Genomic DNA, 144,179 nt, shown 5'->3' on the forward strand with positions numbered 1-144,179 from the left:
TATACATTTAAGTGCACGTGTTAGCAGCTCCTTCTGTCACGTGCTTACAAACGTTTATTGCCAGTGGTATTTCACCAAGAACTGTTACCTCTTTAAATCACTTTTTAAAACCAGAACTAACTAGGTGGATGATGCTATGAGAAAAGTTCGAAAGGTAAGCTTTTTCACATGATCAAAAGTTAATTTCAATACCAAGCAATTGTACAAATGAATCTACAAGTTACTCAAATATAAAAAAAAAATACAAAACAATTTGGTTGTTATGTTATAAGTGTTACTACCTGTAAAGGTATAACGGTTAAATGTTGATAGTGAAATTTTCAGGTATCAACTGGAAAATTTGAGTCTGTCTGAAACTTCAGATATCACATATGAGTTGTAATATCCTATGCAATTAATGGTAATTTAAAAGTAAAGAATACTATTGATTGGCGTTATACACTTCAGAGCTTGTTTTACCAATGATGACTTTAATTATATACTATTGTCAGCCAATATATTGTGTTTGGGGTTCAAGAACTTACAGATCGATGAGTAAACGGCAGCATGGGGAATTCGCTCCAGTTGATCAATGAACTGTGAATCGCAAAGTAAAGCCATATACATGTTTCTAATATGATGTTCTGATGATTTCATTATATTAGTTTCATCAGCAATGGAATCTCTCGTAGGATTTCAAACTTAAATAATTGATAATGTTATATCTGTATGATATTTAGATAGATAAATGTAAGGCGCCAACGTCCAGATTACCTTACCCGAGTCGGGGAATTAACAGAAAACACAATCTAATAAACAATACTTCACAAGTTGGTGATGCTATAGAAAAATAACGATAATTGTGTTTCCTGTGACTGTGATATTGTTTTCATTCCCAATAGGTAAGTTTTAAATACAATATGGGATATATTTTTATATTTCCTTTAACTTCTTTCTTCTTCATATAATTCTAACGTTTAAAAGTATGAATATAGCATGGATAAATATGTAAACGCTTTGTTTCTAGACATGGTTCCATTCATCCAAAAACAAATTATATTTTCAGCAGTAATCAATAGTTTAGTTTACTATGGGAATTTAAATATAAATTTACTGGTTGGTATATAAAAGGAATTTTGGTAAGCTCTCAATAAGTGTACAAAATAATTGTTGTATTCTATGATATAAGTAAAGTCTTTGAGAGAGATTGACATAAGGTCTGCTTTTCAAATTGTATCAAAGTGGAATATTTGGTAATTTATTGAAATGTATGAACAGTATATATCCGTAAGCTCCAACCATGTGGTAATAAATTAGACAAGATCATCTGAATAGCTGAAGGCAGGGATTCCCTTTGGTCTATTTTTGGGCCTTTATTGTTTTTAGTTTTTATAAATGACACTGTCGATGTTTTAGTCATGCCAAAATTATATCTTCACTGATACATTACTTAATTGTATTTAGTATTTGATAACACGATCGAAACTGTGAATATGATTTAATTTGATGCGACTGTCATACAAGTGAGAGTTTTATATTTTTGTTACGTTTATATGCTATAATAGACACTTGAGTAAACATTTCACTGCATTCGTTTGCAGATTGTTCCAATGTTTTCTTGTAATTTTAATAAAGTGTTTCACCATTTGGTTATATTTTGTAATAAGAGTAAGTGGGTATTTTTCTGGTTCTTGTTTTTCTTAAGTTTTTTTTATTAATAATTTGGAACCAAATCGAACGACTAACGAGTTCTGTCCCCTTGTTGTTTTAAGCTTGTAATAGATTCAGATTAAGTATGCTAATTAGATATGTGCGCATAAAAAGTGCGCACAAATCTCAGTGTGTAATTTTAAATTCTCAGTGTGTAATTTTAAATTCTCAGTGTGTAATTACAAATTCTCAGTGTGTGTTTTCAGTTTATTTATTATCAGTGTGTCTTTTTGAAATCTCAGTGTGTAATTTTCAATTCTCAGTGTGCGTTTTTCATTTTTGTAATCTCAGTGCGTCTTTATGAAATCTCAGTGTGTAATTTTTAATTCTCAGTGTGTAATTTTCAATTCTCAGTGTGCGTTTTGAAGCTTTTAAATCTCAGTGTGCTTTGTTGTAATTCTCAGTGTGTTAATTTTTCGAAAAATGGTTTAAACATAGTTTTGACGAGAACGGCTTGCCATAAGTTGTTGTCCATTCGTTTGATGTGTAATGTCATTTGATTTTGCCATTTGATTAGGGACTTTCCGTTTTGAATTTTCATCCGAGTTCAGTATTTTTGTGATTTTACTTTTTGCAATTCTTAACAATAACTTATTTAAAAAAATATAGCAGGTCATAATATTTCAATGCCAAAAAAATACAGAATCTATGATTATTCCTAGAAAAAAACAGAAGCTTTACCACCACCTACAGATAAATAACCAGGGACTAAACAAACCGACATTCACAAATTTATTTTTCTAATGATGGATTTTGGCAAGACCATATGGAATACACAATGAATAATTCTTGCTTAATGTTCAAAATTCTAAGAAAAATTAGGAGCGTTGTCAACCGGTTCACGCTGGAAAAAATTTAAGGCATATTCTAAAATGCAACGATGTTGTTCGAATCGCGATTCCCGTTTATGTCATTTGGAAACGACAGGCGACAGACTTCTTCCGTTGAATGCTCACTTATTTAGAAAAAAAATAACCCAACAGAATCAGATGTAAGCTTACAGACAGACCTTTATGCCTTACAATGATTCCAAACACCAAATAAAGTTGACCTATTCCTTGAAGTATCTGAAAAAAAACAAACCCAGATCAAACCCCATATACTTTTTATTGACGTATCAACACTGAAAATGGGACCAATGTAAGATGAAACCCGTTAGACTGAAATGCATACATATACATTCATTCCATACACCAAATATGGTTGCCCTAAATAAACATTCTAAAATTATATGCGATACGGCCATGATCACGGAAAACGTAACTTAACTTTCGAGGTCAGGTGAACACTCTCTGGTGGACATGTCGTAGGTCTTGCAATGAACTAATATACAATATCAAACTATCCTTTCACACGACACAAAAATTTACAGTTTTTAGGCATTGGCTGAACTTAAACAATAAGGTAAAGGAAAATAGGCAAAGGACAGACGGGAACTTTAAAATATAAGGCATCTATTATAAAGGTATTCAGCACCAAGGTCTTTTATTCTCAGATATAATAAAGTTTTGTACAAATAGGTGATAAATTTGGAGTAGGTCCGGTAAGGGCGGATTTTGGCCTCAAATTTCAAGTTTATCTGACGAAAGATTTTGGACACTTTTTAAACACTTAAATGTCTATTTCAGTTGATTCAATTGTTTTAAGTGAAAGATTTTAACTGATTAAGTAATTAAAAATGCTCCAATTCAAGCTTAAATATGAAAAATCTATCAAATATGCCAAAAATTGTCACTTTTCACATGGTTTTTGTCAAAAATGAAAGTGGCCGCATCGGTGACGTGTTCATCCTCAACATTTATATGTGGTATGTATTATCATCAAATACAACTTATATTTCAATATTAAGAATGAACACAAATGCGGCCACTTTCGTTTCAGACGGAAACCGTCTAAAATTTAACTCAAATGCTAAGATTGTGAAGATTTCAGTAATTTAGCATGACTAAATGATGCTAGTACCCGATACATGTACATGGCATTGTCAAAAACAGACCATATTTATGTAGCAGAAGCAATCTACTTTCAAAAAGATAACTTAAAGTTTACATTTCAACAATCTTGTAAAATTGCTATATGTTGGGGCCAAAAAGGGGTCTTACTGGACCTACTCCTTTGAGTTCTTAGTTGTAATTCATCACTGTAATTGAAATTCAATGTTCCAGTGGACAAAAGAAGCCGAATATACAAATTAACGTTAACCACGTTCGTTCAGTATAATTATAATCAATGGTGCCTGCTGGGATAACAGTTTGTTGTAAAATACAATTCTGCCAGTACTATGTCAGTACTTTCCTATTTCAACATTACATTACAGATGATTGCACATCATTAAACATGCCCACATGTGTCTTTATTATTTTTAAAAAGGATTTCCAAGAAATTAACTCTGTTTACAATCAAGTCATTATAGCATTGAAGTATAGATTGTTCAAAACAATGTCAATAATATAACAAAACAATGTCAAATAAAATCTGAATACTTTGGACATATATGGTAATTCAAATGAATAACAAATAAGTCTTTTTTTAAGCAATAATTTAAACAATCAGAAACCAATAGTAACAGAACATACACCACACAAAAACAAAAGTTGCATGTTTACAAATGATGCATTATCCCATACTTCATTTCGCCCATTTTCAAGCATCCCACCAATGAAATCCATGGTTTTGAGATAAGAAATTATTTTGCAATTTTGGTCTATTTAGTTTTGAAGTCGTAGATTATAGTTTCGATATACTTGTTGCATTAAAAAAATTCAATTAGTAGTTCATGGAAGAAATCCAATATATGATAACATATATATTCTGGGAATAACAATTTTAAACACATGATATCTATTGATGTTCAAATTACCAGGGGATTTTTTTCCTGTTCTATAATTGATTACATACCTATAAAATGTAGGTTGCTAGGAACAAGAAAGTATATACTTATGAGATAAAGGAGAGATTGCTTTCAGAAACAGATGGAATCCATCGATTTTTTAAGTAACAATAACTATTAAACAAGCTTTCATACTACTTTTTTATTTATGTTTTGATTCTCCTATCGTTATGTCTCTGTTTATCATCTTTAAAACCTATCATTGGCTAATTAACTTATTTAGAACTTTGCTCAGATCAAGGATTTGTATAGTAAGAGATTCCAATCCTTCTTACTATACTAATCCTTGCTCAGATGGAACTTTTATAGTTTTTCCAGCCATATAATTCAATACACTAAAGATGACATTTGAACAAACATGAGTATAAATGACCCTATTGACATTAAATCCTAAATAGAATGAAATTCAAAACAGTGTGGCTGTGGCCATTGATTGACACATTAAATTCATCCATTGACCGGGTCAATTTTCATGAACGTTTGTCTGTAACGACCACTGTTCACGACGTACCTACGATAGACATTTAAACTGTGGGGTCACCAAAGGTTTCTTAACGCCTTTAATTATAAAATAATTCGAAAAGTTAATCAGGAATAACCTTTATGTTTTGATTTATATAATTGATATAAATCAAAACATCGTGTTATTTCTGATTAATTTTTCGAATTACTTTATTAAGATGTTGAGAACCTTTGGTGACCCCATAGTTTAAGCGTCTTTAAAAAGTACATAGTGAGCAGTGGTCGTTACATACAAACGTTCACCTAAATTGTCCCAGTCAATGGATGAATTTAATGTGTCAAGCAATGGCCACAGCTACACTGTTTTGAATTTCATTCTATTGTTTCAAGTAGGGTTTCTGGGGGCAGATTAGAACAAGAATGTTGTAACTCATTAAAGAATCAAAACTTTCACTAATTAATAATTCTATCCGGTAATATCATTGTTGATTGACTTTCATTTGAAAAGATCTCAGATTAAAACGTATATACTTTGATCTGTAAGAAAAAAATAAGTTAACCCTTATTTGGTTGGGTCATTGTCGCCTTCAGAATTTTAAGTGCTGGTGGTTGAAACGGTGGCAGAATGCGGCCATGAAAGAAAAAAAAATATGTCGTTCCCTCACGATGCTATGTCGTTCCCACAAGATAGTTATCTCGTTCCCTCAAGATGCTATGTTGTTCCCTCAAGATGTAATGTTGTTCCCTCAAGATGTTATGTTGTCCCCTCAAGATAATTATCTCGTTCCCTCAAGATACTATGTTTTTCCCTCAAGATACTATGTTTTTCCCTCAAGATACTATCTCGTTCCCTCAAGATACTATCTCGTTCCCTCAAGATACTATGTTGTTCCCTCAAGAGATAGCAATCTCGATCCTCAAGATGATATGTCGTTCCCTCGAGATGTTATGTCGTTTCCACAAGTAAGTCATCCCGTCCCCTCAAGATACTATGTATTTCCCACAAGATAATATGTCGTTTCCACAAGATAGTTATCTCGTTCCTTGTAGGAACAAGATAACTATCTTGAAGACAACAGAACATCTTAAGGGAACAGCATATTATCTTTAGGGAACAAGATAACTATCTTGTGAAAACGACATATCATCTTGAGGGAACAAGACAACTATTTTGTTGAAACGACATAGCATTTTGAGAAAACGACATAATATCTTGAGGGAACGACATATCATCTTTAGCGAACGACATAATTTCTTGAGGGAACGACAAAGCATCTTGAGGGAACGATTAAGTATCTTGAAGGAACGAGATAACTATCTAATGGGGACAACATATCATCTTGAGTGAACGAGATAACTATCTTGTGGAAACGACATAGCATCTTGAGGGAACGACATATCATCTTGAGTGAACGAGATAACTATCTTTTGGGAACGACATAGCATATTGAGGGAACGACATATCATCTTGAGTGAACGAGATAACTATCTTTTGGGAACGACATAGCATCTTGAGGGAACGGCATATCATCTTGAGTGAACGAGACAACTATCTTGTGGGAACGACATAGAATCATATTCAAAACAGTGTAGCTGTGGCCATTGATTGACAACCTTAAATTATCCCATTGACTGGGGCAGATTATGTGAACGTTTGTTTGTAACGACCACTGCTCACTACTTACTTATTATAGAATTTAAGCTGTGGATCACCAAAGGTTCTTAACGCCTTTAATATTAAAATAATTCGAAAAATTATTCAGGAATAACTTTATGTTTTGATATATATTATTGATACAAATCAAAACATCGTGTTATTCCTGATTAGTTTTTCTAATTACTTTATTTATGAGTTGAGAACCTTTTGTGACCCCACAGTTTAAGTGTCTTTAACAAGTACATAGTGAGCAGCGGTCGTTACAGACAAACGTTCACCTAATCTGTCCCAGTCAATGGGATAAATTAAGGTCGTCAATCAATGACCACAGCTACACTGTTTTGAATATGATTCTATTGTCATCTGTATACAATGCTGCTGTTAAAAATTTGGTTAATTTGTAATCTACCAACCCCAATTATGTTCCCTGATTCAACAAACGCCTCTACAGTACTCTCTCTCTTTCTCTCTCTCTCTCTCTCTCTATATATATATATATATAGATATTCGTAATTACATGGTTAATTTAAAGTCATAAGATACCTCAAATTAAAAAAAATTATGCATATGTTTTTTTATAACTAAATGGATAGTTTTCATTATACAACTTATGTGCAGACCATACTTTTTTCTGAGGAACATTCTTGAATTTGTCAACATTAAGAAGAAGTTTACTTATTTTTCATGAGGAAGCAATTCGCCGACATATTTTCCGTATGCATAGTGACCTAAGCGTAACCCTCCTCGTAAAAATCCGGTGATCGCAATACGCATGGATCTGTCATTAAAATAAACAATTATCTGATTGTACATGTTAAACACGTGCTCAATACCCATGCTTTTTGTTATTTGTTTACTATCAATCGGTAAACTTCGGCTTCAAAACACGGCATTTAATGAGCAGCCATATTTGTTAAATCATTACAGACAGAGAAAAAAAATGACGATTAAACGATATATTTGCGTAAAAAAATGAGAAATTCGTGCACAGAGGAATAAGTTTATGATATATACATGCATTGGTTCTAGATTGGATAAACATTATTTTTCACCACTCACTCGTTTCATATGACTTTAAACTGTTAACTCGAAAATGATGGAGAAATGATGTGAAATTTTTTATTTAGTCCAATAAGAGTATGTGCTAATAGCTATATTTATCATTATAAGGTAATAATTTCATGAACTACCTGCTAATGATACTGATGCTGTGATTGATATGGAACGCCATGACTGTCTTCTGATGTTTATTGTTCAATATGTTCGGTGCTTTATGCATTATGTTCAGTAGTATCTATATTATGTTCAGTAGTATCTATATTATGTTCAGTAGTATTTATATTATGTTCAGTAGTTTTCATATTAAGTTCAGTAGTTTTGACATTATGTTAGTTTTGACATTATGTTCGGTGCTTTGATTATTATTTTCAGTAGTTTCATATTTATATGCAGTGGTGTTTAAATTATGTTTGGTACTTCTGACATATTCAGTACTTTCGACATTATGTTCAGTAGTTTCAATATTATTTGCAACTACAATATTATGTATTACCTTCAGTGGTCCCGGTTTCTTTATATTCGGTGGATTATTCGTTATGTTCAGTAAAATCATCAGCATTATACTCGGTTCAATGAACTATATGTTCAGCGGTTGTATCATGATGATGATGCAGTAAAAGTCGGGAAATTAATAACGGAATTTGTTGGATAAAAACGAACGCGGACATGTTTGGCTGACGTTTACTTTATGGACACCTTTTATGAGTGATGAAATCAAAATAGAAGAAATGAAAGCAATATTAAAACGGTTTGGTTTTACGTTCCAACGTTGTCAATGTTCACAAGGAAAAAATAACTCCTGACTAAATTTGTAAAAAGTCATGATTGATTGATTGTTGCTTTCTGAAAGTATGGTGGCAAATATTTCACGCATATTTATGACGGAGAAAATAATTTTCAAACAAGAACTTAGCAGTTGCGTGCGTTGTTGTTGGAACACCATTACCATAGAGAGATGGCAAAAGACAAACAACAAAATACAAAATATAAAAACACATTCTATAGCTTTTATATTCTTCGTAGGCAACACTTTTCGTTGGTTGGTTGGAGCATATTAATCTCATGCACTGACTTCTTAAAGAGACCACCAAAAACCTCCTTGTAGATAGTGTTACAGTATCACGCATACTATCCCGCTAAAAAGCGTTTGAGTGTCAGGTATTTATCTGAAAAAAATATGAGGTTGTGGATGAGGTTTACAGAATAGACAACAATGCCACTCCCCTAAAAAAGAGAGAATATAAAGAAAAATGGGGGGGGGGGGGGAATTAATAATACAGAATGAAGGGTTGCTAAAAATGAGGGGGGAGGGGAATGAAAAAAATTGAACTGGTCCTACTCAGAACTGGTTCATTGATCTTAGCCATTCAAATTATGTTCATTCGCATAAGCATCAGTATTTTCCTTCAAAATCACGGTCTTGCACGGGTTGACAAATCTTGACCGTACCATTTCGTCCACTATTGAAGACAAAGTTTGCCTTATTTCTTCTCCTGCATTTTGTCAGAAATTATAACAACAATGATAAAACAGTTAATGATAGAGTTCAGACCAAAAAGCTCTGCAATAGCAGAAAAAAAACTAGTCATAAATTTCATACAATCAAAGAGCTATTATCGATTTATCACTTACGCTCAGAGTCTAATATGTGGAACCAAGGATGTATAAGAACAGAACTTGAACAGTTCAAAAGCTATCTGACCAAAAAGGACAACAAAAAGAAAATAACCAAATTAGTCGAAGGTCAACTTTGCCTGAAGGAGTTAAAACCTTAGTTTCTTTATAATTTCAAAATTTATGGACGCTTGAAGGGAATTGCAGAATCAAAATGTCTTTTTCGCCGGCATGATTCATCCGTATTCGGTTTCATATTTGTAAGATCAATAATCCATTACAATTTAAAACAACAATTTATTGCTAAGGTCTGGGAGACGAATGCTCGAGGACGGATGACATTGTTTTCGATTTTTTTTTCGTTGGTAAAACAAGTTTGTTCACTATTTATAAATGTAAGATATATTTTAAAATTATCTAAAACAACAGATTGATAGGCATTTGTTTTTATATCTTGTTGGACTATCAATGATAAAATCTAATTCTGGTGATTAAATTTTATTCTATCAGATTCCAGATTACTCTTGAAGTCGGATAACAAATGGTGTTGTATATATTATAAACTGCATGCTCATCTGCTATGTACTATTAACTCCTATCACAAACCAAACAAGATCAAATATATATACACGATTTCACCTGAGCTGCTGCTTGTTATCCCATATATCCAAATTATTACAAATACATTAAAATATTTATTATATTTTTCCGAGTTAGGCTTCAACCAGATACTAATCAATTATGATAAATGGTTTCATTTTTGTAGTGCAGTGACAAATTCAAAAGGGACATATAATTTAAAGAATAAGCATATTTCTTACTGAATAGATAAGAATGGCCAAAAGAATTACAGAACAAAGAAATAGAGACCGCCTTTTCCGTTATTCCCAGTCCAAACCCTTAGTTGTTATTGTGACGAATAGTTTTGTTCAATATATTTAACTGTTTTTGTTTATGAAAGAATATCTGTACAAGGTGTTGTTGTCATATGTACATCCAACCAACAAAAAGGGTTGTCAACTAAAGAATATAGAAGCTATAGATTTTTTTTTTGTATTTTGTATTTTGTTTGTCTTTTTGTCGTCTCTTTATGGTAATGGTGTTTCAACAACAACGCACGCAACTGCTAAGTTCTTGTTTGAAATTCTTCTCTTCGTCGTTAGATATGCGTGAAAAATGTGCAACTGTACGTTCAGAAAACAACAATCAATCAATCATTACATCTTGAAAATTAAGTCAGGAGTTGTGTTTTCCTTGTGGAAAATCATCGCCAGCGTGGGAGCGTAAACCAAACCAATTAAATTCAGCTTCCATTTCTGCCATTTTCATTCCATCCCGTTAAAATGATGTCCATAAAGAAAACGTCCGTCAAAAATATCCGCGTCTGGTTTTTTTCCAATGAATTCCGTTATTAATTTCCCGACTTTTACTGCATCATAATAATGATACAACCGCTGAACATATAGTTCATTGAACCGAGTATAATGCTGGTGATTTTACTGAACATAACGAATAATCCACCGAATATAAAGAAACCGGGACCACTGAAGGTAATACATAATATTGTAGTTGCAAATAATATTGAAACTACTGAACATAATGTCGAAAGTACTGAATATAATGAAAAATTCACTGAATATAACGTCAGAAGTACCGAACATAATTTAAACACCACTGCATATAATAATGAAACTACTGAACATAATAATCAAAGCTCCGAACATAATGTCAAAACTACTGAACATAATGTCAAAACTACTGAATATAATATGAAAACTACTGAACATAATATAGATACTACTGTGCATAATGCATAAAGCACCGAACATATGATATTAAACAATAAACATCAGAAGACAGTCATGGCTTTCAATAGTATGACCATGCAGACAATGAGTCTATATGATTGTAGCCATGTTTTTTATTTTTTATTTTGAGGGCATCGACATCAGCGTTTAAAAAAAAATGTCATTATGTTTGATTCAGTTTTGACCTTCTTCATACTGCTTAAACATTTAGTTGTCATTTTAGATAACAGCTGTGATTTTAGATAACTTTAGTTCCTTTTGTATACCAATTAAGAACCAAAAAATCCCCAAAATGAGGTAATGTCTTGTAAAGAAATAAGTATTACAGTTTTCGATGACGGTCTTCAACATCTTTAAAAGTCAACTAAAATCCCCTTACATTTTCACAAATGTGACCTACCGAATTCGACTATTTACCGGGTTTGTAATAACATTTGCAACACGACGGGTGCCACATCATTGTGGACCAGGATATGTTTACTCTTCCCGAGCACCTGAGATCACCCCCCAGTTTTTTTGTGGGATTCGTGTGGTTGCTTAGTCTTTAGTTATCTATGTTGTGTCTTGTGTACTATTATTTGTCTGTTTGTCTTTTTCTTTGTTAGCCATGTTGTTGTCAGTTTATTTTTGATCTATGAGTTTGACTGTCCCATTATATCTTTCGCGCCCCCTTTTGTGTAAGGTTTATTTAATGTTAAACTGCAGTTAAGTCTTTCGGGGTGTACTCATTGATATCGACGTGCAATTCGCCAGTCTTTTTATCAATCGATTCTGGATTTTGAACAGGTATGTCGGTAACAGTAATGGGGAATTAACTGCTCATAGATATGTTTGATCTTTTCATATTTTAGGAGTAGTATTTTGTAATAATAGTGGCACGATTCTTTTCGTTTATTACATTGTTTTTTTTCTTCATTTTCAGATTAACACGAATGTCCAAATGATATCGACAATTGCTGCAGTCTCTACGTTGCTCATACAGTGCTTTGTGCCTTTGCATGCAGATACTATTGGTAACACATGAAAGATTACAAATTCATCCATGCACACACATATACACACCCACGCCCACACCCACACCCACACAAACACTAAGAAATGATCAGTTAAATTGACGCATATCTGGGGGAAAAAATATTTGACGCAAATGATACATCTTGAAATAAGCAAAAGGACTGACTGCTGCTGGTAAAATATGTTTGCATCCAAAAAATAGTGGTTGATGAAAATGAAGTCAAAACAAGCATCTCCTTACTATGATATTGATTATAATTTGTTCAGGTAAGCTTAGTCTTCCAATTATCATAGTTATTTCGTCTGAATTGTTTCATATTTTGTCATTGCGGGTACCATATTAATACTACACTACAGTTACGAGTATTGCTCAGTGTTGAAGGTGCACATTGACCTACATTTTATTCTGTCCTCTTCCTTTGGTTACACCACGTCAAACTAGGAGGTTGTTGTGGTAAGGACGTAATAAGGGCATGCCGAATCGTGGATTTCTACGACTAACTTTGAACAACTATTTTTTTTTAGTGCAGTCATGGCCAACACTAGTCGTAGTAGATGCCTAGGAAGGTCATAGTGAGGACGTATTAAGATCAGCATGAGCGTAGAAGCATCGTATTGGAAACACGGTACTATCGGGGTTAATTGAAAATATTTCGCTGCGACCTTACTTCGATTTCACGGCGACTATCCTGATATTTCACTTCGTCTATATTACGATTCTACTAAGACAATGATACGATTATACTACGATGATGTAATAATACGCTACTCGCTTGTTGTCCTAAGTACGACTTTAATACGATTCTACTACGTCCTAGCCCTAATAATTGCACGATTTCTTTCTGATGATACTTAGTACCACGACTTCTAAGTGTTTTTGATATTGTGTACCATGTTTTCTGAATGAAACTGGTGTGTACAATGGAAAAGTCAAGATATTGTAAAAACGACAACGAAATGGAAGGTCTTGATAAAAGTGTACAAAGATCGTGTAAGTCGTCGTAATATAAAGTCTTATAGACGTAACAAGAGCGCGACAAGATCATTACTAGAAAACGTGTTACTGTCGTAGCAGGATCTATCAAGATCACAGCAAGTCGTGATAAGAACGTGAAAACTATGAAACATTGCACATTCAAGCCGACCATACCACGATCGAACCGCGATCTTATTTTTTATAGATTGTAGTGTGGATCTTCATGACCTTGGTCTAGTGTGATGGTGGCTTTACTGATGGATAGTTGACTCGCTGGCAGTCATACCACAACTACCTTTTTATAACGATATGAATACATAAAAGTGTCTATAAATTTAACACAAAAAAGGAAACTTTGTTATTATTTTCTGTCATGCGAAGATGGAAAACATTCTCCAAACGGTAAAACAAACACTATATTATGAAACAACTGAAATTGTGTTTTGGTAATGATGATGTGTTTGTCAATCTCACTTTGCTGAACATTATTGCTGTGTACAGTTTATCTCTATCAATAATAATATTCAAGATAATAACCCAAAACCGCAAAATTTCCTTAAAATTACTAATTCGGGGGCAGCAACCCAACAACGGGTTATATTGGTGGGCAGATAGATCTTGACGTAATAAACAATGTTACTCCATTTCAGATTTGCTCTAAATGCTTTGGTTTCAGAGTTATAAGCCAAAATCTACATTTTACCCCTATGTTCTATTTTTAGCCATAGCGGCCATCTTGGTTGGTTGGCCGGGTCACCGACACATATTTTTAAAACTAGATACCCAAGTGATGACTGTGGCCAAGTTTGGTTAAATTTGTCCCAGTAGTTTCAGAGGAGAAGATTTTTGTAAAAGTTAACGACGACGGACGACGGACGCCAAGTGGTGAGAAAAGCTCACTTGGCCCTTTGGGCAAGGTGAGCTTAAAATACCGAACTCCAAAGAAAATTAAAAGAAGGAAAGTCCCTTAACATATGGCTTTATCAAAAGCTCAAACACATCAAACGAATTGAATAACGCAACTGTCATATTCCTGACTTGGTGCAGACATTTCCTTTAGTAGAAAAGTGTGGGTTAAATCTGGTTGTATTATAAGTTTCAACAAACAGTATTATTTGCTGTTTACAGAAAGAATGGATGACATGAATATGCCCAGAGAATTCGTTTTGCTTATTGAAATATGTTTAAAAGTAATCTTCCAGAACTGTTAGAATTAGTAGTGTGTTTATTGGACATTATTATAGAATCTTGAATTGATACATAAATATTTGATCGAAACTTACAAATGAAATAGTCTGTAGTATCGATTTACAAGATATGTCGACACTATATTTGCTGCTTGAATAGTATTTGTATATAATTTGCTGTATACCCAAGGGTGAGCGCTGTTTTGTCTGAATAACTCTGATATTCAAATAAATACCGTTTATTTTCGAGGTGGTGAATCAATTTGGAATAGTTTCCCTATGAAATTTGGTAAAAACTGTTGGATGAAGGGGACCTTTGACAGAAATTATTTTTCAAATAAGGAAATTTTATTCTCTATACCTCCAACTCGTTAAAGAAATCGCTTTTCTTACGAAGACACACAAATTATTGAATTAGGATGATTTAAGTCCGCGGTAATCAATACAAGGAAGTCGTTCAATATAACCTTCAATAATTTATAAGAATGATAATGATACATTGGATATCTTTTTCTAAGCTTCCCTTTTTTGGCATGTTGCAGATTTTTAATTTTAACCAATTCTTTCTTTTATTGTGTCCTCAATAAGGAAAAAAATAAGTCCCCATTTATAACCGATATAAAATAACTGTGATTTCGTTAATTGCAATGTATTTTAAGGGGGGACAAGGTCTAGGACCCCTAGTTAAAAAAAAATCCTCTTAGGCGATCATTTTTATATATATATATATATAAAGAGAGAGAGAGACACTCCAGCAACCTTAACATGTGTGGTAGAATACTAGGCTCTTTTTTAATTTTTTTTAACAGCATTTACAATACTTCTTGATTGATTGGACGTGTTTAGCTGTGCTGAATTATGTTCGATTGAACATGATAAGTTTTCTAATTTTGTTTGATCCGAAAAAAGCGGTCATTTAGGTTGTCTTCCATCGGTTTCTTATATACTAAAGCTTATTACACAACAGTCCTTAAATTGTACTTTAAATGCATGCGCTAGTCTATCAGTTCCTTACTCCGTTTTTGTTTAATTTTCATCTACAATCGTTTAATATCAAAGTTATGAAAATCTAACGTAAAAGCGTTTCATGTACTCTTTGAAACCCCCCATATACATGTATTGAAAGACTGTGACTGAGCATAAGAATAATATTTGTACAGATGTATTTTATGTATCAATTAATCAAGTGAAAATGGCAGTGCAAATAAATATATAAGGATGTACATTCTTAAATCGATGTCTGCAAGTTAAATGAGAAACAATAGTTTCGATAATTTGACAGATCACTTAGTATACAATATATCAAATACAATTAGAAAACTATATATGATACCTAACTCTAAGCATCGAAGTAAAATGCCATGCTCTAATTAAGGTATTCAACTAAAACGATGAGTGTCCTTCCAACTCTGTTAACTGTAACCAATTCGCAAAATATCAATATACACAACCACTTATTAAGGAAAAACAATCAGACAAAAAAACGCTGAGATAACAAACCAATCATTTATAATTTGTATACAAATGGTAAATCATTCTGATTCAAACAGAATTATTTCCCTTTCACCATGTATGGAAATGTATAATGAAATACTAAACAAATGCATATCTCTAAGACAACCCAAACTTTGTGTCGTGAACGTTACTAATGAAGGCTATTTCTATCTTGTAAAACGAGGGTGGGTGGTATGATTACACTGTACACACAATACGTGTTTTTGAAATTTAATCTCGACCAAACAATTGCAGCTAAAATTGAGAATGGAAATGGGGAATATGTCAGAGACAACAATCAAAGAGCAGACAACAACCGAAGGCCACCGATTACGTGGCGCTGAATGGGACTCTTATGGTTTTGTACAAAATTCAATTCTGTCATAACAAAATCATTTTTGTCTACAAAACTATGTGGTACAGACTTGTTTTATGAGAACTTCAATTTTGTGATGACAATTTTGTCAAAAAGGTATGCAAATATAAACTTATTTGCATACAAAATTGACTTTTGTTACCTGATATGGAAATTAAAACACAAAAGTCAATTGTCTGATTCGGCACCCCGTACCGATGTGTCTTGAACGCAACGAGAAAATTCGTCCTCAGATGACTTTCTGACAAAATATGATACAATTTAAGATAAAAATAATTCTTTCAACAATAGATAATAAAGCAAACTAAATTGGGTAAATATCAACCATCGATAACCGCTGAATAAAACAGGCTTCGGTCCTGAATTATGACAGACACTTGCAGAATGTAGCAGTGTTTAGCATGTTGTTATCGTTTAACCATCTCCTTATTTGAGGCAGTGGTGCAACAGCACAACATAAGAACAAACTATAAAAATTCAGTTGGAAAAGGCTTGAATCACTCAATTGCTTAACACACAAAAAAACTATCAAAAAAAGACAATCAAAGCACATAAGGAGCGGAGTTTGGTGTACATTTTTTGCTTTCAATTACTGCGTATCATAAGCAAATATTCATACTTGTGATATGTCTTCTGTATTTTCAGTAAACCTAAGTGCTACATCCAATGACAATAGATGTGGAGAAACCATTGATATTAACCCTGGGAATGGGTCGTCTGTATTTGCAGCAGGAAAAGTCCCCAATGGTCACTGTACCCTATATTTTAGGGCTACAGAACATAAGGATTATGTGTGTAAAAAATTCTGTGTAACATTTAGGAAAAAATCATTCAATGTTTGCGATGTAAAAGTAAAAATAGCAGCTGTTGATTTTGACAACACCGGAGACTTGAAGGTAAAATTATCTACTTGACCAAGGTAAAATTATCTACTTGACCAAGGTAAAATTATCTACTTGACCATGGTAAAATTATCTACTTGACCAAGGTAAAATTATCTACTTGACCAAGGTAAAATTATCTACTTGACCAGGTAAAATTATCTACTTGACCAAGGTAAAATTATCTACTTGGCCAAGGTAAAATTATCTACTTGACCAAGGTAAAATTATCTACTTGACCAAGGTAAAATTATCTACTTGACCATGGTAAAATTATCTTCTTGACCAAGGTAAAATTATCTACTTGACCATGGTAAAATTATCTACTTGACCAATGTAAAATTATCTGCTCATTACGTTACATCTTTCAGAAGAAAACAACTCGTTATTCTTCTTGTCCAGATAAATCTAGCAAATTATTTTAAAAATATCATGGTTTGTAAAACATAGACAAACGATATCAAAGGGACTACAATAAAATAAGTCAAAGGTAAACCGACAATACCATGAAAATAAAACGACTACATGACAAACAGCAGTCTATATAATACTAACTATTGAAAATTAAACACCGGGAAGTTGGTCTGAGGCGGTACCAAAATTTCCAGAGAACCGATAGATATGTCCCGAAAACTTTAATTTACATGGTGATATACTACGTAGACAGAAATATATATAGAAGTAAATAATTTTTACTCTATAAAAGTACAATTTAATATTTTGAATTTGATTTCTGTCTTGTCTGAACTATATTTACAAGAAGTTTTGTCTTTCTCTTGTATATTCTAAAGTTAACTTATACGGAATAAAAATTGTCATAATTTTGCGAGATTCCGTTTCATTGTATAACCACCAAGTGCTCTGATCACGTTAGTTATAACACTTATATGTTATTAGCACTATGAAAATGCAAGAGTACACTAAAGAACATCACTATGGTTAGACACAATCAGTAAACTGCTGACCTACAACTTCATAAGTCTTGCTCTTCAAATGATCAATAGGCAAATATAGCATTGTTCAATAAGAAATGCATGTGTGCTATACTGCTGAGAAAAAAAGAAAGCCAAATCTTATTCGAGACGATACTTATGTTTAAAACAAAATTTCAGCATAGAACTGGTCTGATTCGTTCTATTTTTATTTTTGCAGACCTACGATTGTTGGCATTGGAACGCCTTCGACAATGCTTGGTGTCCTGTCACGAACAAGTTACAGATGGACGTACTTGAAAGTGATCCATTTCATTCCGACATCAAGTTGAATAACTCCTATGAGTTTTCTGTAGATATCACACCAGTTTGTGCAAAAGTCAAACATCTGGCTAAAAAGACGGGTAGGTACGGCTAAAGTAAAACATCACACTAAAATTGAGGGTAATTGCCACATGGAACCCTTTTGTCTTCCTTTTTTTGTATTCTAATCTTTAATGTTTAAGTTTACTGGATGTGTTTTTGCTCTTTCCATACATAATAACAATAACAAAAATTAATATACGATGTCTTTTACATGATTCTTATTTTAATTTTCCCAGAAATAAAAAAAGAAAAGAAGAAAAACACAAAAAGGGCGTCCATTCCCCAAGCGCATGCATGTGGTGTACGAAATGTCAAACGGTTTCTTTTCCAAATATAGAAGACTTAAGTTAACATGAAATTGCTCAACCGGACGAATCATAACTGCAATAATACTAAATTGTGCTATGATCGTAAATTTATCGTTGAGGTAACCTCTAGATGAACATTCGCTGTTCCCTTTTTATAAATCGCATCCACAGGCACTCTCGTGTTTCTATCCATGGGAAAATATGGATAGTCGAACTTCCCATGGATAGAAACAAGTGCTTGTGATCGCATCATATGGATACTTGCTTTCTTCGAATTAGGAACTGAATCTGGTTGCTGTTGTCTCCTACTCTAAACCGGAGTATTCAATATGACCAAAAAAGTATAAGATAAGATAAGATAAGATAAGAATTTTATTAATCTAATCAAGAACCCATAAAGGATTTCATTTTACAACACAATATGATTGGAAAATGCAAAACAGAAAACTAATACCATACTTTAACGTTATGGACAGGACCAGAGCCTAACACAACATGTGTTTTATATAACTATTAGATTAAATCTTTTAACAATAATATATCATATAATTTCATATATTTTGTTTACATCTGGATCTTATTTCTAAACCTTTAATAATGTAATTTCCTAGGCACACGAGAGTTGGTAAATGCTCATTTGTGAACAGCCAGAAATATTTCTTATCATTAGGTAGATCTTTAAAATTAGTACAAAAAGTGATAACTTTATCAAATAATAATTTCCTCTGTTCATTATATAATGGACAATTTACTGTAAAATGGGTCTCATCTTCAATAGAATTTGATCCATGTGATAAGCAGTGATGACAAAGACGTTGAGTTCTCTCTATGTATTTTTTTTACTATATCTATCTTTCTTAATTCTAAGATCATGAGCACTTATTTTCATTTTACATATAGCTCTTCTTATACTAAAATCTTTAATTGATAAATAAGCCTCCTTTACAAAGTCACTCTTGAGGTTGAAATAATTTTCTAATTTACTATTACCTTGTGATAAGGTTTCAGATCTTTTGACCAACCAAAATGTTTTAAAACTATTACAAAGTTTACATTTAACAAATTTAATTAATTTATTGAGCTTTGTATCTAAATTTTGTATATCAATTGATTGAAGTACATATCTCATAGATGAATACCAACAATTAATGTTTTCTGCATCTAAATTTTATTACAAACATAAGAATCATAAAGTAACCCTTTGTCCAATTTGTTAAGCCTGTGTACATATTTTATCATAGATATAATGACAGAAAAATAAAGAGGAAATCTTGCAACCTCTGATAACACTGCTAAATTTGAGGCTTTCTTATTTATATACTCCAAGAATATACTTTAAATATCTTAAATGTGATTTTTCCAAATAGTCATTTATGTAGATTAATTCAAATAGATAATCACTTTTTTTCTTGCAAGCAGCAGAGTTAATTTTAAATGAACCCCAAATTTCACTACAATATAATAAAATTGGTTTTAATGTGTGATCATATAAATGAATTGCAGTATCAATACTTAGTATATATGATGTGGCTGTCAGTTTGTCGTTTTTGGGTCAAATATATACATCTTGTTATTTGTGATTCACACAATTTGCTAATAAAACGTTTCAATTCTTATGTTATTTGATAATTTTTTGTTTAACATACTTTGTTAATAAAGAAAAATCGTCAAATTATAACTTTCATATTTTTTATCACATTTTATATCAACAGAGTCAAAGGGGGATAAGTCAAATTTCACCAAAAAGAAACAATAACCCATACTTTACAAGCAGCGGTATTATCTATAAGATTGGTTTAATAAGTAAAAGACATTTTCTTAAAACATAAGATTCGACCAGATCACTTTTTTGTTGGAGTAAGGGTTGAATGGGTGACGATTCTGGTATGTGGAATGAGGTGTGCATGTCGTGCATATATATAGGAGGTGAACAAAAATTTTAAAGATTGAAAATGTATAGTGATGTTAGGGAATAATGTTCTATTATGCTCCACTCAGAGCACCTGCCTCTCTGCGTCACGCATTGCGTGGTATATATGCTAAAATACGCATATGTCTTTCAACTCTTCATAGAGACATGTCATGTTCATGAGGAGTATATGCAAATTACCAATTTTGACAAGAAATTTCCTTCGACTATAGACCACCAAACATATCTGATCCTTGTCCGAATAGGTCTTTAAAAAATAATAGCTTCATCACATATTATACTTTTATAAACGGTTGCATGCAACTTTTATACATCAAACTGCTCGCTCGTTGACTTGACACTTAGCTTTTTATTTTTTAACTGCCTGCCTGTTAAAACGGTTACAAATGATAACTGCATAGTTTCCTACAGAATGAAACTCTTAGAATCTAACAATCTGATAAACATCGTCAATATAGGTTGTTCTAGTACTTTGTTGTTGGTCTTGCAGAGTATATTGCTGATAATACTATCAGTGTTTTCTTTTCTTTTATTGTAAGTATTTGTATAACCCTGGTTGCCTTTCAAATCGTTTCCTCTTTAAGATAAGAAGCTTTTGTAATGTAGTTAAATGTACTTTATCCAGACGTGTGTATTTTGATAAACATAATAATCTTCAATTTCCATCACTTTCATGGAACTTGCATATGAATGATTAAATTAAAAGCTGAAAGGGTCATCTTATTTATTTGAGTAGAAATACATGATTGAAAAACAGGTATGATTGTGTATTAATGTACCTATATGTTTTAATTTCTACTTGTAGTTTCAAATTTCAATTCAAAAAGAGATGAGAGAATGAAACAGATTAAGATTGAAGGGATTATTGTTGGTGTTTGTCTGGCCTGTATCTTCTTGGTTCTGTTAGTAGTAATGTATATGTATTACAGATCTAAACCTACAAACAACACACCGGAAGAAACCGAAGGAAAGCAAAGGCAGGGTAAGTGAAAAGTAAAATAATAAAAATACCGAACTATGAGGAAAATTTTAAACGGAAAGTCCCTAAGTAAATGGAAAAAATAAAAAACATCAAACGAATAGATTTCAACTGTTATATTTCTGACTTTGTACAGGCATTTTCTCATGTAGAATTGAAATGGTGGATTAAACCTGGTTTTATAGTTAGCTAAACCTCTCACTTCTAAATGAATTATTGATCAATGAACTTTAATATACTCGCAGATTATATGTATAATCTTTACGTATCTGCATCGAATACAACATAAACTTTTTAACATATATATACTGACATACTGGTCATTTATGATTTTAAGGAATCGAATCTCCATACACGTCAATGATTGATAGACGGTCCCTATATAATGCATAACCAGGACCATGGCATTTCATATAACTGTTGTCTGCTTGTGAACAATATTGCTGAAATCAAATACAAGATTTGTAAAAATGTTAATACATCTGACAGATCACTTTTTCTGTGAGTTGTTTCTTTAAATCTCGAAAACATCATTCATTTTTGTAACAGTTATCAGTCACAAATTCAGTGAATCGTTTCTTGACAGCAAGACTGTATGATTTGATCAGCTTGTCACATCTTTTATGCCGTTATGTTAGGAACTGCCATTTTGTAAACGTGAACGGAATTATAATGACAGGTTATCATGAAATAAAAATATAATTCAATAAACACATTATCTTATATCTTGTCAGTTTTAAGAAGATTCACACAAAATACCACCATTGGAACTCTTAATTGATGATCATTGATATAGTATAAACTATAGACACTAGCTATAGAGAGCACAAGAAACTTTTGGACTTTCTAAGCAAATGCACCAACAGTTATATATTATCATATACATCTACATGGGATTTGTACAGATCTACATAGGTCTCTTGTTAACCGACCATGTCTCAATTGTATATAATGCGAAGAGATATGATTAGGCCTTTTTTAGAGAGCTAGGGAGATAAACCAATTATTTACATAAAAACAAACTACAATACAAAAACAAAAGAACAGTTGATTGAATGTTTTTATGTTATAACAGGTCACATATTATCCAATATAAGGCACAAACTCATGAATAGACGAAAATCTAATATTGTCTGCATCGAAAACGAAACGTTCGATAAGTACGTAGAGGTCAAACAGACTGATGATGATGATGAAATTGACGGAGACAGCCAATCAACACTGCAACTTAAAAATGTACCCGGAACAAGTGACAAAGACAGCTCTGTTTAGAAAACAACAAACATGTTCAACATCACATGGTGATATCATATATGTGTCCTTAATTTTTATTTATCATACACTGTCTCAAGTTTTTGTACATTTAAAAAAGTCCATGCATATGAGTAAATATTTATTCCCAATCACTTTGTCTTTCATACTTCACATTTAGTTTATGTAATATCTTAAGAAAGGATTAAGTGTGCTTTCAAGGTGCCAAGAACAAGATAGGGATATGGTTTGCATTGTAGGGGGCGGGGAAGGGGGGATGGTGTCTTGTATGTTATATACTGAAGGTCAATTGGTCAAAGTTCAAATCATGGGTACCATACATTCATGGCTAAATTAGAACGATAATATATATTCACTGTAAATTACTGATTTCAAGGTCATATATCGTCAAGTTTAAGGTTAAGTGCAGGGGCGGATCCAGCCATTTTAAAAGGGGGGTTCCAACTATATGTCCCCATTTAAATGCATTGATCGCCCCAAATGGGGGGGGGGGGTCCAACCCCCGCCGGGAACCCTCCTCCTGGATCCGCCACTGGAGTGCAATTTGTTTAACTTAATAGGTATAGGCGTAAATCAGATTTTATTTTCGTATTTCTGATACCTTAAAACATGTTGAAAAATCAGTGGATCTGACAACACGTGCGGGACAGCGGTATGCAGAATTAGAATCTATGTATATAAAATCTTCATCATACATTTCCTATGCAAAATTTAAGACTCTTTGACACATTCCCCGTTTCCATTAATTGATGTTGCAGGCGTTGAACAAAGTGCATTTTTCAAGTAGAACAATTTCTTTGCACTTATATTCATTTGGAATTACTAATATGTTTTACGGTTGATGCCACTCCATCAATTTTGTCCTCTACATTTTTGTAAATTACACGTTTTTTTTTCTCTTTTTGACTTTTGTTAATGCACCCTGTATTGATATATAATAAATTTAATTGTTGTATCTATGAATATATTGATTATCTTATACATTATATATGTTTACGTACGAAATGAATTCCAATACAAAGTATCATGTTTGATGATTGTTTACTCTGATAAACAAAGCATATGATATAACTGTTTATATAAGGATGGGAAAAAAATGAAATATCATATAGAAACTGCACCTTTTATTAAATATTTTGAAATATGATGCACAGGTTGAATAATTTATAGCTACCCACATTTGAACAATTGTCAATTTCTTATTTTTATCAATAAAACAGAAAACTTTGTTCGATTTTTTTAAATTTTCAGTAAACAATTCAAACACACACACACTGGCGCTCTGAAACATACAAGAAGTACCTAACATCGTCATTGACCACGTATTGTGTTATATATGTATTAGTGTCGAGTTGCTCGTTTGTCAATGAAAAGTCTTTATACATGTCTCTTTGGAACGACTTGCACCTGGAACTAAACAGGTGAATTTAATTTTTAACAATTACATATAGAAAATAATAAACGAGGTCTTTATCAAGCTTGTGTTCTGCGTATACCAACAGAAAAAATATATATGAACCAAATAAGGGAATGTGGTGCAAATATAAAGTAGTTTTAATATTGATATAATCTATTAATCAAAGGAATACGTACGTTTGTAGATAACAAAATGAAATCATGATTGGATATACACGGACTAGCTACTATGACTTGGATAAAAACATTAACAATACGAACAGCAATTTCACCAAAAGGACCGATCATACTGAAAACTGATGATTAGTGTCATAGAACTGTCTTAAACTTGGTTACAATGATAATAAATATTACATTTCCATTAAAAATTATCCCCCTGCATGGCAATATACGATCATATTACCCATTTCTATTCTCAATTTTACTTGCAATGTAAATAAAAGTAGATGTTGCGTAATCATTTACTAAACGACAATGAGTTTCGTCACAATGGGATACAAAATGAATCTCATTCAAATTGTTATCATATAGAGCCTCAGTGGCGGATTCAGAGTATTTATTGAAAAATAATTCTAAAATATTTATTTTTTTTAAATTAAATTGTCTGAACAAATTTTGTCCATATTATGGAAGTATACGCCCACCTTTAAAATTTACTGGCCCGCCTGAGCGTCAACGTTTATTTATACTAAATCTAAGTCTCATTTAATATATAAAAAGATGGTAGAAAATTTGATTTTAACCATTTTTTTATATGTTAACAATTTGCATGTTATTTCAATTTTCAAAAGTAACTTGTATACGAGTAACTGGCGATATATATATCGTGATAATGCGCCCAGAAGTGTGAATCGACATTCTGTATTGTTTGACAAATATAACAGTATATGTGTTCCGTTTCGTTGGCCATTAAATTCGATAATTAGTTGCTCATAATCCATGGAAAGAAAAACAGGAAGTTACAAATGTAACAAACAATATAACAAACCACACCAGCCACGCACGATCAACGACAATAGATTGAGAAATATCATCATCTCCTTTGACTTAAAGCATTTCTGCATCAAATACCAAGTTCGACACTTAAAAGTTCCTGTCAAGTTTTCAAGTCCATGTTCATTTTCTACGCATCCTTGTGCCTAAATTAATGTGATTGGTCAAAATTTTGCAAAGAATTCCGAAAAACCGTTGTTAGGGACCGTCGTTCGCATGAAATGAAATGCGACTTTTGATCCGTCTTGGAGAATTCACTGCAGTTATTCACAGATGAAAAACGGAAATTACATACTTTTTCCTTTGTTTTTTGGATTTTGTCATGTTTGTCGGGGGTTTGTTTTATGAATTGATATACCATATGCTTTATTTTTCAGAAAATAAATTTTGAGGATTTTAACATATATAGATCGAAATGCACTTGAAAGGAGTTATAAAGAAAACGACATAACTTTATAGTTATAAAATAATAATATCATGGATGAATGCAGCTATCTAAATTATTAAAGAAAATATTCAAGGTTTATTGGTCGATATTAGATAGTGTAAAAACTACCTGAATATATATTTTCACTCTTTCAATATTTTTTTTACCCCGAACTCTATGCATGATTTTAGTGCACATTACGATTTTGTAAATATTTTTTTGTTGACCTCTACAAAGTTTTACACGAGATACATCCTTCAATCACAACACTAAGGATACTAAATCATCCACATGAATAATTATTGAAATCTTTAAATTTTCATAAAACTCTTTAATCATTATTCGTTTCCTTTCCAATTGTTACGAAAAGGATAATATTTTCTTTCCCCTGGCGGAAACTGAGGGAAATTGATCAACTCGATTAAAAACACCTTGAATCGATTATCTATTGTGCATTGCTTTTCTGTTATTGATTTTTGAAAATTGCGGCGACTTTATCTATGTGTCAGAAATAAGAGAAAATTGATGTTAATTGATTTATAAATAAAATGACAACCATGGCGAGCCCCACAGACATTTCTAAATAACGAATCAAAAGCCGGATGGCATCTGTTGGAATAATATTTGGGTCAGAAAAGCGCGTACGCTTCCATTGATCGGTTTTTGTTGGGTTTTATAAATTGACGTACATTCCTAATTTCAAAGCAAGGTAAGATTTTAAAAACCATTCGTTGCATTTCAAGTATCGAATTTTAATAAGAAGCTTTGTATGATAAAATGCCGCTCATATATTATGTAAATGTTTTAACCGTACATCATGCTGCAACAGCCGGTTTGAATATTAATTTGTGAAGAAAAACACAAATACTGAACAAAAACACAAGGGTTAATTTTATTTTCAATGGATGAATGCCCAAAAAGGATGGCAATAAGATAGCATAATTGAAAAACTGCATTATGTATCAAGCATAATTTTATCGATGTATTTTATGATAAACGATTTGACATTTGCAAATGTGATACTATGTATCTGTTTGATAGTTTAATTGCTAAAATTGTTATCACAATTATTTCTGATATGAACAAGCAAATAACATGTATGTGATTTTAAGGCGATACAATGAGAGTGTTGTGCATTACAAAGGTTCACTCTTGACAACATAAAATCCTTTCAACACTACTACTAATCTTATTTTAATATTGATGGATTTGGAATAGAGCAGCAAAATGTCGGCAGGTGGCGACATTGTATATTTTGTTATTGAAGAAGCACATCATGAACTATAATTTCTCAAACCGTAACAATTAATTGCAGAACTGGAGGCCAGTAACCTATATATACATTTACTTCAGGAAATTTTTTTTCTTCAAATCTGTCATTTATTTATAGTCATGTTTAAAAAGACCCAAAGTTATATATCACATAGAAAAAAGGCACAAATGCATTTCAGTGAAGGTCAATTTTAATATGATGTCTTAATAAGTGGGTAAAATAAATGTTCTCAATAATAAGTATAAAAATGAAAGCTATGACTTGCTACATCATTTACACAACATAGCCTTTTAAAATGGTTGTACCGCCACAAGTATTACGCTGTTATGATCAGTGCTGAATCATATTTACATTTTTTACGCAAAAAAGATGTCATTGAGGACTTATGATTTTGACATAATCGCTTAATTTTGTTTTCACCGCACATAAAGGAATTCAGATAACTACAAGCAATAACTGAGAGGTTCAAATGTAGATCGAAGCAGTTCGAATTTCTTTTACCATACTTCAGTAATGTATATTTAGATCATTGCGAAGATGAAGAATTGGAATCTCCATAGAATAATCGACAGAGTATAGAAAAACATCAATTGATTTGTATAGATGATACTTGTGTGTTCTGCTAGGAAGATACTTATCTATTGATAAACTTGTACTGATTCTGAATTGTTGTATATAGATACATTAAGACACACCCACCTATCAAAGTAATAACCATGATAACATACAAATAAAAAGAAGCCGAAATATAAATTAATTATAAATGTATTTATAGTATATTTTAAATAGAAAATTAAATACTATTAATGATGAACAGTCAAAGTTCTTCTTTCGTGCAAGTTTTAATCAAGTCTCAGAGTTCTTCCATTTATTATCCACTTTCTCTTGGTGAAAGATTTTATCTCTTCTTGATTATAGATAAGCATGTGAAATCGATACCAAAGACTAGTTTGAAATTACATATCCCAGCAGGACACTGATCGAACGCTATTTTTTTTCTAAGGAAAGTTCCATGTATTTCTTTGTTTGTATGCACACGTAGAATTTTGTGTTTAATGGCAAAACGAACCAAAACATATAATGCAATCAGTAGTAGATCTGCAGTGAGCCGACTGAATTGCCATGACCCCTGTTATGCTGAGGTTATGCTACATAGATTATGATGGAGTTTCTGAATTGTAATGAATTATTTATTAATTTACTGAACAAATTTTGCAAGGAGAAAAAAATGATGTTGATATATTATTGAAACATATTAATCACCACAAACTTATTAATTTCGAGATCTTGGTCATGAAAAGTGTGCAGAAACACCCACCCAGTCTGACGATACAAATAACGAAATAAAACTTTTTTGCATATATACGATACTTTATTTAGTATACACGATATATGTATCTTGGAAGACGTGCATCAGATATATTTTTTTAGATGTTTTCTTACATAGCAACCATCGCCTTAGAGTGCCTCATTGTATTGATAAAAACTCAATGAATTTAGATAGAATTTCATCCAAGAAAGTATTGGTAAATTCGTTTGGTATATGGAATGCCCTTTGTTTGATCGAATCAATCATCTGTGTTTTGATTGACGGAAATTATCATTAGGTGTTAGTTTAAATTGAAAAGACGTACATTGATCAGTAATGAGGAAAAAATTGATCGGTTGCTCTTTACTCTATACCATAATAAAGAGATTATAAAAAAAATACTGCAGTAGAGCAGGTAAAAAGCTACTTATTTGAACGAGGCTAGTGAGGTATACATTTTATTGGAGGAGAAAATTGATCGGTTGCTTATAATAAAGTGATTATATGAAAAATACTGCATCAGAAAAGGTAAAAAACGACTTACTTTCATAGGGCTAGTGAGGTATTCATTTTATCGGAGGAGAAAATTGATCCGATCATCGGTTGCTTTATACTTAATATTATAATATTTAGTGATTATATAAAAAGTACAGCAGCAGAGCAGATAGAAAGCGACTTATTTTCACGGGGCTAGTGAGGTATTAACTTTATCGGATGGTATTGATTATGAAATTATCATGGTTGACAGGTTTTCTTTCCACACCGGTTGTGCATACGGTAAACAGCAGATGTCCGATGTCGTAGGATGAATTCAAGGTTATGAGACATCGATTTAAACCAGTGTAAAAATAGGAATAGCAAGCACTCTCGAATAATTGGTGATTATCTATAAACCAAATATCCTAGACAATAGAATAACACGAATGTTATGGCCATCGGCGAAAAAGATTAACAGTTAATATATATGTATAGATTATCGATTATATGTTACAATAGCATATCCTATCAGCAGCAACATTGAAGATATTTTTTCAATTAGTCGAGAAGATATATACAGAAAAAAATATTGGCTGTCAATTGGCCTCTAGAAACACTTCAAACGGGCTATGTATCTGAAAGATATGAGGATAAAACACTCGTTAGCAACCTTGCTCAATTTATCGATATTTCACTGTAGATGATCATGACATTAGATAAATGTGGGTTTTATGTGCATACGGGGATACAATTGTGATTAAATTTCTGTATGATATCACACAAAGTTTAGGCCGCAGGGCATAGTAACTATAGTAATAAAACAGTAAATCTGTAAACGCCGATTGTAGCATTGCTTTATCTATCATATTACTTTTGTAATTTTTTTGTGCTATAGGAGAGAGGTAAAAAAAATTCATTTGAGAAAAGGATAAACACAACGAGATCCATCTAACCTAAACATATCAGAAAAATCTGTCGACCTGTTTTGGAGTTATTGCCCTTGGAATATATTTTCTTTTTTCATTTTTCTGGGTTTTTTTTATTTGCTGTTATCTTGAAAAGGTTTGAAACTTGGTTAATATTGTAAGATACAAAAAAGATATATAAAAGTAGAATGAGCAACTTAGCAAAAAAAAGGGCAGGAAAACAATTTGTGTTAAAAAAGTCCAGATGTCCAGATAAACTAATGAGTGATCTTACTTTCCATTATAGATCAATCGGTTTTCGTAAGCAGATAAATGTTTTTTTTTTACATACACACAGTGTTGCATTTAATTAATAAGACTTAAAGCGATTAACATTAACTGAGTTTACAAAGAGACTGCATACGTTAATTAAGTGCCCCCCCCCCCCCCCACACACACACACACAACACCTCAGTAGGAGTCCTTATAGTTCAAGAAAACTCTGCAAGGCAAACATGTAACAGTCCATTAGAATAATATAAATCAAGACAAACTGTTCGGAATCAAGAAATTGATACATCATTAAAGTGGGGTCATTTGAAAAAATCTATACTAATAAATTGTTACCTGATATGTTTTAGTATAGATAAATGTTGATAAATCTTACAGTTGTTTACATGCTGTTATATTAATTAATTTGACTAAAGACATTGTGATGTAACAATCGAGATGCATTATTATAACACAAGACTGCATCATTTCATATAGAAGATTAACTCTTTTTGTCATTTGTAGATCAGTTTGTATTTTTCTGGAGTACAAAAGATGTCTGGTTTCAGGGGATTCGAATTTGTTTTACTTGTTGTCTCTTTGATGATGTGTTATGTCAAATCACAAGGTAAGAATCATATTTAAGGCTGATATAGTATATAGAAAGAAAGTATACTGTTCCGTGACGACATATAGGTTTCGTCGTGTCTGCTGGGTAATCGTTCATGGTTAAAGTAGTGCCAAAAACTGTAAGTACGATAAATATACATACAAACTCACAGACATTTTAGCAACGGTTCACCTCGTACGATTTTGGCTGATCTAGTTAGGCCAATTGGTTTCAGAAATATTACCTCAGGGTTTTACAAATTTGGTTCCCCAAATACAGTTACGAACGTTTTTGATGACCGAAAAAAAAAAACATTATTGTGTTCTGGTATGCAACGACGGACGTGAAAGATGTTGCATCCTCTATCATATATCACTGGTGATTTGCAGATAATTGTCAGCTTTAGTGTATGTTTGTAATAAACACTGTCCATTCATATACACCTGCTTTTTCTTAATCTTTTTATCGTGTTTCTATCACGTGTTAACATACCCGTCGCTTTTTACAATTTCATTACAAAATAATCTCACAAAGCCACCAGCTTAAAAATGTATAGTGTCCTAGTAAACATCTTCATTCACTAAAGGCGTCAAGTGAAATACATTTATAAAATTAAAACAAACGAAAATTTAAACTTTGATGATTTTGCACTTTTATCTCTGCAAAACGATAGTAAGATTAGTTCCTATGCTTGTAATTTCACAAGATTGATGATTAATAAAAACGGAAGAAAGTGCAACAAAACATAACCTTTATTTGAAGAGGATAACCTCATTATCATACATATGTAGCTTATCTTGAGGGTCCACATCTCATGTATACATAATATATGCAATGTTCGATTAGAGTACAATATTTAAACTTATAAATGTATACTAGTCTAGTATTGATATTACCATTTAGAGTAAATGATCAGACAAAGTATTGAAAGGTATATCATGGTATATAGTTAAACAGAAATTACATTTATTTTTAAAAAATTAAAGGATTTGGAATATTTTACTTCTGATGCGGGCAAACTTTATATTTGTGCACCAGAGTTCATTAGTTTTTCTTCTATATTAAATTGGTCTTTTGCATTGACAAATGTAAAGATTTATTGGTAATGGAACGTAACTGATAATTTGAATAAAACCTTTAAGCCCCAGTCCCACTAGACCACGATCACACCACGCTCACCGCGATCTAAATTAAATTCAGATCGTGGTGAGGTCGCGGTATGAGCTGCATGAAAATGTTAATTTTCGTTGCTTTCACGATGCTACTACGTCCTCATTACGCTTCTACAACGATCCCGCTACGATTATAACACGTTCTCACCGCGATTATTCTGCGACCTTACTACGCTTATCAAGATCTTTCTACGCTCATCACGTTCTCACTACGACCTTACCACGAGTTATCCGATTGCAATACGATCTTACCACGCTTCTACTGCGATTATAGCACGTTCTTACCACGATTACACTACGTTCAAACCGCGATCTTACTACGCTCTCGGCAATAACGTCAACATCGTGTTCCATATCAATACAGTATCATTCCTTCAGTTCTATTTCTAATTAATACTTAGATTTCTCGAAAAAAATACAATCAAGCCACCAAAATCTACTAGAACAGGTGGGCGTGGTGTAAGGGTTGATGTAGAGGCAGATGGAGCTCTGATAGTAACGAATCTTGATCAAGTAGAGATGTCGGACCGACCAATCCGACCTAAATTACAACCTATTGCTGGTCCATAAAGCTGAAATGACGATATTTTAGTGAACGATAGCAGATATGAAACAGATGTGTCAATAGATATAGGAAGATGTGGTATGAGTTCCAATGAGACAACTCTCAATCCAAGTAACAATTTTTAAAAGTAACAATTATAGGCCAAGATACGGCCTTCGACATGTAGCCTTGGCTTACACCGAACAGCAAGATATAAAAGGCCCCAAAATTACTAGTGTAAAACCATTCAAACGGGAAAACCAACGGTCTAATCTATATGAAAACAAGAAGCATGGTTGAGCCGTTAGAGAAAATGGACAAGAAGTCCCAATTACATACAGACAAACAAAACCTGGAGAGAATTAGTATGAAATTCAAAACAGTGTAGCTGTGGCCATTGATTGACACATTAAAATCATTCATTGACTGGGACAATTTAGGTGAACGTTTGTATGTAACGACCAATGCTCACTATGTACTTTTTAAAGACACTTAAACTATGGGGTCACCAAAGGTTCTCAACACCTAAATAAAGTAATTCGAAAAATTAATCAGAAATAACACGATATTTTGATTTATATCAATTATATAAATCAAAACACAAAGGTTATTCCTGATTAATTTTTCGAATTATTTTATAATTAAAGGCGTTAAGAAACCTTTGTTGACCCCACAGTTTAAATGTCTATCGTAGGTACGTCATGAACAGTGGTTGTTACAGACAAACGTTCACGTAAATTGTCCCAGTCAATGGATGATTTTGATGGGTCAATCAGTGGCCACAGCTACACTGTTTTGAATTTCATACTAATATATTTTATGGGAAAATGACAATGAGAATAATGGTCGTAGTATGAACGTAGTCAGGTCGTGAGAAGAGCGTGATGAGGACGGCAAGGGCGTGCTAGAATCGTACTATGGTCGTGAACAGCGTGGTATAGTCGTAGTGGAAGCGTAGTTTGGTCGCGGTGAGAACGTGATGATCGTAGTGAAGTCGTAATAACGTCGCAATGAGATCGTGGCGCAGTTTCTCCGAATAGAATCACGCTTTCGCTACGCTCTCACTACGATGGTACAGCGACCTTTGCGATCTTACTACGATCGTAGTGCGCTCCCACTACGCTTCTACTACGACCTGATTTGGCCACGACCGCACCACGATTGTTTTGAACATGTTCAAAGTTGACCACGCTCATCACGATCTTGAAGACCTCACCACGACCGTGATACGACCTTACTGCGATCTACACGATCGTACTACGATCATCAAAATTTGCATTTTTTTCACAGATCGTAGTGCGGTCGTAGCCTAGTGGGACTGGGGTATTAATAAATAAAATGCCAATCAATCAAAAAATATTTCAATACCACACATTACCAGTTTGAGGTAAGGGTGAAGTTTGGTACCTATTGAAACGTTTTTGTTTACCCTCCTAAGTCAGGAACCTAAAGTACGGTGGTTGTTTTTTGTTGATGTGGTTCATAAGTGTTTCTCGTTTCCCCCTGTTTACACTAGTAATTTTTGGGGCCTTTTATATCTTGCTGTTTTGTGTTAGCCAAGGCTCGGTAATGAAGACCGTACTTCGACCTATAATAGTTTACTTTTACAAATTGTGACTTGGATTGGCACTTATACCACATCTGTTATATTTATAAGCTAACATGCTACTTATTATTTGTTTCAGCTACCCACAAGTTGGACAATTCCACAGATAATGAGTGTGGTAAGATGTTTACAATTCATCCGGATGAAGAGATCATCTTGACAACCTCAGGGAGAGCACCAAAAGGATTCTGTACGGCTGTAGTGTACGCTCTGGGAAAAGATGGCAAAAACTGCCATGGAATGTGTATGTCTGTCACTTCCCAGTTTATAGATCTTTGTGACGCAAAGGTCCAGTTTAAAGGCATGGATTTTGGACGCGAAGATGATCCATATCGGGTAAGCATCTGATGATAAATAAAAATTAAAAAAATATACAAACTTTACTTCGTTTTACAAGGACCATTGTTGTTTTTATAAACCATGGCATTTGTCATTACTTGATGTTATCAATATTCTATGTGCTACATGTTAAATACTCACTTATACTCTAGTAAGTTTATAATGAATGTGTGTCATATCTATAGTGATTAATTTCTTATTTAAGAAAAATGTGTTTTATTTTTTACTTGATTACTAATTGCATACAAATACCAATTCCAGGAGCTGAGTTGTTTCCATAAACTCCCAACGGAATGGTGCTTCCAAACTAACACCATGTCAGTCGAAATTGTGGAAACGCATTTCTATGCCTTTAATATGGACAAACTTAGCTACAATTTTAATGTGAAAGTTTCCCCAGTCTGTGATGATTCTCCCTTTGGAAAAGACATACAAGCCAGAGAAAGTAAGTAATCGAGATGGTATGGTAGGCTAGTTTTATATAATGTATTCAAATTTGACCAATTCAGTTTTAGTGTACAATGCTCATTTTCTACTAGCTGGGATTTAATCATACTTTTTGAAGGATTGAATGGTTGTTCCGATAGTATCAAGTTTGCAATATAATAAAACTATCTTTTTGACTATCTGTATTTCAAACTAATAGTAACAGCAAACTATGTTATATTGTTTTAGTAACTGATTTTTTCTTAAATAAACCAGTTATAGTTATTATACGTATAGTATGCATCACATGAAGGTAAAAATGACAACGAAAAGATTGATAAACGAAACAATCTTGCAATCTAACTTATTTCCGACTTTTATTAACACGTGACAGATGTCTTCCTTTTATATACTTGTTTGTTGCTTTGGTTTGGCTTGTGACCAACCTGTGAAGTGTAGTTTTGCTTAGTTTCATTAATGAAAATGTCAAGGGTTTACACAAGAGCAACATCTCAAAAATAAACAGCTGTCAGATGACTCGCAGTTTTTTAGGAAAAGATAGTAGCACTCTCTGTAATTTACATCTTTTATAAGCCTTTAGGGAGCTACCATTCGATTTTTATGGGGGGGGGGGGGGGGGGGGGCTAGGATGAAATTTGAAAAAAATAGGCAGGACAGGAGTTTTGAGTAAAAAAAAAAGGCAGGATGAGACACTTTGCAAAAAAAAAAAGGCAGGATGACAATTTAGGTAAAAAAAGTCAGGATAAACTAATAAAAAAAAAGGCAGGACCGAATAGAGTGAAAAATAAAAAGGCAGGACAGAGATTACAACTAAAAAAAATGCAGGACAAAATTTTTAGCTCCCTTATAGTCAGAGAACAAACAAATTCCATTTTCGACATTAAATCAACGTATACTAGTATAATTAGCAAGTTATTGGAGTAAATATCTTTGGCAATGCAACATGGAACATACAAATTGATTATAAAAGTTGATATGTTTCTAAACGGTAAGAACAAGCTGTATCGAGTGAATGTGAACAAGAAAGTTATTAATTTGATTAATATAGTACATTTAAATCCTTGTCCTTTGGTCCCTGGTGAAAAGTTGTTCTCCTTGACTATCGTACCAAATATCCTTATTTTAATATTCAATTTAATTTTTTAGATGCACGTAAGGCAAGTGAAGCAGATGCCAGAACCAGAGCAAGAATACATGGAATACTGGTTGGTGTATGTCTAGCTATTGTATTCCTGATTGTTCTCCTGATCACATGGTGTTACTACAAGAACAAACCATTAATCCGAAGAGATATACATAATTACCCAACTGCTCATGTCCGTAAAGGTATATAATAACATCATCACATTAAAAATATATAAGAGCTTTTTATTTTGGTATTAGTTTATAGCCTTCATTCACCTGTTCAAGCAAAATTAATTTCTTTAAATTTCAAGCTTTTTGAAGGTATTTAAATATTGAAAAAATAATGACCGAGTGGCTTTCAAATTAATCATATCTTCTAGGTAAATTTTATGTCAATATTTACACATCGATCATTTTAGGATACGACCAGTAGAACATAAATACCCGTGAACATTTGAGACACAGATAGTTAGTCGATTTTCACAGGCACTTGTCTCAGAATATTTTGCCCCTTATATAGATATAAGAAAATTGTGGTATGAGTACCAATGAGACAAATCTCCATCCAAGTCACAATTTATAAAAGTGTACCTTAAAATAGAGGGATCGTCCTGAATATGCATGAAATATTTGCCACTGGACGTTAAGCAACCAACAATCAATCAATAAAATAGAGGGATTATTTTTTTCTGAGACAAGTGCATATAGTCCATTTCGGTACAATAATTCAGGATTGTGTCTGTAAAATTCTTTGAAGAAATGACTTTTATGAAACACAATCGAGCGTTAAACAACTTTCTATACCTTTCACCACAACTTCCAACAATTTGCTACTGTTGTAATATAATTCAAATTTGATAATATTAATTATACGCAATTTATGTTTGTTGCAGGACCAACGTTTGCCGGTTTTAAAGCAAAAATGACATTTCATAAAGCACAAAGTCCAGACGAGGGTGCAAGTGAGACAAAACCAAAGAAGGAAAAGAAACGCAAACAATCCAAAGATGAAGCTTCATTGGAAAATGAAGAAGCAAAACCAAAGAAGAGAGGAGGTCTTAAGTTTCTGAATAAGCTCAGGTCTCATAGAGCTGAGGAAGTTCCATTGGTAGAAAAGAAAGATGTTGAAGATAATGCAGCAAGGGTCGCAGAAAAAATTGAGGACGAAATAAATGAAATACTAGATGAGAATGTAGATAAAAAATTAGAGAATGATAATAGAACTGAAGACAAGGATACGGAAAAAGACGATGAAAAAACGGGAGATGGAACTGAAGATACTAATAAACCAGATCAAGATGAAGCAATTGAATCTGGTGATAAAACAAGCAGTGAACCAGTTCCGTCTGTAACAGTGACAGCTGCTGGTGAAAATGACAGTAAAAATGACAGCAGCGATGACTCGTGACTAGCGGAAGTTCTAGAGAAAACTAAACAATTTTAATACTTGTAGAGGTGTTGTTTAGTATATAGCGCCTAGAATGAAATAGTATGCATACGAAAGAAATGAAAAGTATATACACATATGTTTTTTACGTACTCAAAGCATGTGAAATCTAAATGAAAACGAATAAGGTAGAAAATCAGCTCACATTCCCATGATACCATGAGCTGCACTGAAATTATATAATATTGTTAAAGTTGGTAAACAAAACTATTGGATCATAATTTCAGAAATGTATGGAAATAGTAATTTACCTATCTCTTTTGGAAATAAATGCACCAGTTTTTACCATAAAGTTCACACAAACTGTATATTTCTAAACATATTCCATAAAATATATATTTTTGTAGTAATATATGTTGTGCTATTAAACTGCATTGTTAGATGGTATGCCTTATATGTTGGTCATAGAAGTATATAGATATCTAGTCATTAATGTGTTCAAAATGTCATCGTATAATTCATGAACTCCAATACTTGTGAATTTTTAGTCTTTATAGGAAAGATATTAAAGGAACTGAAGTTTCTTAGATGTAAATCATTCTTGTACAGTTTCTTTTTGAAGCTACACTGCATACGATTTTCATGATAAATATATGTATATACATTTTTTTAATTAAAATTAATAGATGTAAAATTATTTCTACTTGGAATAAAATTTCTTTTTATTAAAGAGTGCAATTTCCTGTTATGATTTCCTTGCTCTTTAATTTGCATATCATACATATTGCGATAAGTAACGCACAACATCACGTTCAGTTTTCGATACAAAAACAAGTAGAGTGAAATCTGTGGATTTATCTAAAGTCAAAAAATAGACGATGCCAACTGCATACACTTAAAAAATAGAATAGCACGTACAACAACACTGTAAACTATAAAAGGCAAAAGCAGCCGATGAAAACTATTACTAGAGTTGATGAGCTCTCGTGGGATAAAAAAAAGTTCCTGCTCCACAATTAAATTCCTATGGCAAGCCGTTATCGTCAAAACTATGTTTAAACCCTTTTTTCGAAAAAAAAATACACACTGAGATTTAAAAACCTAAAATAACACTGAGAAATCGAAATTACACACTGAGATTTAAAAAAATACACTGGGAATTCAAAATTACACATTGAGATTTAAAAAAATACACTGAGAATTCAAAATTACACACTGAGATTTTAAAAAGACACACTGGGATGAAATAAATTGAAAAACACACACTGAGAATTGTTAATTACACACTGAGATTAATATGCAAATTACTAATGAATATTTATGAGATGAATAATTCAGCAGATTAATATCTTGATCTCAAGAACTCTTGTCATAATGAAATGCGATTCCTTCAACCAACATTCGTAATAAATTTCAAGACTTAATCCCGCTAACATGTTTAACCCAGCCACATTATTTATGTATGTGCCTGTCCCAAGTCAGGAACCTGTAATTCAGTGGTTGTCGTTTTTTTATGCGTTACATATTTGTTTTTCGTTAATTTTTTTTTACATAAATAAGGCCGTTAGTTTTCTCGTTTGAATTGTTTTACATTGTCTTATCGGGGCCTTTTATAGCTGACTTATAGTCTATGCAGTATGGGCTTTGCTCATTGTTGAAGGCTGTACGGTGACCTATAGTTGTTAATGTCTGTGTCATTTTGGTCTTTTGTGGATAGTTGTCTCATTGGCAATCATACCACATCTTCTTTTTTATATTAACATCGCTCATATTCATAAGTTTGTTGCCTATAATTCAGATCATACTACCAGTATATCGGGATTTTTGTTTACTTAAAAACGTTTAAGCATGGGTCCCTTTTCAAAAGTCTTCCAACTGTTACCCTGATTTCGCAAGGTAATCTTTTATATTTTTGTTACGTTTATATGCTATAATAAACACTTGAGTAAAACAGACATATATGTCTCTGAGTAAACATTTCACTGCATTCTTTGTTTTTTTGCAGATTGTTCCAATGTTTTCTTATAATTTTAATAAAGTTTTTCACCATTTGGTTATATTTTGTAATAAGAGTAAGTGGGTGTTTTTCTTGTTCTTGTATTTCTAAAGTTTTTTTTTATAAATAATTTGGAACCAAATCGAAGGACTAACGAGTTCTGTCCCCTAGTTGTTTTAAGCTTGTAATAGATTCAGATTAAATATGCTAATTAGATATGTGCGCATAAAAAGTGCGCACAAATCTCAGTGTGTAATTTTCAATTCTCAATGTGTAATGTCAAATTCTCAGTGTGTGTTTTCAGTTTATTTATTCTCAGTGTGTCTTTTTGAAATCTCAGTGTGTAATTTTCAATTCTCAGTGTGTAATTTTCAATTCTCAGTGTGTAATTTTCAATTCTCAGATTGTAATTTTCAATTCTCAGTGCGTGTTTTTCATTTTTGTAATCTCAGTGCGTCTTTACGAAATCTCAGTGTGTAATTTTTAATTCTCAGTGTGTAATTGTAATTCTCAGTGTGTAAATTTTTCGAAAAATGGTTTAAACATAGTTTTGACGAGAACGGCTTGCCATATTATACCATATAAGAATAAGAATAAGAATAAGAATATTTTATTTCCAATTAAAGGGCCCTATAAAGAGCTTTCATGACATTACATACAAGTACGTAAGATTAGACATAAATTAAATTAGAGACATATAATATAGGAAAACAACATTGTTTGATACTATTAAAAATGCTATAAAAGGCCAGGACAGAACCAGATAATACAATTTACATCTTTAAATTATACCATTTAAAATTATATACCACTCAAAATATGTATATTTGTGGCTAATTTGCATTTATTATTTTTGAACTTCTCCTTATCTCTAGATTTTGAGATAAATACTTTCCTAAACATTTATACACATTTAAATTTTCTTGTGTAAATAGCCATAAAAACTTTGAAAAATTGTCTAAAGATTGAAAATTATTACAATTTAGAGAAATTTCAGTAAAAAACTCATTTCTGTTATCAATATATAGTGGACATTCAGTTACAAAGTGTATCTCATCTTCAACTTTATTTAAAGTACAATATAAACATTTTCTCAGTGTCCTATTCACATAAAGTTTAGCATATCTATCAGTCTTAATCCTTAATGGATGAGAGCTTATTCTAATTTTACAGATTGATTGTCTTAATCTAAAATCTTTTAGATCCATATATTTTTCAAAACAAAATAGAGTTTTAAAGGAAAAATAGGTAGTAAGTTTACCTTGATCTGATTGTAAAACTTTATTTCTATTTTCCTTCCAGAAATGGAGATCTAGCTTATCTTTGATAAATTTTGTGAAAGAGTAGATACTGGTTTTTAAATTACATGTTTGTATGCCCAGCTTTTTAAAAATACAGTCTATACTTGAAAACCATGTATTCTGTAACAAGCAAACTGGGCTGGATTAATTGTGAAAATCAAAACACAAGTACCCCAATAATATTGCAGGAAAGTGCACATTAACATGACATATATTAACATCATTTGAAAATTTAAATACACAAAAATATAAATGATTACCAAATACTCTAAATGCAGTGAAACAACTCCGAGCTTAATATTTAGGGAACATTGGATAATTTGTTTTTGCCACTGTGTTTTCAGTTTATTTTCGACTTGACAGTTTGAGTGTCACTTTGGTATTTTCGCCTCTTTTAATTTCCTGCAACCTGCCTGCTTTCTTTGTTCATATGTTTTTTGCTTTTTTTTTTAAATACTAAGTAATACAAATAGGCCGGACATACGAAATAAAAAAAAACAAACATAAGTAAAATTTGTTTAATCTGCTCACCGATATCACCTATACTGGCAATAATAAAATGGTTGCTTATCTCCTGGTACATACATTCTTTTATTCGTGTACCATAGGCTAGTAGTGTGGACATATAAGAGAATAATCTAGACATCATAGAGATCTCTGTTGTCCCCACTGTAAATAACGTGGGGTATGGATAAGCTGATATGAAGCACTTTTTAAAGTTTTTACATAGTCAATTATTCTATGTTTTTTGTTAAAGTGTTATATTTGGCAATTTAATAATCTGACTGTATCCTGAACTTATTTTCATAGTATAATTAAAGTGACATGACTGCATGGTGTGGCAGAAGGTTCCAATTCTGGATAGTGCGTGAAAAGAAGGATTGTTTGTACACTTCTGTTTTGGTGTAGCTCTACTTGTCTGTTTGAACGTCTGGTTTGGTTGTCACTTTCTACTAAAGTACTGTCGGTTTCTGGTATGGGAATCATGATATTGATGGCCTTGTACGTGATCAATAGGCGATGGTCTATAGTGATTCCAAGTTAAGAAGTTGAATCATGTTTGTGACACGTTCAGGGCTTTTGTCTCTGTAGTTATTACAGTCATAACGGGCTCTCCCTTTGTACTTTGTCGAGTCTGTTTAGTCATTAACTTTGTATGGGTCTCATTGAGCAGAAGCGTACTCCGCTGTTGGTCGGACCATGGATCTCTGTTGTCAAAGTTCTCGGACTGTTCGGTTAAAATCTCTAAAATTTTGGCGCAAGAATACTCGTTTTGAGGCTTTGGCTGCAGTCTCTATGTGCTTTTTCTGACTCTGTAAAATCAAACCAAAGAAAGATAACAGTATTCAAATAAGGCGACAAAAAGAATGTGGACGACTGTTCCAATTTAAGGCACAAAACATACCAACTGTGTCCAAGAGTCTTTTCACAACGAGGACTGTATTATATATTGTTCCAATCAATATAACATACTGTGTTAAATCCAGGATATGTTTTAATACTTAGAATGTTCATTTCTTGGAAAGATAAACTGTATTTTAATTAAACCTTTTTATTCGCACGACGTACGTTTAGTGCTTTTTAAGGTTTGAATAAGAAACTTAATTTAACACTTGTTTGATTATATTATATAGTAAATTATCTATCAATATAATTAATTTTAAACAAAAAATCTTAAAATTCAAGTTATTCTCAGGATCAAAACGCATGTAAATTACAGGTTAATTCGCGTAAACGTAAAACTATTTCGTGAAAAAAAATGCCTGTCAATCGTATAATAAAAAAATAGACATCATTGTTACAATACTGATTCAGGTTAGGTTGTAGGTTGGCGCCTGTTAAGACTGTTAAACCCGCTTCGTTTAGTGTGTATTTTAATTTAGACGCCATCTAATTAATTATCGAGTTGACCTCTAAAGTAAAGTAATCCGATGGCCATATAAGCTAAGTAAACATAAATATAGATATGAAAAGATTAACCAACTCGTGCTGTTGAATTATTCTAGGTCTATTTGATTTCATATTATAGTGGAAATAGTGTTTTCGTCGTTTTTATCTGTATAAGAATGATGTTTTGTGGATCGAATCAGTCAATCAAATGTTTTACCTTTGTTTCACTTTCAATGTTGACATTCTTTTCCTTTAAAAAAAACTTTACACATACAATTCACGTGTTATCCATCTCAAGCTAAGGAGTTAAATTGAAGTTCACATGAAAACGGATTCAATGAGGTCGAATTATTCACTTGCAAGTGAATTATTCATAATCGATGTTTATTGGCTTATTTTGACAACATTTAACCATACTGGCGGCTCAAGCCGAATTATTATTTCACTATTTGTATTTCATTAATGATAGAGCAAAAAAATATATTAGATTTTTCATAGATTTCGTAGCTAGTGCCTCTTTAAGCTGGATGTTCGGACGGTTGTCATGTTTTGGGATTTTTGTCAGATTCTCAATATCCTATGGTTTTATCCATTTGAATGCCTTAAAAAATTTGCCCATTGACCCCCTATTTTTCTTTTTATGGATCTTTTACATGTATTATTATAAGCCATCTGTAAAAGTCTTATAAAATCTTAGTTATTTGAGAATTGAATGCTTCTTTTTGTAACTTCATTGGGGTGAAAAAGCGTTGACCGAAGCATTTTGTATGAAGCGCTTAAGCGCTAAGCGCTTCATTCTAAAAATGTGCGCACGGTCAACGCTTTTACAACCCTATGAAGTTACGGCAAAAAAGAAGCATTCAATGCTTATAATTACGTTTTTTAAGCAAGAGCATAAAAACACGAATTTTATCAAGTTTTATTTCATTTACCTGTGCACTTTATTGTGGGGCCTCGTGTCATCATGAATGATAAATTTTATTGTGTAATGAAACTGCTTAAAGAATAACGCGAGCTTGCAGAGTAGCCAATCAGAATCTCGTATTATAGTGAAAACACATCTAATGTAAAAAAAAAATAATACTTTTTGAGAACTTTCAATTGTCAATGATAATGCTATAAAAAATAAAGAGAGAATATTTTCCCCGCCAAAATTTCAATGGCTAATATCTCGAAAAACAAGCACATTGACTTATATATATGTTTTGCTTTTTTGGTTGCTTAAGTAACCCCATATCAATATATTCTAGTGTATTGAGAAGCTTGTTATTTTTTCTGGAATATTATTTCTATAGGAATAATTATTACAGTATATGTTCCTAATGGAATAAAAGGTATAGAATATGAGTGACAATGTTTATAACAAAGTTTCCATTGGAACTTCTGTTAGGCGGAACAAATATAAGTTTACAAAATAACCACTGCCATATAATAAATTTGGTAAATGATTTGATGGTACTTTGGGAGTAATAAGTGAGCGATAATATTAAAGCAGATCAAGTCAGTGGCGGATCCAGGGAGGGGTTCCGGGGGTTGGAACTCCCCTTTTTTTGGCCGATCAATGCTAGGATGAAAAATTTTGTCCTGCATTTTTTTTTAGTTGTAATCTCTGTCCTGTCTTTTTATTTTTCACTCTATTCGGTCCTGCTTTTTTTTTTTTTTTTTTTTTAGTTTATCTGCCTTTTTTTTTTTTGGCAAGTGTCTCATCCTGCCTTTTTTTTTTTTACTCAAAACTCCTGTCCTGTCTATTTTTTTCAAATTTCATCCTAGACCCCCCCATAAAAATCAAATGGTAGCTCCCTAATTATAGATCAAAGTACGGCCTTCAGTAAGTAAATCGAAGGAATACGGGTCATTTTTAGCCATATTACTGCGAGTATACACCTTATCGCTATTTGTCCGCCATTGCTGGAAATCACACAGGTTCCCGTAAAATTTTGACGTCATAAAACAAAATGTCTGACGCCACAATGGAAAAGTGATTGTCGTTGACGTCAAAAGTTCAAGCGGACGGGTCAGCCGGGAATAGCGATAAGGTGTATTACTGCGAGAAAAAAATCTCTAAGGTGCATCAATCGGCGGTCCCTAGTTAAGCCTAAGGCTAAAAGGAAAAACACAAACACAATCTTTACATTAATAAAGATTTTATCTAATCTTTATTAAAATCCCACAAGAGAAGAGACATATATGATTACATGTGGACACGAAACTAAGACTCGAAAAGGTGTTTCTTACTTTTAAATATTCCCGCCAAATGCACAATTATTTTTATGGTAAAAATCCGAAAACCGATAGAATGGCTTTTCCTATTACTTTCGTATTCAAAAAAAAAAATAAAGCATGAACGAAAAAGATTGCGGGAAATTTGTTATTTAGGTAGCATAAACATGATAAATAAGAGACAGTTTTCAGTGAAACAAGCAGGAAAATTATATATAGACAAACTAAATGTTGTACTGTCGACTTATTCACATGCTGTACATACTTGTAATCTTTGAAATGCTTACTTTCTCTGTTACTGTAACATAACTAAAAGTTGTTGTGAAATTCACTTTACCAGTATTTTAAATTGACCATACTTTTACATTCATATTAAGATATATGTTGAAGCTAGGACCGAGTATTTTAACTGACACCTGATAACAAGTAAAAAAAAATGTTGACATTCAATGATAATGGTAAAAAGATTGGGAAAACCCCTCAATGTAACTTATGTGTAACAGGGAGAGCATTTCGGAAAATTTCGAACGGGATGGTGAACCTATATACAGAAGACACGCTCATTCCACCAGACATTATCCTGGAACTTAAACATCAACGGTTTCCAATTACCAACTTGCAGAACCATGAGGAAAGAATTGTTCTATCCAAGAATAATAAGGGACTAGACTACCACTTACCACCTCCAGTGCAGGTAGTCTTGAAAGTTTCAAGACTCACCTACATGAGACGATTAGACCACCGTCATGGGTGTTTTTAACCTCACTGTATACACATGTAGAATGTACATTTGTATAGCACAAAAAATGTTAACATAATTTTATCTAAAATATTTACATGTGTATCCAAAAAGTGACAAAATAACACAGGCACTTGTTTCTGTCAATAAGTCGTTTACTATCCATACCCGTACAAAAGTTTTTTAGTAAACCCCATATTGACAGAAATAAGTGCCAGTGCAAATTAATCAGTTTTGTTGATGGTGGCCGCAAAATGGTAGAAGTCGAAGTAGAAGCATGATTCTTCATACAAAATCATCTTTGTCTTCTCCAGGACTTGAAGCCCAGGACCACTGTGTTACAAGGCAGTGTGTATACTGACTAAGCTTAACAAATACTACTGTTGTAATCAGAAGTTTAGACAAACATAGAAAAGACCCATTTGATTTTAATGTTTTGTCATGTTTAAAGTAATACTAATTTTTTGTTTAGTTCACTACAGATTTCTTCTTGCTATACATTTCATTTTTATCATGAAATCTATAGACAACATTAGAATTGGATGCATTTCTCTCAAGAGGTTTTGTTTAAGTGAACATCATTTGTGTGCTTAGGGGAACTGTCACTTTTCTTCCCATGTTGAGTGAGTGGTTTAAAAAATATGATTCTACCAACAAAGGGATATTTGATGTTTGTTGTTTATACATCTATATGTATGTCATGGGAAGCACTGCTACAATATATAACATATGTTGTTTTTATTTTTGCAGGTTAGAAATATACATTGTGTTGTAGAACAGAGATATGGCTGCCCTAGATTCATTGACTAAATTTAATGGTTTTTTGGATGAATGGATTACAAATGAATATCGTAACAGACTTGACAACAATGAAATCATTAACATGCTTACAAAGTAAGGAATACCTAATATATGTTGAGTAGATATACAATAAAACAGAGAAACGCTCTTAAGAGTTTTTGAATATACCGCTTTTCTCAACTACTAATCAGATTGACTTACATTTTGTACTGTGTATCTAACAGTTGTGTACTTAGATGAAAAAGGTTATGATCAGGTCTTGAAGCAAAGATTCAAGTTCATTGTATTATATCATACCAGTTTCATTTTTTTGTTGAGATACATTGCACCTGCATGAATTATACTAAAATACAATTTAAGTGTAACTTTTAATGATACAATCAATTTCAACTGATAATTGAAAGAAATACATGTATATATCAAACTGTTAAAACTAACACGTAATCACACTTTATTCAATAAGCCTATTTATTACAGGTTATCAGATATTATTGAAAGAGAAACAGAAGAATTTTACAAGATGGACCCAGATCCTTTTGATGATAGACATCCAGGTATATTTTCTCCTATGGATTCTATTTAACTTTATGATCTGTAGGGGGTCAGGAGGAAACCGTATAATGAATTTATCACACACAGGACTATTTCTCCAGCATTTTGTAGAAAAAATGGTTTCCGGATAATAACTTTAGTATAAGCATATAGAAAATGTCAACACAAGGTTTGTAACCACTAAAGGAAGGTTTGAATTGATTTTTGGGGTAATGGTGACTAAATGGTCCCAACTGTTTAGGAATTAGGGACCAAAAAAGGGGCCCAAATAAGCATTTTTGTAGTTTCAAGACAATAACTTGTGTTAAATCTCTCTGAAATTATACCACAAGTTTCCATACTACAAAGGGATGGTTAAGATTGACTTTGGGGGTTTATGGCTTAACCTTTTAGCCCCAAAAACCGCCTGTAGGGGTGATGGCGACAACCATTCTTTGATGGCCCATATGACCCTCAATACTTTTTTTGAAGTGCCCAAGCTGAACTGTCATGATAACAGGGACTTCAACCAAGCAGTTCATGATTCATAAACTCTTCTCAGATGTCTGTTTATGAAAATATGGCACTTTGAAAACCGTTTAAGAGTTCAAAATCAGATAAACGTGAAAAGTAGCAAAAATCAGGTGGGGATGGGCAACTTTTGATGTCCACTACGCAACTGGAAGTGACTGTAGGTATAAATAATTTTCATAAATGCATGCATAGGTGGTACAGGAACACAAAGAGGTAAAAAATTGCCAACAGGAGTCTTTCTGTAAAATCTAGGTCACTGTTTTGTCAAAGTGTTGAGGAAGGTAATCCAAATCAATTTTAAAGAACAATATTTGATTACCTCCCTTACACTGCTTGTAAATTATGTATTAAGAAATGATGACTGTCTTGAATTGATTAGCTGTCAATTTATTTTTAGCAGTTCCTATTTATTAATATTAATTTTAGCCATGACTATATATGTCATTTTATATTTTAAAACTTATATGATGTATTTAAATGGGAAATTGTGGTTGCAAATTCCATTAGAAATTTGAATTGAGATACTGGCCATACAGTTATTCTGTGTCCAAAGTTAAATTACAATCCATATTCAGACCTGTATCAAGTGTGAATATTGTGTCCATTTTCAGGGTTGGACATCTGCAGTCGTATTCAGCTGTGCTCAGCTAAGCAATTTATTTTAATCTGGCTAAATTATTATTTTCGAAACCTTCATACATACATGTACTTTGTGCAATACAAATTCCATTTTGAAAATTAACAGAAATTCAGTATGACCACTTAATAAAGAAATATTGGTTGGTATTGAGTCTTCCTGAAAATAGTCTGTCAGGGGCGTAGCTAGGTATTCAGTCAAGTGTAGGCACCAATCGGCAGGGAGTCTAGGCCCCCAGCAGGTCCAGGGCATGGCCCTGGTAGGGGATTCAGGGGGGCGAAACCCCCCGACTGAAAACTGTTTTCAGCGTTTTAGCTGCAAAATTTTATGTACAAAAATATTAAATTTACTGGTTATTTAATCATGATAATTATAATACATGTATACATGATGAAAAGTTCGAAGAATTATGAATAATGTACCATAACACCTGACTGATGAATTAAATAACGCAGTACAATTTGTGATATAAAAAAATATTTACAATATGCATTGCCCAGCGTAAATCAGCGTATCCCTTTGATTAAGCAGTTTTGGTATTATCATATCCTATTCCGTTCTGATTGATATATACGTTTAACTAAATTAATAGTACGTACATATTGACGATCCTTCATAAAAAAATAGGTACGTAAACACTACTATATAATAGAACTATCCTTTTTGGCTAGACATCAACCATCACTCTTTTTTGAATCTTAAACCTTCACCCTAGCCACACAAACATGTATACAGACATAGTCGATGCCTAACAAAATTCAAGAAATTCGTATTTCTTTATATCCTCAGACTGTAAAATCCCTACCTGCTTAGGAATTTTGAATAATTGTGGCCATTGCACGCAGATTTGAAAGTACTCAAAATTACTGGAAGCCATTTGATTGATTGATTTTTTTACATCCAGTGTCAAATATTTATGCAAGTTCAGGACCGTTGAAAAAAATTGACAAAATTACAATAAATACAACTTGGAGCTAGGTCCTGTGATAGGTGTCGTCCAGGACGAAGGTCTGGAAATTTAAAAATGCCATGCATTGGAAAATGAGGGATTATTGGATAGGAGCAGGAATTTTGCCTTTCAGTAGACCAACTACGAACTCCTCAAAGAGTTGCATTCTCTCTACAACTAGGCATCGGATTTAATGTCCCCATTCTGAACAGACGTGACTGTGTATTTATACATCCTGCACAGCCAAACGGAAGACCAAAATTGGCAAGTCGGGTGAAGACAAAGTGGAATGATAGTTGAAAACTAACAACAACTAATTATAAAACTCATGTGTCTAGGTTGAGGTTCATTCAAGTTTTTGTTGATAGTCTAGAAGTGAATTGATCTAAACCAAATTAAGTTCTAGTTTATAGTTTCTATCTAAGGTAAAATCGTAAAAACATTCAATTCTATCCAATATTCCATTCACTAAGGACGTGAGACTAGTGTACACATGACATTCGGTAATTAAAGAGTTTTGACAACTTCATCTACAGATCACGTTGTTTATTATTTTTTTAATGAAAAAAAAATTATTTGTGAAAAATTATGTGTAGGCACGTGCCTAAAGTGACTAACGGCAGCTACGCCCCTGTCTGTGTCTATTAAGATAGCATGGACCTATAGCAGATTCCTTGATATTTTCTTTCAATTGTAGGAAGATCTAATCCAACCTGTACTCTAGGCCATTTAATGAAAGCACTTTTCAAGAATGATAATTTCATGAACAAGGTATGACTTAACTTAATGTTAATATTAGTGTGTTGACTATGTTGACTATATACCAACATGGATAATAATGTAAAATAGTTTAAAGAAATCTAGTTAAAAATGTCAGTTTAACAGTTTAAAATATTTAACTGTTGGAGAAGTCTGTTTTCACAAGTCTCATTTAATATGTGATGGCTTTTATTGTGGTTATTCAAGCTGATTTTTGTTTTTGTTTATATGAAACTTCATAGAAATTATTCTTTGATCCTATTTTACAGCTGGTTAACTCTTACTTACTTGGCGGTCATCATAACTTAGAACTTCAGACAGCTGCCTGTCGTCTGCTTTTAGATGTGCTACCTGGATTAGAAGTAGGAATAGTCTTTGTAGAGACAGTAAGTTTATTCATACATAAGTTGTGTGATTGTTTTTCCCTAATTCTTATCTCATTTATACTCCCTTCACTGGATGATTTTTTTTATAAATCTATGTGTACTTGTTTTGGTTTATATTAATTCTCCTTTGGATTAGTCAGACTTGAATTATGACGTCAAGTTTTTCTTACAATCCTCTGAAATTTGCTATGGTGACACAAAAAAAAATATGGCATTGCATAATCAAGTCACAGAAAAAAAAAATATTTTGAAGATCATTGGAAAAGAAAAATTTTGTTTGTCTACATATTCCTGCACCAAATCTAGTGCAATACGACATTTCTCCAAAAATTTAACGAGTATTATCCCTGATACAGTGGTAGAATCTATATTTACCTGAGTTCTCACTCATTTAAATATTGATACAATCTTCGAATTGCAATATTTGAAGTTTTTTATTAACTTTACCCCAAGTCTTGAAACTTTGTTATTTTAAGATTATATTATTTTTATTAGTTGTTAATTGTTATTAAAAATGAGCAGATAATTAATTAAACATTAATTAAAAAGGAAAAGGAAATTTAGCTGAAATTAATTTCCATACTATTTATAATATATAAAGACTAAATTTGTATCTCATTGTCCATAGGAAGGAATAATACGTCCTTTACTGGCGTGGGCAGAGAAAGCAGAAGAGCCCCTGAGATCATATGCCACAGGTCTGCTAGCAGGGGCTATGGAAGTACAGGATGTGGCTGTAGACTATAAAGATGAAAATCACCACCTGGTAAAATTTATTTTGATAAAAAAAGTCTTAAAATTCAAACTTGTGCTAACAGGGTTCTCGCTAAGGATTTTTGAAGGAGAGTCCAGGGACTCATCATTTTTAGCCATGATGAGTCCAACAGCAAGAAGAAAATATCTTATTGCAATATAATGTAATATTTTAGTCTCCATTTCCTAACAGAGCAATGAAATGACATTAAATTCAGATCACTTTTAAACTATTGCTATAAAATGATGATATTTGTGTTTAACTGTGTTCAGTTTAAACAAAATATTTCAATCTTGATGCATCTGTGAACTCACCCGTTTTGAAAATGGTGAGTCCAGACAGATTTTGATGAGTCCAGGACTCATGGACTCGCCTTAGTGAGAACCCTGTGCTAATGTTCATGTTTGACAAAGGTCAGACAACTCTTAACCCATTAAAATCCTAGTAAATGATAACAGCACTATTTTGCTTTCAAAGTTGTATTATTTGGATTATCTGTTAAATCTTTGGTTTTCCCACTCTTTCAACACATTTGTTTACAATTTACATGATTTTTGTCTTAACTTGAGTCAAAAAGGGAGACATAGGTTTGGTGTTTCCGGCATTTGTGTCAAAAGTGTGTTAGTATGTGATAAGGTTAGTTTATAGGAAAAAACTAGTGGTAGGTCATGATATTTTGTATGCAGTTGTATGTAGATTGGCACATCTCATTTCCATGGAGATTATTTGGCCCATCCCCACAGTCATGGTATATTGACTTTAAATATTTTGTATAACTTACATGTTAAGCAGTAACATCTGCATTTTACTATCAAAATATCATTGAGGCAAGACATATCTCTGTTATTTTTTTAAAATCCAGTAAATGACAAACACATCTGTTACACATACTATTTAAACCTTGCCAGAGTTTTGGCAAATTATAAATAAGTTTTTTCTGCAGTCTAGGGTATTTATGTTGCACCCTTATATTTTTTTTTCTATTGATAGAGGAGTTCAATGAACTTTATCTTTTCTCTTAATTTAAAAAAGTTGAAAATTGCTTTAGAAATCTGATTCATCCACCTACCTATTTTATTTTTTTATTCTAATAATTTAAAAAATATATATTTTTGAGAAAATCATAATAAATGTTGAATTTTAATAAAGTATGAATTCTTATATTTTACAGGTATTAGTACTTTTAAAACGTTTACATGAATTGAAATCACAGATGGAAAAGGAGAACCAAGAAAAGATGAAACAAATAGAAAGACCATTTGGACAGTTTTCTGGTAAATCTCGTGGATCAGCTTCTCCTGGTAGATCAGGACTGGTACCCACAAGTAGCAGTGAACAATTCTCTGCTAGAGTCAATAGTGTCCAGATATCACCAAATAAAAGTACAGATAATGGTGTGGAAGGGGACAGTTCATTACCATCACCAACCAAAAGGAATATAGGCAGCAATTCACCAAGGTCACAGCAAATTTATGACCTTGGTAAGTAAACATTATTTTATTTAACAACAGAAAGATTGTTGTTTTATGAAGAAGTTTTATCTAAAGTTAAGGTGACTTTAGATTCATATCTCTATCGGCATTACAGTTCTTAAGACAACCTTTCTTTTTTACCTTTTATTTTTTACTTTTTAACTCTTTTATTTTTGATAAACATTTTGAGACTTTTCTCATATTTTGTTTTTAAAAAAAATCGATGGATGAAAAGTGGTGCGTATTATACACCACTGCATATTTTACATGGCTTAATACAGTAATATTAAAATTCTTATAAGTTTACAAATTATCTACTTGTATTGTAGATACAGAGATAAGTGGTAGCAGTTGGACTAATCAACAGCCATATGTCATAGGAACATATTCCATGAGCCCATTAACACTATCAATGAAACAGAGGCTTATTTTACAGTATCTCACACCACTAGCTGAATATCAAGAGGTAAGTCACTTGTCATTTCATTTACACAATAGAATAGAAAATTTTGGAATGGGAGTAGATTATCTAACTTTGTGAAATTAAGATACAAGTTTACTAGTAAACACAAATAAACATATTGATCAGTCGAACAATTATCCGAGTAACAGTTTAAGCAAAACTGTATGATTTGACAACACTGCTTTCTATTTGAATTTGAAATTTCTAGATTCACATTTTTGTAAGTAAAGAGCTACTGGTAAATACAACTTAGACTTTTGAAGTTATTGATAGCCTATGGGCATAATGGCTTGGGCCTATTCAAAGTTTTTGTCAGAAGTGACTTAATTTTTGGTATTTTAATCTTTATAGAGAGTGAATCAAATTTGTCAACAACAAAAAATGGGGGTCTTGGACCATTTAAGCTCAAAATATTACTTTTAAAGAGGTATGTAAAAGGTATACTTTTTGAATGAAATGATATGGGAAATAGAGGTGATGAGGAGGTATTTTTATCGGAATAACAAAAAAACTGTCTGTGACACTTATTCCAAAACTGTAATATAAAAAGCAGTAATATAGCTTCAAAGAATGAGCAAATAAAAAAACATAGGTTACCGATAACGAAAAAAAATTATTTTGCCTTAAACCAAAAAATTTGGTTGGAAAATGGTGAAATTGGGTGAAATGTCATTTTAAGTCTTTTTTACAGATGCACATAATAACTTATTTTGCCTTAAACCAAAAAATTTGGTTGGAAAATGGTGAAATTGGGTGAAATGTCATTTTAAGTCTTTTACAGATGCACATAATAACAATAATATTTTTTTAGTGACAAAAATAGAATAATTTAACATTTTTAGTCAATCAAAATATTAAAATTCAAGTGTGAAATTATGTGCAGTTGAATAGTCCTGATTCACCTTAAGACTCAGTTGCAATCCAGTTTAGGTGAAAGTATAGATATTTGAACTACAAAAGATTGTCATAGGAGAAATAACTATTATTTGTAATTAAATAGTTTCTTTATTCTAATAAAATGTGACAAAATTGCCCTTTTTCTTTTCCAGCTTCTGAGTACAGCTTTTGAAAAGAACTCATTAGATTTGATATTTTACTATGTTGACTTGAAAAAGAATACTGATGGAAGATTAGCACTAGAAGCATTAAAGGTACCTTAAGACAAATTAGTGAGAAATAATTATTATAACCTGAGGGGATATGGGGGATATAAACATTATTTAGACACATCCCAACAATTATAAAAAAGGTTTAATAGTCTTCAATAACATAATTAACTCAGCTGGAAAATGATATTGAAATGATTTTTGTCGAGCCTGCAACTTTTGTTGCAGAAAGCTCGACATATTGATAATGATCCGGCGGCGTTAGCTAACTTCTTAAAAGGTTTATATTTTAGAAGGTGAAAGACCTGGATGCTTCATACTTTGTATATAGATGCCTCATGTTACGAAGTTTTCGTCAGTCACATGTCCAATGTCCTTGACCTCATTTTCATGGTTCAGTGACCACTTGAAAAAAAAGTTCAGAATTTTTGTAATGTTGAATTCTCTCTTATTTTAAGTCATAGGTAAGTAAGTAAGTAAGTAAATTATTTATTATAGTGACATGTGTAAATTATGTACAGATTATAAACATATAATATATGACAAATAGCAATACACCCGGCCCAATGGACCTATAAGTCACCTCAAATAAAGTAAAACAATTATTAAACAATTATATCACGTTCTAATCTTTTGTTGACGTAAGGATAACTGTATTTGGTATGTGCGTACCTTGCAAGGTCCTCATTCCCGTCAGACAGTTTTCACTTGACCTTGACCTCATTTCATGGATCAGTGAACAAGGTTAAGTTTTGGTGGTCAAGTCCATATCTCAGATACTATAAGCAATAGGGCTAGTATATTTGGTGTATGGAAGGACTGGAAGGGGTACATGTCCAACTGGCAGGTGTCATCTGACCTTGACCTCATTTGCATGGTTCAGTGGTTATAGTTAAGTTTTTGTGTTTTGGTCTGTTTTTCTCATACTTTATGCAATAGGTCTACTATATTTGTTGTATGGAATGATTGTAAGGTGTACATGTCTAGCGGACAGATGTTATCTGACCTTGACCTCATTTTCATGGTTCAGTGGTCAAAGTTAAGTTTTTAAGTTTTGGTCTTTTTATCTAATATTATATGCCAAAGATCAACTATATTTGGTGTATGGAAATATATTATGATCTATATGTCAGTACCGCAGGTTTTATTTGACCATGACCTCAATTGCACGGTTCATTGCACAGTGTTAAGTTTTTGTGTTTTGGTCTATTTTTCTTTAAACTATAAGTAATAGGTCAACTATATTTGTTGTATGGAAGCTTTGTTAGCTGTACATTTCTGCCTGGCATGGTTCATCTGACCTTGACCTCATTTTCATGGTTCATTGGTCTTCGTTTAGCTATCTTGGTTAATGTTAAGTTTATGTGACCTTTGTAATAAAGCTTTATACTTAGGACTATCAACATAATATCAATGATTAGTAAAGAAGGCAAGACATTTCAGTGTGTGTACTCTTGTGTTATATTCTGAGAAATTTTGTACTGAAATATAGTGCTAGCATAAGAAAACCAAATAAAACACACCATTTAATCTTGATTTGAAAACTTATTTTAGTTTTGTTTGAAACATAGATAAGTGAATTGATATAAATACTCAAAAATATTAGCCACATTGAGTTTAATAACAACAATAAAAATGTTATAACCATTGCTCACAGGGCAGGTGAACTCCACTCCAATCTTTACTGACTGGGACTGTCAGTTTTCCTACGGAATATTGGTGGTTCTCTTCGGGCACTCTGGCTTCCTCCACCGAAGTGTTGAAAGTGATGTTAAACAAATCAATCAATCAATAACCTTTATCAATAAATATTTTTAGCTAAAAGTTGTAACACATACTAAAACTGTGTTTACTTTTTAGTATTTAGCCACACTATTGTGTCACAAGAAGTTTTCTGTTGAATTCCTGCAAACAAATGGAGTACAGAAGTTATTAGATGTTTACAGACCATCTATAGCAGCCACTGGTGTCTCACTTTGTCTGTATTACTTGTCTTATTTTGAAGATGCTATGGAAAGGGTAATTTTTATATTAGTTACAGCTAATTTCCTAATGCATGTAAAGCAGGACTTTGGTTAGCTTGCTTGAGTTGTCTGTATATTGTACAATTGTAATTGGGATAATGTTCAATCAAGTTTTAATATAATATACACAGGTTAAAATATGCTTATAAATGTATATTGTTTGAAGATATCAATCTTAATTACAAAGCTTGAAATAACATTTATCCAAACAGAGCAAGCAACCCTACCAAAGTTTTATTCTACAAACATTAGGAAATTAGCTGTAATTTAGATGATTTATTTGGTCCTACAAAATGACAAAACTTAACAATGAACTGCAGATTTGCATATGATGATACTACAGAGTAAATATTTTACCACTCCTACATTGTTTAACACTATCAAAAACAAAACAGTTCAACTTCATTCTATATTGAGTTATAAATTAGAAAATTGATAATGTGTCTTCTTAGTCTCTTTCATCTTTTCAACATTTGAGCTTTTGTAAAACCTCATCCCCTTAAATAAAAAAAAACATGGATCAAATGTTTGTTATGATACCATTTCATACTAAGAAATTTAATATTCAGCACAACAAACGGAAAAATATAATTATCTGTGCATGAATTGTTAATAATCCACAATGGTAGAACTAATGACAACAGGCATAACAATCTTACCACATATTTTAATTTTTTTATGGACTATTGTATTTCAATTCAATTCTTTATTTACTTTAAACAATACAGTTTATCAGTATAATATGCATAAATATACAGTTTACAAGTTGTATAGCGTTAACATACACATAAATAACAAACGTCAGAAATATCAGTTACATATTATACAGTTTGTGAGTTTCATACTACATATAATAAACATATAGATCTTAAATATTATTCCTGCACTTAAATGCATAGAGTAAGTACTTTCCTAAATTACAGAGTTCCTTAGTGTTTTCAACAGAAAGCAATTGTACTAATTTATAAGTTGACGGCCTAGTCCAATAATATTTCTTGATAAACTTTTTACGTATATCATTATAATTTGTACATTGTAAAATAAAATGAAATTCATCCTCTACTACATTTTTATCACACACAATACACATTCTACTATTTATACTTATTCCATAAAAACGACCAGTTTCAATGCATAGATTATGTGAGGACAGGCGAATTCTCGTTATCCATTTACGAGCTATTACAGGAATACATTTTTGTAAATAAAATTGTAATTCTACATTTGACACAATAAACTTATATAATCTACACTTTGGTGATGTTTCAAGCGTAAAATGCAACTCTTGTTTAGCTTGATCATATATTCGTTGTTTGGTTAATTGTAAAAATGAACTATCCAAACAAAGTACCCATTGGTTGTCCCAATAATAATTCATACCAAGATCATATAAAATTGTTTTAATACAAGTGGCCCAGTTTTTACATTTATTGCTATTTGCTACTAGTTCTTTGTAACAAGACTTTATAATACAATTTTCACTACCGTGAATTTTAGTCCATAATTTGAGCATCCTAAAATTCCGCTCATATAACAATGGAAATCTTCCTAATTCATAATATACCATTACATTAGAAGTGGATCTCTTGACACCTAGTAATGTTTTACAATAGTCCAAATGAACTTTTTCTACATTTGGTGCTCTATGAACACCCCAAACTTCACAACCATACATTAAAATACTACATACATAAGTGTCAAATAAACTTATAGAAGTAACAGTGTTCAGGTATAAGGATAATGCCTTTTTCCTCATACTAAACATAGCTTTCCTGCCTTGTTCAGCACAGTGGTTTTGAGTAATATAAAATTTACAATTATAATGAAATAACACACCCAGATAACAAAAATGATCTACAATATCTAATGGTTTACCATTATAAATCCATGTCTCAGTAAGACTAATTTTCCCACCTTTACGAAAAACTACTATCTTTGTTTTTTTGGTGTTAACTGAAAGACCCCATTTCTCAGTATAACCAGATAAAGTATTTAACATATTTTGTAAGCCTTGGATTGATTCTGACATCAAAATCATATCATCAGCATACATTAATAAAAAAAGTGTTATGTCCTGAAATTCAAGTCCACAGTTACCATTATTAATAAATTCATTCTCAAAGTCATTGACATAAAATGAAAATAAAATAGGGGAAAGAACTTCCCCTTGCATTAAGCCAAGATTATTAGAAAAGTATTTTGAATTAAATCCATCAAATCTAACACAAGATCTTACATTGTTATACATTGATTTTAAAATATTAAGCAATTTCCCTCTGATTCCTAATTTAGAAATCTTGTACCACAAACATAGACGATCAACTGTATCAAACGCTTTTAAAAAGTCAACAAAGCAACAGTATAATCTATTACCTTTACAAAAAGAATTTTGTATGACAGAGTATAAACAAAACACAGCATCTACTGTACTGTAACCATTACGGAAACCAAATTGTGCATCAGATAAAATATCGTTCATTGATGCCCATTTTAATAATCTACTATTCAAAATAGTAGTGAATAGTTTACCTAGATTGCTGACAAGACTTATACCACGGTAATTTGCTGGGTCGTATTTGAAACATGCATTTATTGTTTATATGTTAATGAAATTTTTCTGTACTTTTATAGGTTTGTTTGTTTCCAGAACATATCTTGTCTAAAATTGTTAAGTAAGTAAAACATTTAATAATTCTATGTTATATATGAAAGGGAGAATCTGATTCAATTAGAAGGTTTCTTTGTATGGTTTAGTAAAATTATACATTGCTTAAGTTTTTTGTTAGGAGGTATAAGTGAAATTTGTTTTAAACTGCTCTGTTGAACTAAGAATTTAAACATTTTACTGCAGCTTAATATAAAAATATACAAGTAAGTCTGTTTTTAAAATGATATAATTTTTTAGAAATACATGAAGATATGAAAGTGTAGGGTAAGCAGTCTACTCACTAAGTATTATGTGAATGTGATACAGTTTGTTATAACTTCAACAAGTTATTTGTTGGACTTTTCTGACATGGTAGATTTTTTTTTTGTACTTTCAGAAATATTTCATTTTTCTTTTTCAGTTATATTCTGTGGCTGTTGGAATGTTCACATAATTCAAGCAGAAGTCATGCAGCCATGTTTTTAGGACAAGCCTTTACATTCAGGGTTATACTGGATTTATTTGATAAGAAGGATGGACTGAGAAGATTGGTTAATGTTGTAAGTTATTCTGAAAAAAAGTTATGTCAGTCTTCTTGTGAGGCAAAGATTTTTCCCTTTTTGTTACCGAAGGCCAATGATTCAAATTAACAACAAATTAAATCCCCTGATTTAGAAGTAGCTAAAATTTGTACAATACTGCAGAAATTCGCATATTAAAAGCTTCATCATCTGTTGTTCAATATTTATAGTTCACTTGATGATTTTTGTCCTGCTTGACAGAGTCAAAAACCGAGACATAGGTTTGCTGTTTTTGGCGACGTCCTTAGTTAACATGTATTAGTTTGTGATTAGGTCAGTTCAATGGGAACCATTAGTGGTAGGCCAATGTAAATTTATTTTCACTTGTATAAGCATTAGTACATCTCAATTTAATGGAGAATATTTGGCCTCATCTACTCAGTCATGGTCTATTGACTGAAAATTTCGCTTAGTTTACATGTATTTATAGTTTGTGATTAGATCAATTTAATATGAACTTCTAATGTTAATTCAATGATGTTTGGTATGCATATTTATTGGCGTTTGAAAGTATTGTTTCCTAGGATAGCTCCACCCCCTCTTCATGGTTCATTGACCTTGGAACTTTTACATAGTTTACAAGTTAATATTTGTATTTAGGTTTGTTTAAAGGGAATAACTAATAAACAGTCAATGGTATTTGGTATGCAGTTGTGTTAGCATTGGCACATCTCATTTACTAGGAGATTATTTAGCCATGTACTGCAGTCATGATTCATTGACTTTGAATATTTGCTTAACGTATGTAACATGTTTTAAGTATTGCTATTTTAATTCCAACATTTGAATAATCAAAATTACAAAAAAGCAAAAAATATCTCTGATAACAGTTTATTATGTTTCAAATTGTGTTGTTTAAAAAAAACAAATACTTTGTACCTTTTGTTTGTATTTCATTATATATAAACATTTTGGTATAAATTGAAATCATTAACTTGTGGTGTAAGATTTATTATTGTTTGTTTTAGATAAGTACACTGGAGATCATGAATGAAAATGATGAGCAAGTCCACAACACATTAAATGATGATCAGATATATACCATGAGACAGATGGTCCGCCACACTACATTTGCTATGAAACGCTATTTTGAAGCTCACTTGTCACTGAAAGCTGATGAAATACGTAGATCACACTTGAGAAATGATGGAGGTTCTCCTGTACAGGAGACACCAGCATATAAAGTAAGTAGAAACAATTGAATGGAACAAATGGCACGAAAATGTTAAATCTGTGGGTTTCTTTTTATGGTTTTCTGAAATGGTTGACAAATTTGGGATTTAGGCAAAATAGTTGGTTTCAAAAATTTTCATCTCCTACTTTGATTAAATTTTATTATGATTTAATGTTTAATTTTTATGTTTAAAAAGAATATTTAGGTTATTACAGATAAATGAATTAAAGTTATAATATTAAATAGAAAGAAAAAGCAATTATGATACAAATTAAAGGGATATTAAATAAAAAGGGAAAGTAGGAAAATAAGAACTCACTAGACAGAATAATTTAATGAAATTTCTTTTAGTTTTTCGGAAGAAATTAAATCTGTAAACAATATATTTTGCAGCCAATAAAAGTATCTGGTGAAGTCGTCCAAGATAATATCGAGTTAATGATGGATCTGATGCCTGTCAGACTTCACTGGGATCCAGAGTTACTCTTCCATAAACTTGGGGGCGTTGTCCTGCTAACCAAATTACTGGCATTGATACCTTCATGGAGCAATTATACTGGAAAGTAAGTATAAAAGCAAATGAAATGTACATGGTTGTATCAGATAAGATTAGGTCTACATGTGAAGAGGATTTAAATTTTTAAAAAAGGGTACAAAATAAGATAAATCAGTTATAATTTGTAACTTATTATCTTTCAATATAAAAATAAGGTGATATAACTATCTATCAAAATAAAATGTCAGGAAAGTGATTTACACATTTAAAGTTCACCTATGGCTTTCAGTGATGATACATACTAATTACTTAAGGTAAGTCAAGTGTAAATAATTCAGAGAAACAACTAACATTGAGCATGGAACTGTGAGAGCAGTTTAGAATTTTTATGCCCCACCTACGATAGTAGAGGGCATTAAGTTTTCTGGTCTGTGGCTCCTTTCGTGTGTTCATTAATTCGTCTGTGCGTCCGTTCAAGTTAAAGTTTTTGGTCAAGGTAGTTTTTGATGAAATTGAAGTCTAATCAACTTGAAACTTAGTACATATGTTCTCTATAGTATAATCTTTCTAATTTTAATGCCAAATTAGATTATTACCCAATTTCACGGCCCATGGAACATGGAAAAGCATAGTGCGAGTGGGGCATCCATGTACTTTGGACACATTCTTGTTGCTGACAAAATTTGAACTCTACTTGATAAAGTCCTCACCTTACATAAGTTAATGTACCATATTTTATTGCATGAGTTAAATCTGTCCCATGATTAAACTAATATTAAGATTTACAGTATTATAAGTAGTTATATATAGAAGAGGTAAATGTGAATTATTCTAAGCATTTTTAACCTTTATTTGTATTTTAGGTCAGAGACCGTGAAGAATACATTAGATATTTTCACAGTGTGTACAGTTACTCCAAAGACACAGTTAGCTTTACTACAAAGTATTACAGTTCCGGAAAATTTGGTTTATCCTGCCATCAGGTATGATGAATAAATGCACTAGTATAACATCAGACTTGTACAAGTTTTATGGAAAAGGGATAACTGATGTTTCTGTCAAAAATACAAAATAACAATGAATTTTCTAAAAAAAGTTTTTTGATAAGTTTATTACATTGAATTTAAAAAAAAAAGAATAAGATTTGATTTTATAATCTTCTTGATTAAGTAATAGAAATAGATGTTGATAATGATGATGATGATTGTAATCAAGTTTTAACTTTGTAGACAAGTTTATTATGCTGAGAACTTTTTATAAGATATGCCAAATAAGTGTTAAACCCATATTCCACAGTTTACTGAACACAAAAAATGTGATAGTGTGACATCAATTCATTATTGGGTTAAAAATTTGGTTTAAGGTAGTTTACATGAGGTTATGGTCACACCAACTTGAAACTTAGTACACATGTTCATTATCATAAAAAAAACATTTGCATTTCAAACCATTTTGTGACTTTTATCCCTGTTAATTTCTATTTCAGCATATTTATAAATTTAGCTGATGGTGAAACATTAGCAGAACCAGAAGTACAAAAGTCAGCATTGAATGTTCTCATAAATTGTGTTTGTGGTCCTATAGAAAGGGTAAGATTTTAAATCACACTAATTTCTGAATTTTCAATTTGTGTATCAATATAACACATGTCTGACACATCCAGGATTAAGATTATTCTTATATAAGTAAAATTGGAAAGAAAATAAGCTGTAGTTTGTGAATAAGTCATTATTTTTGTATACTGTAAAACTAATGTTGAATTAAGTTTAAATTGTTTTTATAGTATGGAGCTGGTGTAGGTAGATACATGAGTGTAGGTAGTAGGAAGAAGATAAACTCAAAGATGGGAGAAGATATTCTCAGTAAGATGTGGAATGGTATCAGAATTAACAATGGCATTATGGTAAGTAAGTCCAAATAGAAATAGGAAATTCAGTCACTCCATTCTGTTATTTACATGATATGCTAGCTTGTAAACTTTTTCATATTTAGTAAAATCGTGCAATCTTGAATTTGACATGACTTGTGTTGATAACAAGTTCCATGGTTCACATTTATATGGTACTTATTGCTGCAGGTTATGTTTTAGTTTGACCGTTGGACTTGCATTTAATTTGATATTTTTTGCACTCTCTGCTAAGCTGGAAAGGACGGGATATCATGTATGTCAGTTTGTTCTTCCCTATATAGGTTTTAAGTCCTTAGATGTGAGAAAGATACTTTTAATTTATAACTTTATCAAGATCTTAGATGTGAGAAAGTTACTTTTATTTTATAACTTATAAAGATATTAGCTATCCTATATATACCTGATAGCAATCTTGATTTTAGAGAAGAAAAAAAATGGATAATAAATGACTGAATTCAGTACATGCCAATTCCATTCTGAAAAGAGATTCGACATTACTTATTTCTATGTTACACAATTTTCCTTTCAGGTACTGCTGAAGTTGTTATCTATTAAAACACCAATAACAGATGCTGATTCTATCAGGGCATTAGCCTGTAAGGTTAGTCAAATAATAACTTCTTTAACAATAGATAATTACACATGATAATGACATTTGTCCTTGGAAGATTGTTAATAGCAGCCAAAATTGGGCAAGGTACTCATTCATTCGAGTGCTAAATCACTGCATGCTTTTTGAAACTAAGATAGGAGATAGATTTCGTTTTCTTATACAAACTTTTAAAACTATTTTTTGAATGAAAAAAACATTTTTTTTTACAGAAGCAAATTAAGAGAAATAAAAATTGTTCATTGTATGTATTTGCAGTCCACTATTAACTTTGTCTGTTGTGTCACCTATTGCCCCTTGTCAGTAAGTACCAAAATTATTTTGGTGTTGACTGAATATTTTGGATTTCCAATAACATGAACATATCTGAGAACATAACAAGTGTTGGTAGAATTTGTGTTTCTGTAAGATAATTTACTGTTTTTACTCCTAAAAGCAGTAACTGCATTTTCAAATATAGGGAGATCAAGTATGATTTTTTCTCTCAACATTGAATAAACTTATTTTCAGGCATTACTTGGACTTTCCAGATCAGAAACAGTAAGACAGATTATCAGTAAACTACCTCTCTTTACTAATGGACAGATACAATGTAAGTTATGCACTAAGTCAATTTTTTGTGTCATGATACATTATGCTTCATTTAAATAACACAATTTTGATTGGAATAAAATCAGCATAAGTAAAAGGCATCTTCATTAAGTCTCATGCACATGTACATCCCTTTCAGTGCTTACAAATAGAGTTTCTTAACCTGGTAAATTTTATGATTTCTTATTATTACCAAGGAGCTGTGTAAAGAAGTAAAGAGACATACAAATGTAGCATGATAGACATCAAGAAAATAAATAATACGGCTGACACCAGTTTTAAGAGAACATCTTAAACTTGCAGTGAGTTGTGAGTGTTTGCTCCATGTTGAAGGGCTTACTATGATTTGAGTATAAGAACTGCAATCAAAGCTAATTCCTTTGCTTGTGTGATTTTGTGTCTCAGCTTGATACACAATATCCATTCTTTCTATTCCAACAAGTGCTTTGATTAACACATTTATTTTGAAGTGATTTGATTTATGTAAACTAATTGAGCTTACTTCCATACTAAATCAAAACTAATTTAACATTCTTTATCTTTTTTTACATAGATTTAATGAAGGAACCAGTTTTACAAGACAAACAACAAGAATTTATCAAGTTTTGTAGATATGCCAGTGACTTGATGGAGAGAGTCTCAGGAAAACTTGCTAGTGCTAATTTTGATGCCTCACTTGATGAAATAAGAAGGGTATGTTCTGTTCTATTTAGTCATTCTTTTTCGATGCAATAAAACTTATAGTTAGATTGAAGTTTTGTTTATTTCATGATCTACTGAACATAGAAAATGATAGTGGGGTCGGGTCATCCGTGTACTTTTCATTGTTATACCATTAACTTTTATTTATCTTTATGCATATTTTTTTAAATGATTGTAAATCAATGTCATCGAAGGTTTGAAGTTTTTACCAACAGATAATTGAACTTTTTTCTTATATGTTATTGAACTTTTAATTAATATGTAATTGAACTGTTTACTTGTACAGAATTGAGCTTTTTACTTATTTCAGGCTGATATTGTTGCTCATACTAAGATTAGATATTCAGAAAAAGAATTGTTACAGCTAATACATGATCATCTACAGAAAAATGGTAATGTCAATTAATATGAATGGTCAACTACAATTATGGAAAAAGGAAGTTAAAGAAGAAGGTGTGGTATGATTGCCATTGAGACAAAACTTTACAAGAGACAGAATTGACTCACAAATTAACAACTATAGGTCACCATACAATACAGCCTTCAACAATGAGCAAAGCCCATACCGAATAGTCCACTATAAAAGACCTCCTCAAAATGACAAATGTAAAACTAAAAAGATCATTATTGCAAAATTTGAATATGAAGAACTACTCTCAAATATGAAATATTCTCAATTGGTTTATTTTCATGAAAACATCACTCCATGTAACTTTGATCCATAAGTCATATCAGATAAAGGAGAAAGAAAAACACACAAATAATACAGGTTTTGCTCTAGAAGTAGAGAAATTTAAACTCTGGGAATCAATAGCACTTAACAGTGTCTATTGCGATAGTAAAAATGGTGAAAACATCATTGCACATATGCACTTCACTTTGGTTGCTGTTAGCGACAGGATTAATGCAACCATATTTCTTATTATTTTGTGTAATTGTACAAAATCTTTCATTCCTCAGGATTAATGGACACTGCTTGTATGCTTCAAAAAGAAGGCAATTTACCTCGGTGTACAACACCTCCTATGATTCATCCTGCTAGTCCTCAACTCTACATGAACCCTCAGGCAACGCCTAGTAGGATGGTATGTATTTATTTTTAAATGAGATTTCAGATTTAGATAGAAAGATGTATGCTATAAAAAGGTGATAAATTACCAAATTTTAGACTTTTCAATTCTACATAATGACAAATACACAGCTGCAGTGTGTGTTATTTGTTTTAATATATTCTTGCTAAGTTTACTTGTACACTTTAATTCTTAACCAGGATAACATGTTGGATTATTTTAATTGGCTTAAGAAAATAATGAAAATTAGAAAGATTATATTTTCTTTTTCAGCCAAGACAGTTCAACGCCATGTCATCATCATCTTCTCATGCCATATCAAGTTCTAGTGCTCCATCTCTGCCATTAACCAGTGCCAGTAGCCAGTCAACAACCCCATGTACACCAGGCCCAATCAGATTTACCAGACAATCTCAAGGATCTCCTACAAACACTCCAAAGAATACTTATTCTAAATCTAGATTTTTACGTGAACGAGATAGTGTATTTTCTTGTAGTCCAGCAATGAGGAGTAAAAATTTCACACTAAAATTACAAGGAAGTGATCATGATATGACATTAGATAAGATTGTGACGGAGTACCTACGTAAACAACATGCTCTGTGTCGGAACCCTGTATCAACTTGCCCTTCTATGTCTCTTTTTAAGTGAGTATTTATCGTAATTTTGAAACAGTTGTCAACTTCTTTTAATCAATGTAACATGTGTAATGACTGATTTCTCTTATATATGGTAGATTGTATAAATGATAAATGAAAACATATTTTGATTATGATAGAATATCTTTAATACTTTATTTGTTTTAAAAATTCCAATAGGTAACATATATTGCATTATTGTAGTACGGTAGAAAGGCTTGTATGGTCCGCAGTTTTATTTTCCAAAATTGGACCTAATAGACGGGGTGTGGACTATAGAGTACAATAAGCATGAAATAAGAGAACATTTTCAATTTCGCGGGCGAGGTGGTTGTTTACAACTAATAATTTTAACTCATCCATATTAATAAGTTATTTTTATTCAATATCAAATTAATACTGATAAATATAAAAATCAAACCTTTCATTACACATTTTTGTTTCTTTTCAATGCATTGGTTGAAATAAACGAGTATCTGCTTGATCGAAACGATACAAACATAGTGAAAAAGACAACAGTAAACCAGCTTAGAATTTGTAAACTACAAAACGTAATCGGTTATTGTTTGTTCCGTTTTGGTGTTTCATACTGACTAATATGGTTTGTATTAGCTTAAGACCCTTCAAACATTAATGTAATAGATAAATTAAAGCCTGTTTTACAAAAGGATGGAACTGTTTTACTTTCAAAGTCGTAATAAAGTGATATCTGTTATGTGCAGATTTTGACTCTCACCGGTTAATTTCTTCTTTTACACGTGCTTTTTAAACTTCCTGTTAAAACATAAACAAGTTTCTAAATTGTTTTTTAAGTGAATTAAAGTTATTTTAACAATAATGAAGCGTTCTAGAATAATTTACAAGCAGTTTGACAAATGTTTCAGCTTTTGTTTGATGATGGAAAACAGGTTTTTCCAAAAAATATACCGCAAACGACCGGACAGGATTTGAAATAACCGGAGTTTCATTAGACCTTTTCTAACAGTTACAAATTTTTTTTTACCTAAAATTTCGTGGGGAGAAGGGGATGCGAACTATGTACCAGTGCGAACTATACAAGTCTTTCTACGGTAATAAACCATTATTTAAGACATTTAGGCCAATGGCCTTCTTCGGTTTCTTTATTTTCCTTCTTAATATGTATTTAAGGTATAAACAAGATGTATGGTTTGAAGCATTCTTTGCATCATTAATTATTTACCTAATAAATAACAGGAAACGCCAAAGTACAGCACAGTATTGGACCAAAACCAGCCACCAACACCCGACTTCTCTGAAGAAAACAGACACAAAAAAATAAAGACAAACAGCAACAAACAAGATAATGTCCATGTAGCCCCCCACCCCCTTTTTTTTTGCCTATTTGTCATTTAAAAAGATATCTGGAAATCATGATCAACATGCAGTCTTGGATGTTCAGCTGTAAGATGTTCTGTTTAGGGTGATAGAGAATTGTCATAAGTCTACAATGATAAATTATTTTCTAATTTGATTTCATATTATCTATGGTTTAATTTGTTTTTTATAGTCCACACAGGTGTCCAGAGCCAAGAGGAAGTAAATTTGCATCTATTAACATCACATCTAGATTAGCAAGTAGAGCTGTAAGTTTGATAATATATATAAAGAAAACAGGATCAAAAGCATGTAAATAATTATTGCGAACCCTATCTTAGTTTTCCATAGATTCACCTGCAAGTTACCTGTCGATTTAAACTTTTGGCAGTTCTATTGTCCCATCTAACAAATACAACAGGTATTGTTCTCTGTGTAGTTTATTCACTGGGACCTTTAAATTTCTTCTAGGAGAAATATATCACTCATTGATTAATTTACCTGACCAAAAAATTATCTTCTTTTTTATTGAAATACTTCTAATAACTCACATAAACTGTATGCAATATTGTATTTATTCAATATTATCATTAATATATTTTCAATCTGTTCAATATAAAATCTGGTTTAATATTAAAAAGTTTATTTCAGACACATTTTTTAGTATTTTCCAATGAATTTACATGTTTTTGTTGTTGTTCATTTATAGACTTATGTTTATGAAGACCTTAATTTAAAAATAATAATATTCAAATTTTTATTTATCAAACACACAAAAATATTGAATATTTGATCAGAAATCAACTTTTAATTTTTGAATCAGTATTACAAATGTAATATTGAACACATTAATAACGAGTTACTCCAGGTATCGAATAAATACAACACCACATGCAGTTTTGTGAGTCCTTACTTAGTATTGGTATAATTATTTTGTCTTCATTGACAGTTCAATTTTTTGTTCAGGTAAATTAATCAATGAGTGATATATTTCTCTTGGAAGAAATTTAAAGGTCCCATCAAATAAACTATACAGAGAACAATACCTGTTGTATTTGTTAGATGGGACAATAGAACTGCCAAAAGTTTAAATGGACAGGTAACTTGCAGGTGAATCTATGGAAAACTAAGATAGGGTTCGCAATAATAAGGTAAAGATTCAATCAAGCTGCAAATTGCCTTATTGGTTATGGTTAAAAGTTTGTATTCTCTGTGTTAAAGGGAAACTTCGCAAAAAAATCAAAAATTGATATTATGTCCATTCTGTATAAAAAGGCTCAAATTTATAGATATTAAAGTTTTATTCCGCTAGATAAGAGATCAGCATCGATTTTAAAATTTGAGTATCAATTTTCTACGCTCCGCCATCTTGTCATCTTCTACGATTATAATCACGATATGTCTATAAAACACAAAGGACCAAAACTACAGTAACCGATGTAGTCGTAAATTGCGTGTCGATATCTTGTCAATCGTACGATTGTTTTATCTGACTAACTATAAACTTGATACGGAAAATGTTCTTATTTTTTCTAAATGACCATTATTATATATCTGTTATTTTTAAACTGTTAATATTGGAATTAGTTAAAGAGTCACAGTTCAAATAATAAATAAGTGTTCCGTGAAAATTGTTTTCAAAAATCTAATTCGTTCATAATTCTTTAAAGTAATAAACTTTATTCAAATAAATTCGGATCTTTCCTCATCTGATCACCAGCATGGCTAAAGGTATTACTCCCAAAGGTATTGTGAGGGGTGTGAGGACTCAGGTGACACGTCCGGGTATTCAAGCGATTTCCTGTCGGGCTTGCAAGTTCATGCATCGTTTCACTTCTGTAGGTATTGATCAGTGTACACGGCAGACTTATAACTTTCCATTTTGAACTATCAGGTGTATAATACACATCTCTGTCTTGTGTGTCCGAAAGTGATATGATGCCAATAATTTAACTCGTACGCTTGTTTATACATAACATTTCTGGTGTAAAGAATATTATTTATGAAAATATAAAAAATACCACAAAAAAAAAAAGATTTGAAGAAATAAAAATCTGTATACATATTTTTTCCGAGGGTTAATTTGGGAAAATGTAATTTGTCAATTATAGTAAAGGACAGACTGGTACATACCAAAAATATTGATTTAAAAAATGTACGCACTTGTCGATGTTGGCTTATACGCCTGGATAGAAAGTTACGGAACTATAGTGCAATTTAAAATATATACATGTATCAGACTATATTGTATACCAAAAGAAGAAGAAGAAGAAGAAGAGAACCAGTTTGATTTAAATACAGGTCGATATATATCTTGCTTTGGTTCATCGAAGTTATGAACATAGTAAAATCCCAGTTTTATGTATCAATTAGATTGTTCTCGAATAAAGGAAGAAATTCGTCATCATCACAATTGTTCCGACATTCATGTAAAATATATGCAACTGGACGTACACTAATAATCCCAAAGGGGTGTGAGTATTTTCTAGGAAAACTATTGAGTATTAAAGTTTCAAATCAATTTCGGGATTTATTTTCTTTCTTGCCGTGATATGATAAAATGTGTCACTGGATATAAAAAAAAATCAATCTCAAAACCTACTTCCGTATGGAACTTCCCCTTTCAGTGACCTGCAAATTTAACAGATGATACACTTTATAAGATTTGCATGTCCAACAACGACCCACTACTCTACATGTGTTACTGACAGCCTAAGATAGTAATTCTTCTGTTAGGTCAATTCTCTTTCGAACAATACCAGAAAACATGGAAAATAAGTTCTTTAAATTTTGACTCTGGAATTAACACGATTTTTTCGTGCGACAAACTTTATTTCTGGCGATGAGCAGACATGGACGGAAAACAATAAACAGATAGGTTTAATATTTGTTCATTCATTTAACAAGAATAATATGAATACGATTGTACTTAAAAAAAACTTATATAGTTAGTTTCAAGAACAACCGGGTTCAGACAAACTGTTATGAAATCGATGCTGTTACTTATGCATTCACCCAATTCAATATTACGATCAAAGAGAGTAAATTAGTGGCAACATAGACATTCCGTTAATAACGGCATAAGTATGCAGTTAGTACACGAACACCAATCTGTGTTTTAAAAACTAGCGATGGTTGCTAAGGATATCTTGATTTCGGGAACTTTCTGCAGCTTCCATTTTATGGAGCTCTTCTTCGGTATACCCTGGCTCTAGTGCGTACCCAATATGACCATACTCGTCAAAATCTGACTCTTTTGACTGACTGGAACCACTGTTATAGTACTATCATTCTCCGAACAAGATATTTTTATTTATGATTTTATGATAAATTTTTGGACCATATATAAACTGTTCTATAAAAACAAGCACGCAAAAATCATAAGATAGAAATATAAGTAATATGTGAGTAAAGTTAATTGAATCATTTAAGTTAATATCCTTTGGGCTCGAGTGTAGTTAAATAAATGTGTTTTATAGGATAGCTCAAATCCTCATCCAAATAATATAATCTAGTATATGTAATAAAACCCTTCCTACTACACCGAGTTTTAATGCCAAGCGGTAGACATATTTTAGGTACCAATTAAGTAATTGAATGAGTAATAGATAACAATAATTAATCATGAATGTGCAAAGATTTAAAAACAAAAGTATTTTTCTTTGTTCGTACATATTATACTCCGCTTCGGTAGATTTATCTACTTATCTTCAGATAGTTTCAGATATACATTAATACATGGCTTTCAAAAGTCTAAATGTAAGTGTTCTCGTACATTTTTTGCCTAATAAAGAAAATCAAAATGCTTTGGTAAAGCTATTTCTAATTCCCCCTTTTTAATGAGACATACATCAAGGACAAGAGGTGTATATCATTTCATTCTGACACATGAATTAAGTTTCCCGTCTTAACCGAAAATTGTTTAAATTTTATTACTTAGTAAATTAATTTATTTGAATTGAAATAAATGATACAGCAAATATAATTAAATAATTCCACGGCGATCTATTTTTATTTGTAACAAACTTGAAACTTGAATTAGTATTATAGATGTGTATATTGAATGCTCCCTTGTTTTATAATCCACTGATCCGAATAGACAGTCACACCTGGCAAGGTGTGCCCTAGAGGCGTGGTTAAATACCGAAGTGCAAATAACAATTTACCTTTCAACAAGCCATCTAAGAGTATTCAATTTGCCACAGAACCGTGAATACACACATCGTATAAATCTAGTCAAAGCAGAGATAGTAAAAGGTCAATAAGAGTACACCAACATATTGTCTTTACAGATTATTGTACTTTAATTTGTTCACCTCATATATCAGTCCGAAAATGCATTAATTAATAAATTTATAACTTTTTTGGTTGTCTACTAAAATAATTCGAATATATACGTTTAACATAGAAAATTTATCTCATAAATGTGTACAATTGCACGTCTGTGCGTCTTATCTTCTTATTATCGGATGTTTATTAGATAAACCATAAGTCATCGGCGCGCTTACGATTACGTTTAAATATCATTAAAAACCAAGACTTTTACTGATTGTATTTTAAATCCCGGCATGCAAAAACCAGGAGAAAACGTCACGACCTACAGGAAGTAGTTAAAAAAATTCATTAATTGTTGAATTTCTCCTTTATTACTGGACATATAGCGATAAAACTTTGTGAATATATATATTTTGTCATAATGAACATATTTAAACCATAAGTAAAAAATCGCGAATTTTCCCTTTAAAGCCATGTTTGTCTACAGTACAGGTAGCAACTCCTTTTAGAATGTTTTACAGAAATCTCCCATACTTAATCACCATATTGTGAATTAACAATTTTTATCAGACTTTGGCCATATTTTAACTATTGAACCACAATGAAACATTGAAACATTGTGACAAACTATTAAATTTTTCAATTATACAGCAGCAAGTTTACCTTTTGTATATTATAGATTTTACCACCACATGGAGGACTTGATGGGGCATGTGCAAACAGAAAATTTATATACAGCAGGTATAGTACATAACTAAAGACATTTCCATGGGCTATTTCTTAGGACATGGATGATTTTCAAAGGTCAAGACAAAGTACGTTTCATCCATGGCAATAGACGTAAATCTACATGTATTTGAATCTATTTGCAGACCCTTTGCCGATTTTATTGATTTAAAAAGTGCATTTAAAAAATGACAAAATAACTGTTATTCTTATTCGGATGCATAATAAAAAGCAGTTATGCACAAGAGCTCGGAGAAATTAACAAAATAAAACTAAGATAAAATTCTGTGAAAGCCTATTAATTTTTTTGGCGCATTTAAGTCATTTCAAAACATGACGTCATACAAATGAAACCACTAAAGTTGAAAGTTGTCTGTTACGTGAACCATTGAAATGTATGATATTGTATTAAAACTGATTTTTGAGGTAGGTTTTGTTTTATTTTCTATTGCATTTTTTGCATATTTAAAATGGTGGCTCCTCGTTTATGAAATGTCAACTTTGGATTTGACGGAAGTTTACGAGAAAATCATGTATACTAAATTAAAAATGGCAAATGTTGGGTTTGAGAATTAGAAGAATTAAACAGTTTTTTTTCTAGCGGTTATTCAAGAAATAACCCATGCAAGCTACAGATTTCTTAAGATATTTGAGCTTTATCTAACAGGGAGTAAAAAAGTTCAGCCAAACACACACCCAACCAACCCTCGCTTCAGTATTTTAATGACTGTATTTGTCCTATTAGAATCGAAATAATTCATAGAAGCCATAGATTGTTGTAAATTTACACATGGCCTGGGCCGTGATATTCGTTAATTTTATCCCTCGTTCAGGATAAAATTTGAATATCACGGCCCAGGCCATGTGTAAATTTCCAACAATCTATGGCTTCCATAATTAGTTCTTAATTTATCTCTTGATCTTATTGTCTTATGACACTTTTTTCAGATTTCGTCCTGTCAGAACATACAAAGATGCAGATGAAAATGGCTTCTCTTCCTGTGCATTCTCAGTAAGTAAATTTACTTTAAATGATTTTTTTTTTTTTAAATTCACCCACATTACTGTAAACTCAGAAATTATTGCGTGCATTTATTATTGCGATTTTGTCATTTGAGACTTAAATGCGAATTTGATTTTTAAAATCCTGTTAAATTTATATAAAATATTTCAAACTGCGAGTTTAAATTATTGCGTTTACAACTCTTTCGCATTTTTCGCAATAATAAAAACCTCACAATAATTTCTGAATTTACAGTATTAGATTACTACATATATAGAGTGATTGTGTTTAAATGACACTTGACATTTTCAAATTTATGTTTTCAAATTAAACAAAAACATGGATTATAGTGCATGTTAAATATTTAAACTTTATTGAATAAAAATGTGTAACTCTTTTATTACAAATAAAATGATACCACTCAGGAAAAGTATAATTCAGTTAACATTGAAAATAATAAAATCAGCACTGAAATCTAATTTAAAATATGGAGATGTGGTATGATTGCAATTGAGACAATCCAACAAAGTCAAAATTTCATGAATTTAAGAAAATGTGAATTACTTCAAACGAAAAAAACAATCTATAACATAATACAATAAAAAACTTAAAAGTAATATATCAGACAGATACAGCTGACAACATTTAATAACAAGTTCTTGATTTGGGACAGGCACATGGACAATATGGTGAGGATAAACATGTTTGTGATTGCTCAATCCTAACCTAGGAGAGTGGTATTACATTACAACATAAGATCAAAATTTGAAAATTAATTGGAAATTAACTTACATTAAATTGTATTCAAACAATATCAGTAATAACTAATCATTATCCTATAGTATCTTAAACAATAAAACATAAATATTGCACACTTATGTTTTATATTTTTAGGTTGATCAGCAGTATTTACTTCTAGGTACACACTCAGGTGATGTCAAATGTCTCAATGTATATACAGGGGATGTAAGTATTAAGGTTATTTGTATATAAACAGCAATGGTTGAGGGTTGAATATTTATGAGAAACACTAAAAAAAATGTGTCTCTCAGACAACAAAATGTATTGGTGACCCCCACACTCAATTACCTAATTCAGCTATATATAGTAGTTTTATTGTAATGATGCATAAATAGACGACTTTCGAGTTCGATGCATTTCCGTCAAAAACTCTGGTTTTAGTGAACGTCATTTGTGCGTTTATGGGCTTCGTCACTTCCATTCCAATGTTGAGCGAGTGGTTGGAAAACTATAATTCTGTATTGTACGAATTATTCGGCAAATTGAATTTTCAAAATTGACAATCAGCATTGCTGTCATTAGGGAATTGTCATTAAGTACCTACATAACAACCATTATTTCTAGTTTATCCTGCACAATGACGATCACTAAGACACTTGATGAACATAAATAGTGCAGGGATACAGGCGACCCCCTCTATCTGGTAAATGACGTCATAAAGGCGCGTATAATTGACAAGTTTTTTCCGGTGACGGATGAACTCGAAAGTGGTCTATTGAATCATTTTGTTAAAACTTCCCCACACAAGGAAAATATGTGTCTAATTGTATGCACAATTTAAAAAAATGATTTTTGGTTGGTTCATCTGTCCTGTATCAGAGGTAGATTTTGGATTTAATGAAGTTTTGAAAACAATGAATTTATTTTCACATCAGTATTTCAAATGGGTTTTAATGTGAACAAAAACATATATTCCATATTTGGGTTTTGATAGAGATTACTTAATTAATTAAACTTAGTAAGGATGCCCTATGATATGCATATTCTTGCTTGGAAATGTTTTTTTTAAAATGGTAGACAACAAAGTATAAAAATAGAATTTTTCAAAAGAAATACAGCAAGGTCATCAAGTTGGTAAAGGGAAAGATTTTACCTTGTTCAAGATTTACTCCAGTTAATAATAGTTTATCAAATTTGATATAAGCAAACTGATGAGGCTATTTATTGGTATTTGTGTGAGCTCAATTTCATATTTCTTCACCTCTTTTATTTTTCCCAGGAAGTAGCCTCAAATCAATGTCATTCCAACACAGTAACAAATTTACAACCTTCCAAGGTAGGCATATTATTAGTTAATATTATAACAATTGAAGATTGGATAACATTGATTTGATTTTTATCTAGATTACTTCTTATTCATCAGAGTTATATAAAGTGTACAAAACAAAGGTTAAAGTAAAGTGGATCTGAAAATTTTATGTTTGATAGAGCATGTATAGTTTTGGAAAATTTTTTTGCAGTCAAGATATCTCAGTTTTAAATGCATTTTGCACCAAGATTTTACAGCATGAGCATTCAGTTAACCTGAAATTCAATATTAACAACACTAAACAGAAAAAAATTGAAGACATAGGTTTTTAGACATATTAACATAATCACTGAGACAAACAGTGGTGTAGAGAAACTCAGACAAGTTCAGGTATTCTGTCAGTCAACATAAAATTCTTATTTTTTCTATTTGTTTGTATAACATTTATTTGCAAGAGTTAAGCTGTATGATGCTGCCAAGGAGTGAAACAAAATTTAAAACTGTAAACGTATTTGAACAATGAAACTTACAATTTCAGGATGGAAATTTATTGTTAACCTCATTTGCCATGTCCTGGACAGATATCAGCTCAGCCTCTTCCTTATGGTCTATAGGTGACGGAACATCACTCACAGAAAGGTATTCTATTGGTGTTTCATTGGTAAACTGATAGTTTTTAATTAAAATATTAATGATATCTAGCTCTTTGTTCATCTAAAGACAGATACGATTACAGTTCTTTAGATATTTTGAAACTAAATAATATTCCGGAACTGTGCTATGGAAAGTTTTCTTTATGTCATTTGAATTGTAATAAAATATAGATAAAAAAAAAATCAAATGAATGAATTCCTAGTAATATACTTGTTATTTATTGTAATGTACATTTAAAATACAGTTTTAAATTGTGTCTGTTTCACATGAGCATTATTGAATTATTTCTGTTTAGGTATGCTTTAAATGGTCATCATGCAGAATTCAGTAAATTGGTTGAAGACAAGATACTCACCACAGAAGGAGAAAAAGCTTATGTAAGTACTCACAATAATTATTTTATTAACAACACTAAATTTGTATGCCCCTTGTTTTTCGTGTCCATTCGTTCATTCATTTGTCCCTTCCTCCTTCAATCTGCCCCCCTTCAGGTTTAGTTTTTTTTGGTTAAGGTAGTTTTTGATGAAGTTAAAGTCCAATAAACTTGAAACTTAGTACACATGTTCACTATGATATGATCTTTCTAATTGTAATGCCAAGTTAGAGTTTGACCTCAATGCACGGTCTACTGAACATAGTAAATGATCAAGCAAGTGGGTACAACCTTGTACTATGGACTATATTCTTGTTAAAAAAAATATCAATATAGAAATGTGAATTAGCATTTGTATATGCACAAGTCTATCAGTATCTTTTCTGTTATAGATAATAGATGTACCAACAGGTGATACAATAGTTGAACTATATGATGCAGATAAAGTCAATGGTTACCGAGACAACAGGGCAACCTTTCACCCTTCAGATGACCTTGTATTAAATGATGGTGTATTATGGGATGTACGAAGTGGCAAATCTATACACAAATTTGACAAGTTCAACCCTCATATAAGTGGAAGTTTTCATCCAATGGGATTGGAAATCATCATTAACTCAGAAATTGTATCCTTTCATATTATACTTATTTAATTTTAATGTATGAAATGTTTCTTCTTAAGTATTTGTCTGGTATTATTATTACTCATCTGACCAGACACTTTTTCCAGTTGACCTTTGCTTAAAAAAATAAGCACAATGATCACTTGTATGGAATATAATTATGAGAAACCAATCCTGCTGTAATTGTTTTATTTGTAAATGCAGTGTGCATTCAAAGACCAACTACATAACTTACTATACGAATAACAGCTTTATTATAAACATATTCAAATTTCTTGATATATTCTGTGTTTCCCAATTACAGATATATATATGTATATAAAAAAAAAACAATGTTATTATTTAAGGACAAAATTTAATGTGAAATACCATTCGAACCACTAGATTTAAATGAAAATTTCTTATAATATTCTAAGACATTTTAAAAGCCAAATAATGGAATTCTTCCCTAGTTAGACATAAATTTTCATATTTAAACAACCTTAACAGATCATCAGTGGGATATCAGAACATTTCATCTATTACACACAGCTCCAGCTCTAGATCAGTGCCAAATTAAATTCAGCAATGCTGGAGATATCATATATGGTAGGTTACTTCTCAAATGTATAAAACAAGACTCTTAAACACTGGAATAGACTTTAAAACAGATTTAGATTAGGACAAAAGAAAGAATATTTTGTTCAATGTCCTTCCATCTGTCAATAAACTTTCCTGAAACAACTGCACACATTGGGGTCAATACTTGGAATGATCCATTTTGAGGATATCAACTGTAAAGATATATATTTTATTTTTCTCACTTTTCAATCTACATTGCTGCCATGAATATGAATTGCAAAATAGATAAATTTTAAATAAAAAAAACCAATTGGTACATTTACCATCTACCAATTGTGAACATCAACCACATGGCTTTCACAATAAAATTAATAGAAAATTTAACAAAATAGGGCAATTTGTAAACATATGTGAAAAGGCATGAAAAGGGTCACTTGCTAACTTATTTAATGATAGGTTTACATATGTTCTAAACATATATAATTTTTTTTCTCTGATAACAATTTAAACCTTTGCAATATTCTTTGGGTGAAAAAAAAAAGATTTTTTGTAAAACATTTATCCTGCAATATAGGCATATTAAAAAGGGAAAATATTAAGAAAATTCAGGTGTAAAATTTTTTGGAGAAATAATGAATTAAAGGGAAACTTCGCAAAAAAATCAAAAATTGATATTATGTTTATTCTGTATAAAAATGCTCAAATTCATAGATATTAAAGTTTTATTCTGCTATATAAGAGATCACCATCGATTTTAAATTTAGAGTATCAATTCTCTGCGGTCAGCCATTTTGTCACCTTCTCCGATTTGCAGTCACGATATGTCTAAGGACCAAAACTACAGTAACCCGATGTAGTCGTAATTGCGTGTCGATATCTCATCAATCGTACGGTTGTTTTATCAGACTAGTTAACTAGTTAACTAACTTGATACTGAAAAAGTTCTTTTTATTTTTTTAAATAACGATGATCTGTTATTTTTAGACTGATAATATAGGAATTTAATAGTGAAAAAGTCAAAATTTCAAATCATAAATAAGTCTTCCGTGAAACTTGAATTGTTTTCGGAAATCTAATTAGTTCATAATTCTTTTATGTAATAAACTTTATTCAAATAAATTAGGATCTTCGCTCCACTGATCACCCGCATGGCTAAAGGTATTACTCCCAAAGATATTGTAGGGGGTGTGAGGTGACACGTCCAGGTATTCAAGCGATTTCCTGTCGAGTTTGCAAATTCATGCATCGTTTCACTTCTTAGTGTATTGATAAGTGTACACGGCCGATAACTTATAACTTTCCATTTTGAACTATTAGGTGTATAATATACATCTCTATGTTACGTGTCCGAAAGTGATATTACTAAACTCATACGCTTGTTTATGAATAACATTTCTGATTGAAAGAAAATTATTTATAAAAATATAAATAATACCCCAAAAAAAAAACCCAGATATGATGAAATAAAAATTTATATACGTATTTTTTCCAAGGGTAAATTTGGTAAAATGTAATAGATACTCGTTGTCAATGGTGAAGGCCAGAAATATTGATTTAAAAAAATGTACGCACTTGTCGACCATTCGTATATACGCCTGGATTATAAGTTACGGACCTATAGCGCAAATTAAAACATATACATGTATACATAGAACATAAGAAAGAAACATACATTTTGCGTAAATTGGGGTAAAAGTTTTGTAAAATGACAAGTCCACGTATGCCAACAGTATGTAATCATCAAATGACGATAGACTGTAGTATACCAAAAGAAGAAGAGATTTAAATACAGGTCGATATATAACTTTATTTGGCTCATCGAAGTTATGGACATTTATATATCAATTAGATGGTTCTCGAAAAAAGGAAGACATTCGCCATCATCACAATTGTTCCGACATGCATGTAATATATACGCAACTGGAAGTACACTAATACCGAGGGATGTGAATATTTTCAAGGAAAACTATAGAGTATCAAAGTTTCAAATCAATTTCGGGATTTATTTTCTCTCTTGATATTCAATGACAGCAATTTAAAGAATAAACTGCTTGTCCGTTTTAGTGGTATTCTTGCCAGTTGAAACAGACTTATAATTACATTTAAAAATAGGGAAATATGACATTTAATTCGTTCATTTTTTTTAATACATCGTTGGTCAAATAGCTAAAGTATTATATATAGTTACGGTGTGAGACAAAGAGTATTTTAAGAAGGACATTCCCGATTATGTATAAATTTTGTTGATGTTTTTCACACTTGAAAAGCATATCTGTTCGTAATTTGTTGATTTCATTCCAATTAGATCCTTTAATTTCCTGTCAATTTTTTAAAACATCTGTTTTTAAATATCTGAAGTATTCATGTGTTGTGAGATTTAAAATATTTTGATGAGCAGTTTAATTCCTCAATAGGTAATTAAAGATCACTTTGGATGGACTAAATTATATAATTGCAATTGTTAATGATCTGTTTGAAATATTTAAGGCTGCCGTTCCTAATTTGAAATAGTACAATTTTTAGTTCATAAACTCGTGTTTAGAAGGCTATTTTTATTTATAAATTCTTCAATTAAAATAATTCAGTATTTTATCGTTACTAAAGTAATCAAAAGTCATAATTCATTAAAAGTGATCTTATGCAAAATATAAAAATATACAACAGCTATCCAGTTATTGTGCGATCTTATTATTCCCGTTAATTAATTTTAATTATTTTTTTTTTACATTCATGTGTCTGAAACTTTGTCTGACTCCCGTTTACAATTGATACGAAATGTTGTTCACACCTGAAATGCCAGTGAACCGTGACGCCTAGATTTCACTGAATGAGGATCAAAAGATTAGAACTACATAATGCTAATCTTTTAATTACCTTGAGTTAAACTACGCATTCCACATTCTTTAGGTGTCACAAAACAATACACATTTTATTGTTTCCATCGTACAAGCAAGTGAAAATGATTGCTGGAATGAAGCAAAAAGGTCAGAATACAAACATGTATTTTTAATACACTATCGATCATGTCAGTTTCGTATGTTTGTTTCTAGTATTTTTAGAAAAAAAATCATAAAAATGTTCTATTGTATGATTTACTTTTATGATTAAAATTCGTTTTAAAAAATCCACACGATCTTATTTTAAAAGTTGCATGGCTATCACTTATTTTTCGTTGGTTAATAGCTACATCAAAAGTCGTCGATGCGCTTTAAATCGGGTTATTAGATGGTTAACGAAGAAGACTTAAATGAGATATTTTCACTCCCGGCATGCATCAAAGACTTAAACTACGTCACATAAGTCAGGAAGTTTCAAAAAATAAAATTAATAATTCCCAATTTTCTTCTTTATTAGATTTCATATCAAAATAAAACTTGGTGAATATATTTTTTATGGTATTATGAACATAATAAGATGAAAAGTGAAAAATCGCGAATTATCCCTTTAATATGGTATGAGTTGAAACAATAAGAGCACTTATGTAATTTATGAGAAGAATATATAAATTAAAGTTCATATGGATTTTAGTTTCTTCTTTATTTTACAGCCATACATATCGATGAGGAGAATGATATGTATGAGAACAGTAAAAGTCCTTACAGCTCAACCCTCAGGACATTTGACTCTACAAATTATAGTTCTATTAGTGAGTAATTTTCCTAACTGATGAAAATTCAACCCATTTGATTTTTAATTTTATATGAGAAGTTGATTCATTATCTTTGGTAGAATTTAGAATGGAAAATGTAGCCAAAAGTTCTAATATATATATATATATGTCAGATATTGTATAAAGTGAAATTTTGACAAATATTTGGGAATTTTGATCAGATTAATTACCCCCTTGTATAGGTTTAATCTTTTTGGAAGACCTGAATAAGGAGCAAGATAAGCATAAGAACAATACATGTAGTGAACAGCTTTGGTCATAGCAATGACGGAATTTGAACTCCACTTCAAATAATTCATTTAAATGTAAACTGAATTTTGACAAAAAATGTGTTCCTGTATTAAATAGCTCTTTAGTGTACAATGGACTGCCATGATAAATCTTTTTAAAGGTTCTGGAGAAAGACAACATACAAACCTGAAATATTACTTTAACAGAATTATATCATATCAAAATAAAAGATCCTTAATTCTAGATCTAACAAGAATGTGTCCATAGTACACGGATGCCCCACTCGCACTATCATTTTCTATGTAAAGTGGACCGTGAAATTGGGGTCAAAATTATAATTTGGAATTATAATTAGAAAGATCATATCATAGGGAACATGTGTACTAAGTTTCAAGTTGATTTAACTTTAACTTCTTCAAAAACTACCTTGACAAAAAACTTTAACCTGCACTTCGCAATATCATTTTCTATGTTCAGTGGACCATGAAATTGGGGTTAAATCTATAATTTGGCATTAAAATTAGAAAGATCATATCATGGGGAACATGTGTACTAAGTTTCAAGTTGATTGGACTTCAACTTCTTCAAAAACTACCTTGACCAAAAACTTTAACCTGAAGCAAACGGACGGACGCACAGACGGACGGACGCACGGACGAACGGAGGCACAGACCAGAAAACATAATGCCCCTCTACTATCGTAGGTGGGGCATAAAAATCTGTTTGTGATTTAGATGTGAAAATCTGTTTGCGATTCATTATACTTTCAAATTATACATTTTAAATTATTTTGTAGCTACATTTGAAACCAAAGCTCAAAGTATTTGTGACATATGTACAGAGAATACAGACTCTTGTATAGCTATGGTTGAGGTAAGTGGTATCCCTCACAATATTAATAGCAGACAATAGACAAGAAAGGATGTCCCAAAATAATGGTTATAAGTTATATGTTAGATAAGAATCAAAATTGAATGCTTAAAAGTTTTGCCTGACAAATTGGTGGAGGGAGGTGTCAGTAGTCATAAATAATAAAGACAACTGGTTTATGAAGTTTAGCTGAATAATGTTTGAATTATTTGAGAGTAAAAAAAAATTGTGTATTATTATTATTTTTATACGACCGCAAAATTTGAAAAAAAATTTCGTCGTATATTGCTATCACGTTGGCGTCGTCGTCGTCAGAATACTTTTAGTTTTCGCACTCTAACTTTAGTAAAAGTGAATGGTAATCTATGAAATTTTAACACAAGGTTTATGACCACAAAAGGAAGGTTGGTATTGATTTTGGGAGTTTTGGTCCCAACATTTTAGGAATTAGGGGCCAAAAAGGGCCCAAATAAACATTTTCTTGGTTTTCGCACTATAACTTTAGTTTAAGTTAATAAAAATCTATGAAATTTTGACACAAGGTTTATGACCACAAAAGAACGGTTGGGATTGATTTTGGGAGTTTTGGTTTCAACAGTTTAGGAATTAGGGGCCGAAAAAGGGCCCAAATAAGCATTATTCTTGGTTTTCGCACAATAACTTTAGTTTAAAGGAGACGTGACACAATTTTTTTTTTTTTTTTTTTTTTATTAATTAATAAAAATTGGTAAAAAAAACGTATTGTAATAAATTTTTCTTGTCAAAACCTCATTTAACGGCCTTTTAATGGTCAAAGAATTCAGCGCTTGTCGTAATCTTTGATTTTTAATGAGATACCGGTCACGTGATCGTGATGACGTCAGTGGATACAAGCCGAGAAAATGTCTCAATAAGGACGAAGTCGATCATATTTCTGCATGATTAAACAATGGTCAGTGTTAACATCAGTTTTCAAGGCAACTCTCAAATTTTAGATATTCGACCGTATCAGTTTGAGCCGTTACTTGTAGAAAAAATCAAGTAGAAGATATAAATTCGTCATCCGACATTGACGATCTTTCAAGCAATGCCGATATAATATATCAATAATAATTTCACCAAAAATAAAGATACATTTCTTAAAAATGTTTGAGTTAAACAGGTTATTGAATTACATTTAATAAGAGAAAAAGACAGGTCATAAAGAATGTTTTTTTTTTTATTTTTATTATTTTATCATAAAGAATGTAGGACAAAGGTCACAGGACAAAAAGTCACAGCAAAAAAGTCACGGACAAAAAGTCACAGTACAAAAAGTCACAATTTATTTTCGAAATTGTTTTTCTACTAACAAGAAAAAAATAATTTAGAAAAATACAAAATTCTTGATTTATTATATATGAAGTAACTTTGTTACTAAAAATTATTCAATAGTTATCAATAATTAAATAATTGTTATAAAAATAACATGCCAAAGTGGCTTCGTATCTATAAATGGCTTCATTTTTGCGTCAGTTATTTGCATGATTAAAATTTAATATTTTTTTCATTAATCAAGCTTCATGAAAAATTTCCTAAACTAGCAAATGAATAAATATAATAAAATAAAATATTTCAAGATCATTGTCTTATAATTTAAAAACAATTATCAACAACCGTCATAAATTACCTATCACCTTACCAAGTATGACGGGTGTAAAATTTGAATTACTAAAGCTGTCACCAATAAATGTGTAATAAGTATGACATAACAGGGGGTAGGGGTATTAAAAGTAATATTTTAAGAAGTTTAAAACAGTAAAATATATCCATATGTCTTTTTCTCCTCCATAATAATCCCATTGAAAATGTTCTATCGAGTACTGACTTATTTTGTTTGATATTTTTTCTGTGTGGTATATCTTCAGTCTATAAATTGTTTTGTATTTTGTGACTAGTCTCTAACTTCGACAAAGTTTCGCATAGGGGCCTTATATGTAAAATGAAAGCTTATGGTATCGACGAAAACTTATTGAATTGGTTTCAGGACTATCCACACGACAGAAAACAGAGAGCAGTAATGCATAACAGAAATTTAAAAAAACGATAGGCCATTATGTAAAATTGAAAGGTTTCATTTGTACGGCCCAATAACGCAATTGAAATGTTCCCCTTCATTCTTAAACAATGATCTATTTAGAGCTAATATTATAAATGATCCTTCTTGTCATTGTGGGTCAGATATTGAGGATGTCTACCATTACGTTTTTGTTTGTCCAAAATACACATCATGTAGAAAAACCGTATTCAATAATCTTAACTGGCTATCTGAAAGCATTGTTTTAGATACAAAACTATTAATTTGCGGACACATGGAACTTTCGAATGAACAAAATATTCAAATTTTCAAACATGTTCAAAATTTCATAAAATGGTCATACATGTATAAAGAAAAAGTATAAACACAAAAATCCTAAACTCCGAGGAAAATTCAAAAAGGAAAATCAAAAATCAAAAGGCAAAATCAAAAGTCCAAACACATCAAACGAATGGATAACAACTGTCATATATGTATATCATATGACTTTTCAAACTTTCTTTTTCTCTTTTTTACGTATGAAAGCTAGTATTATTCTATGAACTGTTTGCCTTATATGTATGTCCATTATATTATACCGTTATAATTGTAATTTTATATTGTATTATGGAGAAGACTTTATAAGTATGATTTACTTGTGTCTAATACATTTTGCTTTAATTCAGCAAATAAAATATGTTTCAACTAACTCAGTCTGTACTAATACATTATCTACTACTCCCAGGTCTGTATCAATTGAATTTATTTGCATTATTTAAGTTAAAACTATGTTATTCAGCTTCATGTCTTATGCAATATAAAGACTTGCATACATCCACTAGCCAAAATATTTGTTTCTCATTCAAGTCACCTTTTGCATTTAATTTTTTCACCACAATAACCTTGCATCAATGGTCTGTCATTTTAAAAGCATCACTTGGCATCTCTTCACAATTATTTTTTATTAAGAAATAAAATGATTTTTAATAAATAAATAAAATAATAAGGGTAAATACTAATAACTTATTGCAATACACATACATGCCTGCCGAATTTTAATTAGAAAACTCAGAAAGAAATTTATGTACCAACTACAGGTTATGTATTAGTTATGGGGACTGACAGGCTTTTTTTTATTAATTTTTTACTTCAGAAGCATTTCTCCTTAATTCTCTATTTATTTTGCTTATTTACTTATTTTTATTATACTCTATTCTTTACATAGTAAATTCACAAACCCATTTTTTTCTATCCGCCCCCTTTTTTAAGCTGCACTGTCAGTCCTTTTTTCTCTATTCTGTAAAACCCCATATCCGACAGTTAGGTATTGACTATTGTTTATTCAAACAGGTTAAACAGATATGCATTACGTAATTTATATCCGTAACAATTTCCAACCTCACCTGTGAACCCAGTAGGTGATCATGGATGTACACAGATTCGACGCATGTTACGCAATAGTGCGTATTGCTGATGACTTATATATCACCACCCGGGGGCATGACACCTGTAGCTTTCAACTTCAAAGGTAAACCAAGCATTACAGAGAACGTGTGCCGCATACCTATAACTTCTGATCGATGTTGATGACTTTTAATTTATTATGTCCAATTTCAGTGTACACACCTGCACACGCGAACAGGTAGTGAGGTACACAATACCAAATTTAAACATTGCGATATATTTGGCTATACAATTGTACACAAATATGACTAAACTATAAATATATTATTATGAAGGGACGCAAAAAAAAATTGCGAAGATTTTTTTTTATTTTATTCGGCCTTTCTCCGCTTCTCATAAGCTCCCTGCGTAGGTATAGGGGCCTGGGCTCAGCTGTTGTTGGTTGTGTCAATGGAATGTCAGGTACTGCATTTGGACGGAGTTTTGGCTTCATGGTAGGACATCCCTCGAGATTCTTCCTAACTTCTGGGTCACAATCGTAACAAACATTTGTAAAGTGGGCGGAACAAAGTCTATGACTAGTGCTTGGTAGGAAGTCCTATCTCTTCCTAGGACTAGCCTGCGGGTTACTCGGAAAACGAAAAAAATAATATCAAACTGTCCTTATGCTTATTGTTGCATCCACTGGCAGCACACAGAACCATTTTTGGAAAGATTAGAACTTGTTCTAAATCTTTACTTAGGCACCAGCCTCCCTAACAACAGGACAGGTTAGCTACTGTTACTAACTGTATTCACACTAAAATATAGTTCCCTATGGTTCTGATATATGTGCACATAATACACATATAAACTGAAAAAAATTGGGTATATTATTGGAGCAGTTCATTCAAGAATGTATGTCATTAAGGTATGTTGATGTGCAGGCTTTTAAAAAACATTTTGATTAGGTAACTGGGTATTGATTCAACTAGTATGATTGACAACTGTCATTATCACTAAACAATTAGACAAGGTGAACCTTTAATTACAATGCCCCACCTCCTAAACTGCCAATCAAATTGACCACATTACCTATCAACCTCAGTCTTACATAATTATACAGACCACTCAATATAATTCTTAATACACAAGTATTTGACCTCATAATTGAATACACAAATGTGTATATTAGATGTTTGATATTTATAAGGATGATAGATTTATTTATTGCCAATTACTTTTGATCTACATTACATAAAGTGATTCTGTAAATTATATCTGAAAGATAAATGATTAATGGATAATAACAAGATCTTAAAAAAATGAAATATGAATATAAATATGAATAAATAAAAGGTATTCAAGTAAGGCCTATAATTTACTTGATGAATTTCGAATAATCATCTGTAATTAATCAACAATTAAATTAGTACACTTTTTTTTTATCAGGAATTGGCTTGAAACAGTTTTAAAATTTTAAAACTTAATTATAACAAACCATTGTTTATTAGTTTATTTCCCATCAATCATTATGTCTATTTTAGTCATTTGAATTTTTATTAGAAGTGAATACATATGTTTGCAATCAAGAAAGAATCCACATTTCAATAAGATAAGTTTTTTAATTGGTTACGTTGAAAAAGTACATTTTCAATGCCCTGTGTTGAAAAATACTTTAAAAATTATTCAAAGGGCACTCTAAAACTTTTAATCTTCAATGCCCTATAACCTCTGTTTCAACTTATAAAATGCCCCATAACAACATTTTTCAATTTTGTTTGTTGACACTTTAAAGTTTTAAGCTGTTGGTCCAGATTTATGTCTTACAAGGATATTGGGTAACATTTACTAGAAGAATTTTTGCATTTTTTTGTTTTTTTGAAACATGTTCAGAACCGGCAACATAATTTCGATAAGATATAAACTGCAGTTTAAATAAAATTGTGCAAATTAAGAGACCCATATTATTTAATTTGAGCTCATTTTATCTTCATACTGGAAAAGCAAGTTTCCTTCTAAAGACCTGCTGTAAATGCAATTTTCAGCAATAGTGCTTTATTAATGTTCATTTTCCCCCACCATACCTTAATATGAAATAATTCAAACTACTCTTCTAATCTTTCCATGAGTGATTTCCATCACTTTGATTAATCACTGTCATGGTTTTTTTGGAAGATATTCGAAAATGAAATTGCGCTAATTATGCCTATACACCCGTCAGTCAAATATGATTGATGTAACCACTGACGTCACAGCCTCGTTCTGAGTGACTTCCGGGATAGAAATATGCATAATTAGTAGGACGACAGTTGGATACATTTAAATTCATTATTTATCCATTTAAACGATAATTATATTGCTTTCGAGGTTTTTTGGGGGGTAATTATGTATAAATAAATATTTATTTACAAAAATTTTTTTTTTAAAAAATCATGTCACATCTCCTTTAAGTAAATAGAAATCAATGAAATTTAAACACAATGTTAATGACTACAAAAGGAAGGTTGGTATTGATTTTGGGAGTTTAGGTCCCAACAGTTTAGGAATTAGGGGCCAAAAAGGGACCCAAATAAGCATTTTTCTTGGTTTTCGCACCATAACGTTAGTATAAGTAAATAGAAATCTATGAAATTTAAACACAAGGTTTATGACCATAAAAGGAAGGTTGGTATTGATTTTGGGAGTTTTGGTCCCAACAGAATAAGGGGCCCAAAGGGTCCAAAATTAAACTTTGTTTGATTTCATCAAAATTGAATAATTGGGGTTCTTTGATATGCCGAATCTAACTGTCATGACTGTGTATGTAGATTCTTAACTTTTGGTCCCGTTTTCAAATTGGTCTACATTAAGGTCCAAAGGGTCCAAAATTAAACTTTGTTTGATTTTGACAAAAAATGAATCAGTTAGGTTCTTTGATATGCTGAATTTAAAAATGTACTTAGATTCTTGATTATTGGCCCAGTTTTCAAGTTGGTCCAAATCGGGGTCAAAAATTAAATTTTGTTTGATTTCATCAAAAATTGAATAAATGGGATTCTTTGATATACCAAATCTAACTGTGTATGTAGATTTTTCATTTTCATGCCCCACCTACGATAGTAGAGGGGCATTATGTTTTCTGGTCTGTGCGTCCGTCCGTCCGTCTGTCCGTCCGTTCGTCCGTCCGTCTGTCCCGCTTCAGGTTAAAGTTTTTGGTCAATGTAGTTTTTGATGAAGTTTAAGTCCAATCGACTTCAAACTTAGTACACATGTCCCCTATGATATGATCTTTCTAATTTTAATGCCAAATTAGAGTTTTTACCCCAATTTCACGGTCCACTGAACATGGAAAATGATAGTGCGAGTGGGGCATTCGTGTACTGAGGACACATTCTTGTTGGTCCTGTTTTCAAATTGGTCTACACTAAAGTCCAAAGGGTCCAAAATTAAACTTAGTCTGATTTTAACAAAAATTGAAATCTTGGGGTTCTTTGATATGCTGAATCCAAAAATGTACTTAGATTTTTTATTATGGGCCCAGTTTTCAAGTTAATCCAAATCAGGATCTAAAATTATTATATTAAGTATTGTGCAATAGCAAGTCTTTTCAATTGCACAGTATTGCGCAATGGCAAGAAATATCTAATTGCACAATATTGTGAAATAGCAATTTTTTTTTTAATTAGAGTTATCTTTCTTTGTCCAGAATAGTAAGCAAGAAATATCTAATTGCAAAATATTGTGCAATAGCAAGATTTTTTTTTAATTTGAGTTATCTTTCTTTGTCCAGAATCAACTTAAATCTTTGTTATATACAATATACAATGTATATTCACTTTTTACTACCAACTGATAAATTAAAATAATCTTTACCATTCAGTGATAACAAGCAGTTTTTTTACATCTTAATATTTTATGATGTATTTAAATGAGTAGTTATTGTTGCAAACTCCATTAGAAATTTTAATTGAGATTAGTTTTGGAATAAGGGAAAGGGGGATGTGATTAAAAAAATTGGGTTCAATTTTTATACGACCGCAAAAATTAAAATTTTTTGGTCGTATATTGCTATCACGTTGGCGTCGTCGTCTGCGTCGTCGTCGTCCGAATACTTTTAGTTTTCGCACTCTAACTTTAGTAAAAGTGAATAGAAATCAATGAAATTTTAACACAAGGTTTATGACCACAAAAGGAATGTTGGGATTGATTTTGGGAGTTTTGGTCCCAACATTTTAGGAATTAGGGGCCAAAAAGGGCCCAAATAAGCATTTTCTTGGTTTTCGCACTATAACTTTAGTTTAAGTGAATAGAAATCTATGAAATTTTGACACAAGGTTTATGACCACAAAAGGAAGGTTGGGATTGATTTTGGGAGTTTTGGTTCCAACAGTTTAGGAAATAAGGGCCAAAAAAGGGCCAAAATAAGCATTATTCTTGGTTTTCGCACAGTATAAGTCAATAGAAATCAATGAAATTTTAACACAAGGTTTATGACCACAAAAGGAAGGTTGGGATTGATTTTGGGAGTTGAGGTCTCAACAGTTTATGAATTAGGGGCCAAAAAGGGGCCCAAATAAGCATTATTTTTGGTTTTTGCACCATAACTTTAGTATAAGTAAATAGAAATCTATGAAATTTAAACACAAGGTTTATGACCATAAAAGGAAGGTTGGGTTTGATTTTGGGAGTTTTGGTCCTAACAGTTTAGGAATTAGGGGCCCAAAGGGTCCAAAATTGAACTTTGTGTGATTTCATCAAAAATTGAACAATTGGGGTTCTTTGATATGCTGAATCTAACTATGTATGTAGATTCTTAATTTTTGGTCCTTTCAAATTGGTCTACATTAAGGTCCAAAGGGTCCAAAATTAAACTTAGTTTGATTTTAACAAAAATTGAATCCTTGGGGTTCTTTGATATGCTGAATTTAAAAATGTACTTAGATTTTTAATTATTGGCCTAGTTTTCAAGTTGGTCCAAATGGGGGTCCAAAATTAAATTTTGTTTGATTTCATCAAAAATTGAATAAATGGGTTCTTTGATATGCCAAATCTAACTGTGTATGTAGATTCTTAATTTTTGGTCCAGTTTTCAAATTGGTCTACATTAAGGTCCAAAGGGTCCAAAATTAAACTAAGTTTGATTTTAACAAAAATTAAATTCTTGGGGATATTTGATATGCTTTATCTAAATATGTACTTTGATTTTTGATTATGGGCCCAGTTTTCAAGTTGGTCCAAATCAGGATTCCATATCAAGTATTGTGCAATAACAAGAAATTTTCAATTGCACAGTATTGCACAATAGCAAGAAATATCTAATTGCACAATATTGTGCAATAGCAATTAATTTTCAATTGGAGTTATCTTTCTTTGTATAGAATAGTAGTTGATAATATATGTTGGAAATTTGCCAGACATGACTATGATGTCATTTTCTATTTTTATTTGCCAATAACTTTATGTAAATAACTTCCTTGGAAATTTGCCAATATAAAATGTTGCTGATGAAGCTTTTTTTCCTTATCTTATCTAAAATGTTTTTAGATAATGTATGTTGGACATTTGCCAGACATGACTATGATGTCATTTTCTATTTTTATTTGCCAATAACTTTATGTAAATAAATTCATTGGAAATTTGCCAATATAAAATGTTGCTGATGAAGTTTTTTTTATTGTTTTATACAATTAACAATGTATATTCACTTTTACTACCAACCAATCTTTACCATTCAGTGATAACAAGCACTTTATTTTACATTTTAATATTTTATGATGTATTTAAAAGAGTAGTTATTGTTGCAAACTCCATTAGAAATTTGAATTGATATCAGTTTTGGAAAAAGGGAAACGGGGATGTGAAAAAAAAGGGGGGGTTTAATTTTTCTCATTTCAGATTTCATAAATAAAAAGAAAATTTCTTCAAACATTTTTTTGAGAGGATTAATATTCAACAGCATAGTGAATTGCTCAAAGGCAAAAAAAAAACTTTTAAGTTCATTAGACCACATTCGTTCTGTGTCAGAAACCTATGCTGTGTCATGATCAAATATTTAATTTTAGATTTAAAAAGTTTGAAGAAGAAATCTTTAATTGATTTGTAAAACTTGACATTTGTTTTGTGTAAAAAAAACCCATGTAATGTCAAAAATTTGATCACAATCCAAATTCAGAGCTGTATCACGCTTGAATGTTTTGTCCATACTTGCCCCAACTGTTCAGGGTTCGACCTCTGCGGTCGTATAAAGCTGCGCCCTGCGGAGCACCTGGTTAAAGATTCAATTTAGTTTGTTATTCATATGCCACAAAGATTTATTTGAATAAGTAATTTCAAGTATTTTTTTTAAATTTTAGCAAAATCAGCAGTTTGGTGAAACTTCCATGGATGAATTTGTTTGTAAGTTGTACGAGATAGGAAAACTAAAGGATTCTGAAGATGATCAGGTATGGATTATTTCCCTTTATAGCAATTCAAATACAGCTATAGAAATTTTATAAAGTAATCAATTTCGCATTCAACTATTAGAATACAGAGATGTATTTTTGGATAACTTTCTTGTAAATGACTATTCTAAAATCATAAAAAAACTATAGTTCCAAATCAATCATTAATTTATGATTGGAAAGCAATGTGTACAAAAACTTAAGATATTTAAATTGATACTCCTTGGTAAAATTTGCAATTCCTAACTTTGTAAAACAAAACCTTGCTTTACAATATCCTTTCTTTATTTTACAGCAGGCAGAGGAAGAGGAAGAAATGGATAATGATGATGATGACGATGATGGTGGAAATTTAGATGATGATGAATTAGATTCATTTGATGAGAATGATGGTAAGACTTGAGAGAGAAAAACTATATATATATTATAATTGATTGTTGGTGTTTTAATGCCACTTTTAAGCACCACATTTAGGCTATTTTGTGGAGGCCAGTTTTTATTGGTGGAGGAAGCCAGAGTGCCTGGAGAAACCACAGACCTTTGATAGGAAAACTTACAATCCTAGTCAATTAAAATTGGAGTCAAGTGCACCCATACAAGCGGGGTTCAAACTCACAACCTCAGTGTTGACTGGCTAGTGATCACAGTAGTAACTACTTAGACCACTTGGTCACCGAGATCCCTATATATATGATAAAGTTTAAGTTTTAATGGCCATAACAAAGGAAATCACATGAGAACACCATTTATTTCATATGTAGGATTTTATGAAGATTCAAAGACAAGCAGAAACTTTCTTTCAGGCTGTTCTTTAGTTTTATATCAACAATATGAAATAAATTTTGTTTTTGTCATTTGATGCATAAGCATATTTTTAAAAATTACACTGCTAATCATGACAAATCTTCACAAAAATATACAGTAAGAAGCACATTGTATTTAGGTTTATGTTATCTTCATATTCTTTTATTCATGAATACTTATTAGTGAGATTTTTTCTCTGACTTTGGCATGAGAAATGCACCAGTGTTTATGAAGAAATGTGTTTAATTGTTTGTAACCTTTTTGTCTAGGTGATGAAATTGATGATGACAATGAAGATGATAATGACGATGATGGCGATGACAACGATGATGATGATGATGATGACGATGATGCCAGTGATATTGAATTTTCAGTAGCCGGTACAAGTGAAGAAGATGACGGTGATTTGGATGAAGATTTATTATTTCAGCTTTATTGATAGCAAAGGGAATATGAATTGATTGAATTTTAAAGCAAAGACTACTCATATGTTAATCCATTTTCTTGCAAATTGTGAATTCTTATTATACCCGAAAACAGTCATCCTGGTCAATACAATGAAATCAGCAGACCTTTCAATTTAATCACTAAAGTGAGGGTGTGTATCTGCAGGAATAAAGGATCATTTGAAATTAATTTAGATAACTGAAATAGCAAAAATTTCATTTCAAATAATTCATTATCTCAATCTTAATATTTATGCTCCTGTCGTTTGCCAAAGGGACCATTAAGTGTTTCCCTTGACCTTTTTTCTGTCCTTATTTCTGTCTGTCTGTTCATACTTCTGTCTGTCCCAAAAGAATTTTCACATATTATAAGCACACTTGAGTTGGGCATTAGTATTCTCAGATACATCCTTATTTTATCATAATCAAGTAGATTGACAACTTGCAAGTAAATGGGTAACCAGATGAGATGTTATTACTATTAATAGATCAAACTGTTAGTTCAGGTCAATAAAAAAGAAGACATTTAAGGGCAGATCTAGTCATTTTTAAAAGGAGGAGGTTTTCAAAACCCAGGATAAAAGGGGGGGGGGGGGGTCCAACTCCTGCAACCTCCCCCTGGTGTTTATACAAATAAGCTGAATTTAAACTTGTAATTGGTTATTTATCAGAACCTGTATTTTTGCTACTGGAACTGTACATATCTGTTTTTAAATGGTTATTGAGTTTCATTGTGAATTGTAAGAAAGAATCTTTGGGAAATAGAGTATATATTTTACTGATAAAATTTAATGTATATTGTGAAAAATTTAAATTATTGTTTTTAAATTTTAATATTTGTTTTCTATGAAATACAACGTTGACCATATTATGTATTCAATGACTTTTCTGTCTTTTAATGTTTTCTTCTCTATATATTAAGTGCTCGATGTTTTATATTGTGTATTTTTTTCTGTTTTTATCTTGTAAATTTCTGAATGTCACTCAGATAATTATATGTCCTCATAAAGGTGCAAATTTAAAATTGCCATTTGTCATTTGCAAAAACTAATTGAATTTCTTTTCATGTATTTAAGGTGTTTTATAACAGGAAAAACATGTTGGTATATATGTCATTCTAAATTCAAGATGAACATAAATAAATAATAATCTCATTATGTAGATTTTTCTACTGTAATGATGACTTTGTCCTTTGACTCAACCAAATAGGTTTGTAATACTTATAAAGTTGGACCATACATGCACAGTCAGACAATACACCTTATCGCTATTTTTCTGCCATCATATGCTGGAGCATATCCACATATATGGTCATATTTATATAACAGTGCAATTAATTTAAAGTTATATTTAATGAAGTACAAATATAGGCTATTTTTATATCTGAAAATGACATATTGAATTCCTGTCTTTTTTTGTGACGTTGAATGTTTAATGGTGCTATATATAGTGGGATTGGGACTTGTGTTTTATGGTTGCAGATATGTAAGGGTAGAGGACACTATCTGTAGATAGTAATGGCAGGTATGTAAGGGTAGAGGACACTATCTGTAGATAGTAATGGCAGATATGTAAGGGTAGAGGCCACTATCTGTAGATAGTGATGGCAGATATGTAAGGGTAGAGGCCACTATCTGTACATATGCCTGTTCTTTTACTCTTCTTATTAACAAAGTAAATTTGGAAATTGGTTAAACAATCATAGAAGGGTCTTAAAGTATATGAAGCTCTTATGTTATTTTACTATATGAATGATTTTTGGAGCTTTCAAATAAACTGAAACATTGATAAGCAATATCCCCTTATAATTTAATTTTGGATGTAACACGTCTTCTGATTGGCTGATGTTATTTTGTTATCAGCCCATAGACATAATTTAGTCATGTGACCGTGACGTCAACAACGTTTTTTCATGGTTTTCTATGGTTTAAAATGGAATTTAGAATCAAATTATAAGAAATGACTTTAATATTTTTTCTGTCTATTCGAAATAACATAAAAAATGTGGTGCACACTGTTAAATAACACGCTACGCGCATTTTTCAGTGTGCACCACATTTTTTATGTTATTTCGAATAGACAGAAAATATATTACAGTAATTCCTTAATTACAACTAATGTAAGTTATAGACCTTCCCTCATCAACACTTAGGAATTTTTATGTGTACCAGTAGACTCTCAAAGACTCATTTATTTTTATGGATTTTTGTTGTTGAATGTAAATTATGTGGTATCAATATGCGATCTCTGCATAGGGCATCAAGTAATGTCCCTTTTTAAACCGAACCAAGGTTTTCCCTACACAATGTGTTCTCATTGTATACCTTTTTGTAATAAATGCATAGCATATCATTACAAAATTAAAAGAATTTTCATGTTGAATTATATATCCTGAAAAAATTGCAATGACATTTATGTTTTGGATGGTTTACAGTTGTAAAATTTTCATGGTTTCAGTTTTCAAATCGGTGGGATTAATAGTTGTTAAGACAAGAGAATTTCTACCCATCTGGGTTGAGGATGAGATGAAGGGTATTCATCGTTGATACAGCAACTTAGTAAAATAATCAACCATAACACATCTAAAGGTCTACGTACAAGAGGGTGTGGATATGGGTTCACAGAATACAGAATGTGTAAAATAGAAAGAATAGAGAAAAATGGACCAAAAAAAGAGAAAATGAGGTGTAAGAATATAACAAATAGAGGTAAATGGCCAAAAAGTGTAAAGAATAGAGAAAAATGGACCAAAAAAAGAGAAAAATGAGGTGTAAGAATATAACAAATAGAGGTAAATGGCCAAAAAGTGTAAAGAATAGAGAAAAAATGCCCAAAACATCAAAGAATACAGAAATGAATGACCCCCTAGCTCACATTAGACCCTGTTGGAAGTACATAAAACAATTCTGTTCATTGTTGTGCCTGATGATCAGATTATAGTGCTAAACAAGTTTGTGTTTTAGGTGCAGATTCAAAATCTAATAATGTCTGCTAGCACAGACATAGTTTAGCATAGGACCCAGAAGGAAATACAGAGAGCTCAGGAGTGGCATGACAAATTGAAATGATATCATGCCTGAATGATAAGATCATGGTCCTTAAGTTGGGTGCAAATAAATTCAAGATGGCTTCCAGTTTGTTACATACTTCAACATAAGACTCTTACATGTTATATTTTAACCTCTGAAAACTGTGGGCAAATTGGAATTAGTGATCATTGGATTGTCCCCTTTCAACATTATATAGAATAGATTTGTTCTGCTTCTAAATTGGCCACACATTGTCATGAATCAATGTTTACGCCCCCGGCATTAAGTTTTACCCTTGTACGTCTGTACTTACATACGTCACAAAGTCTGTTCCTGTTCTCTAACTTTAGTTTGCTTCTACTAATTATTATGAAACTTATATATAATGCTTATTACCACAAAACACAGATCAAGTATGAATTTTGGTGGCATCATATTTACTGTTGTTGAGATATGCTCCTTTACAAATGAAATAAATGCCAATTTTTTGGTTTCCGTTCACTAACTTTAATTTGCCTCAACCAAATGTTATTTCACTTATACACAATGCTTATTACCACAAAATATACATCAAGTTTGAATTTTGGTGGTGTCACCTCAACCTTTCTAGAGTTATGCTCCTTTACTACTGGAAAAATAGGTTTCTAATATTTGTTCTAAAAATATCAATGATGTAATTGTTAAAATCAATTTTTAAAATCGGAGTTCTCTTCCTTTGTCCATAATTGTAGTTGAATGAATATTTTTAACACGTACACACTATACTTATATATAACAATAAATATATCAAACACAATTTATAATTGCCGACCGCCCATAAGACTAGAAGGCCACCGGATTTTATTATAATCAATCATAACATACATAATATTTTGCAATAATATATATATATACATATAAACAATGCTTTCAATACAAAATGAAAACATTGACTCCGTCATAAACGAACCCGCCGGCCAGGAAAAACCAACAACCAAGTTACCTTAGTTGATATGGAAACCTGTATCCAAACCCTAATGCTCGGAAGATCATCTCGAGAGGTGTACTTGGACAATACTGAAAGTTAGCTTATGTTTACATAAACAAAATATCATCAAAATGTGTAATAGCAAACAAAAATACCAATATATAGTACAAAAAACGAGAAAAAATCAAACAATAATGAACCAACATTAAATCTGAACTTGACCAGTTCGAAGTTGGCGAGAGAATGGTCTGATAGGGAAATTAATCCGCGAAAAATGACCATTTACGTGATACTACAATTAATATCACTTGTCCATACATATATTGAAAGAACCGTTACTACAATAATTTTCCTCTATACTTCGAAACACGGAAAATTATAATTACATCAACTACAACCAATGCTTTTTACAATGCAATGTTCACTGAAAGAATTAAAACAATCTTTACCCTTCAGTGCTTACAAGCATTTTGATTAATGTTCTTCACCTATGTCCCTTTATAACCAAATATGATATTTTGTTTCCATTCTCTAACTTAAATTGGTATTAACTAAATTTAATGCAATGTATATACCTTTATAATGCTTATAACCACTTAACTCAGTTTAAGTTCAAATTTTGGAAGCGTTACTTTTACAGTTCTTGAGTCAGTGATATTGTTGCCATTTTTCAAAACTACCTGCACCCTTTTTTATTGGGAAAATATGCACCATTTTTATCAAATTGGGAAATTTAGAATAAACCATGAATTTGACTGGAACTTCAATTTGCAGACCCCCTTTCAAGGTAAACCCTCATTTGAAATAAGACCCCTTATTGTCAGTGATGATACATAAATAGTCCCTAAAATATGCACATATAGTCATTTTAGGCATGAAAAATGTATAAATGGGTGTTTTTCAGTTTGTATCCATGTATAATTACTACTGAGAATGCACTGTTTGGGAAAAAAGTTGTCTTTTTAGGAATAATTTTAAGCCATTTTTTTTTCAAATTCGGATGTTTCTCCAGGGGAAAAAGCCTGTATTCTCAAGTAAGTTAAGGCAAACAATATCACTGTGAGTTATGTCCCTTTATAATGGTATATGCTAGCAGGGGCATCATCTGTGTCCCTATGAACACATTCTCCAACTATTTTTAAGTTGAACCACTTTATTTTTCTGCAAACTTGGGATATTTTCTAGGTTTTTCCTAAAAAAGGATTTGGCAGTTTAAATATGCTAATTTTGACCAAAAAAATCAGTAAAAAAATATTAAATTGGGTTGATCAAAAACATTCAGAAGAAAGTGAGAAGCTAACCAAAAAATAAAAATCAACCATCGATACAAGATAAACAAAATCATATATGAGCCATTTTCTTCCAGTGTATAATTCTTGCGATCGGCCATTGTTCAAGATGTCCATGTAAAGCAACACATTCTCTAGAGCCTATAGTGATGTTTTTGCTGCAGCTGGGACCATTCTTCTAAAATAAATCTCAGAAGATTTGATTAAGGAGGGGCGAAAGATACCAGAGGGACAGTCAATCTCATAGATCGAAAATAAACTGACAACGCCATGGCTAAAAAAATAAAAAGACAAACACAAGAAACAACATAGAAAACTAAAGACTAAGCAACACTAACGGTTAACCCCACCAAAAACTGGGGGTGATCGCATGCGCTCTGGAAGGGTAAGCAGATCATGGCCTGCTCCACATGTGGCACCCGCCGTATTGCTCATATTATTACAAACCCAGTAAATAGTCTAATTCGGTAGGTAACGTTCGTGGTGAAAAGGGAAGTGGATTTTTGTTACGACATAAGGAAGATATCCGATATCATCTGTGAAAAGGTTGTTCCATAACAGCCAACCAACGATCCTAAAATTTACGAAGTGAGGATTTCAACCTCACCATTTGGAACTCTTGGTTTAATAGCTTCCTTGTGAGCAGCAACCCTCTGTCAAGGAAATCATGATAGGGAATATCGTTACAATTGGGAGACATATACTCTGTATGCAGGAGCTGCTGGGGTGTTACTACATAGAAATGGAAAGTTCACAATTGGGAAGCTGAAATCATCTATATTTAATATGGTTTTATCTTTTGTGTATGAAGATCGTTAAAATGTTTTATACTGCAATTAGCCAACAAAAGTACAAATAACAGGTATACCAATAATTTTTTGCTTTATTTGTACTTGTACAAATAAAGTCTCCTGTTACCCCACTTCCACGTTGAGTAAGCGCTTATATGAGTATTTCTGTTTCCTAACCAGTTCATTTTTGGGTCCTCGCGGTCTGCGTTTCAACTATGTCGATTTCTTTGAGAAATTAGAGAAAATGATTTCGATTTAATTACTAAAGTTACAAGTGTTGGGAATAATTTCAGGATAAAAACAATATATGTACATTGTCGGAAAACTTAAAATTTATTTGTATATATATACGATTATCAGCAAGATCCAAGATTTCAATAAGTGATCATAAGTTATCAACTGTCTCTCTCTCTGTACCAGGATTTTAATTAAGAAGAAAGGCAGTTTGAATGACTTTTACCTGCAAAATTGCTGCCGTTGCTACACCGATCGTATCTAAATCAGGAAATTTCAGTTCCAAGAACTAGCAGGATTTTTTTTTCAAACTTGGATGGAAGTTGAATAATTATATTTCCGCTCTAGGTTTTTATAGGTGTAGGATAGAAACGACAATCCACTATATATCATCACATTATTGAGGCCCATATTTTTGTACTTTATCATTCAATAGACTTGATACATTGTTGAAATTTAAATATATATTTTTTAATCGAAATATTGCGCAAAGGCAAATATTACTTGCATACCAGGACGATAACATGCTAATATTACTAGTATATTAATATGAATCTGCTTTATATTAGACCGACACGCTGAGCTGGATGTTATAGGGCTAGTTCACAATCTGCATGATCATTTCATCCAACCTGGACGCATTCAGACTCCTAATAGATCAGTCTTTGTCCTTTCTCCTTATGTTGGGGGCTCAGCAGAGAAGGAACACATATAGCAATGTTATAGTCTTTAGTTTTACCCAGCTTGGGGTCGAGCCCATGACACCCACACTAGAAGCACGTGTGCTACCGCGAGAGTCATCAAGGCTGTTTCGTAATGTAAGCTTTAGGCTAAATTTTACTCTATTTCGTTGTTTTAAAACAAAATATGCTTTCATTCAGCAAAGATTGGTTTAGTGATTTATAATTATTTGGTGCATCGGGTCATGGTTAATCTAATCAATTCTCCCAGACGATTGTTCGATTTTTTTTTACAAACTAATGAAATAAAAATAAATTGATATTAGTTATATTTAACTTTCAACACTTAAACCATCAATTTAGAAATCAACGCCAGCAAAGCATATAGAAAATAGTCAAGTTTTCAGATATGAGATTGACCGGCATTGTTCAGTTAACTTCGGTAGCGGCCAAGAGATATCATACAAGTTTAACTCACTTCACGTTAATGCCAATGATTTGTAAGAAGGTACCGGTAAACACACAGTAAATTAAATAACAACAAATTAAACAAACAGTAAAAGTAAAGTGGTGAGCATGATCGATGAACCGAACATGAAAAATTCTTGGTGAGCACAAGGATATGTATAGTGACACTATACGCCCTTTTTGTATATTTAGGGTGTTGTTTCACTGTCGGAGTAAAACCAACTTCTTCTCTTTTTATGAACAAACAAACTAGAATAAATAGCTATCCATATTGTAAAAGATATAAGCATAGGTATTTGGAGCTGGCATTTGTTGAAACGAATGATAACAGACAACGTTGCGTCGTTATCAGTATTTCCTCTGTATGTCAGTTTTGGACACAATTGTGAATGGAAAATGTCTATACATCGATATTCAATGTTGAAAGGCTGGTAATCTGTTTGCACTTAAAATCATGCGTTCCTATGGAATTTGACCATTGTGATCCCGGAATGGTTTCAATGGAAGGTATTATTGTTTTAGAACTTTCCAACAGAAAGTAAAGATTTGCTTTGTATTTACATATTACTAATTAATCTAGGCCTATGATAATATGACACTCACTAGTATACGACTGAAACATTTCTCACAGCAAAAAACATACCATTGGATGTCGCTTTTTAAGAAATTACATTTAATATGATTATCATCATTATGGTCATATATACCCAATAACGTTATGTATCTGAATATTTGTATGATGTTTGTTCATTTTCATCACCTCTTTCATTTCCTCGTTTATTACGATAAGAATCACAGCAAAGAACCATGACGAACAAGAACTTAACCATGACATTACTTTACTAAACCACGACACTGACATTGGATTTTAATGAGATAATAAAGAACAAAATAGCTAACAATATTTATATTTTTCAAAAATAATTGCTATAAACAAAGTTAGTAACAGATCAACAGACGGGTCATATCTTCTGCATTTCATTTTGAGGACAAATTCTTTATATTCATATTTGCCATTGCTTGTCACTCTGAATCATAGTCGACACCAAATCATGACAAAGTCACTGCACTAAACAACCTCTATGTGACAGTGTTGCTGTCTGTGACTGACTTTGATGTTTGAAAAGGGCAATGATGATATGTCACACAATAGATGCATTATTATTAGTAGTGTAGGTATTTACACAAACTCAAGGCGATGTACCATACTGTTGATTATCAGGCCTAGGAATTTTGTACTGTTTTTCATTATTATTAAATACTTTTCACGACCACATATTTTTCTCGGTTTTTTTTTGCAACAGCTAAAAATGTTTTTTGAATGATTTTTTTTAATATATATCATATATAAGTAACATACTTCAAATTTTTAAAATTTTGATGAAAATTGTCCTTTTTCCTACTATACAAAAGGGAAATTACACTTAGTCATCATATGTTGAACTTTGAGTATGTCCAAAACGGCGTTGCCCGGATAATCTTCATAGTATACAGTACTCTTCAAATGAATATTTTTTTCAACGCAAACAAGAGTACACCTCTAATTCTATACATTTTGATTTTTATCAACTTTTTTACCTTTTTGTTAAGTGCAGGTTAATCAGTGGCCTACATTGTTAAAAGCAGTCAGTTGATCTAATAACAGTTTATAAATGTAATAAAAATCACGGTTTTTGCGACTGAAATTTAACCTATAAAAATGTCTACCTGGTCTCCCAGTATTGTAATTTGGAATGTGTGTGGGATTTGGGTGGACTTGGCGTTAAACGTCCTTCCGGAAGTTGTCGATGTTTAACCTCTATCTTAAGATATTGTCATATGGGACAAATGTTCCGAATGTTATAAACTGGGTCAATTTTCCCAGCTGATCGCTTTCATTCATAGTTTTTCATTCACAAAATTAGTACAGAAAATACAATCGATTTATCGACGGATGCTCTAATCTTCAGAACAAAAGACTTTCGGAGTATTCTTAAATGCAAATATAAATATTGCATAGGATTTTTATGCATTCATCGCCAGACTTCATCATAGTGGTTGTTTACAAATTATTTTGTTTATTGTCCGCGTGACAAACAGTGAAACAGTTTACAACAGTCATGTCGGATAAAGAAGAAGAGACAGCAGTTGCAGAAAAGAGGGGACGCGGACGTCCTAAAAAACCAAAGTCCGACGAGGTTGGTATATTTTTGTTTAGTATGATAATACTATTTCATCGATCTGAAATAATATTTTAAAGTTATTTTAATTTATCATTTTTAATTTCAATTTTCCCAAAATTTTACAAGAGAATAATTAAAAATATATTTGTATCATTTATATCAAACTATAAAAGAGTAAATTAAACACTTGTAATCAATGATATCGATCTCCATTTCAATGTTGAATGCATAGTAAATATTCTTCCTTCATTCAACAAAAAGGCTAAAGGCATTATTCACATTACTCTAACTTGTCTAGTTGAAAATTATATGTAATTTATGTAAAACATTTTTGCATGACAGATAACTAATGACAAATTAGGTAAAATAAATATAAATATAAACTAAAAAAAAAATTATCAAAATAAAAGAACATTTCGACACAGTGAAAGCATTTGTCCCAAACTTGACCTCATGGTAATTGAAATGTGTTAAAAGCCATATAAATTAATCTTTGATTTGATTCATTAATTCGACCTTATCTTTGTTTATCTAGCCAGAGGAACCCAAAGAAAAGAGACCACGTGGTCGTCCAAAGGGAAGCATCAAGACTACAAAGGTAGTTATTAATTGATCTGTTTGCACCACCTGTGCATTAACGATTAAAAGGCTGCACATATGCAATTTCTGTCAATTAGCTCTTTTGAAAATCTGCATGTCTTCTGTCCTCGAATGTTTATAAGTGGCATTGTATAAACCATTATAGATGTATGAACTTATCATGCTTATTGGTATATGGTGTGCATGTATGTGAATACATGTAGTTTCTTCTCCATCTGAACTTTACACAACTTTGTAAGAAATAGTACTTATCAGCTAAACTGCTAGTAATTTAATGAATGACTGACAGAAACACTGAACGAAATTATATCTAGCAAAAACAAATCTAATTCAGTAAACCTAAACCCTGAAGGTTCAAGATACGATTATATCGGTAAACCTAAAACTTAAAGGTTCAAGACACGATTATATCGGTAAACCTTAACCTTAAAGGTTCAAGACACGATTATATCAGTAAACCTTAACCCTAAAGGTTCAAGACACGATTATATCGTTAAACCTTAACCTTAAAGGTTTAAGACACGATTATATCGGTTAACATAAACCTTAAAGGTTCACGACACGATTATATCGGCAAACCTTAACCTTAAAGGTTCAAGACACGATTATATCGGTTAACATAAACCTTAAAGGTTCACGACACGATTATATCGGCAAACCTTAACCTTAAAGGTTCAAGACACGATAATATCGGTAAACCTTAACCCTAAAGGTTCAAGACACGATTATGTCGGTATAAACCTTAACCCTAAAGGTAAACATATGCTAAAGTTTGAGTCGCCGCTATTATTGGGTAACTGGTATCGGTAAACATATGCTAAAAGTTTGAGTTGCCGCTATTATCGGTAAACATGTGCTAAAAGTTTGAGTTGCCGCTATTATTGGGTAACTGGTATCGGTAAACATATGCTAAAAGTTTGAGTTGCCGCTATTATCGGTAAACATGTGCTTAAAGTTTGAGTTGCCGCTATTATTGGGTAACTGGTATCGGTAAACATATGCTAAAAGTTTGAGTTGCCGCTATTATCGGTAAATATGTGCTAAAAGTTTGAGTTGCCGCTATTATCGGTAAAGATATGCTAAAAGTTTGAGTTGCCGCTATTACAATGTATTTGGTAACTGGTGGTAATAATCTGGGATACGATTATTATTTTGCATGTCAGAAGATGCTTAGGATATAAGATACGTTTATATTCGCCAAATGGTGGAAAGTGACAAAGGTATACGATACGGTTATACATCGGCAAACAGTGGAAGATACTCAGGGTAAAATATAGGTTATTAATCGTCAAAAAGCGAATGCTGCTATGGATATAAGATACGTTATTATTCGGCAAACGACGAATATGCTATGGGATATTATCATGATTATATACGGTTATTTTTCGCCAAACGTAGGACGATGATAAGGGTAAAACATACGGTTATTAATCGTCCAACGGCGAATGATGCTATGGGGTATAATATATGTTATCATATACTTGTATAAAATATTACTAAAATTTTACAGCTCAATAACATTTGAAAATATCAAAAGGCTATGAAAGGAATAATAGGTTTATTGATCAGATTCCTAAGAAACTCCATAGCGGGCTGATAAAGGTACCTTTATTGACTGCTTCCGGAATGTTATCATATGCCTTTCCGTTAATTTCCGTGACGTTTATCACATGCAACTTCGTGCATTTCCGGAAATTTGTTTGAAACGACAACAGAACGCGGAAAACGGCAAGTGATAAGACTTTTCACAAAATGGTTGAGGAGCAAAAATAATTATAGTATAACTAATCGCCGTATTTGAATATCAAAAATAAGACAACGCGTGACCGAACGACGCATGGATTAAACGAGTGCGCAGCACGAGTTTAATCCATAGCGGCGTTCGGTCACAAGTTGTCCTATTTTTGATATTCAAATACGGCGATTAGTTATTCTTTTTATTACATTGGCAAATGGCCTTTTTTTATGAAATTAATGTAGAAAATGTAAGGAACTATATCTTTTTCCTACGCATTGACAATTTGTTTTGATCCGACGTTATCGACGTCTTGACAACGCCTATTGTTGTATGACGTCAGAGAGTGAAATAACCACGTTTATTTCACATGTGAAATTATCGGTTTTTTTATCTAACTGGGAAATCAATGTAATTCATTGCAACCAATGTAATAAATTAAGTTAAAAATGTTTTGAAAGACATAAATGAGGTAACAATGTTATTGAAGAACATGCTAGTTGTTGTGACAAGATAAAAAAAATGCTTGTTATATCAATAAAAAAAATTAAAGATAAGATTTGTTTTGGTTGTCGGCTGTAAATATTATCTGAAAGCGCAAAGACAAACAAAATAAAATTTTAATAGTTCTTGTCTGTATTTCTTCTGCTGAAGTATATGATAAAAAGATAATTACATGTCATTTTTCATATCAGACCCTTTATCGGCCCTCGTTCATGATATTAGCCCTCGAGCCTGCGGCTCTTGGGCTGATATCATAACCTTGGGCCGATAAAGGGTCTGATATGAAAAATGCCATGTAATAATCTATACTTATTACTCGGCAAACGACGAATGATGCTATGGGGTATAATATACGAATATTATTCGCCAAACGGTGGACGATGCTAAGGTTAAAAGATACGGTTATTATTCGACATTCGACGAATGATGCTATTGGTATAAGAGACTGTTATCATTCGCCAAACGGAGGAAGATGTCAATGGTAAAAGATACGGTTATTAATCGTCAAACAACGAATGATGCTAAGGGTATACGATGGGTTATTATTTGCAAATCGGCGAACGATGCCAAGGGTATAAGATAAATTTATTCGACCAACGGCGGAAGATGTCAAGGGTAAAATATACGATTATTAATCGGCAAACAGCGGAAGATACCAAGGGTATAAGAAACGATAAGTAATCGAAAAACGGCCGAATATGACATGGGTATAAGATACGATTATTAATCGTCAAATAGTAGGGTTGCATTCAATATCGTAGCGGCTACTTAGGGCTACGTAGATTTATGTCTATTGAACTCGCAGCTAGCCTATCTGCTACATAGATATTGATAGCAGCTAGGGTAATTACTCGTTCAATAGTCATAAATCTACGTAGCACTAACTAGCCGCAACGATATTGAACGCAACCCAAGGAAATATGAAGTATTAACGGCGGAATGTGCTAAGGGTTTAAGATACGGTTAATAATTGTCAAACGGCGAAAGATGCTATGGTAATACGATAGGTTATTATTCAGCAAACGGTGGAAGATGCCATGGGTACAAGATACTGTTATTATTCAGCAAACGGTGGAAGATGCCAAGGATATAAGATAAGGTTAATATTCCGCAAACGGCGGAAGATGCTAAAGGTATAAGATTTAATAATTAATCGGCAAACGTCGGAAGATGCCATGGGTATAAGATAAGGTTAATATTCGCAAACGGCGGGGCATGCTTAGGATATAAGATAAAGTATTAATCGGCAAACGGCGGAAGTGATAAGGGTATAAGACAAGGTTATTATTAGGCACGGCGGAAGATGAAAACAACTTACTTAATAACCAATGCCTGTTTTTCTTTCCTTTATAGACAGACGTTCCAAAAGGACCGACGAGACCGCGTGGACGACCCAAGGGGAGCTTCAAGAAAACGACTAAAAAGGTAATGTCGACATAAACTGGGATCTTATATGCATAAAATCGTCTGAGCCGATTATGAATTTAAATGTCGCATAGGCATAGGATTTATCCATCTTATCTTTAATCTTATCAGTTGTCGGTTGTAATCGGTTAATTATATATTTAGAGGCTGACCCAAAAGTGTTAATTGGAAGAGTTTCACCACGACAAGATGTAGGCTAGCTATCCTGAAAATTTTATACAATTTGTAGACCTGTTTTGTACTTATTGGTCTAGAATAAACCTTTTTTACAATTTTTAGCTCACCTTGCCAAATGGGCCAAGTAAGCTTTTCTCATCACTAGGCGTCCGTCGTCAGTTTTTGGTTATTATCTTGAATATTGTTATAAATAGTAAACAGCAATAGTGTTCATCAAAGTAAGATCTACAAATAAGTTAACATTCCCAAAATAGTCAATTGATCCCTGAAGGAGTTATTGTCCAGAATAGTAAATTTTTAACAAATTTTCGTAAATTACTGGTAAAACGATCAGCAAAACAAACAGTGACTATAATTTTTCGATATGAAAATTCTCATTAGTATACTAGAGATTTTTATGCCCAACCTACAATAGTAGAGGGGCATTATGTTTTCTGGTCTGTGTGTCCGTTCGTTCGTCCTTCCTTCCTTCCGTTCGTTCGTCCGTCTGTTCGCCCGTTTGTCCGTATGTCCCGCTTCAGGTTACAGTTTTTGATGAAGTTGAAATCCAATCAACTTGAAACTAAGATCACATGTTTCTTATGATATGATCTTTCTAATTTTAAAGCCTAATTAGACTTTTGACGCAAATTTCACGGTGCACTAAACTTAGAAAATGATAGTGTGAGTTTCAGGTTAAAGGTTTTGGTCAAGGTAGTTTTTGATGAAGTTGAAGTCCAATCAACTTGAAACTTAGTACACATGTTTTCTATGATATGATCTTTCTAATTTTAAATCCAAATTAGAATGTTTACCCCCATTTCACGGTCCATTGAACATGGAAAATGATACTGCAAGTGGGGCATCCGTGTACTTTGGACACATTCTTGTTTTAAATTAAGTGAGCGATACAAGTGTGCCTCTTGTTTATGTTGTGGAATACAAAATACGTTTAAAGTAAATGGTATAAAACGTTTTCAAGTATTTATGTTGTTTTCAATGTTAATTTCACCTTCTATTTTTAATCCACATAAGAATAAGCTATATAATTCGCCAGTTTATTTAAAAACATAGTTAAATTGTTTGTTGTATTAAAACATTTATGTATAATTGTCAAATTATATTTAGTCTATAAGAACTTTATTGCGTTGTTACTTTTTGACAATTTAACATCAACGTGTCATTCTGTTTGTTTACAGTTTGTTGTATTATATTTAAGTTCCAATATTTACCAAGTTGGTAAATTTTTTTACAAAATGTAAAAATGTTCTCTTGCTGATTTGAAACACACTCATTAATATGTTGTCTACTTTGAAATTGCAATCAAGCGGTTTATGTTGGTTGATGTCTGCTATAATTGTTTTTCGTTTTATTATTTTCATCATAAATCAGGCTGTTGGTGTTTTCTTTTGGACAGATCACAATTTCTCATGCCGATGCCTTTTCTAGTTAACTGAACGGTATGAGTTTTGCTCATTGTTGAATACCGTGCAGTGACGAGTAGTAATATGGCATTTACGTCCCTTGGTCTCTGGTGGATAGTTGTCCCATTGCAAATCCTACTACATCTCTTTATGTTACTATATATAGAATATAGATAAATGGGAGGGGGACTACAGCGTTTTGATTGGTTTGGTTTGTTCATTTTTGACATCTTGTCAGGTATATCTTGACGAGTTTTATTCAAATTTGGTAGCATTATTCTTTTAGACATTGTATGATAAAAATATGACTTTTACAGTCTCTGGCGAATAAATATAAATCATCTAGCTGTTGTCTATATATTTTCGAAATCTTCAAGCGTACGTTTTGAAATTGCAACTTATCCGCGTCATTTGGTTGTATTATTGGGAATTAGAAGTGAGACATATATATTTATAGTGATCCTTCATTCGGGCGTCGACTGCGCGGCGTCGATGGCTTTGACAGACTATATTGGTTCAGTACGTGGTTAAAGGTTTCAAAAACATTAATTTTCTTCGTCAAGCCTTCATGGAATTTATGAATATTGGGAAAAGTTTTTTTTTTATAATTTTGAGATAATATCTGATGGAGAATTCTTTTTTTTCATTTTTATGTGTTTAACAGTTAAGGAGGCTCGCGGGTATAAGATTTTCAGAAAAAATTAAACATTAATTTTTTATTACAAATTTTATTGATTACCTTAAGTAGCTGTTACTTTATCATATGGTACAAAAATCATTCCAAAAAATTAAATCGTGTTGGCCCCAGCGGACTTTTAAAATGTAGTTATCATTGAAAAAGCTCCAAATTATCTCCCTTTGGTGCAAAAATGCCATTTTTTGGCATTAAAATTGAAATATCTTTTTTAACTCATCGGTGACCTATATTTTTTATTGTTGTTTTCGAATAAGCTGTACATAAACTAAATAATTGTAAAATTTTAGCGATTTCTGTAATTTAGTTCTTTTTTTATTTCGATATAACCGCTATTTCTCCTATTAGTTCAACAGAAAAAAAGGACATTAACAAAAATGTATGCTTCTTTCGAAGGCAGATTGTGAGCGTAAATGAACGGTGACCCAATTTTTTTATTTCATTTTTCTATTTAGTATAAGATAAAGTTCATTTATAGAAAAATATAGAGAAATCCTATATTAAATAAAAAAAAATCATTTAGAGCCGCGAGCCCCCTTAAGTGGATGAAGGTTTTTGCAGTACCGATCAGCCTATCAATAATTATTATGATAGAGACCAAATAAAACACCAAGTTACTTTATATTGGTGTCTGGGAAAAGTTATTTCTACTTGACTATTTGTTTTGTATATAATATTTTACACCACATAGTGTTTTTGTCATTTGGGGAATGCGTCCTAGTTTGTTGGTAGATATACCACATGTCTGTGTATTTCCGGCTTTTTAATAGTAATTCATCTTTTTTTTTCTCTCGAGCTGTTGATATATTATGATTATATTGCATGAACATGCAAATCTGTATGCAATTACTTACTTGCTTCGCTTTTACACATGTCTCCCGTCCTTCGTAAAAGTAAATTGTGTGTGTCAGCTAGCTATTATATCATTGTTTTTTTTTATAACGTTCGTTTTTTATAAGCAAAAACGAAAAGATATCTTAAAATTCAATAATCAAACAAAAACTTCTGGTTGTTAGAAATTTGTCGTTTTATTTAACGAAACAATAATTCGGTAAAGAAGCATTGGTACATTCCATGATGTTTGAAAATTTCTGAAATGAATTCATTGATTCAGAGTTTCAGATTTATGATCGCAAATGATTTTAAATTATTTTGTTGATCCGGATGTTGATGGTACATATTGAAAACGTCTTTATAATTTTACATACAATTTACTATTGAATTACATTTGCACGTTATATATCACTGATGGGACATTTATTGCCAACAATGCACACCTGGTGCAGAAAAATTGGTACCGTCAATGTCATTATTGTCCATGTCAATTATATTTCCTTGTATTTATTAGAAATGTTTTTTAAAAGTTGTTTGATATTTATAATGTATATGTGCATGCAGCATTTCAATCAATGTTCTTAAAAATCCAACTCAAACTGAATATCTAGCCACCGTCTTTATAGTGTTTGAATGTTTAAAACAATTGCCCTTCTCTTTCAACTACAAAGCTGATTTTTCTGCAAACCATCTGAAACAAAGAAACAGGACACCACTTGATTAACATTAAACAATAAAACAATAAAATTGAGAATGGAAATTGGGAATGTGTCAAAGAGACAACAACCCAACTATAGAGCAGACAACAGCCGAATGCCACCTATCCATTTGATGAAGTGTATTTCGGGGTTATACCAATGTTTTCTCCATAGTTTCAACTCACTATGCAGACATGATTTCTCCTAGTATTTATTCATGTAAAAACTAGTTGCCATAATTTCATAGCATATAAGTAAATAACATTTTCTAAAAGTAGATTAACAAAAATGTACTTTCATTTTTAGTGTTGACATGTTATGTCTGACATTAAAGAATCAACGAATAAATGTTCATATTTTATATAACACTACACATTTCTTTCATTTTGCATTTCTTTTTTATGGCACGTATATGACTTTGTTGTTTTTTTGTTTTACGTATAGGATGTTGTAATTTTGTTGGTTTACGGATAGGGCGTTGTTATTTTGTTGGTTTGTGGGTAGGGCATTTTATTTTTTGTTTTACGTATAGGACGGGTTTTTTTTTTGGCGTAAGACTAAGGATAGGACGTCATTTTGTTGGTTTAGGGATAAGTCGTTGTTATTTTGTTGATCTACGGATAGGACTTTGTTAGTATAGTGGTTTACGGATAGAACTCTTTACGGATATGACGTTATTTTGTTGGTTACAGATAGTTGTTATGTTGTTGGTTACAGATAGTTGTTATGTTGTTGTTATTTTGTTGGTTTATAGATAGTTGTTATTTTGTTGGTCTACGTACAGCATTTTGTTATTTTGTTGATTTACAGATAGGACAGAGTTATTTTGTTTGTTAACGGATCGGACGTTGTTATTAGCGGGGATATACATCACCTTTGTTTTAAATGGTTATATTCATCCTTTGTACAGCCATGGATGGTATCCTTTTATTGAATTCTGGGGTTTCTGTCTTATTACTTGAGGGTATAGTCACACCTAATTTTATTAATTTATTCATTTATAACTTAAAAGACATGAAATGCAGTCGAACTCAGATTTGAATATTTACAAAAAAGCAGTTTTGACAACTGGTGTAAAATAACAGTTCGCAAGTTTGTTTTTGTTGACCTCGTAGCCTATTTTTACTGACAACATCTGCCCAAATTTCAAATTTCAATTTTTTTAGTTTTATTGCATTGTTAATGAGTGCAGTACGGTTCAGCTGCATTCAAACTAGGAAATCGACAGCTGGTATGGTTTACCTAGTCAAATTCTTATCCAAAAGGCTGTTTACATATCTTTGCTGAAAATTCTATTGGTTTTAACTATTGTCGAATTAACGGCCTGTGAATGAGTCTTGTTTTGAAGCCGACAATTGTGGCAGAAAAAGTTGTCCCTTGTGATTGGACCTCCCTGTTCTATAATATTCACCAGAGTAATATTCTAGAGTTGACCAGCTTATAAGAATTAAAAAAAAACCATTATATCAATAATTATATTCGCTTGCTGTAGAACACAATTGCTTGCTGTAAAACAATTTAAACAAAGTAGTATTTTAATTTCTTTATTGTCTACATATTTCATGTTTTGAACTTCTGAAAAATATACTTACAAAAAAAATCACAATATTTTGAATAACTGAAGATATTTACTTTTGTACAATTTACCTCTTTGGTATATTTTGTTTCATTTGGCGATGATATTTCACCCCTATAAATATACAACTACAGTACATCGTACAAAGCAGTAATCTTTGATTATCGCCATGAAATCATTGTATGTTTTCTTTAAATCAAAACAGAATGATTAAGATTGACTTCTCAGAAATAAATACCATTAATTTGACATCGTTGCTAAAGCTCTTAAAACAGGGAAAGACCAAATAATATGGCTCCGTTCATCCCGTCATTGTGTAATTGTGCTATGGTAAATGTTTGTTTATGTATTTGTTAGCTTATATAGTGATAAAGATAATAGCACAATGTTGACTGATATACCCCTATTTTTGACATTTTTACCTATTATGTCTGTTTGTTTTGTTCACATATTGTTGTCAATATAATGGAATTTTATGCGACTGTCATCAGTACAAGTGAGAGGTTAGCTAGCTATAAAACCAAGTTTAATGCACCATTTTCTACATAAGAAAATACATGTACCAAATCAGGAATATGACAGTAGTCCATTCGTTTGATGTGTTTGAGCTTTTGATTTTGCCATTTCACTAGGAATTTTAAGTTTTGAATTTTCCTCGGAGTTCAGTATTTTTGTGATTTTACTTTCCACTAACAATGAACCAAATTTTATACATTGGAATCTTGTGTGGTTATGTTTTCAGATTCAGATTATTCACGAATGTGTTCTAACTTTAACATTTGAATCGCTGTGAGCTAGATTTACACTTGGCATGGCAGTTGATCATGAGATTTGCATTTACATTATCATTGCATTTTTTCCATACTATTTATAAAGCTGGAATGTGTGTCGAACAATTTTTTAATTAAAACATAGGATATAAAATACAATTTCCTCGGACATTTAGTTCAGCAAAAAAATCTATATAAAGACGTCTTAGTGAATGTTTGAGTTGCTCATGCGAGAAATATGAACTTGTATATGTTTAAATACAAAATCAAAGCTGTAATTCTCTACATTTTTGTGGTTAAAAAACAAACCCAAAATGTGGTTAGAATCATGAACGAACGGCGTATTTTCGTCATTAATATTCGTATGAGTCTATGTGACGATATAATACCACTGTATAGTTTGTGGTTTAAGACTTGACAGACTGTTTGATGAAGGAAAAAAAGGGGAGGGAGTCTGTTAATGAACCGTTCTGGTGAATATTAAAGGTATTATAATCTAGAGGTTTATACAGCCCCATACTCGATTATAAAAAAAATTACCCCCTTGCACGTAACATAATAAAACAACAAAAGTGTTTGATACTCGAATGTCTACATACAATTCTACATATTTATAATTTGATTTACAAATCCTAAACAAAAGAGATTTTTGTTGTGTTTACTTTAGAATAATTTAAGATCCAATTGAAATGAAATATCTTAAATAATTCCTCTGTTTCTTTGCCTGTTCTACATAACTTTATAATGTCTAATTATGTCTCAACTAGTAACTGACGAGTACACGGAAGTTAGTTAGTACACTAAAACACCTTTCCTGATCAAAAGGCATACATACATGTACGTTTGAAAAATGTAAGTTCTGGTTAACCAGTTTTGTTCTCCACACGTTGGTCAATTTTCACAGGAAAGATATCCACTTTGTAGTTCAATAATAATTCAATTACATTTGAGCTTTGTCAAGCATTATATTGAAAATTTAAATAAGTGGAAATTTATATTGAACACTACAGTGTTAGGCTGCACGAAGATATTTGGTAGATTTAGTGCATGTTTAATACTTTCGTCCGCCACCAAATTTTAATTTCTTGATCATTTTGAATTATTTATAGCAAAAGAGCAACTATATTTGATGTATGGAGTGATTGTAAGGTGAATATGTCAGTCTAGCAGGTATCACATAACCTTGACCTCATTTATATGATTCATGATTAATTGGTCAGTCTGAAGATTTTGTGTTTTGGTCTGTCATTGAATGATTTTAGCAGTAGGTGAACTATATTTGGTGTATGAAATGATTGCAATGTGTCTTGTCTGTCTGACAGGTATCATCTGACCTTGACCCCATTTATATGGTTTATTAGTCAATCTTTAGTTTTTGTGATTTTGTCTGTATTTCAATTGCCATAATAATAATTTAACTATATTTGGTGAATGGAAGAATTGTAAAGTGTACATGTCTGTCTGGCAAGATTCATGTTACATTGACCTCAGTAACATGGATCTTTAAAAATGCTAAGTTTATGTGATGCTTGTAGTAAAATTTTTACCTCAAAGAATTTCAACATAAATTCAATGGTAAGTAAAACAGGTGAGACATGTCAGCGTGTGCACTCTTATTTACCTTCAGATGGCAGAAATTCGATATTTATTTTTTATTCAGACTTTCGCTTGATTTCCATTCAATGTTTTTCCTTAGAACAGCTAGTGCCCTTCATCGAACATTGTCATCAATCCATATTTTTGAATTTTCTTTTCTGTTTGAGTGTTAGAAAAGAATGTTAATAATATATCTGCGAGACGTAAATCTAAACAAAAAAATAATAGTTAAATCTGGTAACACAATATGTACTACAGCAGACGGGCAGTTTTGTTTACATACCTGTTTAGTGTTTGCATTAAAATAAGTACATGGACAATTTTCTTTTAACAAAGCACCTGGTTTTTGTTACAATTCGTCCACTTAAACATGTAAACATCCGATAAACAAAGTGGTCTAATTAAATGATTGTGGCTGAAATAATCTGATAAAAACAGAAGGGTCTGGCCACTTGAATTTTACGTCATTTGTGGTTTAAAATTAACCTGGTAATGACGTTGTCGGAAGTCTTGTGATCAAATCTAATTAGGAAATTATACATTGACCTACTTTGTTGTACCTGCATCAGCTGATTTGTCAAGGTATTCAATAGGCTATAGAGTCTGTAACACAGTTTCGTCATCTTTGATGTTGTATTTTTAAAATTAACTGTCTTGTTTTGTTACAAAAAAATACTCATTAGTTCTATGTTCAACTGTATAAAGCGAATACACATCTCCTTGTATAGTACCAATCTTGAACTTCATAAGCTGTGTTATAAAGCATATAGAAGAAGAAGAAGTTTTCACTTGCGAAGTTAATGCAACCAGGCCTTATGTTTTTTTTATTTGCTTCATATACGCGGGGGGGGGGGGGGGGGGATGTAAAAAAGTAACTTATTCCTTCATTTCCTTTAACAGAAAGCAGCAACACCATCAAAAGGCTATGGGAAAAGAGGCCGTCCAAAGGTAGGTCCATTACTGTTTGTATGTATGGAGCGTTGCAGAGCTCTTATTATCTATGCAATGCATTGTAAAAATGTTTCCCCAGCAAATTGAATCGTATTTTCTTCACACTCCTACTGGAATAAAGCACCCATCCGCAGTTAATTTCCACATACAGTATCTTGCTGAAGAAAGGCTTTGGCGGTCGAAAGCTACAAGATGTCTTTTCAAAGATGTTAATGGTGGTAACATACATTTTTCGGATAAGGCATTTGGTTTTATCTAATTTGTCAAACTGGAATATTTGTAATATTTGCTAGTTAAAGTAAAATTGGTATAGACAACTAAAAAGAAAATCACAAAAATACTGAACTCAGAGGAAAATCCAATCGGAAAGTCCATAATCACATGGCAAATTCAAATGACAAAAAACATCAAAAACGAATTGACAAGAACTGTCATATTCCTGACTTGGTACAGGCATTTTCAAATGTAGACAATGGTGGATTAAACCTGGTTTAAAACTGTTCTCGCCTGAAGAAAAATATGCCGATGCAGAATAGATTATTATTAGATTCTCACCAATGTGGCTGATGTCAGAATGAATATCATAGTTGAATATGTTACTGGTACTGAAACCATCGTATTATGATATTTTATTTTACTGGTACTTACTATGCATTGATGCCAATGCGAGCGAACATATCTTCTTGGACACTCATGTGTGTCTTACTCAAGAGTCAAGTGTTTTATTTATCTTTTACTTGTATTTGCCTGACATAGTGACTGGAAGGTTTATTTTCAAGACCAAGCTATCATAATCTGAACTTTCTGTTTTGATCATTTAACCTTTGATCGGTTGGACCAATATTTTCAGAAGGATTTACAATATTTTCCTTAAATATTCTTTATCAGTTGCAAGTCACTGGTTGCAACAGTGAGATTGTTTAAATAAAAGAAAATTGAAACACTAAACAGCAATAAGAGAAATCCGGTGATACTAGTACATTACGGTTGTTCTTATACTTTTTTTTTGTATTCTTGTTCATAAACAATTGTCTGTATTTTTGTAGAAAGATTCAAGCAGTCCAACAAAAGAAGTAAGTACAGTATAAGTATAGCATTTTAACTACAACGTGTTTCAAATTTAACGAATTCAACAACGACATTCAATTCATACCCCTATTTGATTTATTTATGAACTCAAGACACTTTTTTCTAAAATTTAACCTCCATGTAGTAAGCTAGAAATTTTAATCTTCATTGAGTTTGGTTGAATTAAACATTCAAGAGGTATGCTTGAATATAGCCTTCATGAGGTAGGCTGGAATTTAGCCTTCGTGAGGTATGCTGTTATTTAACCTTCATTAGGTATGTTGGAAATTGGTCTTCATGAGGTATGCTTGAATTTAACCTTCATGAGGAATGCTTGAATTTAACCTTAATGAGATATGCTGTAATTTAACCTTTATGAGGTATGCTGGAATTTAACCTTCATGAATATGTGCTGGAATTTAATCTTCATCAGGAATTTTACCTTAATGAGGTATGCTGGAATTAAAATTTCATAAGATATACTTGAATTAACCTTCATGAATGAGATATACTGGAATTAACTTCATGCGGTATGCTGGAATTTAACCTTCATGAGGTATGCTGGAGACTAAAAGTTTGGACATATAAAACATTTGAAGAGTACAAATACCAAAAAAAGGTTATTAACAAAATAACCAAAATCATCTAAGGTCAACTTTCCCTCAATAAAGCGATTCTTCAATTAATTTATTTACAGATTTTCACCAGTCTTTTAAGTTACACTCTTCAATTCATATTAAAAAATATGATTATTTATTTTTTTTAACTTTTCTGTTCCTTTTGGTTTTTTTTATATGTGTTTCAAAATTTTATTTCATTCTTATTGCATTGATTGTTTTAATGTTTAACACTTTTTTTTTAACTGCATTGATTGTTTTATGTTAAGCGCTTAGGGTAATTTTAATTAGATAATGCGCTATATAAATATTGTAAATAATAATAAAATAAAAAAAAATGATTCGACTAAAATGAACACTTGTAACAGTCGAACTTTTCCTTTTTTTTGTTTTCTATGTTATTGAATTACATGTCATTTTTCTATTTCAGACACTTCTATCTTGTTGACCTTTTGACCACTTTAATATTCACCTTCTTAAAAAGACACAATAGTGTTGTTTCCAATAGCACAAATACATAGCGAAATCATTGAAATTCTTGAACAAATCAGCTTGTTACAAATCATATGTTTTTATTTAAACGCACTTTCCCAGGGATTATTTAAACATTTTTTGAGGATAAAAACAACATTTAAGTGAAGATTATAATCAATCTAGGACACGAAGTACTATACATGTCTTTTTCATTCCAAATAGTTGATTTAAATTGAACAATTGATAACCGGAAATGGGGAAGCCACAGACACTATTTATATAGATTTAAATACAATATTCACCTATTTTAAGTTCAAGTGAAACTATTTTAAAACGATAACTGTTATCTCAGTTAGTACTCAAGCCTGAATAAAGAATTCATGGAAATACACTATGTTTAAAATGTTATTTTGAATTGATTATCTTATTACAGATCAGCCGTGTTGTGCTTCTCGTATAACGCGTTGTTCTCGTAAGACGAATGTATTTTGACCGAATTTCACGGTTTGACAGATATATTGTCGAGTTTGATTCCACATTTTTTTTAAAGTTACGTATGATAAAAACTCATTCATGTTTTTCCTGAGAGTAGGTAAAAACATATCTTTTCGATGTTTTTTTAAACATGATGCGCGAAAATAATTGAATATAACAGAAAACAAAATAATAACGGACTTTGAAAAAAGAGAGAGGGCTTAAAAATATTGTCCTGTCTCCATGTATCTATATGATTTTTGATATAATTTCTTTAATTCTCCAGACATAAAATCTTTTACAAAAATTCATCCTAAAATAGTTAACATACTTTCAACCAGCTTAAAATGCCCGCGATTTCGCTGCTTTATCAAACAGGACTTAAGGATTTAAACTTGCACATAAATTTCACAAGAGTACTCGGGGACAGGACAATAATTGTCATCAGTTGCGTTGATATAGACTCTCTATATAATAAAGCAGTGATCGCCTAGGAGAAGAAACTTGAATTTGATACTTGATAGCAAATTCACTGTAATTATAGTATACAGAAACGCGAAAACAATGGAATTTAACAGAAAAAAATAATAACGGACTTTGGAAGCAAGGGAGAGGGCTTAAACTGTTTCTAAGTACCTATGAATTTTGTGATACCTTTTCTGAAATTCTCCAGACATGAAATCATGTACAAAAACTCTCCCTTCAACATAAAATAAAATTGAGAATGGAAATGGGGAATGTGTCAAAGAGACAACAACCCGACCATAGAACAGACAACAGTAGAAAGTCACCAATAGGTCTTCAACAGTTTACATACTTTCAACCAAGCTCTACATGCTCGCGATTTTGCGGGTGTGTTCTAGTACAATTGTCCTTTTTCTTAGGACATTGTTGGAAAAAAAGCTCTCCCCTGTAATGAGCTAATAATTATTTAATCGTATTCATCCGTTTGATAATCAAACAAAATATTCCAACAAAAGGTGGGGGCAGTCCCCCTAGATCCGCCTATGAATTGGCGTACATTTCACGCTTTTGGAGACTTCAAAATAAAGGTCCGTTAATGAGGAACACTATCTATATGGAATGCTAGTTGTAGGTTTCTGCTCTATAGCAAAACAATGATAAGTTACAAAATTACTTAATTTTCATTCTTTCACGTTTTTATTTTATACTTAGATCTTCATATTGGTATACGTTTGGAAAAAATTAAATAACAAAAATACCGAACTCCGAGAAAAATTCTAAACGGAAAGTCCATAAGCATTTGGTAAAATCATAAGCTCAAACACATCAAACGAATGGATAACAACTTACTGTGACAGTGTCACTAACCTTAACAACTATACATTACTATTCAGGATCATGAATTCGCCCTTAATGTAGTTAAAAGTTGTGATTTACGATTTAATTTTCATAAGTTTAAGTGTGGTTAGTACGAAGTCGCAGGCAATATGTATGTTTTTCTGTAAATTCTAATGATTTTTGCAGACTGTATATATAGCTGCGAAAACGTAGCTCTATTGTCCTTTGATTTTTTTTTTTGCCGTCCGCAAATCATCAAAAATCACCAAAAGGACCTTAAGAGCTACGTTTTCTCAGCTAACTGTATATATATTGTAAATACCTGAAAAGCTTATCCCATCTTTCAAATATTTCAGTCAATTACCAATCTATTATGATTGGTTTTAATTTTTTAATACAGTTGTGTTTCGTAAAAAGTGTTGAAAGATGAAAGATTCCGTGTCAATGCGCAAACCGGAATGCTGGATCAGTTGTGGAAAAATATACATTTTTATACGACCGCAAAAATTTTAATTTTTTGGTCGTATATTGCTATCACGTTGGCGTCGTCGTCGTCGTCCTGCGTCGTCGTCGTCGTCCGAATAATTTTAGTTTTCGCACTCTAACTTTAGTAAAAGTGAATAGAAATCTATGAAATTTTAACACAAGGTTTATAACCACAAAAGGAAGGTTGGGATTGATTTTGGGAGTTTTGGTCCAAAAATTTTAGGAATTAGGGGCCAAAAAGGGCCCAAATAAGCATTTTTTTGGTTTTCGCACTATAACTTTAGTTTAAGTAAATAGAAATCTATGTAATTTTGACACAAGGTTTATGACCACAAAAGGAAGGTTGGGATTGATTTTGGGAGTTTTAGTTAAAACAGTTTAGGAATTAGGGGCCAAAAAAGGGCCCATATAAGCATTATTCTTGGTTTTCGCACAATAACTTTAGAAATCAATAAAATTTGAACACAAGGTTTATGACCACAAAAGGAAGGTTGGGATTGATTTTGGGAGTTGAGGTCTGAACAGTTTAGGAATTAGGGGCCAAAAAGGGGCCCAAGTAAGCATTATTCTTGGTTTTCGCACCATTACTTTAGTATAAGTAAATAGAAATCTTTGAAATTTAAACACAAGGTTTATGACCATAAAAGGAAGGTTGGGTTTGATTTTGGAAGTTTTGGTCCCAACAGGGTTTTAGGAATAAGGGGCCCAAAGGGTCCAAAATTGAACTTTGTTTGATTTCATCAAAAATTGAATAGTTGGGGTTCTTTGATATGCCGGATCTAACTGTGTATGTAGATTCTTAATTTTTGGTCCCGTTTTCCAATTGGTCTACATTAAGGTCCAAAGGGTCCAAAATTAAACTTTGTTTGATTTCATCAAAAATTGAATAATTGGGGTTCTTTGATATGCCAAATCTAACTGTGTATGTAGATTCTTAATTTTTAGTCCCGTTTTCAAATTGGTCTACATTAAATACCAAAGGGTCCAAAATTAAACTAAGTTTGATTTTAATAAAAATTTAATTCTTTGGCTTTTTTGATATGCTGAATTTAATCATGATTGTACTTAGATTTTTGATTATGGGCCCAGTTTTCAAGTTGGTTCAAATCAGGATCCAAAATTATTATATTAAGTATTGTGCAATAGCAAGAAATTTTCAATTGCACAGTATTCAGCAATAGCAAGAAATCTTCAATTGCACAGTATTGTGCAATAGCAAGAAATCTTCAATTGCACAGTATTGTGCAATAGCAAATATTTTCAATTGCACAGTATTGCGCAATAGCAAGAAATATCTAATTGCACAATATTGTGCAATAGCAAGAAATTTTCAATTGATTGGAGTTATCTTTCTTTGTCCAGAATAGTAGTTGAATCAACTTAAATCATTGTTTTATACAATGCACAATGTATATTCACTTTTACTACCAACTGATAAATTAAAACACTCTTTACCATTCAGTGATAACAAGCACTTTTTGTTACATTTTAATATTTTATGATGTATTTAAATGAGTAGTTATTGTTGCAAACTCCATTAGAAATTTGAATTGAGATCAGTTTTGAAAAAAGGGAAAGGGGGATGTGAAAAAAATGGTGGTGGTTGGGGGGGGGGGGGGGGGGGGGTTAATTTTTCTCATTTCAGATTTCATAAATAAAAAGAAAATTTCTTCAAACATTTTTTTGAGAGGATTAATATTCAACAGCATAGTGATTGATCAAAGACAAAAAAAATATTTTAAGTTCATTAGACCACATTCATTCTGTGTCCAAAACCTATGCTGTGTCAACTATTTAATCACAATCAAAATTGAGAGCTGAATCCAGCTTGAATGTTGTGTCCATACTTGCCCCAACCGTTCAGGGTTCAACCTATGCGGTCGTATAAAGCTGCGACCTGCGGAGCATCTGGTTTTTATTGTTTTATACAATAAACAATGTATATTCACTTTTACTACCAACCAATCTTTACCATTCAGTGATAACAAGCACTTTATTTTACATTTTAATATTTTATGATGTATTTAAAAGAGTAGTTATTGTTGCAAACTCCATTAGAAATTTGAATTGATATCAGTTTTGGAAAAAGGGAAACGGGGATGTGAAAAAAAGGGGGGGGGGGTTAAATTTTTCTCATTTCAGATTTCATAAATAAAAAGAAAATTTCTTCAAACAATTTTTTGAGAGGATTAATATTCAACAGCATAGTGAATTGCTCAAAGGCAAAACAAAATTTTTAAGTTCATTAGACCACATTCATTTTGTGTCAGAAACCTATGCTGTGTCAACTATTTAATTTTAGATTTAAATAAGTTTGAAGAAGAAATCTTTAATTGATTTGTAAAATCTTGACATTTGCTTTGTGTAAAAAAAACCATGTAATGTCAAAAATTTGATCACAATCCAAATTCAGAGCTGTATCACGCTTGAATGTTTTGTCCATACTTGCCCCAACTGTTCAGGGTTCGACCTCTGCGGTCGTATAAAGCTGCGCCCTGCGGAGCACCTGGTTGGATATTGTATTGAACACTTTGAAAATAGGTGTATTCGTTACAGAACATTTTTTATCGTAGACTGCAGCTTAAGTTTTCTGAAAGTTTTAAGATCCGTGTTAAAAATTCACAAATCGTCGTATTTGACAAGATCTGTTAAATCAGTGATTATTCTGCAACTTAAAGGTAGGAAATAAAAGTTTATTACTTTGTTGTCTCTTCTGCATTTAAGTTATTTATATGGAACAAAGTCAAGATTATATGTAATATATATATATATATATGTTATAGGAAGATGGCTCAGCTGATAATTAAACCTTGATTTATACAGCAAAGACTTCCACTAAAGGAGAAGTATATGACCATTATTACAAGTGTAGATATTTGTTTCTGCAGACTGAAACCGATGATTTACAAAGACAAGAGTTTTATATGTAAATAAATTGCAATTTTACTGTTTTACCTCACAAATTAGAATTTATGAAGGAAGCAGAAATAAGTGTTTTACACTGGTTTATATTTCAATTCTAATTTCATATCTACAAAAATGTGTTTTGTTTTTCTCGTCCAATTTGAAAAATAATAATAACAGATTTACTTTTAATATTTAGCAATACAATTTTGCATTGTATAAATTACACAACTGTAATTACTGTCAAGATTACCTCATACTGTATGTTCATATTGTATCATTTGTTCACCGTTTGTATTTCATTTGAGGCAATAAGCTCGATAAGTACCAATATTGTGTTCAGACGTGCAATCACTGCCATTATAACATTTTTCAACTGGTGCTTTTATATTCCAACATGTTTATTCATTGTCTATGTTTATTTTTTTAACAGTTTTTACTTGTTGTGCATTATTGAGTTTGTTTTATATTAATGATAACATTATCAGAGTATAAATAGAAATTATGATGATAATAATACTACTTTAGTGATGGATTGAGACTCAGTCATCATTAAAATTTGATAAAAATATTCTTCGTAAATTGTACTTGAGATCTACAAGAAAAAAAAAGAACATTTGATCTTTTTTAATGAAACAAATTACTCTGATAAATATAAATTATGATGATAATAATACTACTTTAGTGATGGATTGAGACTCAGTCATCATTAAAATTTGATAAAAATATTCTTCGTAAATTGTACTTGAGATCTACAAGAAAAAAAAAGAACATTTGATCTTTTTTAATGAAACAAATTAAATATTAATTTCATAAAAGTATGGATAAAAATGTGATAACAATGTATCACAAATACGTATCTATGTGACTAGATATTCAGAATAAAAGTGTTTTCGAGTTTATCATCAGGCTTGTAGTCATTAAGCATTCAGAAGAGACAGTTCTCGTATATATGTATCAATGATCGGGAAAAAAGACTGTGTGGGGAATTGTAAGGGGAAGAACCATTTTAAGATGAGTTACGAGGGAAATTGTAAGGGAAAGAACCATTTTAAGATGGGTTACGGGGGGACTTGTATGGGGAAGAACCATTTTAAGATGGGTTACGGGGGAAATTGTATGGGGTAAAACCATTTTAAGATGGGTTACGAAGGAAATTGTATTGGGAATAAGCATTTTAAGATGGGTTACGGGGGGAATTGTAAGGCCGGGAAGAACCATTTTAAGATGGGTTACGGGGGAAATTGTAAGAGGAAGAACCATTTTAAGATGGGTTACGGGGGAAATTGTAAGGGGAGGAACCATTTTTAGATTGATTACGGGGGGAATTGTAAGAGGAAGAACCATTTTAAGATGGGTTACGGGGGAAATTATAAGAGGAAGAACCATTTTAAGATGGGTTACGGGGGAAATTGTAAGGGGAAGTACCATTTTTTAAGATGGGTTACGGAGGAAATTGTAAGGGGAAGTACCATTTTTTAAGATGGGTTACGGAGGAAATTGTAAGGGGAAGAACCATTTTTGTAGATGGGTTACGTGGGAAATTGTAAGAGGAAGAACCATTATAAGATGGGTTACGGAGGAAAGTGTAAGGGGAAGTACCATTTTTTAAGATGGGTTACGTGGGAAATTGTAAGGGGAAGTAACATTTTTTAAGATAGGTTACGTGGGAAATTTTAAGAGGAAGAATCATTTTAAGATGGGTTACGTGGGAAATTGTAAGGGAAAGTACCATTTTTCAAGATGGGTTAAGGGGGAAATTGTAAGGGGAAGTACCATTTTTTAAGATGGGTTAAGGGGGAAATTGTAAGAGGAAGTACCATTTTAAGATAGGTTACGGGGGAAATTGTAAGAGGAAGAACCATTTTTTAAGATGGGTTAAGGGGGAAATTGTAAGGGGAAGTACCATTTTTTAAGATGGGTTACGGAGGAAATTGTAAGACTGAAGAACCATTTTAAGATGGGTTACGTGGGAAATTGTAAGGGGAAGTAACATTTTTTAAGATGGGTTACGTGGGAAATTTTAAGAGGAAGAATCATTTTAAGATGGGTTACGTGGGAAATTTAAGAGGGGTTAAGGTGGAAATTGTAAGGGGAAGTACCATTTTTTAAGATGGGTTAAGGGGGAAATTGTAAGGGGAAGTACCATTTTTTTAAGATGGGTTAAGGGGGAAATTGTAAGGGGAAGTACTATTCCAGTCGTTATCATGTTCATGATTTAATAAGAAGTTCTTTCTTCCGTTGTCTGATTGCTAAGTACAAAAAAAGATTATTTAACGAAGAATAAATTTTTTATATATTTTTTGGGTAAATATGCAAGTTACATTAGATTTACCAGGTTTGTCATTCCAATCTGGCATTTTTTTATCATACCATTTTATATCTTTTTTTCCGCGAAGTTTATATGTAAATACAACAATCATTGAATAGTAGAAACGTTAGTTAGTATTAGTTTTTAGCATTAATTTTTGTATGTATGTGTATGATGTGTTATTGTGTAGGCTTATTGCCATTTTGTTGTTGTTATTATTTACACACTGTACTAGTAATATACAGGTTTTATTTGTTTATTTTTCTGGAATGCAGTTTATATTCTCATTATTGACACGTGTTATTTTAAGTTACAGAAAAGGAGCAGTTTAGTTAAATTAAAAACTACCTATGGACCAAAATTAGAATTTTTCAACAAACAAAAAACTACAGATCGGTAAAGTCGTATCTTGAATTGCAAACCATTAGGCAGTCGGCATCACAAGGCCATTATATTTCTGAAAACCTTCTCAAAATGGTACCCTTTTGGATCATCCGGGATGAAATAATCCAATCAATTATTAATCATGTAAACCATTATTATTGCTTAAAGTATATGGCATGTTTTTATGTTTTTTTCATTAATCAGTTTTATAATCTTTGTTGTCTATACATTTCACGAATAATAAAAATCTAATAGATTTCCAGTCTTCAGTTTTCTTAGTTGTGATATATAGTGTTTCCATCATTTGGAAAAAAGATAAACCATGTTTAAATTTACCTTTGAATAAACTTAACTAATACGTCGTTAGGATTTTTTGTTTTAGATAGATGTTTTGTTATCACGTTTATAGAGAAAATTCGGTAAAAGTATAATTTTTTTTTACATTCGTACAGTTGGATGTATGTTTACACTAATATGTCTAGATCTTGATGCGCACTGTAGTTGTCTTCATGCTGTGTTTTTTGAGAATTTTGCGGCTTACTTATATACTTTATTAGCATTTTCTTTTTAAATATTTCTTGGCATGATCAAGTTTATAAATAGTTAAAATTACTACGTAGCGTTGTTCTTCAATACGCGGATGTATGGGGATTCCGCTAAAACCTTTAATAGGATGCGGTGATGTTTCAGCCTTTTACATACGTTGAAGGGTTATCTATTGTGTATACTATAAAAAAAGAAGATGTGATATGATTGCCAATGAGACAACTATCCACCAAAATGACACAGACATTAACAACTATAGGTCACCGTACGGCCTTCAACAATGAGCAAAGCCCATACCGCATAGTCAGCTATAAAAGGCCCCGATAAGACAATGTAAAACAATTCAAACGAGAAAACTAACGGCCTTATTTATGTAAAAAAATGAACGATAAACAAATATGTAACACATAAACAAACGACAACCACTGAATATACAGGTTCCTAACTTGGGACAGGCACAAACATAAATGATGTGGCGGGGTTAAACATGTTAGCGGGATCCCAATGTTACTGTGATACATTTGACTTTGTACATTTTATTGGTACTAGCTATTCCTATTGCCTACATGTCAAAGTAGTGATTATTGTGGATCTATTGAGTTATTGCAGAATAGCATAAGTATGTCTGACATACGGAAGTTTATTGTGTGTCTTGCTTTGATAGTTACTCTTGGACAGGAGTTGCTACAGAACCCAGACTTTGAAAATGAAAATTCTATTTCTCCATGGATATGTAACGAGTGGAATGCCTTTATTATTCCTGATCATTATCATGGCAAGTCGATTGTTCGTGTTTCAGGAAGGTTTGTTCTATCTTGAGAGTTGTTCAAAACCAAATTCCCGCCAAGTCCCATTTTTATACGCTCGTTTACTGGTACCGTTGTCCATCTGTCCGTTGTCAACATGGTGGACAATAACTCAAAAACGCTTTGACAAATTTGCATGAAACTTCAATGAAATGTTTATACCCATTGACGTGAGCTCCATTTTGTTTTTTGTTTCATAAATCTTAGATTTAACGTTTCCTAGTTCATTAAAAAAGGGGGATTTTCCTGTTTTCGGACAATAACTCAAAAACGCTTTCAATAGTTTTAATTCAACTTTGGTGAATTGTTTATATCTATTAAGCCCAATTTAAGGTAAGCTCCTTTTCACTTTTTATAAATTTTAGATTTTAACATTTCGAGTTCAGGGGTCTAGTCATTAAAAAAGGGGGATTTTCCAGTTTTCGGACAATAACTCTAAATAGCTTTCAGCAGTTTTTATTAAGGTAAGCTCCCTTTCGATTTTTATAAATTTTAGATTTAACATTTCCGAGTTAAGTTGTCTATCCATTAAAAAGGGGCTTTTCCAGTTTTCGGGTAATAACTAAATTATGCTATCTTCAGTTTTCATGAAACCTTAGTGAATTGTTAATATCTATTAGGGTAAGTTCCCTTTCGATTTTTATAAATTTAAGATTTAAAATTTCCGAGTTATAGGGTTTTATTCATTAACTAGAGGCTCTAGAGAGCCTGTGTCGCTCACCTTTTTCTATGTGCATATTTAAAAAACGGACACTCCCCAAAAATTATAGACAAAGAATAGAATTTATGACAAAATAAGTTTAGATAATCTTGTATATCCATGCTTTAGTTTCAGAGATATAAGCCAAACTGCATTTTACCCCTATTTTCCATTTTTAACCATGGCAGCTATCTTGGTTGATGGGCAGGGTCATCGGAATAATTTTTAACATAGATACCCTAAGTATATATCTATTATAGTGTTCAAGATAATAACAAAAAAAAACCCTGCAATTTCCTTAAAGTTACCAATTAAGGAGCAGCAACTTAACAACGTTTTCTGATGCGACTGAAATTTTCATCACAGATAGATAACATCTGATAACATTTTTTGACCTCATGTTAGATTTGCTCTAAATGCTTTAGTTTTAGGGATATAAGTAAAAAACTGCACTTTACCACCATGTTATATTTTTAACAGGGTCATCGGATACATTTTTTAAACTAGATACCCTAAAGATGATTTAGGCCAAAATTGGATTAATTTGGCCCAGCAGGGACAGAGAAGATTTTTGTAAAAGATTACCAAAAATTACATAAAAGTGTGAAAAATTGACTTTACAGGGCAATAACTCTTTATGAGGTCAATTGACAATTTTGGTCATGTTGACTTATTTGTAGCTTTTACTTTGCTGAACAATTTAGCTGTTTAAAGTTTATCTTTAATATCTATTATAATTTTCAAGATAATAACCAAAATCGGCAAGATTTCCTCAAAATTACCAAATCAGGGGCAGCAACTTAACAACGGGTTGTCTGATGCGTCTGAAAATTTCAGCACAGAAATATCTTCACCTGATAAACATTTTTACCCATAGTCAGATCTGGTCTAAATGCTTTAATTTCAGAGATATAAGCTAAAACTACATTTCACCCCATGTTCTATTTTTAGCCATGGCTGCCATCTTGGTTGATGGACAGGGTCATCGGATACATATTTATATACCCTAAGAAATATTTAGGCCAAGTTCGGTTTTATTTGACCCAGTAGTTTCAGAGGAGAAGCTATTCGTAAAAGTTAATGGACGACGAAGACGGACGTCCACAGACGCCACGGGATGATAAAGCTCACTTGGCCCTATGCTAAAAAAGGGTGATTTTCCTGTTTTTGGACAATTACTCTGAAATGCTTTTAGCAGTTTAATGAAACTTTGGTGAAATGTTTATATCTATTGAGGTATCTTCTCTTTTTCTTTAATTATATATGTTATATTTTACGTTTCCGAGATATGGGATTTTATTAATAAAAAGGGGTATTTTTCCAGTTTTACTAGGACAATGTATTTATAGTTCTTTAAGTAGTTTTCATGAAACTTTGTTGACTGGTTTATGTCGATAAAGATAACCTCCCTTTAATTTTCATAAATTTCTGTTATTGAATTTTACTCTTTTAAAACGCGACGGGTGTATCATGCGCTAATGGCGCAGCAGTTTATTGTTTCTGTTATTTTTCACAACTTTTTCCCTTATTTTCCCGAGATCCCATTTTTTTTTATCCTCATATATTCCACATCACCACTTTTTGGCTACTATATCCCACATCCTAAAAGGTGTGTCATTTACCCCGAATTAGGATATGTATCTCTACGAGCAATATAAGCTCCACCATAAAGGCAAGTGCATTGGATTTGAGTCAATTTGTTGAAAGTTAATAATTCGTAAAATCCATATAGTTATTGAACATGAATATACAATATCATAATATCTACTGCATAATTAAAAAAATAAATGTATCCACACTGTGAACACAATATTGCATTCTATATCAGAAGTTGATAAGTGCTTTAGTAAGAAAGAATTGATGCAAGTCTATTTGTGGTCCAGCATAGCAATTAAGATTTGAATCCTTCCATATCGTGTTAAACTTGATAATCTTGGATCACAAAATTGAAGCCCTTTATTGAAATTCCAAAATAACACTTATTTATGAACATCAGAATTACGTCATAACCACACTTTTAATCATACAAAACACGATTAAGAATCATTATGGATAGATCATAGAGAAGACCAAATACAAGAATGTTAGGCAATATATGTTATCCAAACATGTTGCTAAAGTGAAAACAGCATCTTTATAGAAACCATACTACGTATTGATGCATTATATATACGTGTAAGATTATGTTCGATTAATCCTTAAGTATTCCTTATTTAGTTCTGCTGTTGCAGTCTGTTGCAGTCTGTTAAATGTTTTTTTTATCATTCTTTTAATTCTTTAACTTGCTTTCTACAATATTGATAGTGACGAATAGTGATGGGATATTATTTTTAGATAAGCTTTAAGCATATGCAATTTCGTTTACTTTATTTTATGTTTAAAGGAATCACATGTATTCTGGATTAGAACAGACCTTTCCTGTACATGGTGACCACCACTATCAATGCAGTGCTTATATAAAAGTTTATTTTAATACACAAGGAAAATTATTTGCAAATCTTCATATGTTTGTAACTTACAAAACAACAGACGGTAAGTTTAGCATACTTTCAGTGTTATTATGCAAACAGACATTTTAGACATGTGTGCAATATACTTTTTTTCTTTACTAAAGCATCCACAAAGCTTACAAGGATTTTCCTAATAATAATTTTTTGAATGATTTTGATAATTCCTGCTATTCTTTTACAAAGGCATTTTTGTAATGTTTAACATCAATAGCGGTTTCATGCTGAGATGTTTACAGCATATCTCTTTGAATTGTTGATTTTGTATTTTTGTTCGGTAGACTGGGAAAATCAACATTATCTTTAAAACATGAGAATGAGTGACAACAAGAGCCAAACAAATATCGGAATGATGTTAGGCCCAATAGTGAAAGCAGGAAATAATGAATTTTAGACATTCTTATATGTTGACAGGACGTATATTCCTATTTTAAAGATATATATTCACCTGATTCGGGTATTTCGATTCATGTTATGATATTATCATTCTTCGTTTTATCCAGTGTTCTGTTTTGAATTATTAAAAGCAGTTGGCATGGTTAACTGATAACGGACAAGCAAACTCTAATTCAATGCGCATATTCACTTATCATCTCATTTTTGTTGGCGTTTTCTTAATGTATCCAGTGTTGATTTAAAAATCTTCCAAAAACAGTCAATTGAGGCACTTTAATAACAACACCAAATATATAAGTCATGGCAATTTGGTAAAACAGTTACTTGGCAAGAAATATAATTATTGAAGGAAATTTTTTCCAAAAGATTACCAGTATACATAATACATTGTTAGCATTAACTGAATATTTGACTTCAATGTACATTATATTATTATAAGTATATATAGGTTAGACAAAGAAGCAGAATCTGGTTTTGCCGATATGGATAACTGAGCTAACAATAATGGACTCCAATGAAAACAATAAAGCTGCAGCACTAGACGATGTAATGACCATGTTCTTCAGTCATCCAGCAATAGCGGGAATCTATGGGTATTCTGGGACGGTGCAGCATACGATACAAGACTGGCATTAGCAACAGGGAATAGTGTCACGGTAAACCGTTCACTGGTCATACTGTATTTCATTTTCGTTAAATCTATTTAATGTTGTCATTTTAATGTTATATTTAACATTGCCATAAAAGCGTGAGGTTTGACATGCACAATCCCAGGTTCAACCCACCATTTTTTTTTATATTAAAATGTCCTGTACCAAGTCAAATGGCCATTGTTATATTATAGTTCGTTTCTGTGTGTGTTGCATTTTAATGTTGTGTTTCTGTTGTGTCGTAGTTCTCTTATATTTGATGTGTTTCCCTCAGTTTTAGTTTGTAACCCAGAGATGTTTTTTTCGCAATCGATTTATGAATTTCGAACAGCGGTATACTTCTGTTGCCTTTATTTGGAAACGCAAATCATGGACTATATTAATTTGAGTGGAATTATATCCAAACCATATTGTGTTCGGAACAATTTTTATATTGCTGCAAGGCATATTTGAGTCTTGTCGTTTTTGTCTTTGTTTGTGTGTTTTATATAAGTTTCTTTTTGGTTAGAGACGTTTACAAAAAACAATCTAAAAGAACACAAATTAGTATATAAATCAAGAAAAGACAAGACTTAGATGCATCCATGCACAGGAAGCTTCTAGAATGAAATTCATAACAGTGTAGCTATGGCCATTCATTGACTGGGGAAAATTAGGTGAACGTTCGTCTGTGATGCCCACTGCTCACGACGTACTTATCATAGAAATTTAAACTGTGAGGTCACCAAAGGTTCTAAACGCCTAAATAAAATAATTAAAAATACTAATCAGGAATAACCTTTGTAATTTGAAAATAAATAAAAATGGCCTTCAACACGGAGTCTTGGCTCACACCGAACAGCAAGCTATAAAGGTTGAATACTTAAAATTCTTTACTTGATTTTTTGTTATGGTTTGACCATCAATTTTCCTAATATGATATCGCACGTTCTTTCAGATTATTTTTTTTTACTTAATTGGCTTTAAAAGTTACGATGCATGATGTCGTCTGTTTATGTAGTTCATATGTGTTTTTCGTTTCTCGTTGGTTTTCCCGTTTGAATGGTTTTACACTAGTAGTTTTGGGGCCCTCTATAACTTGCTGTTCGGTGTGAGCCAAGGCTCCGTGTTGCAGGTCGTACCTTGACCTATGATGGTTTATTTTTATGAATTATTACTTGGGAGGAGAGTTGTCTCATTGGCACTCATACCACATCTTCCTATATCTATCTACAGCTATACATTTTTTTTTCAACAAAAGAATACATCACAAGAATACAAGTTTTGTAAGAAACGTGAGAAATTGTGTTGGACTTGAAGATAAGGCAAAGTGACAAATATCTGAAAGAATGAATCGTTTTATGGTATTAAACAAAGAAATCAAATGATTTTTTAATTATCCAGAACTCTTCACAAACAAAACCCACATGTATACGCATTGAATAAATAGTAGGCCATTCTTAAATGATCACACCGTAGAAGTAGTTGTGCTCTAAATCAATGAGATATTTTGTAAATTAACCCCATCAACTTAAGTTTTTTTTTACAATGGATAAACCTATTTTTTTTATTATTATTAAATAATATCATCTCTGAACATTATTATTCTTATAAATGACACGGTTGTATGTGATGATTATAATAAATATTTAAAACAAATTCCTTTCAAGCTTTGTAAAAAGTATTTTTCATTTTTATATGTATCGGAATGTGTAACAAGTGAATATTTCAATCCCCACTGGAAGGCCTCTGACAGACTTGGTGAGCATAAAATCATAGCCGTTGACAAACAAGTTACAACCTACAAACGTTTTACTGTCGACCACACTGTTATGCAATTAATTCTATTATAATGCATTTGTTTGGCTAAGTAGTAAAAACGCTATTTTTACAGTGTAACGCATACTTTATCAGTCAAATAGAGAAGAAAGATACCAGAGGGACATTGAATTTCATTCAAACTCATAAATTTCGAAAATGCCTTGGTAAAAAATGAATAACATCCAAAACGACAAACAACAGTACTAGAATACAAAACACAGTATAGAAAACTATCGACTGAGAAACATAAACCCCATCAAAGTTAGGGGTGTTCTCATGTGTTCCGGAAGGGTAGGACTGAAAAACATAAACCCCATCAAAGTTAGGGATGTTCTCATGTGTTCCGGAAGGGTAGGACTGAGAAACATAAACCCCATCAAAGTTAGGGATGTTCTCATGTGTTCTGGAAGGGTATGCAGATGTATAAATGTTGTATTAATATCAGTAGGTCATTGAACTTTCTGGTAAACATTTATATCTCTATATAGACGTCTTACAATACACTACCAAGAGTGTGAATATTATGTTTTTTTATAATATTTGATTTTATAGAAGCAACCCTAAACTTTGAATTGAAACTACAAACTTTGTTATTTAAAGAAAAAAAAAACTATGAAAAAACAAAACCACATGGGTTGACTATATATATATATATATACTAGAACACACCCGCGAAATCGCGGGCATATACAGCTTGTGGACTGTTGTAGGATGTTTTTTTGTAAAAGATATTATGTATGGAGAATTTCATACAAGGTATCAAAAGCCCTCTCCCTTTTTCCAAAGTCTGATATTTGTTTCCTTTCTGTTAAATTCAATTATTTCTCTTTTGTCTGGCCTCAGACCACAATTATTCTTCTCCTTTGCTACAATGCTTCTTTTGTTAAAAGTTAAATCAAATTAACAATTTGCACCGTTTCAAACATGAAATAAATGGAACTGCTTATATATAGACCATTATTGTCTAATAAAATATGCATCTAGGACAGTCCATCAGTTTTTTTTTCTTTTGAGAGCCTTATTAACATGCCAATTGTAGGATATGAATCATGTATAAATGACTAAGGATAATTTGAGGGGTAGTCGGAGGAGTCCTGATCCCGAAATCCCGGGTTTAAAACCATGAGATGCAGAATTTAAAGAAATGCATATCCCGAGATCCCGAAATCGAAAAATATATTCCTGGATCCCGTAAGGATCAATCCCCAAATCCCGAGCTTAAAAACAACCGATCCCGACGCCCCGAAAAAGGTCCTGCTTACTTCTAATCTCTACCTTACTTTCATTTCTGCCAAATCACTTTTTTCTCTTTCAACAATAAATTTTTAGGCCCCATTTTTGAGCATTATGTTTTTTAGTCTGTACATCCGTTCGTTTGTTCGTCCGTCTATCCGTGTCTGTCCCGCTTCAGGTTAAAGTTTTTGGTCGAGGTAGTTTTAGATGAAGTTGAGCATTTTTTTTTCTTATTTTAATATATATGCAAGTGGTATGACCCCTTAATTAGTAAACATTTCAAAGAAAACAGTAGACAGAATCAGGGCCGGCTTTCTATACTATTAAACATACTAACATAGAAAGTCCCTTACAGAATACCAGGGGCGGATCCAGGATTTCCAGTTAGGGGGGGGGGGCGCAAATTTTGGAGGTTTTTTTAGGTTAAATTATTGAAATATTCTTCTGAAGGGGTGAAATGTAGATATCTCGAACTATTGTGTGTTAAAATTAGCGAGGAATTAAGAGGCTGTCCAAGTAAATACCAGGCAAATCCTATGATGAGGGGGGCAAGGGGTTTAACTGTTATGCTGTTATGGGGCAATTTAATTCTTTGTTAACTGTTATTTTGAAAATATATTTGCTGTTAGCTGTTATTGTCTTATTCTTTGTTAGCTGTTATTGGGCTTTTAGTTTTTTTGTTATCTGTTATTGTGATAATGTATTTGCTGTTACAGCAGATTTCAGTCAGTATGTAGCTAATGGTAATATCTTTGATTAGCTTGCTTGTTAGCTGAACCGTGAAGTCATTGTTAGGTAAGGTATACTACCCTCCTTTTAAAGTAGCTTAGTCCTACAGAGAGATAGATCTTTTATCTGTTGGGCTAGTCTACTATTAAAGGAGGGAAGTTTACCTTACCTAACAATGACTTCACGGTTCAGCTAACAAGCAAGCTAACCAAAGATATTACCATTAGCTACATACTGACTGAAATCTGCTGTAACTGTTATTGAAAATTGGAATGTTAGCATTTTTTTTTGACAGTCAATATTTGGTATAAATTGAAGATCATTGGACATTGGGGTCTATGACTACTAAAATGTTTGTCCCGTATTCAGAGAAGGATTTCATTAACATATACCCATCTCAGGAGTGAGGTCCAGGACAATTCAAGTATATCTTATGATTATCCTTTGTAATAAATTCCATTTTTTTTTATGAATGTGTATTTAGAATTATCTTAATTTTTTGTATGAGAATAATGTTCCTTGTTTCCCGTACGAACATATTAAATTAAAACAATTCTTAATATGACAAATAGGAAAACATATGGCCAGGAATATCTGACAAGGATCTCAATTAATGACTAGGTCCTAACAACCACTTAACCTTTTATATAACATGGTACATAGACTCAGCTCTGTGATTCTTTTCAAAGCAGAACCAAATGCATTGTACAATGAAAGTTCCAACCATGTACTTGGGTCCGAAGCTGCACATAACTCATAACAAACAAAGATTTGTTTCGTTTCAAGCCATTGTTCCCTACTTAACTATGTATTCTACTTACTAGTACACTTGGTACTCAGCTGATAAAAAATTGTTCAAATAAGACCTTTGAAAATAGTGGAATAAATTGCTTTTTGCGTGTCAAAATTCGTTCGAAGTACTTGATAAATTGCATGCTTATAATTGGTGCTTTTGATTTTTCTACCCTACATACCACTTTGCCTCATAGTCTAATTAAGAAAAATTCACACACCTCATTAAATGGTCATTTAGAAAAAGTCAGAATATTCAAACTCTTTTAGGTCATTTTTTTTATTAGCAACAAAGGGAGCTTCAGTCAATATATATAAACAATACACCAACGTTTCCTGAGAACTGCTTAAAGCATTTTTGAGTTATTTTTGAAAACTAGAAAATACCACCTTTTTCAATAACATAAAATCTAAAATTAATAAAAATCGAAAGGGAGTTTACAACAATAGATATAAACATTTCAGCAAAGTTTCATGAGAACTGCTGAAAACATTTTTTGTGTTAATGTCTGAAAACTGGAAAATCCCCCCATTTTAATTAATAAAACCCGTTAACTCGGAAACGTAAAATCTAAAATTTATAAAAATTGAGTGACCTCATGTTAATAGATATAAACAATTCACCAAAATTCCTTGTTTTGTGACAGCATTTTTGACATATTATCAGAAAACTGAAAAAAAACCACCAATTTTATTGAATAAAAACCCATTACCCAGAAACTTTAAAAAATCTAAAATTTATAAAAAAAAAAAGAAAAAAAAGGGAGCTCACGTCAATAGATATAAACAATTTCTCAAAGTTTAATGCAAATTGGTTAAAGAGTTTTTGAGTTAATGTCCGACATGTTGACAACAGACGGACAACAGTGGCCATAACGAGCGTATAAAAAATATTATAATATATTTAAGAATTGAATGCTCTTTTTTGTAAATTTATTGGGGTGTAAAAGCGTTGACCGAAGTACATTTTGTAGGAAGCGCGGAAGAGCTTCATACTAAAAATGTGCGCACGGTCAACGCTTTTACAACCCTATAAAGTTACAAAAAAAAAGCATTCAATACTTATAATTACATTTTTACCTATAGGATCATGAAAACACGCCTTTTATCAAGTTTTTGTTTCATTTACCTGTGCACTTTATTGTGGGACCTCGTGTCATCATGAATGAAAAGTTGCATTGTGTAATGCAATTGATTAAGGAATATCACGAGATTGCTAGTTAGCCAATCAGAATCAAGTATTATAATGAAACATACATCTAATGTAATTATTGAGTAGTAATTTAAACACATTCTAGATACATAAATTAATACTAAAAACAAAGTCATAGAAAATGGAATGCATTACAAAGGATTATATCCGTAATAAGAAATACTGATATTTGTCAAAGACCGAATTATTTTCAAATTTCATTTACTGTTATCTGTTTTTGTCCATTTTAATTCCTTGTTATCTGTTATGAGCCAAATCAATTTGCTGTTTTGCTGTTATTGGGACCCCCCTTGCCCCCCTCTATGATATGGGCGGTACAACATAATTTTTTTCCCGCTGAATTTTGGGTTCCATTGGAATGTTTATATCATACAAAGGATATATATGTCAAAGATATTTTTGAATCAACAGTGGATGGCTCAGAAAATGATTTTAAAGTTTAACAATGCAAAAAATTTTTGTACAAACTGAAGAGTTATCTCCCCTTTTCAATGAATTTTTAGTGCTTTCTGTGTATTGTTTTTTCTCTTTATTTGTTGCAGTTAATAAAAAACAAAATTTAACTTTGAGAAAGAATGAATTTGTGATATGAAATAGATGAAAAAAATTTGAAAACAAAAAATGTCATGTGCCATCCACTGCCTGGTTTTTCCATGGACACCCTCTTAAAGTTTCAAGCTGAAACCGCCTTAATCCACACCTGACAACAATCTACAGATAGACGGGGGGACAAACGGACACAAAGTGAGACGAGACAGATCACAATTGCTTACCTGACCAATATATTTTTCAAACGAAAAGTTCTACTTTTACCAGCGATTTTTAATTGTCCTTTCATACTATCTGTTTTTTACTTTTTTGATTTTCGGAGGTCGTGCAAGACTCTACTGTGTTCGCCACAAACAACTAAAATTAGAATGAGATGCATTTACGCAGTTATATTTATTTTCTTGGGATCCCAAGCATACAGTAATACGATACAGAATTCGGCTAAATATTTAGGTTGCAATTGAGAAATAAATATAGACACAGAGATACAAATTAATAAACTAACCTTTCGCTTGCAACAGTATTTCTATCTTTCATTACGGATATTATAAAAGAATCTCACCTGCCGACTGTTTTCTTGACCGTGTCATGATGAAATTGTGAAAGTGAGTAAGGGATGTTTTGGAACTTCGATTATCAAACAAATTGATTATAAAAACCGCAAACATTTGTTTTTACTTTAACTGCTAAAAACCTATTATATGTGTCATCAAACGCAGCTCCGCGTTTGACACCTTCCTTTGAAATTATTTATAGAACTTTAATAAAGCGTAGGTCAGTTGATTAGTAATCACGTTGATTCTGTTAAACTGACTGTTTTATATACTTTGAATGTTAAAAAAGATTTAATGGTCTCTTCTGATATTTTAATATGTTGAAGTCAACCCATGCTTTGCAAATTTTAGGGGGGGGGCGCACGCCCGCCACGCCCCCGCCTAAATCCGCCCCTGAATACAGAGAGTCTCTCTATATTAAAGTAGTAGAATAGAATAGAATAGAATATTTTTATTTACCTAATTAGGGCCCCAGGAGGGCATATAGCATACAGACAATATTATTATAAACAATAACATATGCAATACACAAACAATAAAAGATATGTAACAAGTGTTATAAAAATAATAAAATAAAATAATATACCACAGAAAATACACTCAACAAAATAGTAGCAATGTATTATTATTATTCAATGAATATGTTGACCTTGACTCAAGTGCACCCGGTAAGTGTATTTTCACTTTGAAAAGACAAACATGAGGCATCAGTAGTTTGTGCGGAGAAATTTTAATATAAAAAATACAACAACAAAAAAAACAACAATTAAGCACTCGCACATTTGACTATGTGGTATACTGCAAATAACAAGTATATTTAATAAAGGATATTTAATATGACTTAGTATGAAATTCAAAACAGTGTAGCTGTGGCCATTGATTGACACATTAAAATCATTCATTGACTGGGACAATTTAGGTGAACGTTTGTATGTAACGACCAATGCTCACTATGTACTTTTTAAAGACACTTAAACTATGGGGTCACCAAAGGTTCTCAACACCTAAATAAAGTAATTCGAAAAATTAATCAGAAATAACACGATATTTTGATTTATATCAATTATATAAATCAAAACACAAAGGTTATTCCTGATTAATTTTTCGAATTATTTTATAATTAAAGGCGTTAAGAAACCTTTGTTGACCCCACAGTTTAAATGTCTATCGTAGGTACGTCATGAACAGTGGTTGTTACAGACAAACGTTCACGTAAATTGTCCCAGTCAATGGATGATTTTGATGGGTCAATCAATGGCCACAGCTACACTGTTTTGAATTTCATACTATCTGCAGAAAGCACCAAGAGTCGGTGCTTAAAGGGAAGTCCCTACTTGTACTTAATGCAGATGAGTCAAACTCCTAAATTATTAAAATATATTTTAAAAACATATTTTAAGATTATAGATTCTGTGTCCAGCCAGGAAGGATCATCAAGGGACGGTACCAGAGAATTTGAAATTCTTCTTATGATCTGTGCAGGCTTAACAGGGTATCCAAATTCATATTAAAGAGTTATAATGAATTAGTTAATGCAGATTAAGTTGTCCTTCAATTCTTAGTATCTTCTATATATTTATAAAATGCAAATAGTACATTGGGATCCTCATTATTCATTATCCAAATTAATTTGTTATCAATATTTAAATTTTGAAAGTTTGGACATGATTTTAATATATTTTGCATCAATTCCTCTCTTTTTAATGAATGCGTGTCACATTTAAATAAAAAATGAACTTCATCCTCAACCTCACCTGAGGTAGTATAATCGTAGGTTACATGTAGATAAACGCGATAAATAATTGTCTTCTCTAAGGAGGTATAATAGTTGTGGTTCTTGCGATCTAAACACCATGATATGGAGAACGTTCTGAATGGCTTATTTATTTTTCATTTTTGTAATCTATCATACGATTGGTTGTATTTGTGCATCTTTCAAACCGGAAGTCTTATCTATGACTAAAATCCAGTCCGATAACGGAATCATATCCGGACTCCTTTTTGTCGTTTTTCTCCCAAAATAACTCAATCTGAATAATCATAAGAATGGATGACAAATGCGACTATGTATTTTACTTATAGGACACAGAGGCATGATGATTGATTTATTGTGGAAGGAAGAGAAGCGACACACAAAATGAGGTCTTCTCGTTTAATAGTATAGAAGATAGCTACATGTAGATAAACAAATATAGCATGGTAACCACGAGACCTCTTCCGTCCAGGATTGAAACCAATGCTAAAGTTGAACCTTTTTTTCATGTGTGGGATGAAAAGTGTGGAATGAATAATATGCAACCACGTACGGTTGGAATATGGACAATTTGGAGAAAGAGAAGTGATTGACAAGTTGAAATAAAATAATAGAATGATAAAATTTTGTCATTTCAGATTATTTCATTTACAATTTCAAACAATTAGTTTCCAGCCTTATGTCGCAGGACGGAAATGGCAGGAGTTATTTCATCAAAGATTCCGTACAAATAAAACTTATTCATTGATTGGAAAAACAATAATCAGTTCAAAAGTATTTTATGGAGATTACTAGCTAACGTTTAGAAAAAAGGGAGTTACAGTACACACAGAAAATATAAAAATGGACCAAGTTGGACAGAATTTAATCGTAAATTTATAACCATAACTCAAATAAATGGATAAATAATAGATAGACGTTCTTATGTTTCGCCATTCAATTGAATAAAGCATACATTAGTAGCATTAGATATTTTACAGACTCTAAAAAGAAAATTCCGTGTCATTGTTTATTGTTTTCGAAAAAAACCCCAGATATCAAGCAAACCAGACTTTCAGCTAAGTAAGAGGAAATTTCTTTCATAAGGGTGCCGACAGGAGTTATGAAATGAAATACGACCGTTCTGATAGGAATTTTGAGCACTGGAATACATCTTCTTTTTGAAAGAACACAATTTGATCTGACCAACATCTTTATTTAGGTTATTTAAGAATACTTGAACGGGGAATTTTAGAAGGGCTAAAAAATATTCCGAAAACAAAGTTTTAAAATCTTTTACAAATATGCTTAACTGTCAAAGATCAGGGGAAGGCTTTGGTGTCAATTCTTGGTCTTTTATGGTTTGCTTTACGGTTTTGGTTTTGCTCATTGTTGAGGGCATTACACTGTCATGCATTTGTTAATTTTTACGTCATGTGGTCGCGTGTAGAGAGATGTCTCATTGACAATCATGCCACATCTTCTTATTTTCAAATTAACAACCAACAATCTGAATATCGATAGTAAGCATAAAACTAGTAAGCATGCGCATTTCACATTTTTTAGCACGGATTCTTCTTGTGAGATTGCCCTACAACTGTATTTATATAGTTACATGTTGATCTACTTTGATAAGGATTCTATAACGGTGCAGATTTTCTAACATATGAACTGTCGTGACATATGAACAAAATCCAAAAGGCCATGAACTCTTGATTAACGTATAATGCAATTTTTGTCACATTCGAACTCGACCAATGCTGGTTTGTAAATGAATCAAATGATTTCTTTTAATAATATATAACCAACTGTAGGTTATCGTATGGTCTTTAGCCATGTGCAAATCCCCCATTGCAACAAAACGTGAATCAATCCAAAATAGAAAACTTTCAAATAATAAGAATTAAGCGTAAAAATAATAAGTTTTGTTGAAAATCCTAGTTTAAGTTATAAATTATAAAGACATGACAGAGTGATAAGTTGCAACTATGAAAAATTTATTGTTCAACTATGAAAACTGTATTGTTCAACTATGAAAACCTGGATCGTTACAACCATGAAAACTTGTATTGTTGCAACTATGAAAACCTGTATTGTTGCAATTTGCATCTATAAATAAACTCATCATAGATACCAGGATTAAAATTTTGTATTTGCGCCAGACGCGCGTTTCGTTTACAAAAGACTCATCAGTGACGCTCGAATAAAAAAATTTTAAAAGGCCAAATGAAGTACGAAGTACTAAATACATTTTCTCTCGGTTGAAGAATCCCACCTCTAGTCATGCTTATCTTCGAGGGATGAGAAGTTGAAATGATTTTACATTCATTCTATGCAAAATAATCAGAAACACCTAGCAATTGATAATGCATGGTTAATACGAAAAGAGCTTTTCTTGATTGGAATAATAATTAAGTTTGATTAACACATAACATAAAACATATTTTGTAAGTCGTTTTCATATGCTTAAATTAAAACTAATCTTGAACGAAATAAAATGCATGATGCCTCTTTTGTCTTTGTAAACAGCTTCTCTTATGGCTAAATCTTATTTGCATGAATATCGTTTGAGGTCTTAAAGTTATCAAAATAGCAAGGAAAGATTGAAAGTATAAATTTTAGATGATTGTATTGAAAGTTTAATGGCCAAACTGCTTCAGGCAATTGACATATTTCCACTCCAATATAGATGCAAGTGTCCATGGAATTATCACCAGCTTAACTCGTTATTCAATAGAGACAATTTACATTTTTTTTAACATGCACTTTCACTTCTCAGTATTGAAGTATGTATTATAGTTTATCCCCATTTATTAACTGCGTTTTAAAAACACCGTTGCATAATATTCGGTTTAAAGTAAAATATGAATGCGCAATTCCTTATTTTGAGATTTTCGGGACATTATAATTATCTGAAGTAATAACCAGCTCTTCTGTAAATTGTATATTATTGGAACGTATGTTCATTTCCCGATATTATCTTTGAAGGTAAGTAAGTATATAAGTGAACCTTTGTCGTTATATAACTGATATCGGTCACAACAGAAGTACGACAATGTTACTGCCTGTGATTGCGTTATTTATTTTTATCTGCAATTCAAATGCTGCAAATTTGCTAGGAAATGGTGACTTTGAAAACGGAAATTTATCTCCATGGGATTGCCAGGATTGCAGTGCAAAAATTATTCAAGGAAGCAATCATTATCATGGACAACATAGTGTAGAAGTTAGTGGCAGGTGGGTTGAATCGTGTCCATCATAGTCATGTTCGAACCGTGTTAAATCTAAGATGTTACACTGAAAGCTGTTTGAATTTGAATTGTTTTTGTTTTTTACTTTGGAAGATTGTCTTATTTTGTTTTGGCAAGAACTTTCATTTAGGAGATAACTGTATTGTATTTCAAGCTCCGACGGCATCAATTGGTGGTTTGATGGTCGCAAATTAAGTTTACTGGCAGTAAGCAGAGACAGTTATCGGGAATTTGTGACCATCAAATCACAAATTGATGCCGTCGGAGCTTAACATTCAATATTGTTATCTCTGTTGAAACTGACAGACAACAATGTCAAATCATACATTTAAAATCTGTCATGTGTCGTCTTTGCTTGCGCGTATTTTTCACAGTATCAATTGTAAATTAATGCAATTAAAAACTTTGACGTTAGCAAATCAAAATGAACTATGATGCATTAGAATAAGAATTTTAGGTGTTGATAATATCTGATTTTTG

General features: G+C 31.9%; 5 protein-coding genes across 6 annotated transcripts in view; all 5 read left to right on the top strand.

Annotated features, from left to right (window-relative positions):
• The first annotated feature begins 543 nt into the window (after positions 1-543).
• On the top strand, positions 544-24,123 carry LOC139496020 (uncharacterized). Its single transcript, XM_071284460.1, has 6 exons — positions 544-881; positions 12,102-12,192; positions 16,872-17,122; positions 18,260-18,443; positions 21,449-21,625; positions 22,698-24,123. The coding sequence occupies exons 2-6, from the start codon at positions 12,120-12,122 to the stop codon at positions 22,892-22,894; spliced, it is 882 nt and encodes a 293-aa protein (XP_071140561.1). The 5' UTR covers positions 544-881; positions 12,102-12,119; the 3' UTR covers positions 22,895-24,123.
• A 2,134-nt stretch (positions 24,124-26,257) lies between these two features.
• LOC139496034 (uncharacterized) lies at positions 26,258-37,927 on the top strand. The gene is made up of 6 exons (XM_071284467.1): positions 26,258-26,439; positions 30,490-30,592; positions 33,976-34,232; positions 34,497-34,680; positions 35,829-36,008; positions 36,701-37,927. Exons 2-6 carry the CDS (start codon positions 30,520-30,522, stop codon positions 37,213-37,215), a joined length of 1,209 nt encoding a protein of 402 aa, XP_071140568.1. The 5' UTR covers positions 26,258-26,439; positions 30,490-30,519; the 3' UTR covers positions 37,216-37,927.
• Positions 37,928-44,670: 6,743 nt separating this feature from the next.
• Positions 44,671-96,020, top strand: LOC139516047 (DDB1- and CUL4-associated factor 1-like). Its single transcript, XM_071305859.1, has 37 exons — positions 44,671-44,757; positions 46,091-46,234; positions 46,619-46,695; positions 49,490-49,563; positions 49,821-49,937; positions 50,566-50,703; positions 51,863-52,172; positions 52,493-52,629; positions 53,676-53,777; positions 55,593-55,751; positions 58,388-58,428; positions 58,825-58,963; positions 59,953-60,168; positions 60,552-60,721; positions 61,518-61,637; positions 62,141-62,243; positions 62,438-62,557; positions 63,093-63,164; positions 63,684-63,765; positions 64,318-64,457; positions 64,777-64,858; positions 65,427-65,551; positions 65,810-66,183; positions 67,703-67,778; positions 72,464-72,525; positions 73,459-73,522; positions 74,408-74,479; positions 75,534-75,590; positions 76,102-76,202; positions 76,513-76,594; positions 76,983-77,216; positions 77,711-77,801; positions 81,322-81,420; positions 82,472-82,548; positions 92,299-92,388; positions 92,684-92,780; positions 93,462-96,020. The coding sequence occupies exons 2-37, from the start codon at positions 46,125-46,127 to the stop codon at positions 93,629-93,631; spliced, it is 4,380 nt and encodes a 1,459-aa protein (XP_071161960.1). The 5' UTR covers positions 44,671-44,757; positions 46,091-46,124; the 3' UTR covers positions 93,632-96,020.
• Positions 96,021-102,888: 6,868 nt separating this feature from the next.
• LOC139516080 (high mobility group protein HMGI-C-like) lies at positions 102,889-126,498 on the top strand. Of its 2 annotated transcripts, XM_071305903.1 has the most exons (6): positions 102,906-103,273; positions 103,794-103,856; positions 107,451-107,522; positions 116,171-116,218; positions 117,268-117,294; positions 123,426-126,498. In XM_071305903.1, exons 1-6 carry the CDS (start codon positions 103,196-103,198, stop codon positions 123,447-123,449), a joined length of 312 nt encoding a protein of 103 aa, XP_071162004.1. In that variant the 5' UTR covers positions 102,906-103,195; the 3' UTR covers positions 123,450-126,498. The 2 variants fall into 2 exon arrangements, with proteins under 2 accessions (XP_071162015.1, XP_071162004.1); XM_071305914.1 differs by lacking the exon at positions 116,171-116,218 and having other exon boundaries at positions 102,889-103,273; positions 123,426-124,521.
• A 16,982-nt stretch (positions 126,499-143,480) lies between these two features.
• The window catches only part of LOC139496045 (anti-sigma-I factor RsgI6-like), a 13,978-nt gene continuing 13,279 nt past the window's right edge, over positions 143,481-144,179 (top strand). The window contains exon 1 of the mRNA XM_071284478.1: positions 143,481-143,685. Within this exon, the coding sequence (XP_071140579.1) occupies positions 143,504-143,685 (182 nt within the window). The 5' untranslated portion in view covers positions 143,481-143,503. The remainder of the gene's footprint in view (positions 143,686-144,179) is intronic.

The sequence above is a fragment of the Mytilus edulis genome, chromosome 1 (assembly GCF_963676685.1).
Source record: "Mytilus edulis chromosome 1, xbMytEdul2.2, whole genome shotgun sequence".
In the NCBI taxonomy this organism is placed as follows: domain Eukaryota; kingdom Metazoa; phylum Mollusca; class Bivalvia; order Mytilida; family Mytilidae; genus Mytilus; species Mytilus edulis.

Coding starts and splice junctions, on each gene's coding strand:
- LOC139496020 (XM_071284460.1), top strand. CDS start 12,120: ATGATATCGACAATTGCTGCAGTCTCTACGTTGCTCATACAGTGCTTT. Junction 17,123..18,259: donor ACAACACCGGAGACTTGAAG/GTAAAATTATCT, acceptor TTATTTTTGCAG/ACCTACGATTGTTGGCATTG. Junction 21,626..22,697: donor CGAAGGAAAGCAAAGGCAGG/GTAAGTGAAAAG, acceptor ATGTTATAACAG/GTCACATATTATCCAATATA.
- LOC139496034 (XM_071284467.1), top strand. CDS start 30,520: ATGTCTGGTTTCAGGGGATTCGAATTTGTTTTACTTGTTGTCTCTTTG. Junction 30,593..33,975: donor GTGTTATGTCAAATCACAAG/GTAAGAATCATA, acceptor TATTTGTTTCAG/CTACCCACAAGTTGGACAAT. Junction 34,233..34,496: donor GCGAAGATGATCCATATCGG/GTAAGCATCTGA, acceptor TACCAATTCCAG/GAGCTGAGTTGTTTCCATAA.
- LOC139516047 (XM_071305859.1), top strand. CDS start 46,125: ATGGCTGCCCTAGATTCATTGACTAAATTTAATGGTTTTTTGGATGAA. Junction 49,938..50,565: donor GAATAGTCTTTGTAGAGACA/GTAAGTTTATTC, acceptor CATTGTCCATAG/GAAGGAATAATACGTCCTTT. Junction 67,779..72,463: donor CTAGATTAGCAAGTAGAGCT/GTAAGTTTGATA, acceptor TGTATATTATAG/ATTTTACCACCACATGGAGG.
- LOC139516080 (XM_071305903.1), top strand. CDS start 103,196: ATGTCGGATAAAGAAGAAGAGACAGCAGTTGCAGAAAAGAGGGGACGC. Junction 103,274..103,793: donor AAAAACCAAAGTCCGACGAG/GTTGGTATATTT, acceptor TTGTTTATCTAG/CCAGAGGAACCCAAAGAAAA. Junction 103,857..107,450: donor GAAGCATCAAGACTACAAAG/GTAGTTATTAAT, acceptor TTTCCTTTATAG/ACAGACGTTCCAAAAGGACC.